Source organism: Malania oleifera, chromosome 3 (assembly GCF_029873635.1).
Source record: "Malania oleifera isolate guangnan ecotype guangnan chromosome 3, ASM2987363v1, whole genome shotgun sequence".
NCBI lineage: Eukaryota > Viridiplantae > Streptophyta > Magnoliopsida > Santalales > Ximeniaceae > Malania > Malania oleifera.
Window position 1 is genome coordinate 124,675,817 of NC_080419.1, and position 144,179 is coordinate 124,819,995.

The window sequence follows — 144,179 nt, forward strand, 5'->3', positions numbered from 1 at the left end:
TAGGTTGGTTGAAGTTTAATATAGATGTATCTTGTAGAGGAAATTCAAGATCTTGTGGTCGTGGTGGTATCATCCGTGACTCATTGGGTAATATTAAGGTCGCTTTCTCTAAAAAATTTGAACCAGGTACTAACAATGGAATGGAGTTGCAGGCTCTTGTTAGTGGTGTTCAACTCTATAAAGAGTTGGGATATCAGAATATTTGTATTGAAAGAGACTCGAAATTAGTGGTGGGATGACTTACATTTGGAATGCAACAACCTACTTAATAAACTGGTTTTTTTTTTTTTTATACTATAATATTCTACATGCTCTGATACCATATTAGGGTAAACCCAATCATCAACCTAAGTAGCGAGAAGCATAACATCAAGTAAACAGAACCATATGTAAATATTTACAGTACCAATACCATCCAATACAATACTAGAGTACTACATATTTTTCCAAAATATACATATATCACTACTCCCAAAAACACTCACAACCATGCTGGGATATACAAAAACACTCCCAAAACATACTCACTCTCTGACAAGGCACCACTGAAGCCCCTCTATCTGCGAGCCTATCTGCTCGCCTACCTGGATCACTTGAAAAATAATTCAACACTGAGATGGACCAACATTCAGTAAGAAGAAATATGCTATTACTAGTGTGTGGCAAATGAACTACTATATCAGAAATCTATTTTCAAATAAACATGTATAACTGAATATATAAACAAAGTATAAGTGATAAAATCTACCACCCCTGTCCCTATTGCTTAACATGATAGTATTGAAGTTTATTATTCAAAATACTTCTAGTATAAGTAAGTATGTTCCCTGTTTTTGCAAATCTATACACATGTAATAATAACTGAAATTGTTCCCTGTGGCTATTTGTGTGTCATGACTTACCCCCTCATGACAGGATTGTGCGGCCCGTAGGCGGGATTTACCTTGGCTGGCCAACCAGGAATAAATCACTATACTCCATCGGTCAATTTGCCCACCTCAACCCATATCTAGATGGGGAGCTTAACCTCTTCAAGGGCCTAGGTGATTGACGTTACCACGTATTATCTAAATAGGTGGTTGCACTCATAAAGTAACATAATATCTGTAGCAACGGTACTGTGCTCTGTAGCTGCAAGTCCAACAGGGTCTGATATCATATAATAAATTTATATATATATATATATATATATATATATATCTATCTGATTTACCATGATTCTGAAATACTGAAATAACCATGATGCTGCATAAACTGTAACTGTAGTTCATAGGTAATACTGAGAACTGTATAATCATGCACTGTCATCTACATAATCATAATACTGAAACTGCATAATCATGATACTAATATTCGTGTAATCATGGTACTGGGATTCATAAAATCATGGTACTGAAATATCATAAAATCGGGATATTGAAATATCGTAAAAACATATATTCGTACTATATTCATATTCAAAAGCCACACGATACTGTAATACATAATTTTCATCATTTAATAAACTGTATAATATCTTAAAAGTACCTAGCATAGCATATTTCCCTTACCTGACTACTAGGAAGTCCCTATGGAATACTAACCTAACACCCGCAGGGCCTCCTACAAAACACCCTGAAAACAATATTCGCCAGAACTAAATATCATTATTTTTTCGTCAACATCAATTCCTATAACTGTCATAAGGCCAAAAATAGGCTAAAATGTCTTACTCTGAATTTGGAATAAAATTCAACTTCGTCTTCCCAACGATCCGCTCCGGCAGATTTGTAGAGAACTTCGTCAGGAGCGTCGTGGTAACCTCAAATCTTCGATCCGGTGACTAACGAGGCCAAAAACTAAGAGAGAAGGGAGAGAGTGACGTAGGGAGAGAAAGGAGAGAGAGAGAGAGAGAGGAGCGTTAAATTGTGATAAAAATCCAGTTTTTAGCTATTTATAGGGTCAGATTCGTCGATGAGACACATCACCTCGTTGACGAGTCTTTCATTAAATTCGTCGACGAAACCCTGTATTCATCGACGAAATTCAGAGCAGCCAAAAACCTCGCTCGGTATTTTCGCGTTGACAAATCCCTATATTCGTCGACGAATTTTCTTCTGCACTCGTCGACGAACCCTGTATTCATCAACGAGTCTTAGCAATTTCCTAAAATTAAAATTATCCCCAAAATGCAAATGTCGTCGACGAAGTCTACGATCTCCTTCTGTTTCTGTTTCTATTTCTCTCCCTCTTATTATTATTAAAATGCTATTATTCTTCGGGTCACTACATGGGATTTGTTTTTCCTAGTACTTATGAGACTTTTGGGAATTGTTAGAGGAGAAGTTATAAGATCTTCAGTTATCTATAAAACACCAATTTAGATAAGGTAATTAGGTGGCGGATTTCTTGGCTGGTCAAGGCGAGGGAGGCAACACGAAAAGATATTTTGTAGGTGATATGCTGTCGAGTAAAATGAGAGATCTTATTCGTATGGATAAGATAAGTATTCTAAACCTTCGTCTTTAATTGTTATCATTTGGTTTCCTCTATTTTCCTCTAGTTTATGTTTACAGATAATTGACTTCATTTTGTAAATAATTTGTTTATGTTTGTTTTTATTTGGTATTGATTACATATAGACATGTTTAGATTATTTTAGTTGATTAATGGTATTGGTTTTTTTAGTATTTATTTTGATGTTTAGGATGATTTTGATAGTTTACTTGTAAATCTCATGTGTCCTGCTTGTAATCATGATATTCTTCCATCATACGTAAGGGCTATCAATAAAATTAGGATTTTTGTAAAAATAAAAAATAAAAAAATAAAAAATATATATTAAGATAATATAAATAATTTATTGTGTTGTATATTATTACTTTCATAACTAGTCAATTTTCTCTAGTCAAAAGGAACTTGGTCTTGGTTAAAAAATGACCTTAACAATTGCACTCCTCATTTTTACAATACATAAAGTTCTCGGAATGAAATGAAATAATTGAAACCTAATCCCTTCATTTCAATTTGAGATAAAAAATTACCTTTCTGAATTATCTTGGCATTTTTTTGGTCAAAATTAAGAGATTCACAAGGTTTGAGGTACACAATGAGATTAAATGGTAGCTTATATGTATATGTTTTCTCATCCTATCTCAAAGTTTTAATATGATTTTTTTTAAAAAAAAAATGTGAATGTCTTATACTCAAGCTATTGGTCGGTAAATTATTTCATTTTAAAGAATACATTGTTATTATTATTATTACTATTGTTATTATATTTCTATAGGTTCTTAATTATTAATATTATAATAGTGAGAAACACTTCCCTAAAATGATTATGACAAACTAGTTTCCTTGCAATTAATTTTCAATTAATTTCTTAATTCCTCAATTTGATTTCCGTCCCTTTCTTATCGATCAAGTTAGTTAAAGGAACTTGATCTTAGTCAAAACATGGCCTTAAAGATATATTCTTATGCTTCACATAAAAACTCTTAAATTGGAATAAAATAATTAATATTTAAAATTCTTTCATTTGAATTTCAGGTAAATAAACACCTTTCGAATTATTTTAACATTTTTGGTCAATTGAAAGACACTAGCCACAAAGCATAAAGTAAAAATATAACTAGCTTATCCTTCTTTCCATGTATATTCTCATTCTTTCTCAAAGTTTAAATTTGATATTTTCAATGTGAATGTCCCATACTAAGTTGTTTACCTAACTCTTAGAAACCCCTTTTGCTAACTTAAATTTTCAATTTTTTGTTCCAATGAGCTTTTTAGTCAAGTCAAATGTGGGTTAAGGAAAAATGTCAATGAGGCTGGAAAGATTTTCCCACCCCTGACATAATATCGATGGATGGTCTATGATAGTGAGGTGAATTTGTTCAAATAATTGGTTGTTGACATTGAGCTTGACTACATAAAAAATTAGAATTTTGAGTTTAACTTAGCATTGATTTAACATTTTCAATCATAAAAGAAGTTTGAGTTTGGATTTGTTGCAACCATGACAAACTATACCCAAGAAAAACTATTATTTTCCCATTTTCTTGAAGTACAATATTCCATTCTTTAATTTGTCGTTCGCTATATATGCATGCAATGTTGCAATACCACCCATAAATGAATCTCGAATCTTACATTATAAATAGAAAAGAAAAACATGTATAATTAAGACCTAGATTATCTGAATTTCATTTAGATCACGGGATAGAGAATTCTGACCGTAGAATGTAGTGTACGTTAAAGACTTTAATGTTGCTAAAGGATTTTGTTACGCTAAATAATAGAAAGTTCTAAGTGTAACAAAAAGTTTACATGAATTTACACCTAGTATTGAGTCACCTTTCATGTGGATTTATTATACATTTGCAATCTAAAGTGTAAAACAACTTTCATACACGTGAGCCATATGATAAAAAAAAATGCTAGCAAATAAGACAATAAGACCATCAAACGACCATGATCCTCCCACACATATACTTAGACACATCCTACTATTTTGCTAATGCATTGGTGCACGCACGCACAATAATGTGCAATGCCGCAAGACCACTAGGTATTCATTAACATCATATGAGACCCCCTCTTAATCATTAGGGTGAGATTCGATATCAAAATGGAGAGACCACTTCATATATTTGCATATATTAATAACATTCCCTTGTATAGCAAAAAAATTAGTACACCAGGTAATGTGAATCTACACTTAGGATCATTTTTATTTTTTCCAAATGAGAAATTTGATTAGTTAATTAAAGAGTGTACTTAACAATTTCATTTTCATAAAAAACAACAAACTCTCTCTTATGATGGAAAGAGCTGAGGTGGATCCTGCTAATATTTGAGTTGTGTCAACTCGTTTTTATCTATGCTAAAAATATAAAATAAGAACTTTTTAAATTTTTATTAGGTAATAAAATAAATGATATGTTTATCACAATATATTCCTTTTAAAATTTTAAATATGTCAAGCTTTAAATATCACACTTGAATTTATGCCTCGCATCATCCAACCTTAAGTATAAAACAATCATCCACGTTCCAAAAACACATCTTCTTGCGTGTAAACCGTCCAATAAGCTGAAATGACAAAATCAATAAATGTCAACTATCGAACGGCCAGGATTCATCTCACATCTACACTCGAGTCACACTCGATTATTTCCCACCCTTCCCAACGTTCTCACTTCTCCGCTCGTATAAAACCGCGCCCATGTCGTCTTTACACTCTATCACAGGTCATAGCTTCCGTGTCTAAGAAGCTTCTCTCTCTCTCTCTCTCTCTCTCTCTCTCTCAATTTTTCTAATCTTGCAAAATTTCCCTGCATTTTCCCATTTAAAGCTGTGCATTCTCGCTTCCCAATCGCTCTTCCTAGTCCTAAAATCTGAGTGAAAATCTGTGTAGTTTTTGAATTCTATTTTCTCGGAAATTCTCGTGTGTTTATTGAAAATTTAGCATTTTCATGGAGTGTTTGTATCAGGAAGCTTAGTTCGGCATTTGGATTCTGGGGTTTTGTTCTCCTGTGCGCTTGAGTATTGCTGGCCTTGTACATTTTACGAAGGTTTTCTTGTATGATTGTTTGATTCCTTTGTAAGGCTGTGTGCGCTGATTAGATCTTTGTTTTCTGGGGTTTTCTCGATCCGTTTTGTTGGTTCTGAAGTTTTTTTTATGAGTTTAGGGTTTGTGATCAGAATCAGCTGTTCGCCTGTTGTGTGACTGTGTGCGGTCTGAATACCTTGGCGTAGGGTTTGTAAAAGTCCCTGTCCATTAGGGTTTCTTATCTGAATTTGAATTTAATGGTTTTTCGGGTTCAATTCGAAGACCTCCATCTTCGATTTTGAAGGAAAACTAGACTCTTTTTGGTTATTTGATACCATTTAGCAAAATCTACCGTTTGAGCAAAACCTGACTGCAGATCGTTTGATCAAACGAGTTTGCGTTGATTAGTTGGAGGAAATAGGAATAGTCATTTTTGGGTTTTAGGATTATTGCGCTTCTTCTTTCGAGGTCGCTAGGATTCGTTGATTCTTTCTAGATGGACAGAGATAAATCCCCAGGGCACGGTGGAGGATTTCCTCCTCCGTCAGGTCGTAACCCAATTTTAGGGAATGCTTTCGGTGTGAAATCTGAACCGTCGCCATCGGCGCCGCTGCCCCCAATGGGACCCATTGGTAATTCGGAGCCGGGTCACTTCGGCCATGGAATGCCATCCGATAGTGGACGATTTAGCCATGACATTAGCCGCATGCCCGATAACCCGCCAAAGAATTTGGGTCACCGCCGTGCCCACTCGGAAATTCTTACCCTTCCCGATGACATTAGTTTTGATAGTGATCTTGGCGTTGTGGGTGGTGCCGAAGGCCCTTCGTTTTCAGATGACACTGAAGAGGACTTGCTATCTATGTACCTTGATATGGACAAGTTCAACTCGTCTTCTGCTACATCTGCATTTCAAGTGGGGGAACCATCATCTCTGGCTGCAGCAGCTCCTGCACTCGTCTCTGCTACTGGGATGACTCCTATGGAGAATGTAAGCGCGGGGACAACTGAAAGGCCTAGAGTTAGGCACCAACACAGCCAGTCCATGGATGGTTCCACTACGATTAAACCAGAAATGCTTATTTCTGGTTCAGAAGAGGCATCCGCAGCTGATTCCAAGAAATCCATGTCGGCAGCCAAGCTTGCTGAACTTGCCCTTATTGATCCAAAGCGTGCCAAGAGGTCAGTATTTGTTAAACGGATCTTAATGCTCCCTTTAGTGGAGGTATTTGTCCTTCTAACTATACTCAGGTGAATTAATGCAATGGATTATCTAATGCTTCTATTTTATTTCTTTAATTTTGCTTCATATATGTATTACCTAACTGGTGCCAAAGGGTATTTCATTTATGCCTAATTGTGAACATTACTAGTATTTTCCCCTTTTCTTTATTAAAATAAATAAATGTTTTTGCTCCTGCACTCCATTCTCCACTCTGCCCTTCTCTTCTTGTCCTGCACGACAGCTGCTGGATGTGCAAATTTATATTGCATGCTTATAGCGCTGGTTTTAAGGTTCTTATTTTTAGGGTGTTGGCATGCATATGTGTATGAGGTGCTGGCATATTAGAAGGGACCTTTTAGGATAGACATGCTTTGCATATTAGGGTGTTTATTTTTCCAGTTTAAATTATGTTGTCAAAGAAATAGGAACACTTACACATGAGCATTATTTCAAGCCAAAAAAAACTATTGTTTCTGCTGTTTCTAGGAAGTATTATTGGGTGAAACTGCAAAACTTCAGTGTTTACATATCTGAATGGGAAATTTTTGAAAAATCATTTGAATTGATGGATAGTAGGTTTGAATCATTGATGAATAGTAAGTTTGAATCCTGTTTTGAGTCAACCATGAAATTGCAAACGATTGCACTTTCTGTGGCAGTTGCTCCTTTCTTCTGCTATTGCCATCACCACCAAGGAAGCATGTGATGTGCATGCAATATGATACAATATGGATGCATTGATCTGGCAATTCTTTAACGTTAAGGATACAATATGGTGGACAAATGTTGATTAAAACAACTCAAGAATATGTTTTTGAAATATTTACAGCTGTTACTGATTTTAAATTAAAATAAAAAATGCTAAAGATGGTCAACTTTAAAATAAACTTGTTTTTAAAGAAAATACATATAATCCATTATCTAAAAGGCAAGCTACATTATCCGCGCAGATGGGACAGAAAACTATTTCACAGCTTGAGCTGAGTCTGGAATAAACTAGTTATTGTGCAAACATTCAAAACTTCAAGTCCCAATTTAGGGGAAAGAAGAAATTTTAACCCAAAACTTGCAAGATAAAGGAATTCCTTCTACATAGAGCTAGAACCTAATTACCTAGGGAACTTCTAGAATTGTGGTTAAGACTCAACTTTCAATCTTGTGTACAACAATTGAACAAGAGCAGCTGACTGTCAGACGGGGAGGGGGGGGGGGGGAGAGAGAGAGAGATTGAGAGATAGACAACAAGGGGGAAGAGATATCTATGTTTCTCCGCTCATTGTCAGGGAGGGCTAGGATTTTTATGCTCTGTTTTATTAATGTGACCACTAAATTTCACAAATTAACAAATCTGATCCGTTTCTTTTAGACTAAGCTCGACAGGATTTAAAATTTTACAATTATCATTTTTTAAATAGGAAAATCTAAAACTATCCACTTATGTATTGAAGTATCCCATATATATACGCGTACATGCACATGCACACATATACACACCTTTTTTATCTCAGATGTACCTGTCCAGTATTTGATATCAGGAAATTAATTAATAATTAGGGATTTGTATCTGCCATGCATATTAGTGTGTGATGTGAACATATAAGTAGGGTATTTTCAATAAAAATAAAAATTAAAGAAATTTCAAATAAAATTTTTAAAAATTTAAGTTAAATTGTAAATTACTTGGTGGCCATTCATAAAATTTATGTGTGTGTGGTGTTAATTAAGAACGTCATGCTGAGAGAGAGTTAAAACATAACAAAGTTCAAATTATTTTCATGATCTAAGATGCAACTCTCAATTCTTTTGGAATGGTCCAAGAGTTCTAGAGATTAACTCATGTTGGGACATTCCTTTCATTTAAACATTCAGTTAAAATCTTTCTGTTAAATCTAACTCAAGATTTGCACTCACCAAATGCTGAGGTGTCAAAAGGTGCAAAAGGTGTTTCTCTAATACAATGTGTAAGCCTCAGAGTGTATAATGCGCTGGCTTTTTTAGAATTGGGTATCTTAGACAAAGCATCAAGGCGAGCCTTTTAAAGTGTGTGTGCGCACGTGTGTGTGTGTGTGTGAGAGAGAGAGAGAGAGAGAGAGAGAGGTCTTGTGGTATTTTTTTGGCAGAAAAAGTGGAGCATACAAAGTGTTGATGGTCAAGATGACATTGGAATTTTGGTTGCAAGTTCAAGGAGCTCAATGCCAAAATTATGACATCAAGGATTAAGCCCAACAGGATTTAAAATTTTACAATTATCATTTTTTAAAAAAGAAAATCTAAAACTACACAAGTATGTGTTGAAGTATCCCATATATATAAGCGCGTGCGCGCACACACACATATACGCACTTTTTTATCTCAGATGTATCTGTCCAGTATTTGATATCAAGAAATTAATTAATAATTAGGGATTTGTATCTGTCATGCATATTAATGTGTGATGTGCATATATAAGTAGGGTATTTTCAACAAAAATAAAAATTAAGAAAATTTCGGATAAATTTTTTAAAAATTTAAGTTAATTTGTAAACTACTTGGTGGCCATTCATAAAATTTATGTGTGTGTGTGTGTGTTGTGTTCATTAAGAAAATCATGCGGAGAGACAGTTAAAACATTACAAAGCTCAAATTATTTTAACGATCTAAGATGCGACTCTCAATTATTTTGGAAAGGTCCAAGAGTTTTAGAGATCAACCCATGTTGGGACATTCCTTTCATTTAAACATTCGGTTAAAATCTTTCTGTCAAATCTAACTCGAGATTCACAGTCACAAAATGCTGATGAGTAAAAAGCTGCAAAAGGTGTTTCTCTAATACAATGTGTAAGCCTGAGAATGTATGATGTGCTAGCTTTTTTAGAATTGGGTATTTTAGACAAAGCATCAAGGTGAGCCTTTTAAAATATTTGTGTGTGTGTGTGTGTGTGCGCGCGCGAGAGAGAGAGAGAGAGACGTCTTGTGGTATTTTTTTGGCAGAAAAAGTGCAGCATACAAAGTGTTGATGGTCAAGATAACATTGGAACTTTGGTTGCAAGTTCAAGGAGCTAAATGCCAAAATTATGACATCAGGGATTGAAGTGAAATTGTTCGAATCTTCAAACACTTATGTGCTCTTTTACCCTATAATTTTTTTGCCTAAACAATATATCAAGAGCTTTGCTAGTTGTTTCCCTCTTCTAGCTGTGAAATTATTGTTTGCATTATTATCTTCGCTTGTATTTTTCTTTTTTCTCCACTAAGTCGTTGCCTTGGAGAGTCTTCTTTGCTTTATTCCTAGTCAGTTTGTGGTATGTCACAGGATCTGGGCAAATCGGCAGTCAGCTGCAAGGTCAAAGGAAAGGAAAATGAGGTACATAGCTGAGCTTGAGCGGAAAGTGCAGACCCTTCAAACAGAAGCAACTTCTTTGTCTGCCCAATTAACCCTTTTGCAGGTAAATTTCCTATTCTGTTACAGTATTCTTAAAGTGTGACAAAGTCTTCTTTAATTTCTTGAAACGTATGGTCTTCAGTTTCTTCAAGTTTCCGGTTACAATGTAGAATTTGGGATGCCTTATGGAAATGTTGCACATGCATTGTTGTAGCCAGTAGCCTTCTTTCTTGTTTGTTTCACTTTCATTATATCATTTATTTAAAAAATTTGAAGAACTTTTTATTACTAGTATAGTTTAATAGCCTTGGATGATGGATAGACATCACATCTTCCTTATGGGTCTCCTAATGTGCAGAGGGATACAAATGGTCTGACTGCTGAAAACAGTGAACTGAAATTGCGTTTGCAAACCATGGAGCAGCAGGTTCACTTGCAAGATGGTGAGATTTCTTTGAAGCACTGTTTTGGAAGCTAGCTTCTTTTCTAGCTGCCTTCTGTTTCTGAATTTTTTTTCTTTCCATTTTGTAACATATGTTTGCCTTTTTGTATGCACTCATGAGACTATGAGACACTTTAAATGCCATATGATTTGACAGCTCTTTAAAATTTCTTCCTGCATACTTATTAAAAAAATGAAAAATATGCAAGTGTATTTTGAGTAGATGTGAAAATTTCATTATTGCCTTGTAGTCATTGTTTTAAGTTTCTGTGTTGTGAATGCTATGTTTTTTGTTTACAGCTTAATTTTGTGATATGGAATAAGAGGGATAGGTTGTACTATACAATGGAATGGTTGAAATACAGTGTCTTATATCTTGCAAGTGCTTGCAGTGCCGTTCTTTGTGGTTCAATTATATTAGAGAAGCAATTTATTGAGGTTGGAAAACTTCACTTAACTTCCCTGAGTGTGATAACACTATTGCTCTCCATTGTCAATGACAACATATGTAACTTATTTTTATTTAGACAAATTTACCCATTTTCCAGTTTTAGTCTTTTCTTCACTTCCAATTGCATCCACTACACACGATGACCCACCTTTGTCTCCAGATTGTTGCCCCCACCAACCATTGTCTTCATGATATTTGAAAATAAACCTAATTGACCTTTGTTTTCATGAAATTTGAGAGCATCAACCCAATCAAATATATGCCATCGCGTGACCCCAAATCTGTTTGGTACTCTATGGACTATGGACAATAAAATCAAGTTCTCCCACATCATCCCAGATGTAAGATGTCGATTGGTTCTTGACCAACCATAAAGAATCACAACGCCGCAGGGTGTTTATAATAAGTTAAGGATTGCTTGAGTTGATACCTTTCCAAGCACATAACAATCCTTTTCCACTTCTGGCAATAGCCCACTGCTGTCTCATCAGGGACAGTGGCTAGGTTTCAAAAAAGTTCCAGAAGCAGTGCAAGAAGATGTGATTTATTGATTCAGCAAGTTCCAAACATAAGAAGCACCTCTTAACACAGGAGGATGTTAAGCATTTTCCAAGAGTGGCCTCCCATGCAAATTCACTTGGGATCGTAAGTAGTGTTCTTTATATTGGATTTTGTACAAGCTACCATAAGATTTCATAAGAGGGTCAGTTACCTAATCAAAGACATTCTTACCAATGGAATGCTCTAGGAAATCCCATGATCTGTAATTTGATGGCGATTGTAAGGACTTCTTGCCACAACTCACAAGCTAGATTGAAAATGGAATTTTATATAAGGGTAGAATTTTCCGCAGCAAATATTGTGCCAAACATTGGTCCCAGTCCCTGCTTGGAGAATGATAAATCACAACTTTTCCTGATGAATTTTCAAACTCCAGTACCATGTACTCCTCTTACTTCTTTACTGGCCTAACCATTATGCCAAAGATCAAATTTTGAAGCGATGATTTCCCTCCAAAAATGGTGGTCCTTCTTCCTTTGTGAATCTTGGAGCTATTTCCTGAGGTGGATTTTGTTGAAAGTAGAGAGAGATTTAAGCCCTTAGCCTCTGTTCAAATAAGTTGTTTTTCAGCCCTCATTTAATGCAATGATATCTGAAGTCCTCCCCCATGCTTTCCCAAAGGAATCTCTTTTCATTCCTTCCATCCTTTTGGAAATTAAGCAAGATATATAGGAAAGACTGAACGAGGGACATATAATAGACTGGGAGATTTGATATGGTGCTCTTGATGAGGGTAAGTCTCCCACATTTTGATTGATATCCTTTCTGAATTAGCTAGTTTCATCAAATCTTTCAATGATGATCCCAAACTCCTTTGCCTTTGAATTTGGAACCAAGAGGGAGATTGAGGTAGGTAATAGGAATTAGGAGTTGTCCCCAATTTGCAGCTCAAAAGTGCAAGGTAAGGGCTTCTATTACTGTCCATCACCGGGATAATTTCACTTCTTTGAATATTTACCTTCAAGCATGAAATTGATTCAAAATCAAGGAGAATGCACCTGAGGTTGAGGATTGGCTGAGGGTCCTTCACAGAAATGATAGTGTCGTCCGGTAAAAGAATATGGGGAACTTCCATTTTGCTTCTATTCTTTCCAATACTGAAACCATTGAGAAAGCCTCCTTTGGTTATAAACACTCAACACTTCCATTATCATTATAAACAATAAGAGGCAGAGTGGATCACTTTGCTTCTTTAGAAGAGTGAAAAGAATTTGAAGGGCAGCCATTGATGAGCATTGAAAAAGTTGGGGTGGTAATGCTTTGTTGTGCCCAAAAAGCCATTCTTCGAAGATTGTGAAGGTGTAAGTTTCAACTCATGTGATCAAAACCCTTCTCAATGTAAATCTTACAGACCGACCCTCTTTTCCTTTCCTTGGTAGAAATCCACAACTTCATTTGTGATTAGAGTTGCATCCATTATCTTTCTGCCTGCTACAAAAGCATACTGCTGCTGACAGTGACTTTCAGAATTGCTGTTGAAGCCTTGCAGCGAGGACTTCAGTTAGGATCTTATAGATACTGCTCTGAAGGCTAATAAGGCATAAGCCCTGAATGTTGGAAGCCCCAGTATTCTTTGGAATCAGGATAACAAAGGTGCAGTCAATGCTGCTCATAATTTGCATGTTCATTAAAAAAATGCTTATTATGTCCTACTTAAGAAGGCCCCAATGGAATGTGTATACCGTTCCTGCATAAGAGTTTTTGCAAAGAAACTGGTGGGGATGCTTTGTTTCTTTATAAGCGGACTGCCATCCTCTTATTATTTTTTCAGACAACTTATATTTTTACGTTATGTTGTCTTCAATTAATTGATTAATTTTGAGATGAATGGGTGTCTAATGGTTATGAAATTGTTTCGTAATTGTTTGAAATTGTCCCATACTTGTTTTGAATAACTCTAGGACATAATTATTTCTAACTAGTACCATGTGTTGTTTAGATTACTGCTCAGTCATCTTTTATTTTATTTTTGAATGACATGTATTCTCTATTTTATATTGTCATGGATTACAACAACACATGCCTTAAATCCCACTATGTGGGTTTGGATACATGATCCTTTTCTGCCAAGTCATGTGATCAAGGACATTTTCTTTGCATAAATTAAAAGCTATTAAATCCTTCCTCCCTTTGTCATTCCAAGTTATTTTGGTCTTACTCCTTCCTCTTCTAGTATCATTTACAATGACTAGCTCGCTCCTTCTTACTGGTGCACTAATTGGCTTATGTTTCAAAAGTTCAAAGCATCTAAGTTGCCCCTCCCTTATCTTATCTTCTACCGTTGTTGTACCTAACTTATTGTGAATATGTTTGCCAATCCTTAATTTATCCTTTAATGTTACACAACTCATCTACCTTAGCATGTGCATTTCAACCACTTTTACTTTTTGGATGTGTTGTTTCTTGGTTGCCCAACATTTTGATACATAAAGCATGGATGGTCTTATAGTTGATGTGGTCCTATAAAACTTTTCTTTTAGTTTTAATTTTAGTCTATGATCACACATTCACCCCACGCACTCCTGCATTTTACCCTTCTTGTTTTAACCCTAGTAATACATACTCTTCAATTTCTCCCTCCACTTGCATTTTAGATCCAAGATATCAAAATGTATTAGTGTTGTTGATTTCTTGGTTATCAAGTTTAATCTTGTCTTCTATATTTCTCCTTACATGGATGGAATTTATTTCATATATTTTGTTCTACTTATCCTAAAAAACCTCTAGACTCGAAAGGCGTTCTCCAAAGTTCCAACTTAGATTCTATCCCACTCTTACCTTCAATTAAAACAATATCATCTACGAACAACATACACCATAAGTTCTCGTTTGGATATTCTTTGTAAGTTTATCAATCACTAAAGCTAATAGATAGGAGCTTGAAGTAGAAAGTTGATGTACACTTATTGTAAGTGGAAATTCTTTGGACTCTCCTCATGGAGTCATAATTCTGCTAGTCATTCCTCTATCATCCATCCTTAATGACATGTATATCTATTGCATACTTTCATAAGTTTTATTGTGCAATTGTTATTATAATTTTCAATATTACCTTCATTTTTGTAATAGGTATTAACATGTTTTTCCTCTATTCCTTTTGCATTTTATTGGTTTCTCTAAGTGTTGAATAAATTAGTTAACTCTATATTTCCTTTATCCCCTAGACATTTCCTAACCTCAATTGGGATGTTACCTAGTCCTATATATACCACTTTTCATATTTTTTAAAGCCATCTTAACTTTGGTGACTCTAGTTTTGCGAATAAACCTAAAATTGTCTTCTTCTCATCTGTCACTTCTAGGTTTAAGCATTCAATTTGATTTTCATTAAAAAAAAAATCAAAAGAGTATCTACTCCGCCTCTCTTTTATGTTGTCTTCTTCTACCAAGACCTTATAATTTTCATCTTTTATACATTTTATAATTCCTAAATTTTTGCACTTTTCTCTAGCTCTACATTCCCTACATCTTTGCACTTTCTTTCTCTAGATCTAGCTAGTTTAGTTTGTCTCTTTGTCCTTTTGTATCTAGTTTACCATGTAATTATTATAAGCTTTATGTTTAGCTTTACTAATGGCCATTTTTGCCTCTTTTCTTGTCTCTTTAGTGGTTATGAAATTGATCCATTATTTATTATTGTGGATAACTTTTTAACACAGTTTTTCTTATTGGAAGGACAATAAATATGGTCATTGCAGATGCTTGTGATGATCATGAAGGTTTTTAAAAAAAAAAAAATTCACTTGGCTCAATTTGAAAATTGAGTATAGCTTGGAACTCCCCTGGTCTCAATCCACTGTTACTAACTATTTTGAATGACACTAGAAACATCTGGAAAATCAATTGAGCTGGATTTTTGTCGACAAATTACTTCCTATGTCCTTCGTGGGATCATGTGCAACCGTTTGATTTGTGTATATTTCATCACTATCATCAATCCTACTAATCAAAGCTAACTTTTACTAATAAAGAAACTGGAAAATGGGGTTGAAGTAGTCGCCTGATGTGGAATTATTCATTTATTTATGTGATTGGAAATCTCTATCTCATGATAAGTTTTGTTATTTTCATTCCAAGTTGAAGGAGGAAATAGTTTGAAAACTATTGTTCTAATGCATTCTATGGTTTTTCTTATAGTCTTCTGCTGTTGACTTGATTAGTCAAGACAGTAAACTAACTCGGAGTTGTGAACCGAGTCAATGAGATCTTAATCAGGCATTTGGTTTAAAGAATTCTTGAGGATTCCTGGAATTGTGAGTTGGGAATCTTTGATGCCCATATTCAGTTCATTTTGGAAACCATGGCAGGCATTTGAGATTCCCTGGGACCCCACTATGGCCACTAACCATTGCATTTTTTTGGTTATCCAGAATCCTGTTGAAAGGCATCCTATTCCATAGCATAGGATTCCTAGGGATCCGGTTCCCCAGACCAAATGCCTAATTAATACTTTTCATTCCTGAGGCGGTATGAAAAATATTTCTAATTTTGGTACTTTATGTCCTAAATATGATGGTGTGCATGACATGGATTTGTCAAAGTTTGAGCTGCAAAAACAATTTGGTAGTTGTGCTGTTTAAAACAGAACAAAAACTCTGTTACCATGTGTTCAAAATTTCCTATTTTATGGATCTTTGACCTTGTTTTTGTTTGTTTTATGTTTTTTAGTAAAAACAGTTACTGCAGAAATGGAGAAATCAGATATAAAGATGTTGTATGGTTTGACTCTTGTTTTAGTACCATTTAGAAGTATTTTCTGTACCAAGTATATAAAAAAATAAGAGCAGAAAAAAAGCATTTTCATCCACTGTGAACCAACTTAATTTAAATACTTGCTTCTGATTAACTTTCCAAGAATTGGGATATTCACTAGGAATGAATGGGCAAAGCCTTTCCACTGGACTTGGTGGTAACTGGGAAAGAAGTTTGTAGAAGGTTGCTCCTTTTATTGTTCGGAGGTAGTAGTGTTTCCAAATCTGCTGCATTTTTACAGAACTGCTGCATTTCCCATACCATGAAGTATGAAGACTGGGTCTTCAATGTGAACCTCATATGATAAGTTCTGATTTATGATTTCCTATAATAATGTTATTTTCCATCTGCTGTTCCATGATAGCATTAAATGACGCATTGAAAGAGGAGATTCAACATTTAAAAGTATTGACTGGCCAAACTATCCCAAATGGTGGACCAATGATGAACTTCCCCACTTTTGGAGCCAATCAGCAGTTCTATCCCAACAACCATGCAATGCACACTCTTTTAACTGCACAGCAGTTTCAGCAGCTCCAGATCCATTCTCAGAAGCAGCAGCAGCAGCAGCACCAGCTTCAACCACATCAACTGCATCATCTTCAGCACCAACAACTGCAGCAACAACAACAGCAGGAACAGCCGCTGCATCAGCAGCAGCAGCAGCAGCAGCAGCATCAGCAGCAGCAGCAAACTGGTGACGTGAAAATGAGAGGTTCTGCGCCTCCAGCCAGTCAGAAAGATAATCCTTCAGACAACTCATCTGTTGCATCCAAGGATTGAAAGGCTCTCAGGTTTTCAGGATTCAGTTTGTTCAAAATCTTGGTTCTCATCGGGGATGACTGAGATAGGACATATTTGCTCTTCTCCTTCTCCTCTCCCTGGGTTTGTGGGTAGTCAGTTTGGTTACAAATGACATTTTCTAGGAAGTGTTCCAGACTGAATTATGGTTTATATATTTTTACATGGTTAAGGTAGTGCTAAATATAGCCCTGTTAAATCACTTTCTTTTTTGTTTTTGCACTCCCATCCTACCCTCTCATTTTTCTTGGTTCAGTTGTATATTTGTATTTTTGTGGAGAGCATGTGTCCACATGAATCAAATCACCAAGCTTTTGTCCTCTGGAGTGCTTGAGAATTCAAATGCATATACTAGTGTTTCCTGTTATTACACTGTTTGCTGCTCAAAGGTGCAAGTTTTGCCACTTTATTTATTTATTATTATTTTGGGTGTGTATCAAGTGAGCCCATTAGGCTTGGCCCCTAGTTGGATGAGGGCTGGACACAGTTTCTGAAGAATCGGCAATGTTAAAACCACACTTGTAGTAGCATCAGTACATTAGAAACTCCTTAACTATGATTAAATCGGTGGCTTGCCAGATTGCTGTATTAAAAATTTCTGGAATAAATTCCAACTGCCTGTAGTTGCGACCTGGCTGTTTTCATGTTTTGCATCATTCTTTATATTCCCCTTACCTCTGTTTCAGATTGTAGTGTTTGAGCATTATCCTTAAATTTTCATGCTAAATTTTATAAAATTTACTGCTGCTTTGAAATTGGGAGCAGACTGGGCCAGTCATCCTTCTCACACCAATTTCACGGGCTTCAATAAACATCAGAAATGCTGCAGCTTCAAATGGTAAATGAACTCTCTTGGAAACATATGAGAGAGGAAAGATGATGGTAGTTCAGATATAGTTTTTAAGTGTGGAAAATAGTGAATATTCTACCGTTCAAATTTTAATTAGGCTTTATTATTATTATTATTATTTCCACATTTCAAATGCAATCAACTATTATGAGCATGAGGGTTTTCGTTCGTCATCATTTATACATGACATCATTTTACAGCCACTAATTTATGCACCATTTGAACAGCTGACGTATGATGCAGTTGGATCAAGCCGGCTTGACAAACCTGAGTATTCAGTAGAAGGTTTCTGTTTTCAGTGTATGTAACAAGCAGAGGGACTTCTACTTGTAATTATGCAACAGAACTCATGTTAAAGGCAAGACCACTTAAAATGATAAACATATTCTCATCTGGTCTATTTTGTAATGCAGAAAATAATGTAATTGATTGTGTAAAATATTACAACCAAAGCTTATCCATCCTGTAAAATAGGCAGGCTTATTTTATTTTGAATGGGATTGCCACAAGCCCCTTATTCTTATGATGACCCTGCAAAGGGAATAGATCATCTACATAATAGAGTATCCTGGGCCACCACCTCCTTCTGGCACCGTCCATTCAATGTTCTGCTTTGGGTCTTTGATGTCGCATGCCTGTAGGTGTATCAACCCAAAGCAAACTAAAATTAGCATAGCATTTGGATATGTAAATTGGAAATCTGAATTTGTGAGTTTAAACAAAGTTTCAATACAAATTTGTGAGGAATAATTATCCACACTTAATACGATGTCAAACTCATCCTTGAGTTTGTGTTCCCAACCACAAAATGCAAGAGAAATTAACAATTGACTTGATGATAGATGCAAGTTTCCTTGTTCAAGTTGGTGTTCGAAGGCCAATGGACTACAGCACAATTAAAATGGTAGTGAAATTGTCATGGTGGGGTTTTAAACATTGCAGTTATGCTTTCTTCAATGTACCAACAAAGTTGTAAAAAGAAGAAGAAAAAGATAATCTTGAACTTTACATCCCTCATTTGAAGGATATACTTCCAAAAAGTGGGTCTTTATTATGGTAATGGATTTATAAGGATATGATAATTTCTGCTTTTCAATGTTCCATGGCCCTAGCAAAAGATAAACAGCATGATGTCAAGGTTTAGTTCAAAAAAATTAACCATACCAGTTTTCAGTGCCCCCAGATTTACAGAAAAAATAATTGTTACATTTTGAAGAGGAAGTTCAACTCAAAGTTAATGGGTTTTGCATGCCAAATATCGATACTGTTTTCCACAGATACACGTCACTTCCATATTGACCTGGTTTAAAGAAACGTTTGAAGCATAACAATTGACTTCTATGTGTCACTGAGGCCATCATCAAGGCATAGTTGGTAAAAAAAAAATTCTAACAAATATGGTCAACTTATTCTAATGGGGCCCCAGCAATGCGTGTATATAAATACATTTCAACATGAGCGGGATATGCTAAAAAAAAAAAGGCCCAGTGCCTCTGCACTGAATATGCAGGCACATATACTTCTGCATGAGCTTGCAAATTGCAAAGATGTACACTCATGAATGACCAAAAAAAAACAAGGAAAAAGAAATAGAAAATTTAACCAGTCTGTCTGTTAAAATTACGGTTGACCAGGCAATGTTGTTGAGTGCACAGCATATAGAAGGTCTCCAATATGGAGTACTTCTATTTGATTGCATTAAAGCCAGTCCATGAGAAATTCTATCCCACAGCATGAACAAAGGTCATCTACAAAGATTCCAAACCCTACTCTTTTCCATCGCATCTCTCTCTCTCTCTCTCTCATCCAACTAGTGGATCCTGAATATTACGTTCATTAGAGTGTGATTGTGTAAAAAAGAAAATGAAAGGAAAAAAAAGAAGCATCATGTTAAACAACTTCCTTTAAACATATAAATTTTGTTTCAACATATTTTTTCATATATAATTGTGCACAACTTTTCATGTTCTGTGCTTAACTCTTAAGTTATTTCCAACTGAGATTCCAAGTGGGTTGGAATATTACCTTGCAATGCAGGCAATTTTGAGCATTTATGTGTAGTTCCGGCTGACCCTTCTCATCTTGGACGTACCTATTTATGGGGATTAAAGGTGGCATAAGAAAGTATCACACTAAGGAAGATCACTAAAAGCTCAAGTTATGGCAAAATGCCCATTACTCATATACACGTGCAGGGCAATATCGTGACTCAGGTCCTGCATAGAATGGCAAATTTACAAGTTCAGGAATCTTGGGGTCCCTTAAGCGAAGATGAGCTGGTTGATCATGCTCATGGTTTGTGTTGCTCCTACGCAAAAATATAAAGAGACAAATATATTATTGAAAGGAGATGAAAAAACAAGGACATCATAATTTGCATTAGATTTGGTAGCATGAATCCCAATTGTCCATCAATATTCCATATTATGTAAATATTTAAGATTTGTCAGAGCCTATGTTCAGTGGGGATGAATATCATTGTCTAAAGTAAAAGCCATGACGTCCATTATAAACCAATCAAAATTTTCAACTGGTGTCACTGGATATCTACCTAGCTGATATATTTCACTAAAATCCACACCTATCAACTTCCTGTTATCTAAAATAAAATTTCTCTAGCTGTGGCAGTACATAGGTGGATTCTGTCTCTATGAACAATCATATTCCTTCGGTCTAAACTTTTGGTCCAACTAACAATTTCTACTTCTGAATGACCAACCCAAAATTCATCTTCCTATATGAAGTAATAACTTACAGTACACACAAGAAAAAGATACGCATTTTTTTTTTTTGGTGCGAAAGAAGTTTCATTATCTGAAACAAACCTGTACAGAGAAGTTGGTACATCAAAAGAGACAATCCCATCTGGCTTTGGGTATTGGATTCGAGTGTGTAACTGGGCCACCTACACATGTGAAAAGTGCACCAGTCAATTTCATTTGCAAACAACAATAAATCAAGCACTAGCAACTAGTACATGCAGCAGTGTTCATGGTGAAGCAACAATTCTGAACTGCAAATATATTATAATGCTACTCAAACATGCACTTTGAGGCATTTAGTAGGTTCTTGTATTGGCACTGTTGCAAACAAGACAAAGATGCAAATATATCGACATTCAACTAAGAAACTAAGCATTAATAGAAACAGAGAGGAACAAGTTTTAACTGCTGGGGGAAAGTTCCCATAGCATTGCAATAGGGGTAATGCATCATGATAACTTAAGAAAACAGTTCCAAAATGTTGCATACTGACTGAATAATTTGGATTTCAGTTAACAAGCCATATGTATGATAAGCTCTGGAGGAAACAGAAAAGAAAAAGATGGCAATCCTGGAAGTGTTGTGAGAACACCTCAGTGTTGTGTTTATACAAGAACAAGTAGGATTGATGTGTATTACTCGTAGGTGGTTGATATGAAGAGGAGAGAAAAAAGGGAGGGTGGGGGGAGAGGGAGAAAATAGGTTAGAGAGAAGGTAGGAAGTTATGGGTAGTGGAATTTGAATATAAACATCACTGCACGGCCCAGAGGCTTTTAATAATCCTTCAGTGAAAACAAATTTAGTGTTATTAGAACCCTATGCATGTGTGACTCGTGTGCATGTGCATGCGTGAGGCATGCACATGATGATCACTTGCTATAATGTTTTGAATGAAAAAAGCTTAGGGGCCATTTAGTATCACTGTCAAAAATTACAGCAACTAAAAAAGAGAAACCAACAACCTGTTTGGTTAATATTTATAAAATTAAAACAAATTAAAAACTTAATTAAAAAATGCTCATTTCATCTTTAAATCAAATAAATATTATAAAAATATGATTAAAATAAAATTTCAAAACAAGAAACATTAAAAATAAAATCATAAAAATAAAATTATTATAATTATTTTACTTAATTCTTACAATTTCAAATTTTACTTTATAATAAAAATTTTATTGGACATGAAAATTGAAAAATAGTAAAAATATTTCGTAATTGACTTTATTATTATTATTATTATTATTATTATTTGAAATTTATGTATGTTTTTATTTTAATTATATTTAAATTCATATGATCATTTACTTTATTTTTATTTAAAAGTATTTAACATGAATAATTTAATCTGAAAGAAGTATTTTTGGATATTAAATTATTCACAAAAGGTTGCCTAAACAACTTAATTGTAAAATTTAGTTTTCAGTTTTTTCACAAATAGCTTAAAACCGACAATAGAAACATTGACAACAAAAACAAACACATTTTATAATATGTTTTTCACTATGTGTTGACCTTATAGGTCACATCCGGTTTTGATAATAACAAATACTCTAATATTTGATGTCTATCAAATTTGTGTGCAGGTTTATATTATCAGATCATATGCTGGCACAAGAGAAGACTTGAAAACTAAAGACCTTGAAGATTCATTGTAATTTATATTTTATGTAATTTGAGTCTGTAATAATTAATGCATAACATGCATGTAGAAACTAAAGCTCAAAGACCATAGAGACCTTTCGGTCGACCGACGCCAGATTTTTTGGCAAACCCTACGCCCCAGCACTTGCACATAAGAAAGTCCCCAACATCACTTACTATATTGGGAGAATCAAGTCAGGCTAAAAATGAACTTAATAGAAAACATTGAGAGGGTTCGGACGACTGAACTAGTCAACATGTTGACTTGGTGTTCGGGCACCTGAACCAATTTTGAACGTATCTTCTTCGGGCACCCGAAGTTATGTCAGAGCACTTTTCAACTACTCGGGCGACCGAATGATTACGTTCAAAAATGGGCTCGGGCGACTGAATTGAGCAATTCGGTTAACCGAACTATGAACCGGGCACCTGAACCATGCGGCAAAGGCTACAGACTTTTAATCAGCCACCTGAGCATAATTTCAGGCGACCGAACTGTTTTAAAATGAATTTTTAACTGTATCCGTTCGAGCACCCGAACCTCTAGCCGGGCGACTGAATCTCACGGGTTAAAATAATTTTTACTGAATCTTAAATGGGGTAAACTGGGTTAATTTTCTTAATGACTTTTGAAACAATTTTAATTATACCTATTGTGTCCCCAACGGTCAAAAAATCCTCCTTACCTATAAATACCTGTTCATTTTTCATAATTAGGAAGGATTCGGCAAATTTGATTAGGGCAAAATTCTCTCAAAATTCAAAACCCTATTTTAGCCTATCCTACTCCAAAACACTCATACACATCATCCTTCTTAATCTTTCAAGTGTTGTAAGTATATTTAGAGTGCTTATGCTTAATCCTCATTAGCTCATACTCTCATTTGTTGTGCTTATTGTTTTTATTATTGAGAGTAAAGCTTTAAGTTCTCCCATCAATTTTATTTGATAAATCTCATGTGGGAAGACTTAGTGGCTTGTAGTTCTTGCATTGTCATTGCAAGTTACCTTAGCCTATATTTTTGTGTGCAAAAATTATTTTCAAAGTTTGCATTCAAACATCCATTGTACTTAGAACATTGAGAACATCTTATTAAGATTGTTTGAATCATCTAGCTTGCATATTTGAAACCTTAATCTGATAGTGTGATATTCATATATTGTGTTTCAAATCTTGCTTTAATATACACTCTTGTGCTTGTTAGACCATAGACATAACCTTGACCGTTGATTGCACACGTAAAGCACCGAACTTATAGTTCTTACATTATTGAGGTGCATTGATTATATTGAACTGTACTGGTACACATACCTGCTTGTGTAAGAAGCGTATTTCTGTATACAAATCTTATACACATTTGTTGTATTCCAAGCGTGGGCCTGAAGAGGGAGACTAGCTCTGTTGAATAGTCCCAGATTGATTTAGACCCGGTTAGGAAAGCTAGGTGCGCCATCCTGTTAAGACGTGTTGGTTGAGGTCAGCCCCGCTAATTGACCTGGTCTTAAGGTTGAAGTCAGCCCTGTGCTAATTGACCTGATTGTATTAGGTGCCTCCACCCGTTAAGTGAGCAATTAGTAGAATCCTTGGACTTGCGAGCTAGAGGCGGGGACATAGGCATAGTTGGCCAAACCCAGATAACATATCGTGTGCCTTGTTTATATTTCTACACTTTATATTTACCGCACATGTATGTTATGGTGTGAATGATGCGCTTGATTTAAATTTCCACACATTATATTTATCTGCGCATTTGGAACTGTATAGACGAACCCTAGGTTATGAATATACTGTTGTTAAATTAGCTAAACCTAGGAATAAATTTTAAATTCCAATTCACCCCCCCTCTTGGAAATACACCAAAGCTAACACTATGCAAAAACAAAAACAGAAAATAGTAATAATACTAAACAGACCCTTAATTTTTTTTAATAAAATATACTGCTTTTTAAGAACACAAAGACATACTTGTGTGTGTGTAAGAAACTATATAGATGTTCAAAAGAATGAACAAGTGTATGCATAACAAATCGCACTGATAACTTAAGATATTGTTTTTAATAGTTCATAGCCATGCATGCGAACATATATACCTAAAGACATAGGCATGTAAGTAAACATGTATGTGCAGAAGGCAATAGCTTGACAATGTAGGAAGGGCACCTATGATAAGCAGCTCGACCTCTGCCACTGCTGCTTCATTGGTGAATGCTAGAGATTGAAGATCTAAAACAAGGGCCGAGACTGCCCAACTGTTATTCATGTGATTGCTTATTCAAATGTGTGTGCATGTACGCGTTTAAGAACATATACAATCACACTTACATATATGTATTTAACAGATCATGAAGAACACTTATTGTGCGTTTGGAAGCATAAATTTTAGGCTCAAGATTTGGATTTGTTTGGATTTGACAAAATGTAGTACAAAATTATACTAAGTTTCTTCCAAATCTATATAAATCCAAATTCAAGTCCTAAATTCATGCTCCCAAACATTACCTTAAGATACTATTTTTAATAAAATAGCATGTTTTTCTAATCACCTGTTCTGTCCTGCTCTCCTCTTCACACTTCTCCTGTCTTCTCTCTTCTTCTTCTTTTACGACAGAAACTCTATTGCAAATGCTCCATTCCTATACTTCTCTTCCCTCCCAAAGCATTTAGCTCATCAAAAAAATGACATTGCTTGCACCCAATTTAAGCAAAAAATGCATAAAACTGCTCCCAAAAAGATCTACTAAAAAAGCAATTTAAAAGAATATAACCGACATATTCATGAAGGGAATATGATTCCTCTTTCTTCAAAGAATGCATCCTCAAGTGCTACAACTTCTACAACTACAAAAATTTTCAGCAGCAATTCCAGTTTCTTGAGTTCTCTTGATGTTTCATCAATGTTTTCGTATGAGCGTTCATTTGGGTTCGGACATGGGCTCTACTAGCAAAGAAATTTGACAGCTTGGACTCCGCCCGCTGCCCCCCCGCTCTTTTCCCTCTCTCCATCATTTTGGTGTTCTTCAAGGTGGTTTCTTTTACAAGTTTCTTTGGCATCTTGCAGAGCCTCTCTCTCTCTCTCTCTCTCTCTCTCTCTCTCATCTTGAATTACATAAATTCTCCAACTTCCTGAATTTTATTTTCTTGGAAGTGAAGAAATTAAATCCTCAATTTTTCTTGGCACTCACGTATTTTCGTCTCCTTAGAAATGCCAAATTTTGAGTTCTTCCAAAGGATAGAATCAATAGAATTTCGACTAAAAATACACAAGTTTGCACATTTTAGCTCAAGATTGTGTCAAAAAAGAACATCTAGAATGATCGAGGTTATGTGGGAGGGGGTGCGAGTCCAATGAGAGGTTATGTCAGCACCATATACCACTCAACTCCATTGCAAATCTTGAATTTGAAACTTGAATTTAGATTGAAGAATTCTTGCAATCCCTCATTGCTTCAATATTTTTGATTGATTTTCTTTGTCAACATCAAATTTCCAACGCCAAAGGGTACTAATTGTAGTTTAAGTCATTTATCATTAACTTTTAGTTTCAGCCACTGGTGAGAGCTTCTTCTCTATTATTATTCATCAATAATTGGTCAGTAGAGGAGATTTTGTGTTTGTGATTTGTAGACTTAATATATGTAGTTTTGTGTTTTTGCATTTTCCATTTGCAAATCATGAAGTATGCAAAATTTTTTCAAAAAGTACAATTGCACCTCTAAAAAAAAATTTAGTCTAGCTTGGCTTCACGCCAAAAATTGTATGCTTTAGATTTCTAAATGCATTGTATTATTTGTGTGGTTTCTACTAGTTGTAGGGTGTGATTTAGAAAATTGTCTATATGAAAAAGTTAGGAAAAAGAAAAAAAACTCAAACATGTACTTTGTCTGTGTAACACAAATTATCTTTGTACATACAACTGGTCCCACGCCGGGATAAAGTAGAGCTGTGTTAGGTAACCGATAGTCGGCATAAAACTTTTGTCAAATCTTATTATGATGAATTCTTACCAAATTCACCTAGGTTAAGGGAATAGACCAAGTTAGTATAGATAAGAGAGGACCAATAAGTTAACAGAAGAAACTAAGATTAGCTTAGCAACTTGGAATGTAGAGACTCTTATGGTCAAAAGTATGGAAATAATGTTTAGAAAGAAAATTAACTTAATCTGCCTTCAAGAGATGAAATGGGTAGTAGAGAAAGCTACAGAAATTGAAAAATTAGGATTTAAGCTTTGGTACAAAGGAAGATACTTCGATAGTAAAGAAAATTGGTGGTGGGATCAAGAAGTCCAAAAAGCCATTAAGGCAAAAAAAAAAAAAAAAATGATATAAAATATCGCAAAATTGTAGACATAGAAAATCTTGAAAAATATAAAGAGGCGAGAAAAAATGCAAAAAAAAAGCTATTAGTGAAGCTAAACATAGAGCTTATGATACTTTAGACACCATACTAAACTAGATACCAAAAAAAGGAGAAAATGACATTTATAAACATGTTAGAATTAGAGAAAGAAAATGTAAAGATTTAGGTGATATAAAATGCATAAAGGGCGAGAATGATAATGTCCTAGTTAGAGAAGAAGACATAAAAGGGAGGAGACGAAGATATTTAGATAAATTGTTTAATGAAAACCAAAACGAAAGATTGAACTTGAAGGTGAAAAATGAGGGGAAGAAAATAGGGGATTTATTTGCAAAATTAGAGTCCTTGAAGTTAAGATGACATTAAAAAAGATGAAAAATGGGAAAATCTATAACACCGGATAAAATACTAACTTAAGTTTGGAAAAGTTTAAGGGATAAAGAAAATATTTGATTAACTAATCAGTTCAACACTATTATGAAAACCAAGAAAATGCCACAAGAATGATGGAAAAGTACGTTGGTACATTACAAAAAAACAAAGGCGATATTCAAAACTATAGAAACTATCGTGGAATTAAGATAGTTATACAATGAAATTATAGGAAAGGGTAATTTAACATAAAATAAGACTAGAAACGAGGATTTTAGAAAATCAATTTGGTTTTATGTCTAGGTAATCATAATAGAAGCTATTTATCTTTTAAGAAGTTTAATGAAAAAGTATAGGAAAAATAAAAAGGACTTGCATATGATTTTTATTGACCTAAAGAAAGCATTTGATAGAGTACTTACGGAAGTTCCTTGATGGGTCTTTGAAAAGAAGCGGGTATGCAGTAGATATACTAAGGTCATTAAGAATATGTATGGTAGAATAGTGACTAGAGTTAGGACTGTAGGAGGGGAATCTACAGATTTTCCAATAACAATAGGTCTATATTAAGGTTCTACTTTGCGTCCTTACCTTTTTACTTTATTGATTGATGAACTTACTAGAAATATCCAAAATGAGATACCTTGGTGCATTTTGTTTGCTGATGATATCGTGTTGATTGATGATAGTAGGAACGGAGTGGAATCTAAGCTAGAACTTTAGATAGCCATATTAGAGTCTAAAGGGTTTAGGATTAGTAGGAATATGACAGAATATATAAAATGCTATTTCAGTAATGTAAGGAATAGCAGTTGGGAGAAGATTAAACTTGATAATCAAGAAATTATTAGCACTAATTGATTTTGATATCTTGGATCTATTATGCAAATAGAAGGGGAAATTGAAGAAGTTGTAGTACATAGAATTAAAACAAGTTGGTAAAATGAAGGAGTGCGTTAGGTGTGTTGTGTGATCGTAGAATACCCTTATAATTAAAATTTTTATAAGACGATTATAAGGCCGACTATGCTATGATTCAGAATGTTGGGAAACTAAGAAACAACATATACAACAAGTAAAGTCGCTAAAATGCAAATATTAAGGTGGATGAATGACATAATATCAACATATGAAGTACGAAACAAACATATATGCAATAATTTAGGCATAGTATTGGTTCAAGACAAGATAAAGGAGCGGCAGCTTAGATGGTTTAGGCATTTGAAACATAGACTTAGTACAACACCTGTGAGGAGGAGTGAGTTAGTTATTGTTTCTGACATGAAAAGGGGTAGGAGTAGACCTACAATTACTTGGAATGAGGTAGTGAGGAAGGATTTAATAACCCTAAATCTAATAGAGGAAAATGCTCTTGATTGGGTGAATTGCTGGAAAAGGATTCATGTGGCCGACCTCTCCTTGTGGGACTTAAGGCTTGCTGTTATTGTTGTGTAGCATGCATGCTTGTATATTCGCAAGTTATTTTTTTCCCAATATGCATGTAGCTTATTTTTGCTCAAAATCTGATATTTTTTATAAATTATTTTTCTCCCAGACAAATCGGCGCAAGTCTTAATGAATTATTCAGTAAAATTTTATATATGTACTATTCAAAACAGACTCATTGTTTTGTGAACAGTAACAACTCACATTTGTTGCTTCATGATCAGGTTTCCCGTGCTTCAGTGTTAATGGCAATTTTCCTCTCAGTATGTAGCTGTGGGGCCAAAAAGGTACAAAAGAAGTAAAATAATATGTATACAAACATACATGTATATTTTGTACAATTTACATAGCCTATAATCAAGTCAATAAAAGGAGAGAATCTTACTGTTCCAGTGCACTTAATGCAAGACCAGGAATAAGTCCATACTCAAATGCCTACAAGAATAAAACAGCTCTGAGGAGAAAAGCAATGTAATCAATAATAACTAAAAAAAAAAAAAATCAACAATTCATATGTTTCTACAGAAATAAATTGCATATTGATATCTCTCTCTCTCTCTCTCTCAATGTTGAAAAAATCCAGCCACTGGCAACATGTAGGTTTTTCCATTTTGTACCATTTAGAAGGATGATTATAATGATGCTATGCATCAAAGGAGAGAGTTGTTGAGGTATGGTTAATTGACATGCCATATTATTTGGAAAATAAAGTTTATTTCAGGAAGGAAGTAAGAGGATAACTGTTAATCCAAGGGCAGTACTGACTACTGAGAATCTACTGAGTAAATTTTGTATCATTTATTTATAACTGGACGTTTCAAAAATGAGGGGTTGCTTGTCTAATGCTTTCTTTTCAGTTCCAACAATGGAGAACCTCAATCATGGTTTAGAGCATCAGGAGGTAGACAAGGGTATCCATTATCTCATTTTCTGTTTGTTTTGGTGATGTTTTGAGTAGAATGGTGGAGAGGGCAGTTGATAAGGGTTTTGTAAAAGGGCTGGAAGTGGGTATGGACTATCAAATTCACAAGCAAAGTCACTATTAAATTCACCATCCCTTTCCAAGATATCCCTCCCATAATTTTCTCCATCTTATTACCCCCTTTATTTATTTCAGACTGAGCAAGTTTGAGACTCAAACATCAAAATTCCCAGCATAATCTACTTCTAAAATTTTTCCTTCCCTCAGGTTTGAATTCATGCAGTTGTCCACAAGCATATTTTTCTGACCTTTCCCCTTCTTTGCTGATCATCACTCGTACACCTTCATAACAATAGCCATCTTACATTTATTAAATTATTAACCTCTTGACACAGACCATTGTTAAAGCTCTCATCATTCGCTCCTCCATGTGATGGAATTTTATGCTCCATCTGAGAGATTTCCCCCATTTTGTGTCTTTGGCTACAAGCTTCCTTTCTCAAACCATTATCCCCTTCTAAAAGATTTCTCATGCTTTCTCTAATCAAGAAAAACCCCTCTTTAAACCATTCCCCTCATAACTGATAGAGCTCTGAAGCCTTTTTTAATTCCCGCTGACCTTATTCACTTTTTTTTTAGCTCCATCCGATCGAACTCCATGTCCTCCAGGATCAGTCAACCACACTCCCTTCCATCAAAAAGATTTTGAGCAGCAACATCTTGCTCACTAATCTCTCCATAGGGGTACGAAGAATCTCATCCTTACATCCATTACTCAGCCAAATTCTCACCAAAAACCCACTCCTCTGAAACAGATACATATGGGGAAAAATGAAAATTATCTTCTCCTTCCATCCCAATGGCAATTCCAAAAATCTCGCCACCTTTGCCAAACGAAATCATTGTTCAATAATGCAAGCAATCCAGATGAACACTATGATATCCTCCACAAGGCCAATTGAACAAAGACAAAACCATCAGAAAACCATTTAGCAGCACCTGCAGATAACCTCAACCATCTGTTGCAATTTTAATTGTGTTCCAAGAACGAATGAAAATTGATTAACCCCACTTTGTCCAACCTCAGATTGATGGCCTTACCTTCAATTGGAATCTAACACCTGCTCATATCTAATGGATTTCACAATCAATTTCATGGCTCAAAAATGCAACAATGAACCTAAGTGGTTGAGAGAGAGAGAGAGAGAGAGAGAGAGCGTCCAATTAAATTTTTTATCATTGTGTTTTATGAAACATCAAGTGTAAAATAACCACCACCACCCCTCCCACCCTGGCAGTGCCCTTTAATGAATTTTCTTTTTTCTGATACCACACACACATGTGTATATATACTATTTTACATATAAAATGTAATGCAAACATTGAGGTGTTGTAAGGTAAAAACAACTGCAATAAACCCTGAATGTTTTTTTTTTGTTTCTAGAATGTTAAAGTTTTGGGTGTCTTATCAGCTGTGCCATGTGTCATGATAGCAGGATCTCTGTTTTCATTAAGCAGAAATACTTTGACCTTGCACTCCATGGCAAGAAGATGGATCTTCTCAGTATAACTGAAAACCAAAAGGGAAGGATAATCTCCATCTTCCTTGACACAGAAGAAATCAAGTGGCTCCTAGAGGCAACCAACGATTTCTGGGGGAAACCTTAAGAACAGGCATATTTCCCTCTCTTGTATGATCCGTATGAGGTTGAAGGAGAAGAGGCCAAAGCTTCAACTTTGTGAGAACAAATTCAGCAGATTCTTAGCCCTAATGGCATGGTTTTAAATAACAGCCATTACATAGCGTAACAGCTGTTACATAATGGAACTTCAAGGCCCTGATGCTGATATGGATCACTATTGCAGTGAGGAAAAAAATCACGGCCATAATGGCCATTATGCTCCTGTAAAGGGCCATAATGGACATTACACCTCCGTCACAGGCCATTACACCCCGTGACACCATTGTTCACTGCCGACAGCACTATATACTGAAAAATACCTCATTTGTTCCTGATTTTTCTGAGTTTTGCTGCAATTCTCCCTCACCCCAAGGTCATCCAGCTTAGATCCAGTGATCTATGGCTGCCAAAACAGAAATTTGTGCTTGAAATCACCATATGAAGGCGATCTACTGCATCCCCTTGCCTTTGAAATTTTATCCATTTGGGAAGAAATTCATTGCTGTTTGGAAGTGATTTGGGTAGATTTGATTAAGAAATCAAGCTAGAAACTTGGGATTTGGGTAGATCCGAAGAGGATTTGAGGCTTTGAGCTTTGAAGAGGGTTTGGGAATGGGAAACGCTTTGTGTTTGTAGGTTCCTGAGTCCTGATTTCCTGTTTGTGGGTTTGCCTACTGCCAGCATGTTCAATTTATTCCACCCCACTCTTTTTTTTTTGATAAACAAGTTAGGCAGCTTGTTAGGTTAACTTATTAATTTGCTACTTATGACTTAAGCTTAAACAATGCTTAGAGCTTAAGTGCTTAATGTTAATAACTTAACTATTTCCACTTACTAATTTTACTTAGTTACTTATGCTTTTAATTATTAATTTGCTATGCTTATAGCTTAACTAATTAATTTTCTTAATGGGCCTAAATTGCCTAATCCCTAATGGCCTCAATTGCTATGCTTAGTTATTGATATTTTGAATATTAGAATTTAAAAATTAAAATTGTTAGAAAATACAAAAGAATATGTAACTATTAAGTACTAACTATTAAGTATTAAATACAATGAAACTACTATCTATTTAGTCTTAAATTGCTTAATGGGCCTAAATTACCTTACCCCTAATGTCCCAAATTTTTATGCTTGCTTCGTTATTGACTTATTGTTATTTAAAATTAAATTATGATATGTCTCTAACTAATTGGTTTTCATTTTCAATTACATTTCTAAATTTTTAATCATTAAAGTAGTGGAAAGTACAAAAAAATTGACTTTCCCTGTAAACAGCGCACTAAAATTAGTATGAAAATCATGTTGCATATTAAAAAGTGTTTGTTCGTTGAAAAAGTGGTCAAAATTAATAAAAATCGTGTTGTAAAAGATTCCATGCTTATTCTTCAACTTTGGCATGGTTTTGCATGCATGAAATAATTCACGGCCACTACGACCACTTCCCATTACGTAATGTACGCTTCTCCTGCATCTTGGAGCACCCACCGTTATGCGACATTACCCGCAACCTCGATTTAAAACCACGCCTAATGGAGACAAATGAGGGTGGGTGGAGCGCTGTTGCCTTCTGAGAGGGCTTCAACTCAAAGGGCTGCTCTAAAATCTTCAACACTACATCTGAGCTGGGAGGGAGAGTGACCGGACAGCCTCACTCTTTGACGACACAGCCCTTGATCGAGCCCTTCAGAAGGAAGTCCAGCCCATAGTTGCTTCGTTGGCTCCTCATTCTAAGGGGGACTGCTCTGCCCTCATTGCAGAGTTGGCATCTCCATCTCCATCAAGAAGCTTCAGTCAAAGGAGTTGGTGAGGGATGACACGCACACCTTAATGCATGTAGTCTGAGAAGTTGGCAGGACACACAGCACTACCAACTGTTTTTTCAAAATTTCTGCCCAACTTTGTCCCAGTTCTTTTGCCAGCTTTGGACAGCTCAGGGCTTTTCTTTTCGCAGGCCCCTCAAAATCCAGTCCTTACTCCTTCACTTTTGGCTCTCAAACACTTGGGCCTCCTCTTTTCTACTTAACATTGGCCCTGCAGTGTTTACCCCTTCTCTCTTAACCCAGGCGCTTTACATTTTGTGGACTCTCAGGTCAGATTTGGTATCCATAAATCTTCTACTGTTATTGCTCCAGTTTTGCAGCAAGCACAGGGTAGCAAGCTGCTTTTGACATGGTCTAAGAGCATCCAAACGGGGACCTCTTGAAGGCCAAGAGCTTGGAGGAAAACTCAGCGATATCTCTGCTACAAATTCAGATATGTTGGTTGCAAAGGGCTGCCACCCCTCACCATCCATGAAGGAACTAAATAGGCCAGACTTTAGCAGTGCGAGCCTTAAAATGCAGGTTTCGGACTGGGTCCCTCACAAAATGAACCTGGTTAGTAAAACAATTGGGGTGTCTTCTGAAGGTTGAAGAAATAGCTGTCTTTTTTAGGAAATTGAGAAAAAAGAAGAGGAAGGAAGAACCGCAGGGAAAATACACGAAGGCAGCAGTCAGAGAAGAGGCACAAGCAGGGAGCTAAAGAGATTGGAATGCTTAGTTAACTATGATAAGTCAAGAGGATGTACAGACACGGGAGAGGCTAGACACAGCGCAATTATAGAATTTCACCTATGTTAAGGAAACTAAGCACATGGAATGGATGGAAAGGGGATATCATCTGTCTTTAGGAAACCAAGGTTGAGTCTTTAAACAACTGACAAGTTAACAGTTTAAGGGGGATTAAAAGCTGCAAATGTATTGCTTTGGATGCGGCAGGCAATACAGGTGGTATGCTCATTATGTGGTATGATCTGGTGGTGATGGTGGAAAAGCTAGATCACTCCAGTGCCTTCTCAGTGTCCTGCTTGTTCAGAGATTGGAGGACACATTTGTGTGTTTTCACTGGGATTTATGGGCCAGGCAAAGGCCCTTCCAAGCACCTCTTGTAGAACAAGCTCATGGAGGTTAGAGAGAAATGGTATGCCCCTTGAGTCATTGGGAGGGATTTTGATCTTGTATTTTTTTTTTTTTGTTGATAACAAATGAAATCATTAATGGAAAGAGAATTTACAAGAGGGAGAATGAGAAATCTCCCGATACAAACTGAGACTCTCCAAGTCTAAACCAAAAATCATCAAACATAAAAAATGCCCAAGAAAAAAAATCATCCAATCTACATGTTCCTCCAATCTCTTTGCAGCTCCTGAAAACTTGCCTCTTTAAAAAACCATACCCAACACACCACAAAGAGGCCAAATATTTTATATTTTCCCAAACCAACATAAACCAACATCTGATTTAATTTTTTCCTGGAAATATCCGAGTATTACATTCCAACCATAAACCTCATAATACTGAGGAAAAACCACACTTCCATAAGTTGCCCTGTCCTTTCTTCTACCAAAACCTGCAAAGGAAACTTCTAAAAGGTCTTCCATTGAGGGAGGACAAACCCAACTTTCTCCCATGATAAAGAGGGCGGCACCTCCTATCTTTATTAGAAAACCCCTCACTTATGGCGGAGGAATACTGTGGTTCCAACCTTGAGACTTGGGGAAAACAAAATCAAACCCCAAGAATCTAAAACTGACTTAACCAACTAATTCAAAACCAATAACCAATGACCAACAACCAAACAAATAAAAAAGAAATAAACAACTATAAGTGGAAAACAAACAGAACTCTGAAAGATCTCAAGGAATAAACCAACCACTCCAACCTTCACAAACACCAGCACAAAGCATCACGAGTGCAAGGAAGGAAATCCCAACAAATCCAATCGAATCATTCCCCCGACTTGCTGTGGAAGCTCATCCTGGCAACTATATGATCGAGATATACCAGATTCACCCTGCTTGGTAAAGAAATCCGCACTTTGACTCGCCTCCATGTAAACATGTTCAACTTTGTAATGTATGCCTTTCAATGCTAACACAAGTTCTTCCCACAATTCTCATAAGTTCCAAACCGAACACTTAATAGAATTAATCCACTGAACCAACAAAGCAGAGTCATAGGCAATCTCTACTTGATCAAATCATCAAATCCAAGATCTTTGCACAAATTAATCCCAATAATAATCACTTTCAATTCAGCCATATTATTGGTTCCATAACCCAGTAATGAGGAAAAACCTGCTTTAAATAATCCCCTTTTATTTCTTATCACACCTCCACCACCACAATCACCTGAGTTACCTTTACAGCTTCCATCCACATTCAACATAACCCAACCTACCCCAAGCTTGCACCATCTGACTACACGAGGAAGACGAACACTCACATTTTTTACTTGAATATCCAAAGCACGAGGGACTGCAATATCTGTGCAAGAAGCAGGTGCACATTTAGTTAACTCGTCCGAAATGGATCTCAGCCAATATTTAATGTCAAGCCACACAGTTCTCACCGAATCATGAATTGATTCCATCATGGCTCTACATCAACGAGTCCAAAGTCTCCAAATGATGAGACTAGCTATGAGACCTACCAAAATGCCTAACTATGAGGCCTATTTTGCACAACTAAACTAGAAATTAACTCTGGCTTTCCATGTATTCGTTGCCATACAACTAACACCCAACACCACTGCTTCTTGTTTCCATACCTCCTAAGCAAAAGATCCCGTGTAAAACACATGGTCTAGAAATTCAATCTTGGCATTTGAACAACAATCACACTGAGAGGCCATCTGAACAACAACTTCTTGAATACGAGTATCAACCGGAAGACGAGCAAACCAAGACTTCCACATACAAATTGACACCCGTGTTGGAAACATAGGATGCCAGATCCATTTTGAAACTAAGAATTCCTCTTTACACTCCCTTATAATTTCTCAAGCACTTGTCGTGGTAAATTTTCCATCTATTGAAGGTTCCCAAATTACTGTATCTAGACCCTCCTTGTAAGAAATAGCAGAGTTTATTACTTCCACAGCTTGTTCTTCACCCAACAGATCCACTAATAAATCAACATTCCACTCATCTCTATCCCAACAATCTCGTGTTCGTAGCTTATGGTTTCTGATTTCCTGAACCTTAGCACAAAGGGGACCGGAGGCTAACCATCGATCAAACCAGAAAGAGGCTGACCTTTCTTCAATTTGAACACGAACATGCTCTAATACTTCAGGTATCACACGAGCAATCGATCTCCAAAATCTAGTTCCTTTATTTGGCTTTATTTCTCTAAGTGGTGTCTATTATTCAAATACTTGGCTTTAAAGAATTGAGTCCACAGGTTATCCATAGTTAACAATCTCCACACAAACTTCATATGCAATGATTTTTTTTACTTCCTCAAAATCCCTAATACCCAAACCACCCTCACAAACAGGCTTACATATATTAGGCCAGGAACATCATTTCCTTTTTCTTTTATCACTTACTCCACTCCAAAAAAAAATTCGATAACATAGGATTTAACTTTGTGAAGACAATAATAGGAATGTCAATTACCACCAATTGATGAACTACCATTGATGACAATACATGTTTAATTAAAACTAAGCAGCCCCCTTGAGATAAAAGCTTAAATTTCCAACCCGCTATCTTTTTCCTCAATTTAGCAACTAGAGGCTCTAAATTACAGGCCGTAAGACAACCCGATACCAAAGGAAAACCCAAGTATGAAGCAGGGAATCCTCCTTCTACAAAGCCAGTCATCCTTAACAAAGATTTCTTCCAAGCATAAGCAATTCTCTGTGACAAAAAAATACTTGACTTGTCTTTATTTATCATTTGGTAAGACCAATCCTTATATTTCTTAAGAGTCTTGATAAGCATTCGAATGGAACTTCTCTTACTATTGGCAAAAATAAAAATGTCATCCACATAGAGTAGGTAAGATACCAAAGGCGCCCCATGAGGATGATAGCAAGCCCCCTATCTTATTCTCCATAAAATTTTTCTTTAGAAGCCGAGAAAGAACTTCCTATAAAATAATAAATAGATAAGGAGATAGAGGGTCCTCTTTGGCGAAACCCTCGAGAAGGTTTAAAGAAACCTTCATAAGTGTCATTCATCATAATGGAGAACCAAGGAGAGGAAACACATTCCTCCACTAAACCACAGAATCTTTAGGAGAATCCAATGCTTTTTAGAACCAAGTTTAAAAAATCTCAATCGACCCTATCATAAGCCTTAGCCATGTCTACTTTGATCATTACATTTCCACCATTAGACTTCTTATGCAGAGAATGAACCATTTTTTGTGCCAATGTAATATTTTCCAATATACTTCTACCGGGGATGAAAGCTCCCTGCTCCAGAGATATCAATACAGAAAATAAACCTGTCATCCTTGCAACAATCATTTTTGAAAAAATTTTGTAGATAACACTACAAAGACTAATAGGCCTGAACTTGTCAAAACTATGGGGATTCTGAACTTTTGGGATTAGAACAATGTAAGATGCAGAATAAAATCTAGGAAGAGGAGACCCAGCCAAAAAATCTCTAGCTGCATTGATCACCTCTTCTTTTACAATTTCCCAATAATCATGGAAAAAAGCCGAACCAAAGCCATCCGGACTAAGGCTACTATTTCTCAAGATAGAAAGAATAGCATCCCTTACCTCCACCTCAGACGGAGCACAACCAAGAGCAATATTCTCCTCTTCAGAAACCATAGGAGATATAATATCATCAAGGCAAGTTGTTCGACTGGGTCCTGCACCTGTTAAGAAAGTTTGAAAATACCTTACTGCACCCTCATGAACAGCCTCCATAGAATCCAACACTTCTCCATTCAGAAGCTTCAATGAATGAATCATAGTCTTCTTCCTCTTTTGGTTCACAAATACATGAAAGAACTTTATATTATTATCCCTGCCTCCAACCACTTCTTTTTGGATAGCTGAGAAATACGAATCTCCTCCCTCTTTTCCCAAGCTTCCAACTCGAGTTTAGAAAGGAAGAAATTTTCCTCAATTTCTGGAAAATACCCTTCCTGAAGCTAAGCCTCTAGAACCTCTATACTTTCCTCCAGTTTTTTAATGTTCTGATGCATATGTCCAAATACCTGCTTGTTTCAGTTTTAGATTGCAACTTTCATATGCTTCAATTTAGCAGCAAGTCTAACTAAACCCGTGCCATGGGATTCCTCCCTCTAGGCTTCCTCCACGCAAGACTTAAAAGACTGATGAGTGCTCCACATATTCTGATACCTGAATGGAGAAGGACCATACCGATGCAAATTTCTATGAAACCGAATAATCCATGGGTTCTGATCTGAAGTCCTCCTATTTCCATACTCAAAATAAATATTTGGCAAAGATTGATGAAGAGTCGAATTATAGAGGACTCTATCCAATTTTGCCCAACTCCGAGAATTTCTACTATGACCATTACACTAAGACATGTTGCCGCCAGTAACAACCAAATCCATAAGACTACAGTTGTCCAAGCAAGTATTGAATTCCTCCATAGCCGATAACGGCCTCGTATGACCACCAATGCGTTACTAATCTGAACGGATGATATTAAAATCTCCCGCCACTAACCAAGGGAAATCATCCCTCTTTACAAACTCCAAATCATTCCAAAGTTCTCGGCGATCTATTTGATGACATTTAGCATAAACAAATGAAGCCAAGAAATTCTGATCCACAGAACTAAAAATATCTGAAATAACTTGATCAAACATATGTTGTAACTCAAAGTGTACTTCCTCTTCCCAAAACATCCAAAGTTTACCGCCCATCGATGCATTCGCACAAAAATTCAAAAAATTTAGAAAGCCAACCCATTGCGATATCAAACTTTCATAAGAAAATGACTCTGAAAGAACCAAAATAGAAGGTGGAAATTTCCTCATTAACTTTTGTAAATGGCTTTTAAACATGCCTAAACCCCGCATGTTCCACACTAGAATTGTATTAATCATAAATCAAGTTTCTTTGGACGGGTAATAACCTGTTGAAACTTCTTCTCACTTTGCCCATTAATATCCTTCAACTTAAACAAGCGGAACATGTAAATCATCATCCAAACAAGAGCCTTTTTCCAATGGGAGTTTCTCCAAAGTATTTGTCTCCACCTCCCTATCCGATTCAAAATTATGTAGGACATACCTAGGCATGATTATACACTCTTGTTCCAAGATTTCTGAAACCATGTTACAAGATGTCATCAACTGATCACGCACTACTATAACATCTTCCACTATCAACATATCAGCGTTAGGAGCACCCAAGACTGGTTCAACAATCTCCTTCCTCTGCTCAATCTCATACTGTTTTGTGTTCATCTACAAAATCTCCACTTCAGGCCTCGGTTCTTTAGGAACAAACTCCCCTTCTTCCATCTCACTTTGCGTAAATGTCTCAACCACAAGCAAAATTTGTGATGTCATTGCACCCTCTTGAACATGATCCACCTCTAAAGGTTCTTCAACAATGCATTTATCTATCAATTCTCTTTGAACTTCTTTCCCTTTATCCAAATGCTTCACACGCCAAACTTCTTGTCGATTTTCTTGTCTAGCATTTTTTGTATCCTTATGTCTATCCCCAATTTTCTGTTTCCTTTCACCCACTCGGTATACCACCTTTGAATGCCCTTGTCTATGACATTTCTCACAATAACTTCCTTACTTTTCGGACCTCACTTCCTGCCAAATTTTTTGATTTGTAGAAACAACAATCGGGAAAGCATCCACTTGATTTGCCAATAAATCCACCTCCATGCACATTCTCGCTCCCGTAGCCCTAGTTCGGTTAAGCATAGCATTGTCAATTCCTAGATCTCGACCAAACCTCGTGGCTAGAATCTGTAAACAATCATGCCTATACATGTGCATCGGAAGACCAAGGAGAAATAATAATTGAGGGGTCAAGGATGGTTCCTACTTCAGATTGAAATCCTTTGTCCATCGAAAAAGACAAAACGGAAACCCAGCCAAAATCCTTCCTTCACAAGACCATCCATGAAGAAAATCTCGTTCATTATTCATCTAAACCAGTACGTGAAAATCATCCATGAAAGTAATAGAAGGGATCTCCAAAAGGCCCCAAGACTTTATGATATTCAAACGGATAACGTCAATGGATGGCTTAAAGCGCAAAAATTTCAAAACTAACACAAACCGGAAATCTTCCGCCACTTTGTTCATCTCAGCCTCAGAGAAAATGAATCCAATATCTCCATCTACATCAACAGGATATCTAATGGCTAGTTTGAAAAAGGAAGACGACGGGTTAATAGCATGAGAACATGACACTACATGGGCAGATGACAAAAGTCCTGAACCACCTTTTGAAAGAGGCCCCATTGGTGGAAGATCCACCAAAGGGCTAGCGGGCGCCTCCGACTTCAACGAAACCCTAGACCGTGCAATGGTTGAAGAGACACATACCTCATTAAGTAATTCAATGTCCTAGAGATCCGGCAGGCGGGATGGGCGAATCAAAAGGACAGCAGAAGTTCAAGATGCGTCCACTGACCTGCGAGAGTGCAATGGCACAAACAGCTCAACGCCGGCAACGAGGGGGGGGGGAAGAGTGCACGGCGGTGACGACAGGGTAGGAAGAGTGCAGAAGCGGCGGCAGATGGCGGAGAGGGGAGAACGCAGCGGCGGCACTGGGGGAGGAGAGATGCACGGCGGTGATGGTAGGGTAGGAAGAGTGCGGAAGCAGCAGTGGAGGGCGGAGAGGGGAGAATGCAATGGCGGCGCTAGGGGAGGAGAGAATGCAACAACAGGATAAGGGTATGAAGAGTATAGAAGCGGCAGCGGCGAGATGGGCGAATCAAAAGGACAGTAGAAGTTCGAGATGCGTCCACTAACCTGCGAGAGTGCAGCGGCACGAACAGCTCAGCGCCGACAGCGAGGGGGAGGGGAGAGTGCACGGCAGTGATAGCTTATTTTGATGTTGCTTTCTCCCATGATGCCAAAAATCATATTCCAAACAGTCCAAGCAAATTCACATTGCAAAAGAAGGTGAGAAGTTGCCTCAAAGTTCTCGTAACAAAGCACACATACATTTGGAGAGAGAGCCTTCATAGATCTCCAAATTTGCAACAAGTTATTGGTATTTATCTTATTAAGAACAATCAACCAAGCAAAAGCTTTATTTTAGGGGGAACCTTCGCCTTCCAAATAGTGGAGTATAGCAAGAAAGAAGAGTAGGAACAAATCAAAAAATTCAAAATATATTTGCAAGAAAACACACCTGAGTGGTCCAAAGACCAAGAACAAACGTCCCTTGCAGAAGATAGATTACTCCTGCTCAAATAAAGATAACAAAGATGACAATTCCACCATCTTCCTATCGTTCAAAGGTCTCCTAAAATGAAGATTCCAAGAAACCAAAGGACTACTCAATTCACCAACAAAGAAAGAAAAGGATTTATTTTGTTCAAAACTAAAATGAAATAGATGAGGGAAAGTTGAAAATGGTGCATTTCCCAGCCAAAGGTCTTTCCAAAAACAAATGAGAACCCCTCCCCACCTTAAGTTCAGTGTAAGGGATGAAAGAAGGATAAAGCTGAGAAATGAATCTCCAAGGACTCCCCAAAGAGCATCTTAAATTAGTATTGGTATCCCACTATTCTCATCCAATCCAAACTTACTTCTTCTTACTTTATGCCAGAGGGATGATTCTCCTAGAGGGAAATGCCATAGCCATTTAGCTAGAAGAGCAATGTTTTTAGACGCCAACTTGCCAAGACTAGAACCCCCCTCCTTTTTAGATCTACAAACCTCAATCCAACTCACTAAATGGTCCCTATGACTCCCCCTGCCGGATCATAAAAACTCTCTCATGATCCTCTCGAGCTTGCTAGCAATCCCCACAAAATCTTCAAGACAGACAAGAAATATAATAGGATACTAGCAAGCCAAGCTTGAATCAAAGTAATTCTACCCCCAAGAGAAAGGAGCATGAGTTCCTCTGAGTTTTCTAGCATGCAAGAGTATCATGATTTTATGAATAGTTATGCCTTCATTGACCTTCCTCTCAATGCAGTTCCTTCAAGTGGTCAAGCTCGGAGACTCCCTAGCACCCAAGGGTTGACAAATTCCTTATTTCTTCTAATTAGGAGGAACACTACCCAAAAACTACCCAATCTTTACTCCCTCGATCCATTTTGAATCACTTTCCCATCTTGCTTGACAGAGGAATTATGTGGGGGCCAATTCCTTTCCATTTTGAGAATATATGGCTTGAACATGAGCTACAGGTGGAAGGCAAGGCCAACTTTGTGGTTAGCGCAAATTTAAAATTTAGAAAGAAAAATTGAAATAATAATAATAATAAAATAAAGGTGGACGTTCCTAGGCCTCAAGGCTCCCTATTTTGTGAGGGTAGGGGGAGTGTCATCACAGTATACACAGCCATACCCCTGATTTTATGTAGAGAGGCTGTTTCCTTGGACTCAAAACACATGAGCAACCAGCCACGAAGGAGCAACCTTACCATTTATCCAAGGCTCGCCCTCTAAAAGAGAGTTTGAAGTGGTGAAGAAAAAATATTTTTGGCAGCATCTCTTTAAGGAACAAAGTGACTCTTAGTGACCTTAAGGAGCTAGATGACTAGGAGCTTAAAGAGGGCCTTAGAACAAAGAACAGATTAGAAGGCTTGCTCTCAAAGATCTCGCTAAAGTCATCACTTCAGAGGAAATTGCTTGGAGACAAAAATCCAGGTCCCTGTGGTTGAGGAAGAGGGACACGAATACTAAATTTTTCCACTGAGCTTCTAATGTGCATCGTAGATTCAATATGCTATCAAGAATTGAAGGGGAAGGAGAAATCTTAGTGGAGGAAGGGGATATCAAAAGGGGAATCTGCAACTTCTGCAAAAACTTGTATTTTGACCGAGAGTCTTGGAGATCAAAAGTTGATGGCATTCCTTTAAGAAATCTAAGCTCTTCCACAGCTTGGTGGCCTGAGAGACATTTTGAGGAAGAGGAAATTAACCTCCTGGCCCTGATGGTTCCAACATGGCAGTCTTCCAAAGCACTGGGACATCCTCAAACATGACATTATGGGTGTTTTCAAAGACTTCTACAGATCTGGTAGGTTTACGTCTAGCATCAACTCAAACTTTGTCTCCTTGATCCATTAAAAAAGAAGGAGCCTACAACATCAAATACTTTTGCTATATTAGCCCCATACACAGCCTCTTTAAAGTCCTCTCCAAAGTCCTTGCAGCTAGATTCAAACTAGCAATTGCGGAAGTTGTAGGGAAACACCAACATGCTTTCGTTACAGGCAAAGATCTTGGATGCCTCCTTGATTGCGAAAGAGGTGGTGGATGAATACATTAAGGGTAGTAAAAGAGGAGCCGTGTGCAAGATGGATATGGAGGTGTCTGACTATGTGAACTAGAATTTTCCGCTATATATCCTCAGGAGAATGGGTTTTGGAAAAATTTAGCACAATTGGATGAAGCACTGCATCTCCACCCCCTCATTCTCAGTGTTTGTCAATGGTTACCCCACAATTTTTTCAGATCTTCACGAAATCTGAGACAACGGCCCCCCCTCTCCCCCCCCTTCTGTTTATTATGGTGATGGAAGTTTTGAGACTTATTAAACGCAAATGAAGGGGGTCTGTGAAATTATGGTAGTCTCTCATCTTCTTTTTGTAGATGAGACAATAGTTAAATTATTACAAAGAGACTCGCATTCCCCGTCGAACCTCTCTCCCAGTCTCCCGCTGCTCCCGGCCTTCCACGCCCTGTTCGCCAGACATCTCAGGCTTCGTCGGAGCCCTAGCGGACTCGCGATCCCCGTTGAACCTCTTTCCCAGTCTCCCACTGTTCCCAACCTTCTTCACCCTTCTCGCCGGACATCTTAGGCTTCGTTAGAGCCCTAGCCAACTCGTGACCCCTGTTGAACCCCACTCCAAGTCTCCCGCTGCTCCTAGCCTTCTTCACCCTGTTCGCGACCTCTCGAAGGGTCGAAATATTTGGGTCCTTTAACACAGCACATCCCAACCCTCTCTCCCGCTCGCATCACGCATCCCTAGCCACCTCCTATTGTGCGCGATCTAGCCGCAACCATAGCCGGTCGCCCATCTCGCCGCCTACTAGATCTCCTAGACATTGAATTCCTTATTCAGGTATGTCTCTCTTCTACCATCACATGGTCTAGGGTTTCGCTGAAGTTAGGCGCCGACAATGGCGGTGCCCGTCGGCCCTTTGGTGGATCCTCCACTAGTGTGGCCTCTTTCGAAAGGTGGTTCAAGACTTTTGTCGTATGCCCATGTAGTATCACGTTCTCATGCTGTTAACCCGCCGTCTTCCTCTTTCAAATTAGCCATGAGATATCCTATTAATGTAGAAGGAAATATTGGATTCATTTTCTTCGAGGCTAAGATGAACAAAGTGGTGGAAGATTTTCGGTTTGCGTTAGTTTTGAAATTTTTGCGCTCTAGGCCATCCATTGACGTTATCCGTTTAACTATCATAAAGTCTTGGGGCCTTTCAGAGATCCCTTCTATTAGTTTCATGGATGATTTTCACGTACGGGTTTAGACGAATAATGAAGGAGATTTTCTTCATGGATGGTCTCGTGAAGGAAGGATTTTGGCTGGGTTTCCATTTCCTCTTTTTCGATGGACAAAGGATTTCAATCTGAAGTAGGAACCATCCTTGACCCCTCAATGGTTATTTCTCCCTGGTCTTCCAATGCACATGTATAGGCCTAATTGTTTACAGATTCTAGCCACAAGGTTTGGTCGATATCTGGGAACTGACAATGCTACGCTTAACCAAACTAGGGCTACGGGTGCGAGAATGTGCGTGGAGGTGGATTTATTAGCAGATCGGGTGGATGCTTTCCCGATTGTTGTTTCTGCAAATCAGAAAATTTGGCAGGAAGTGAGGTACGAAAAAGCAAGGATTTTATTGTGAGAAATGTCATAGACAAGGGCATTCAAAGGTGGTATGCCGAGTGAGTGAAAGGAAACAAAAAATTGGGGATAGAAGTAAGGATATGAAAAATGCTAGACAAGAAAATCGACAAGAAGTTTAGCATGTGAAGCATTTGGATAAAGGGAAAGAAGTTCAGAGTGAATTGATAGATCCATGCATTGTTGAAGAACCTTTAGAGGTGGATCATGTTCAAGAGAGTGCAATGACATCACAAATTTTGTCAGTGGTTGAGATAGTTACGCAAAGTGAGATGGAAGAAGAGGAGTTTGTTCCTGAAGAACCGAGGCCTGAAGTGGAGATTTTGTAGATGAACACAAAACAGTATGAGATTGAGCAGAGGGAGGAGATTGTTGAACCAGTCTTGGGTGCTCCCGACGCTGATATGTTGATAGTGGAAGAAGTTATAGTAGTGCATGATCAGTTGATGACATCTTGTAACATGTTTTCAGAAATCTTGGAACAAGAGTGTACAATCATGCCCAGGTATGTCCTACATAATTGTGAATCGGATAGGGAGGTGGAGACAAATACTTTGGAGAAACTCCCATTGGAAAAAGGCTATTGTTCGGATGATGATTTACATGTTCCGCTTGTTAAGTTGAAGGATATTAATGGGCAAAGTAAGAAGAAGTTTCAACGGGTAATTACCCATCCAAAGAAACTTGATTTATGATTAATACAATTCTAGTGTGGAACATGCGGGGTTTAGGCATGTCTAGAAGCCATTTACAAAAGTTAATAAGGAAATTTTCGCCTTCCATTTAGGTTCTTTCAGAGTCATTTTCTGATGAAAGTTTGATGTCGCAATGGGCTGGCTTTCTAAATTTTTCGAATTTTTGCGCGGATGCATCGATGGGGGGTAAACTTTGGATGTTTTGGGAAGAGGAAGTGCACTTTGAGTTACAACATATGTCTGATCAAGTTATTTCGGATATTTTTAGTTCTGTGGACCAGAATTTTTTGGCTTCATTTGTTTATGCTAAATGACATCAAACAAATCGCCAAGAACTTTGGAATGATTTGGAGTTTGTAAAGAGGGATGATTTCCCTTGGTTAGTGACGGGAGATTTTAATATCATCCATTCGAATTCGGAACGTATTGGTGATCATACAAGGCCGTTATCGGCTATAGAGGAATTTAATACTTGCTTGGACAGTTGTGGTCTTATGGATTTGGTTGTTACTAGCAGCAACATGTCTTGATGTAATGGTCACAGTGGAAATTCTCAGAGTTGAGCAAAATTGGATAGGGTCCTCTATAATTCACCTCTTCTTCAATCTTTGCCAAATATTTATTTTGAGTATGGAAATAGGAGGACTTCAGATCATAACCAATTGATTATTCGGTTTCATAGAAATTTGCATCAATATGGTCCTTCTCCCTTCAGGTATCAAAACATGTGGAGCAATCATCAATCTTTTAAGTCTTGCGTGGAGGAAGCCTGGAGGGTCCCATGGCACGGGTTTAGTTAGACTTACTGCTAAATTGAAGCAAACGAAAGTTGCAATATGAAACTGGAACAAGCAAGTATTTGGACATGTGCATCAGAACATTAAAAATCTTGGGGAAAGTATGGAGGTTCTAGAGGCTCAACTTCAAGAATGGTATTCGCCAGAAATTGAGGAAGATTTCTTCCTTTCTAAACTCGAGTTGGAAGCCTAGGAAAAGAGGGAGGAGATTCGTATTTCTCAGCTAGCCAAAAAGAAGTGGTTGGAGGCGAGAGATAATAATACAAAATTCTTTCATGCATTTGTGAACCAAAGTTCTAAAAGAAGAGGTGATCGATGCAACTAGAGATTTTTTTGTTGGGTCTCCTCTTCCTAGATTTTATTCTACATCTTACATTGTTCTAATCCCAAAAGTTCAGAATCCCCAAAGTTTTGACAAGTTCAGGCCTATTAGTCTTTGTAGCGTTATCTACAAATTTTTTTCAAAAATTATTGTTGCAAGGATGACAGGTTTATTGTCTACATTAATTTCTCCAGAGAAGGGAACTTTCATTCCTAGTAGAAGTATATTTGAAAATATTACATCGGCACAAGAAATGGTTCATTCTCTGCATAAGAAGTCTAATGGTGGAAATGTAATGATCAAAGTAGACATGGGTAAAGTTTATGATAGGGTCAATTGGGATTTTTTTAACTTGGCTCTAAAAAGCTTTGGATCCTCCCAGAGATTCAGTGGTTTAGTGGCAAAATGTGTTTCCTCTCCTTGGTTCTCCATTATGATGAATGGCACTTAAAAAGGTTTCTTTAAACCTTCTCGAGGGCTTCGCCAAGGAGACCCTCTATCTCCTTATCTATTTATTATTTTACAGGAAGTTCTTTCTCAGCTTCTAAAGAAAAATTTTATGGAGAATAAGATAGGGGCTTGCTATCATCCTCGTGGGGCGCCTTTGGTATCTCACCTACTCTATACGGATGACATTCTTATTTTTGCCAATGGTAAAAGAAGTTCCATTCGAATGCTTATCAAGACTCTTAAGAAATATGAGGATTGGTCTGACCAAATGATAAATAAAGATAAGTCAAGTATTTTTTTGTCAAAGAGAATTGCTTATGCTCGGAAGAGATCCTTGTTAAGGATGGCTGGCTTTGCGGAAGGAGGGTTCCTTGCTACATACTTGGGTGTTCCTTTGGTATAGGGTCGTCTTGCGGCCCGTAGTTTAGAGCCTCTAGTTGCTAAATTGAGGAAAAAGATAGCGGGTTGAGAATTTAAGCTTTTATCTCAAGGGAGCGCTTAGTTTTAATTAAGCATGTATTATCATCAATGACGGTTCATCAATTGGCGGTAATTGACATTCCTAATATTGTCTTCATAAAGTTAAATCCTATGTTATCGAATTTTTTTTGGTGTGGAGTAAATGATAAAAGAAAAAGGAAATGGTGTTCTTGACCTAATATATGTAAGCCTATTTGTGAGGGTGGTTTGGGTATTAGGGATTTTGAGGAAGTAAAAAAATCATTGCATATGCAGTTTGTGTGGAGATTGTTAACTATGGATAATCTGTGGACTCAATTCTTTAAAGGCAAGTATTTGAATAATAGACACCACTTGAGAGAAATAAAGCCAAAAAAAGGAACCAGATTTTGGAGATCGATTGCTCGTGTGATACCTGAAGTATTAGAGCATGTTCGTGTTCAAATTAAAGAAGGGTCAGCCTCTTTCTGGTTTGATCGATGGTTAGCCTCCAGTCCCCTTTGTGCTAAGGTTCAGGAAATCAGAAACCATAAGCTACGAACACTAGATTGTTGGGATAGAGATGGGTGGAATGTTGATTTATTAGTGGATCTATTGGGTGAAGAACAGGCCGAGGAAATAATGAACTTTGTTATTTCTTGCAAGGAGGGTCTAGATACAGTGATTTGGGAACCTTCAACGGATGGGAAATTTACCACGGCAAGTGCTTGGGGAATTATAAGGGAGCGTAAAGAGGAATTCTTAGTTTCAAAATGGATCTGGCATCCTACGTTGCCAAAATGGGTGTCAATTTGTATGTGGAAGTCTTGGTTCGATTGTCTTTCGATTGATACTCGTATTCAAGAAGTAGGAGTTTAGATGGCCTCTCGGTGTGATTGTTGTTCAAATGCCAAGATTGAATCTCTAGACCATGTGTTTTGCACGAGATCTTTTGCTCAGGAGGTATGGAAACAAGCAGTACTGGCGTTGGGTGTTAATTGTATGGCAACGAATACATGGAATGCTAGAGTTAATTTCTAATTTAGTTGTGCAGGACGGGCCTCACAGTTAGGCATTTTGGTAGGTCTCATACCGAGTCTCATCATTTGGAGACTTTGGACTCATCAATGTAGAGCCAGGATGGAATCAATTCATGATTCAGTGAGAATTGTGTGGCTTGATATTAAATATTGGCTGAGATCCATTTCGGACAAGTTAACTAAATGTGCACCTACTTCTTGCACGGATATTGCAGTCCTTCGTGCTTTGGATATTCTAGTAAAAAATGTGAGGATTCGTCTTCCTCGTGTAGTCAGATAGTGTAAACCTGGGATAGGTGGGTTAAGTTGAATGTGGATGGATGTTGTAGAGGTAACCCAAGTAACTGTGGTGGTGGAGGCGTGATAAGAGATCAAAGAGGATTATTTAAAGCAACTTTTTCCTTATTACTAGGTTATGGAACCAATAATATGGCTGAACTGAAAGCGATTATTAATGGAATTAATCTGTGCAAAGATTTCGGATTTGATCAAGTGGAGATTGCCTGTGACTTTGCTTTGTTGGTTCAGTGGATTAATTCTTGGAAATATTCGGCTTGGAACTTATGGGAATTGTGGGAAAAGCTTGTGTTAGCATTGAGAGACATATATTACAAAGTGGAACATGTTTACAGGGAGGCGAATCAAAGTGCGAATTTCTTTGCCAAGTAGGGTGAATCTGGTATATCTCGATCATATAATTGCCAGGATGAGCTTCCACAGCAAGTTAGGGGAATGATTCGATTGGATTTGTTGGGATTTACTTCCTTGCGCTCGTGATGCTTTGTGCTGGTGTTTGTGAAGGTTGTAGTGGTTGGTTTATTCCTCGAGATCTTCCAGAGTTATGTTTGTTATCCACTTATAGTTGTTTAGTTCTTATTTATTTGTTTGGTTGTTGGTCATTGGTTTATTGGTTTTGAATAAGTTGGTTAAGTCAGTTTTAGATTCTTGCGGTTTGATTTTGTTTTCCCCAAGTCTTAAGGTTGGAACCACGGTATTGTTCCGCCATAAGTGAGGGGTTTTCTAATAAAGATAGGAGGTGCCGTACTCTTTTTTCCAATAAATAAATAAATAAAATTCTGCGAAGATGATCCTAAACAAATTCTCAATCTTAGATGCATCCTCCTCAAGTTTTAAGTAGTCTTAGGCCTAAAAGTGAACCTAGGCAAAAGCAAAATCATTACAACTGAGGCTTGTGATCATTTTCTTGCCAATCTTTTAGGCTGCAAGCTTGGAGCCTTTCCTATCACTTACCTAGGTCTTGCACTTGGAACCAAGCTCAAAGAAAAGTGTGGGACTCTATAATCAGAAGATTCAAAAGGAAGATGGCTGGTTGGAAAAGGAATTACCTGTCAAAAGAGGGAAGACTCACCCTCACGGATCATCAAGAGCACTCTCTCCAATCTTCCTGTCTCCTTCATTTCTCTTTTTCCCATTCCCAGCACCATAGCAGATTAGAAAGCATTCAAAGAAGATTCCTTTGGGGGAATACAGGCAATGACTTCAAATATCACCTTGTTAGGCAGGGGTTAGTCAAAAAACCCATGCAAAAAGGGACTTCTCACCTTCAATAAGGCTCTTTTGGGGAAGTGGCTTAGATTCATGATCGAGAAGGAGCAATTCTGGAGAGAATTCATTGCCAATAAATACGGACTCCATCAAAATGGCTGGACTTCAAAAGAGGTGAATGAAACCCATGGCACAGGTGTTTTTTAGATACACCAGCGGAGGATAGAGTAACTTGTTCCTACTCATTTTCTTTCAGGTGGAAAATGGGGAGGATGTGTGTTTTTGGCATGATATTCTGGTGTCGTGAATCCTAGATCAGCACCAAATAGCCCTCTATATTCAGGCTAGCCTGCAACAAAGATGACCTTATTAGCCAGTACCTGGAGCTCTCTGGTCAAGAGACATTCTGGAAAATATTCCTTTGGAATATGAATGCTTTTGACTAGTAGATGGAAATTCTGATAGAATTCCACAATTGCCTTGATAAATTTCAGTGACAGGACACCAATAAGTCCAAGTGGTCCTTGAACAAAGATGGAAATTACAGTCACTAAAATCACCTCAGTTCCCCAGCGGATTGCAGCATTAATTTCCCTTGGCTTCTCATTTGGAAAACAGTAGCCCCCTCAAAGGTTGCATTTTTCACATAGGAAGCAACCGTTGGCAAGATCCTTTCTTGGCACTCATAAGAGGTGCTTTCCATGCTTTGACCAAGTTGAATCTGTTGAGCACATCCTTCTGCGTTTTTCTTGGACCAAAAATCTCTGGAGCTTGGCCATTTCCATGGTCAGGCAGATGTGGGTCACTGCAGCTATGGTGAAGGGCAAGTTATGTGCTTGGACAAGGGTCTGAGCAAATAAGGTCACAAGGAAATCCCTTGCCCTCATCCCCCTTGCTGTTTCCTGGATGGTCTGAGGGAAAGGAACAGAAGAGCTTTTGAAGGAACAATTTCCCTCCTGCAGTTTGTCAAAGATCATTTGTTAGCTTAATTTAGCTGCAGTAAGTTGATTGGGAGGGACATCTATGTAATCCTTGATTTTCTTAACATCTTACAGTGACGGTTGTATTTTTTTCATTTTTCCCATTGTACTTGGGTGGCATTCCTTTGATGCCTTTTTCCTTCATCAGTAAATTGCCCCTTCGCCAATAACAATATATGTATGTATGTAAGGTAGAAACAACTAAGAATTAAATACTAAATTTCTTTACTGACCGGGCGGTAGTTTCGAGCCTTGTAAAGTTCTTTCCACACCCATGAATTTTGTAAGTTATCCCAATACATTTCCATATTGAAGCCTTCATGAAGTACACCAAATGCGGCCTCTGCTGCAAGCATTCCTGAAAAAGAAAAAATAAAATAAAATTTAAGACAACATCTCCAAGTTAATACTGTTACTAAGGCTACAGATGATAGGAAATTTCATATCAACAAGTCATCTATCTGCAAGAGTGTGACCATGTAACTTGCAGCTGTAGGAACTGCTTGAAATGATCATTAATGTTATTTTTCCAGAAAATAAAAGGTAGAAAAAGAAAACAACATTACTTTTCTTTGTGCCTAGAGAAGGAATGAATTCTAGATTTGTCCAGCTTATAAAAAGGAGAAAAAACAAATGGTGAAATTTACACAAGAGTACGTGGAATCTCAATTACATTGGAAAATATTTATAAGAAAAATATCACTTAACTATATTCCTCTGCAAACATGTAAACTTAAAAATACAGATGTCCCAATCCTCGAATATAATTTATCCTCTGGATTCAATTAAACAAATGCAGCTCACAGGACAAACCAATGTTGATTTACTCATAAAAAATAGAGGTTTATGCTGTTTGAATGGTTGATGCGGCTGATTTAAACATATTTCTTAGCATATTTTCCTATGAGCCAGTGTAATAGGCACCTCATCAATGTTAACTTCAGAATAAATCAATATTTTAAAAGGCGAAGGTGTAAGGCAAGACGCTCTAACCCTTAAGAGGCGAGGCGTAAGCTTTAAGGCGTTGGGGCATAAGCCTTTTGAGATTTTATTTTAGATAAATATATAAATAAATAACATATTTTAAAAATAAAGAAAAATTAAGAAAATCACAAATATAATGTAAAAAAAAATCAGATATAATTGCAAATTATTTGTTGGCCATTCAAAAAAATTGCTAACTTGTATGATGTATCTTCATCTAAAAAAACATGTCTAGAGAGAGAAGCTCTCTTCCCTCACTAAGGAGATGCACGGTTTTGGGGCTGAATCTTTGTCTTTCTTGGGATCACGCACTGATTTTCTTGGTTTTGATTGTTGGATCTGCATGGTTGGTGGTGGCTGAAGGCTTTCCTCAACCTCTGAGAGTGTTCAGGTGCTGTATTGTTCAATTTCTGGGTTCCCGCTCACGAGTAAATTCGAAATTTGAATTTTGAAGTTCGAAGAGTGCTCATGGATCGAAAGGCTGCAATTAGGGCACAACGGATATGTGAGCTAGATGCTGAATCAAAGGAAGAAATTGAAGATGCATTGAGATTTATAGAAATCAAAGGGGGAAGGAAGGAGATATGGAGGAAAAAGAAAAACCACGAGATCCTTGCCGAGTTCGCTCGTCTTTCTAGTAAAGTGATGCAAAAAACTCAGTGTGATTCAAAGGATTTGAAATCATCTTCGGAGTTGCTTGGAAAAATTCAGAATCAGTTGGGTATAAACGTTAGTCCGTCCTCTAGTAGTTCAAGTGAGGAGACGATCTGTTGCAACCAGTTGGGTAAAAAGTCGAAGGAGGTTCCGTTGATGATGATGGAAAAAGTTCTTGAAGAAATGGGGCTAGCTGAGAATAGTAGCTCGCAGGTGGAAGGATATTCCAGTAGAAAACTTGAAGAAATAAGGAAATCGTGGGATGATGAGGAACCCACAGAAACAGAAGCATTAGGATCGAAGGATTTGAGTGATGTCGTTGCCTCAGTTCGTGACAGAGCTCATCGACCTGGAGGCAATATGGAAGTTCCCGAAGAAGGTAAGCTTGACCAGCAGGGTAAGCAAGAAGGGAAAACTATAATGAGAAACAATAAAAGGGTGGCTTGGGCTGAGCTTTTTGCGAAAAATAGGAATCCTTCGAACTGTGGAACCTCACCAGTGTTCACAGCAAATGGTGATGGTGCCCGCATCCCTGCTTCTGAAATGGTAGATTCCGTGGGGATATCTTACAAGCACCTGGTGGGCTATTTCACAGGAAGGTTCCCAGGTAAGGCTGCTTTCAACTCTTTGGTTCGATCATGGAAGGTACTAGTTGAATCAATTCAGCATGACAAGGGGTGGATCATTTTCAAATTTCAAAGGGAGGAGGACCTCAGCAATGTCCTACAGAATGGTCCCTACTCAATCTAGGGAAGTACTTTAATTTTGAAGAAAATGCCCAAATACTTTCAATACGGCCATGAACATAGAACCGTCCTTCCGGTGTGGATACAGCTGAAAGACCACCCTCTGGAGCTGTGGACACCCATGGCAATCGGGAGAATATGTTCTGAAATTGGGAGACCATTATACATGGACAAATTAACCACGAATAAGGACAGGATTTCATATGCAAGGGTCATGGTCGAATTAGATATTGCAAAGGAAATTTTAAACACAGTATTAAGGTCTGGCTCCCTGATAATGTTTCAATCATGCAGGAAGTGGTATACGAAGACCTACCACAATTTTGTAATAAATGCAAAGCTATTGGGCATTCTGAAGGCTTTTGTAAGCCACGGATAGGAACAGAAGGGACATTAGGTGTTAAATATAAAGTCAAGGGGCCTGCTCATGAAGATAAACCAGGGAAGGCCACAGAAGAACATGCTTGTGTAGTGGGTGATGATGGTAAAGAGGATGAATGTTGCAATCGGGTAGCTCTACCGCAGAAATATGGTGTGAACCCAATGGGTGCCTTTAAAGACGCAGATGATGGTAAAAATAATGCTGACGATGAAAGTCCACCTGAAGATGATATCCTGGGTAGTGAGGGTATTTCCAACACTGAAGTTAGAGGGGAGCCGATTGATGATCAGTCTGTTGATCAGTCTACGGGAGTTGAGGAAAGCAAATCTCTGATGGTTAGACAGAATGGGCAGACCTCAGTAGATGGTTCAATGGGTAATGGAAATATAGTAGGGGTAAATAAAATGAATGGCAATAAAGGCTAAAGGGATGGAGAAGATGGAAGAATTCATACCAACTAAGAAGAAGAAGAAGAAGGGGAAGGGTTCTCAGTTCAATCCATTGGTTTTTGGAAAGGGGTTTAACCCCTTCTAAAGCAAAATGAAGATAGTTAGCTGGAATATCAGGGGATTTAATAAACACCTGAAACATAATGGGGTATTAGGCCTCATTAAGAAGAAAAAGGTGGATGTGTTGAGTTTATTGGAAACAAAACTAACTACTAATAAATTGGAGGAATTTATGAAGAAAAAGCTAAATAATTGGTGTCAGGTGAACAACTTTGGTGATCATGGAACTGGTAGAATTGTAGTGATGTGGAATCCCCATAAGGTGAAGTTTCAGATGCTAGAAAGTAGTCCTCAAGTTATACACTGCTCTCTCTCTGCTGTCTGGTATCAAACAGGAGTTTCTGCATCAGTTTTGTATATAGATTACACACTATTGTTGCTAGAAGAACTCTATGGCAACATATATGTGAGTTTGCTAAGTCCTGCCCAGGGCCTTGGATGCTGATGGGAGATTTTAACAGTGTGTTATACCCGGATGTAAAAAAGAATGGGAATGCTGTCACGACTTATGAAACAAGGGACATTGCTGATTGCTTTACTGAATGTGGATTATGTGATTTAAATTCTAGTGGGAGCTTCCTTACATGGTCGAATGGTAAAACATGGTGTAAGTTGGATAGGGCAGTGGTAAACAGGGCATGGCTTCTTGCAGGTTTGGGTGCATATGCTTTTTTCCAACAACCGGGTATTTTTTCTGATCATGCTTCATGCATTGTCACTTTGCTTGAAGAAGATGACTTGGGCAGGAGACCTTTTAAATTCTTTAACATGTGGGGACAGCATTCCATGTTCCAGGAAGTGGTTAAGAACTCATGGAATTGTGAAGTGCAGGGGTTTAAAATGTTCAGGCTAGTGAGAAAACTGAAAGGTCTGAAAGGCCTTTTAAAGGAGCTAAATGCCACTCACTACTCACATCTCTGCTAGGGCAGAGAGGGCTAGTGAAGACCTCAATTAGCCCAATAGAATTTACAATGACCCTGGGAATGTGGAATTACAGGCTGAGATGGTGATCAGAAGGGAGAATGCAGAGAAATTAGAAAAGGCCAATAGATGTTTCCTGACACAACAAGGTAAGATTAGATATTTGAACAGTGATAGAAGCTCCAAATTTTTCTATGCCTTGATGAAGAGGCACTCTGCCAGAAACCACATTTCAAAGATGAGAAAAGATGATGGGGAGTTTACAAATTCTATGAAGCAGGTAGCTTATGAATTTTTGGGGTAATACAAAAATTTGTTGGGGAAAGAATCTGCCTGTATCTCTGTTGACCCTGAGGTAATTGGTAGAGGTCCTATCTTGAGGGATGATCAAGCTGTTCAGATCATTAGGGAGGTATCAAATGAAGAAATCAGGGAAGCCCTGTTTAGTATTGGAGATGATAAGTCCCCTGCTCCGGATGGGTACCCAGCAAAATTTTTCAAAATGGCTTGGGACACAGTTGGGGAGGATGTGCTAGCAGCAGTTAAGGAATTTTTTTCCAGTGGCAGGCTACTTAAGCAACTTAACCACACTGCTATTGCGGTAATTGAAAAGTCCCAGCATGCAAATTCTGTTCATGACTACAGGCCTATCTCTTGTTGCAATGTGATTTATAAGGTGATCTCCAAGATTATTGCAAACAGAATTTATCCAGTGCTGCACTGGATAAATCTAGTGAACTCAGCTCAGTCAGCCTTTGTTAAACAGAGGAACATGATTGAAAATATCTACTTGGTCCAGGAGCTGGCTCGTAAATGTGCTAGAAAGAGAATCTCGCCTAGATGCATGATAAAGGTAGACTTAAAGAAAGCTTATGATTCTCTGTCTTGGAAATTTTTTAGGGAAATGCTTGAAAATTTGAACTTTGCTGATAAAATGGTGAAGTGGATAATGGAATGTGTGTCCTCAACTTCCTTTTCTCTTTCGTTAAATGGAGGCTTGCATGGTTTCTTTGAAAGGAGGCAGGGGTTGAGACAAGGGGATCCACTGTCCCCCTTTCTTTTTGTTATATGCCTAGATTACCTGTCAAGAATGCTGAAGGCTTTAGAGGAGGACCCAGATTAAAACTTTCACCCTCGATGTAAGGAACTCAAAATTACACACATGGCCTTCGCTGATGACCTTATTTTATTCTCTAGAGGGGACTATTGCTCAGTAAAGAAGATGATGGATTGTCTGGAAATATTCTCTAAAAGCTCAGGTCTGGCAGCTAACCCCTAGAGGGGACTATTGCTCAGTAAAGAAGATGATGGATTGTCTGGAAATATTCTCTAAAAGCTCAGGTCTGGCAGCTAACCCCATGAAGTACAACATATATATTGCTGGCTTGAGTGGTTATGAGTTTGACAGCATCAGATGAGTTTGACAGCATCAGAGATAAGACTGGATTTTCAGAAGGAACTTTTCCATTTCAGTATTTGGGTATCCCATTGGCATCAACTAGGCTTAAAGTCACCCATTACTCTCCTTTGATTGCCAGAATCGATAACAGTATTGGTTCATGGTCAGGGAAAACTCTATCTTATGCAGGGAAATTAGAATTAATCAACTCAGTGGTCCAAGGTATGGAATGCTTCTGGCTCTCTATTTCTCCCATTCCAGTGGCAGTCTTGAACCACATGGTTAGATTATGCAGAGTCTTTTTTTGGGGAGGTAGATCAAAGCCACTTGTCACTTGGAAAGAAGTGTGTCTTCCAAAGAAAGCAGGTGGTTTGGGTGTATTTGATCCGAAAATATGGAACAGAGCACTGCTTACAAAAAACATTATGGAACATACATATGAAAAAAGATTCTCTATGGTCTAAATGGGTAAATCAGGTGTACCTCAGAGGGGGCGATGTATGGGAAGCATCGATAAGGCATGAAGATTATCCCTTACTCAAGAGGATTGTGGGGATAAAAGATATGTTAGTGCAGCATTGCAGTAGCAGAAACAAAGCTGAACAGCAGCTTAGATTGTGAACTTCAGGGGACCAATTTATTTGTTCGGAAGCTTACCATTTCGGAGAGATGAGGGTATCAAAATACCATGGCACTCCTTGGTTTGGAAATTGGGCTGTACTCCAAAGCACTCATTCATCTTATGGTTGAGTGCCAAGAACAAACTGCTAACAAGCAACAAGCTTATAGAAGAAGGTAAGGATTTGCCGTGTGTTTTCTGTAACTCAGATCTGGAGACAGTAGATCATCTTTTTTTCAGATGCAATGGCACTCCTTGGTTTGGAAATTGGGCTGTACTCCAAAGCACTCATTCATCTTATGGTTGAGTGCCAAGAACAAACTGCTAACAAGCAACAAGCTTATAGAAGAAGGTAAGGATTTGCCGTGTGTTTTCTGAAACTCAGATCTGGAGACAGTAGATCATCTTTTTTTCAGATGCAAGGTTATTGCAGAGGTGTGGAATCATTTAAGGGGTTGGCTTGGATGGACGAGAACCATGACAACATTAAAAACAGCCTTTAAATGGCTCCATAAGGAGATTAAAGGGACTGGAATCCAAACTGTGGCAAAAAGGGTTTGCCCAGGCACAACAGTTTACTGTGTATGGCATATATATAGAACTGTATATGAAAGATTTCCATATCTTCAGGGGTACGGGAGCTGAAATGATAGGCTTTGGAATCGCTGGGTGCATGCCCAGGTTATATTGTTCCTTTTTGATGCACTTGTCATAGAAAGATCATGCTCTTCGTGATTTTGTCGGATTTGTTTCCTGGGGATGCCCAGTGTAGTTGTACATAATTTTTTAGAGGAATATATTTACTTTTACTGATCAAAAAAAAAATCATGACAAGAGATAGCTATAACATTACAAAGTTCAAATTATTTTTCAAGATCTAAAGATACAACCAAGTTGTTTTGGAAGGGTTGAGATTCAAGGGTTTTAGAAATCAACTCATATTATGAGTTTATGACATTCCTTTTATATAAACATGGAGTTAATATTTTCTAGCCAAATCTTACTTGAGAATCACACACCCAAAATGCATAAGCCTCAAGTGAAAAGGCGCAAAAGGCGTGCCTTTTGTGCAAATGCATAAGCCTCAGTGTTTGATGCGTTAGCCTTTTTGGGATTTGGTATTTTGGATTAAGGCGTTTTAGGCATGCCTTGCCTTGAGGCGAGCCTCCATTAAGCCCTTTAAAACATTGGAATAAATGGCCACTGATTCATTCTTTGATTCTTCTTTCTGTTTTGGTTTGTAGGGGGGGGGGGGGGGGGGGGGGGCGCAATAAACTCTTGTTTACTGATACTTTAGATATCCTGCAGTAAAGTGGTGATCCATAGAATAATCCAAACATTCTGAGATACAGTTATCAAATGCAGAAAAGGAACAAGAGATGTCCCTAAGCTTTCCGGCTTGCTAGTGGGTGACAAGGGGGAATTATAAAAAGGTAGAAATTTCTAAGTTAAAATTTCATATTATTTTTAAATTTATTAATCAGAACAGGAAGACTTGCATAGAGGAAAGAAGACATTAATTTTTGTGCCCTTTGCTTTAATATGTCTACTGCAAGACAGTACCTGATTTCATTGCTGTATGTGTCCCCTTTATTTTTGGAACATTTAAGAATCCAGCTGAGCACCCAATAATTGCTCCTCCCGGGAAAACTGGATATGGAATAGACTGAAATTCAACTAGAATCACATTCATATTTCTAAATAAAAAAGCAACAAAAATATACCATAGATATCAGATTAACACTTGGGTCATAATTGGAGAATAAGAAGTCCCAAAACCATTTATTTGTTCGCATTTGCAGCCTCTTCCAGCTGTATGTGCCCATGGAACAAACTCAATAGCTAACAGCAAGCAATCAGCTTGAGGGAATATGGAATTGGACCATTTTCATCCTTTGTAATTCAGTAAAATTTTGAAGGATTGTGTGCCAATAATCACATAATTCTCAGGCAGATGATACCCCCCCCATATGGAACATCCCAGCATCACAAGATGCAGACTTTGTGTGAAGAATTCAGAATGAAGATTTGATATTGTTCTGCTATATCCAGTGTAAATTTCCTTCATTTATTACAAGAAAAAGGAGATTTTAAACGCACCTGAAAGCCACCTTCATTCAGAGTACGAGCACCATACTGGAGAACAGTCCCACCTTGCAGGAGTGATTTAATGGAAGGATGATGTTTCAGTTTCTATGAGAAGCAAAAGCAATACATGTAAGACACCACATGCCAGTGATCAATATAAGGATGACCAATGACTTAAAACTGACTGAAGAAGACATCAAATATCTACAAATCATGCCAGGATTTGGTCTAACAATGATGCTATGCTAATTATACATAAGAATTCAACTGGACCCTATTTTGTTCTGTTTGCATTTGTACACGTGTTCAAGATTAGTTTGTTCACCTCTCCATGTATCAGATGAGATTGCATATGGGTGGGGGCTCTTTTCTTTTTTTTTGACTGGGGGGGGGGGGGGGAGTGGGGACGAGTTGTTGGATGCCTTGATATACAATTCCTAACCAGGCTTTTGGGATTATCCAACATATATAAAATAAATAAATAAATAGTTGCAAGTTTTGGCAATTCTTCATCAGCATCGAAGAATATATGAAGCATCATAACGTGTCCAGGTGCAAATTCTTTAGAAACCAAAGACCAGAAACAATAAATCTAGAGCTATGGTAAAAAACCTGAAATTCAATTTACCTGGAATTCCTCATAGGGATTCAAGAAAGGATTGTGATAATTCAGAGCAACCACAAGACCAATGGCAACCTGCATAATCAACCAAGAAACCACAGAATAATTGAACTTAAAATTAGGAAGCTAATGACCTGCCAATGTTAATGGTTCAACCCTATCAACAATGAAATAAGTGCACGAGTAAAATATTGATTATGTTGTTCAGTCAAAAGATGCTATGAATAGGTTGGAAGATAGTAAAACACTTTTGTTATGCTATGGTGTTGATCGATGTTGATCAAATGGCGGTGACAAATTGATAATGATGGTAACAACAAATGCTGTCTAAATTTGAAAATTGAAATTAGCACTTTATTTTCAGATATAAGTTCACCGAAAAAGAATTGTGCTGAAAAAGAATAACAATGATGCAAATGAGGGAAGGCATTTGTTTCCTGTCTGCCCACTAGACAATGAGATCCAGGCTCCAGACATGGCAAACAGATGTACACCAACAGATTATATGTTTTAAAGGCAACATCAAAAGCCTAAATCAAGGCTTGGTTCTGTTCAGACATGAATCTGAGGCATAATGCCCTTCTGTTGGCTAATAGAAATGATTGCACAAACAAATTTTTAATATTAATAAGTTTCATTAGTAGAATATATCCATAATAGAAATTCTATGAAGGTTTCATTAAATTTAAAAACTCTTTTAATATAACCACTGATCCCCTCCTAAATTGAAGAGCAACTTTATATATCCAACTAGAGGAATGATGAATTACTGGACAAGTAATGGCAATAAATATGATCCCCCTGTTGCAGCATAGACATAACAGATAAAAGATTTCGGTTGCAATAATACAGTTGTCCAGCATTATCTTGACCAGCAACAACTTGAGTATTTTGACTACCAAAAGAATAAGACAGATGAGACAGATCAGATGGCGCTCGATACAAAACTGAAACAGATCGCCACCTCCCATGTACCCATAGAGGGTTCTACCTGCACTCTGTCTTTTGTCCTTTGTTTTTCGTTTTCTTTTTTCCCCCTTTTTTGGGCCGGGGGAGGGGCAGAGTGGGGTTTGGAAGGAGAAAAAAGTGTGCATGCTTGCATACACATACACAATGCTAATAAGACAAGAGCCAAAGAAAAAGAAAAAGATTTTTTTTGAAAAAGCCAATCAAGCTACAATGTTATTAAAACCAATAATCAGAGTACCCGATCTAGGTTACAAGGAAAAAATCCAAGAAAAACAATACGAGTATCAATTCCAAGAGTGCCTCCCTGGAGAACTAGATATACAGAAAAACCAAAATACACCAAAGAAAAACAGAAAAAACAATACGAGTATCAATTCCAAGAGTGCCTCCCTCAAATCTCTTATGAGTTCGGACAGCAGTAATCCCCAAAAAAATCCAAGAGAGTGCACCCTAAAGGAAGCAAGGAAAGCTGTTCTATAACATAACAGCCTTAAGCAATTTGAGAAAACTTTAAAAATCCTAGTATTCCTCTCAGAACAAAGGATGGGGATAACAGCTGCACTCCAAAGAGCTCTACCATTTCTATTCTTTCCAAAACAACTGAAGTTAACCAATAACAATTCTCCCACCTTTCCCAACAAACTAAAAGAGGGTGTAGTGTACCAAAGCTGTGATGCCACCCTGCAATGCATGAAAAGATGGGCATTTGTTTTGTTGCTTTCATAACAAAGAAATAAGAATTTAGAAGTGAACATACCCAAAGAGTCACCCTCCCACACTCTCTCTTCCTCACTAATGAAAGGAATATGATTGTCCAACAAAGGAAGAAGGCTAGAGATCTCATCAACCTCTCTTTCATTGAGATTCCTAAAAAAATGGAAATCTCACGAAGAAGAACCCCCCTCAAAAGAAATTAAGGAGCTGCTGGGAGCATTATGTAGCAGTAAAAGCTTAAATAAGCGAGGAACCTTCAACTCCAACAAAGACTCCTCCACCCACGCATCCTCCCAAAAACAAACTTTTTTGTCACTACCCACTTGAACCAGATAAGAGGAAAGTACTTACTAGCTACCTGGGACATGAATTTCCAAGGATAAGCATGAAAGATGAAGAAGCAATAAAGATTTTTCATTTATTCTGTCCTTTCCTTTTTGGTTTTGTTTTCTCACCAACCAAATAGATCCCCTCTCTAAACTTCCTTTCTTTCCTTTCTTTTCCTTTCTTTTCTCCTAAAAACCCAATAAATTCAAGGATTCTTGTTTCTTTAGCCCTAAAATCATGAAGAAGCAATAAAGATTATAAGGGTTGAGAAATCTTGTTTCTTTAATATTCTTGGATTTTGAATCTTGAATTTAGATTGAAGATTTCTTGCAATCCCTCATTGCTTAAATATTCTTCGATTGATTTTCATTAGCAACATCAAATTTCTAGCGGCAAAGGGTACCTACTGTAATATTTTCAAGCAGTTGTCATTTCCCTTTTAGTTTTTGTCACCGGAGAGATCTTCTCATCTCTTGTTCTTTCTTTTCTTATTACTATTATTAAAAAAAATTCTAATGGTTGGTTAGTAGTGGATATTTTGTGTTTACGATTTGTAGGCTTAGTATATGCGTTTTTGTGTCTTGGTATTTTTCATTTGCAAGTTTTGGAATATACCAAAATTTTCAAAAAGCACTATAGCATGTTTCTTTTTAATTTAAGTCTTAGCTTGATTCACACTCAAAAATGTATGCTTTAATTTTTTTTAATGCATTTGTAAAATTGTGTGTGTGGTTTCTACTGGTTGTAGGTGTGATTTAGAAAATTGTCTATGTGGAAAAAAAAAAAAAAAACGCAAACATGTACTTTGCCTATGTAACACAAATTCTTTGTACACACAACCGATCTCGAACTCGGATAAAGGAGCAGGGTTGTGTTAGGCAGTTGATAGCCAATGTAAAACTTTTTTAAATCTTATTATAATGAATTCGTACCAAATTCAACTAGGTCAAGGGAATAGACCGGGTCAATATAAAAGGGAGAGGATAAATAAGTTAGCATAAGAAACTAAGATTAGATTAGCAACTTCGTATACTGGAACTTTCACGGGAAAAAGTATGGAAATAGTGGAAATAATGTTTAATAGGAAAATAAACTTAATCTGCCTTCAAGAGACGAAATGGGCGGGAGAGAAAGTTAGAGAAATTGAAAAATCAGGATTTAAACTTTGGTACATTGGTACAGAGAAACATAAAAAAGTGGTGGACATTATTGCTGACAAAGACCTAAAAGATAATGTAATAGATGTCAAAAGAATAGGGAATAGGATCATTTAAATTAGGATAGTTTTAGGATTGGAGATAGTGAACATCATTGGTGCGTATGCTCCCTAAATAGGATTGCTGAAAATCTTAAAAGACAATTTTTGGAAGATATGGACAGTATTTTACAAGGGATACCTATGTCTGAAAAGACATTTATAGGAGCTGATTTGAATGGTCGCATTGGAAAGGATAATATAGGATATGAGAGGATACATGGAGGTCATGGATATGGAGATAAAAATAAGGCTGGTGATACAATCTTAGATTTTTCCATGTCTTACGATTTGGTTATATTGAATACTTGCTTTATAAAAAAAGAAGAACACTTAATAACCTTCAAGAGCAGGTATAGTTAAAGCTCTTCTAAACTAGAAATAGAGATCGTCTATCTTGTAAGGATTGTAAAGTTATTCTAGGTGAAAGTTTGACTACACAACAGAGTCTTAGAATTAGATATACATATTAAAAAATGGATGAGAAGTAGTAGCATAAATCACCATAAGAAAACTAGGTGGTGGAACTTGAAGGGAGATAATATAGTAAAATTTAAAGATAAAATGAACAAAGAGTGTGATTGGATACTAAGGGATAAGGTTGATGCAAATACTATTTGGAATAAAATGGCGAATTTTATTGTAACGATGGCAAAAGAGGTTTTAGGTGAGTCCAAAGGAAGATGCTTGGGAAGTAAACAAAGTTAGTGGTGGGATCAAGAAGTCCAAAAATCCATTTAAGAAAAAAAGAAATTAGCATAAGATATGGAAAAACTGTAGAAATATAGAAAATCTTGAAAAATATGAAGAAGCGATAAAAAATGCAAAAACACTATCAATGAAGCTAAACATAGAGCTTATGATACATTATATACTAAGGTAGATACAAAAGAAGGATAAAAAGACATTTATAGACTTGCTAGAGCTAGAGAAATAAAATGCAAAGAGCAAAGATTTAGGTGATGTCAAATGTAAAAATGACGAGAATGATAATGTCTTAATTAGAGAAGAAGACATAAAAGAGAGGTGACAGAGATACTTTGATAAGTTGTTTAACGAAATCCAAAATGAAAATTGAATTTGGAAGTGACGAATGAGGAGAAGACTAAAAATAGAAGATTTATTCGCAAAATTAGAGTCCTTGAAGTTGAGATGGCATTAAAAAAGATGAAAAGAGATAAATATATAGGACTAGATAAGATACCAATTGAAATTTGGAAATGTTTAGGAGATAAAGGAATTGATCTATTCAACACTATTATAATTCCAAGAAATTGCCAGAAGAATGGAAAAAAAGTACATTAGTACCTGTGTACAAAAACAAAGGTGATATTCAAAACTGTAATAACTATCGTGGAATTAAGATTATGAGTCATACGATGAAATTATGGGAAAGGGTAATTGAATATAGAATAAGATTAGAAACGAAGATTTCAGAAAATCAATTTGGTTTTATACTTGGGAGATCAACAACATAAGCTATTTATCTTTTAAGAAGTTTAATGAAAAAGTTTAGGGAAAAGAAGAGGAATTTGCATATGGTTTTTTTTTTTTTTTAATCTAGAGAGCTTATGATAGAGTACCTAGGGAAGTTCTTTGGTGAGTCTTAGGAAAGAAGGGGGTTTGTAGTAGATGTACGGAGGTCAATAAGGATATGTATGATAGAGTAGTGACTAGAGTTAAAGACTATAGGAGGTGAATCTAGAGATTTTCCAATCGCAATAAGTGTACATCAAGGTTCTACTTTGAGTCCTTATCCTACCAAGAATATCCAAAATGAGATCTCTTGGTGTATGTTGATTGCAGATATCGTGTAGATTGATGATAGTATGAGCGGAGTCGAATCTAAGCTAGAACTTTGGAGAGCCACACATTGGAATCTAAAGGGTTTAGGATAAGTAGGAATAAGACGGAATATATGAAATGTAATTTTAGTAATGCAAGGAGTAACAATAGAGAGAAAATTAAACTTGATAATCAAGAGATTAATAGATTTAGGTATCTTGAATCTATTATGCAAGATGAAGGGGAAATTGAAGAAGATGTAGTACATAAAATTATAACAGGTTGGGTAAAATGGAGGAATGCATCAAGTGTATTGTGTGATTGTAGAATACCCTTAAAAATTAAAAGGGAAGCTTTATAAGACGACTATAAGGACAGCTATGCTTTATGGTTCAAAATGTTGGGCAACTAAGAAACAACATATGCAAAAAATAAAAGTTGCTGAGATGCATGTGTTAAGGTGGATGAGTTGTTTAACATTAAAAAGTAAAGTAAGAAATGAACATATATGTAATAATTTAGGCATAGCACCGATTGAAAACAAGATAAGAGAGGGGCGGCTTAGATGGTTTAGGCATTTGAAATGTAGGCCTAGTAGAGCACTTGTAAGGAGGAGTGAGTTAGTTATTGTATTTGGCATGAAAAAGGATAGGGGTAGGCCCAAAATAACTTAGAATGAGGTAGTGAGAAAGGATTTAATTGCCCTTAATCTAATAAAGGAAAATGCTCTTGGATCAGGTGAATTGGTGGAAAAGGATTCATGTAGTCGACCCCACCTAGTGGGACTTAAGGCTTGTTGTTGTTCTTATTGTTGTTGTAAGCATGAGAGATGAAGCCATTGCCTCTCGTCACCCACTTGTTCCATTTAATCCACTCGCCATAGGAGGTCAACTTCCAAAGGGAACCTCCAAAGCCACTTGCCTATAAGAGAGATGTTTTTGGATACCACATTCAAGATGCCCAAGCCACCTTCTGACTTAGGTCTACTAACCACTTCCTAGCTAACTAGATGGCCTCCCTTACCCTCCCCAAGACCCAACCAGAGAAATATCGCATCAGCCTCCTTAGAGATTTGGCTACTTTTGATGGAATTCTAGACAATGAAAATTTATAAATGGGGATGTCAAGAAGTGAGGCAGTGACGAGAGTGGCTTTGCTCCCAAGAGAGAAATATGCCCCCTTTCCAACTCTCTCTACTATGTTGATGCCAGCTAAACCACTCTTGGACAGATTATTTTTTAAGCTTGAAATCTGCTCAAAGATTTTGAGCAACAAAAAGACTTTTCGGAATTTTTCCAAATTGTCCACAAGACAACAAACTGGAAGTGTAAGATCTCCATTTCCTCCCCCCCATGCAGATCTCTAATCATCCCCTACCCTATGAAGAGTCCTACTAAGGGTGTCAACAAGTAGGTGAACAAGAACAGGGAGTGTGGATCCCCTTTTTTAAGACCAAGGTCTTAAATTTCAATTTCGACTCAAATTTTGGAGCTCCAAAAGTATGGAAATTTCAACGAAAATTTCGATTTCGATGTCAGTTTGAAAAAATAATGGAAATCAGTAGTAAATCATGGAATTCTTTTATGAAACTTTTGAAATGGTTACTAAATGTAATAACATAAGTTTTAAGACTAATATATTACAAGCTAAAATACATCCGTATTGCGTATGAGGTGGAAAAGTTGTACTACAATTTGTGTATAAGATAATGTGCATTAAAAATATTTAGTTAAAACAAATGAAATTCCTAAATCATTTAAATATTATTTATTACACAAATAATGATAATTTGAACATGAATGCTTAGATAAAAAATGTTGTTGCAAGTTTATTTTTTCATATAATTTCGAAATCCCTTGTAATAATCTTTTTGTTTAATTAAAAAAATAAAATAAAATAAAAGAGATATTTCACTTTGCTTCAAGGAAATTTCATTCTATTGTTAAAATTTCGACAAGTTTCGCAAAAATTTCAAGATTTCGATAAATTTTGAATTATTCTTTGAAATTTTGATGGAAATTATGTGAAACGGAAATAGATTGTCATTTCGATTTCGAGGGTGACGGAAATTGGAAATTTCGACAATTTCATGGAAATTTAAGACCATGTTTAAGACCCCTAGAGGCTAGGTTGATCGTTGACAATGACAGATGGGTCAAACTAAGGCAACCCTTGATCCGCTTTCTCCATAGGTCCCTAAAGCCTTTTTTTACCCAATACCTTCAAAAAAAGAAAAACAAACAAACCTCAATTGAACCTGTCAGAGGCTTTCTTGAAACCCACTTTAAAGAGAAGTCCCTTCCTACCTATCCTCCTCACATCCTATACCACCTCATTAGCCACCCGCACAGCATCTAGGATTTTTCTATTAGAGATAAGTGCAGACTTTAGATAGGATTTTATAAAGGGTAGTAACTAGGCTGATCAATCTCAAGTCCATGACTTTTTTGGCTCTCCTTTTTGGGAATGAGGATGATAAATGTGGAATTCGCACTAGTATTCATGACACCCTTACAATGAAACTCTTCATAAGAAATTTACGACATCAATTTCCAATACTACTTAATTATCTTGAGAGTATGCTATCAAGAAACCATCCGGGCTGGGGCCATTGACTCTGCACATATCAAAGACTGTTTTTCTAATTTCTTATACCACAAAAAGCCTTTCTAGCCACTGCGCAGAACTCTCCTGCTCCAAGTCAAGGCCTTCCACCATCAATCTATTTCGGGTCTCCTTAGAAAATAGAAGTTTATAGAAATTAGTGAGCTCCACTCTGATCTTATATTAACTAGAGCTACGGTCCCCCTCCTTCATCCATTTCGCCAAAGTTTGAGGCCAGCATATGTCCTCTCCCAAGTAAGAGGCTTTATAACTCATTATTAAGTTTAACCCTCCAGCTACTATCCTCCTTGAGAAGGTTGCACTCTTCTAACCTATCCAGTCAAGCAATTTTGGAGAGGATACTACTTTTTTGCATCTGTGACATTCCCAAAAGTCTCTTTATTCCAATCTTTCATCTTAGATTTCAAGATTTTCAGCTTCTTAATGAATTTAACCCCCCCCCCCCCCCTTCTTCCAGTTGACACTCAACTCCACCAACCTCTAACCCTCTCCCCCCAGGAAGGATGAATTAATCACATGTTCTCGAAACGGAAAGGGGGGGCCCAACTTCAATGGATTAGATTTTGAAAGGAAAGGGCAGTGATCAAATATGGGTCTAGGGAGGATTTGTTGAATGAGGTGGAAATGTATCCTTCAACTGATTTGTGAACAGAAATGTGTCAATACTAGCTCAAGCCCACCTATCCCCAAAAGCAGCCCAAGTGAATCAACCATAATCAATAGGAATATCCCTAAGCCCACAATCCTCAGTTAAAAATTCAAACTTTCTCAGGCTTGGAGAGGCTAGGATCTAGGACCTCTCTAGAGCTGCAAGACACATTGAAGGCCACCCCTCCCTCCCCCCCAAACAAAACCTAGTAAAGGCTACACAAACCAAAAACATCTACCAACTCCTCAAGGAGTTGACCCCTCAAAGAGAAAGCATCTGGCCAATACACAGAACTGAACCACCACTCCCTTACAGCCCCTAATGTCAAGAAGGACATACATAAAATTGGACCCCTCAAGGACTTTCTTAGAGGGCGCTAATCTAGTATTCCAAACAATAATATGACCCCCTAACACACCTGGCAAAGTAAAATATGCCCAATCTTTATTTCTATTGTCCTAGAAACTTCCATCATGAAGGTGCCAAACTCCCTCACCTTAGTTTCTTGAAGGAACAATATATCAAGGGTGGCCTTAGACATAGGCTCCTTAACCACGCTCCTCTTCCCTCGACTACCTAGACCTCTCACATTCCAAGAAAGGAGCTTTATTTTGCACATAAAAGGGCCCTGGATGACTTACCTCCCTTGTCATATTTAACTAATGGAGCCAACCTCCCCAACTCCCTCATATGTTTTTTAGCCTTTTTTCTATCCCCTGAATCCCCTTTCCTAGGTTTGATCCTCTCACCCCTTGAGTTAACCAAAGCTAGATACAGCTCTTCTAGGAGTTCCTGAGCTTCTACGTTATCCCTCTCTTCTTCTAATAGGTTCAAAGATAAGGAAGAACCCTCCTCCAATAGCTCCTTGTGGCACAAAGGTGCAGCCAAGCTATTCTAAGACACCAACAGCATAGCAACCGCATGCTTGGCATGCATTTCGTCAAAAGCCTCGTGTCTTAGGTTGAAGGATTGATAAATAGGGAATGAGTTTGGTGTGGTAGGAGACTCAAAAATTTCAACAGGAATAGTATCGGTTAAAAGGACTCTAGGACTTTGGCTCACAGGAAAAAGAGCCTACTCTAAACTCATAACACCCTAGACAAAACACTCGCAAACTATGTCAGAAGATGGCACCACAGTAATGGGACTCTCCAAATCTGTGCACTGCCCATAATCCTTGAGCTTGCTCTTTCTACGAAGGTTGTTAATAAGGAGCCCTTCATTATCTGAGGAAATAAGGTTGATATTTTTGCTCCATCCTCAAAAACTTATCCCTCCAATAGGATATTCTGCTGCCCTTGGTTTGATTAGAATCCCCAACTCCCACATAAGACCTGATCTTCCAGCAACCTGCCAAGAGCCTCTTTAGAACTTCCTCTTTCGAATTGGTTCTGGCCCAAAGATGAAGGAGATTTGCTCCCCTCCCTCGAAGAAGTGATTCCATCAGCATTGGTCTTTAGATTAGCAAACAAAGGCATCTTCAAGCTGCCTCACATACGTGCGTCTTTGTAGGAATGAAACACTCCAAATTGGGCCCTTGTGCCTTCTCTGAACTGGGCCCTCTGTTGAGAACTTTGTGGGCTTTATCTTGAATGGGCCCAACAGATAGGTGTCTGCTAGCAGAGCCCAAAGATGACCTCACACTCCCCTGCACACAATCCAATAGCTCAAATGATGGCACAACCCTGAACTTTTACTCCAAATTTGAATTTTTTGCTGACGAGAAAACCCCATGCCTCGTACATCTCCCCTAACCATCCAGTCTACCTGAAATAGGATATCTCCTCGTCTGGTCTTGGTTGCCAAAAGAGAACCCCAAATGATTATCAGTCGTTCCAGCCTAGAGAAAACAGATTTTTCTGGTTTCTAGGCTTGAGTAGTTGCTAATGTTAATAGATCCACACTCTAGGCATCTCAATCGCTGGTTCCTAGATTGTTCTCCTCTGCCTCCAAACATGCCCTCTATTGCTTCCCAAAAGGCTTTCCATCCAGATGCCTCGTTGCTGTATGGGATACAAGCAGGTGTCAGAGCCTCTTAGTGAGGTATTTTCTCCAACAAAATGAATCTCCCAAATGCATTCTCCCTTAGATGAAGTAGCACAAAGTAGTTTGGAGCTTTGTGAATTCTCATCCAAGATTTCAATCTTCATAAAGCGGAAACAACAAAGTTCCTGCTCTAGCCATATTTGATCGTCTTCAAAAATGAAACTTGAGAATCGATGTCATCTGGTTCTCTTAACAATGTGCCATGTTCTGCCTTTCTCCTCAAAGGAAAAAACATTTTTGTTGTGGATCGGATCAATCGGAGTACCAAGGATAAGAGAAGGGAAGGTACAAGTATGTGCATTAGGGTTTTTTGTGAATAAAACGAAAGGGCGACAGAAAAGGATAAATTTTAGGGTTTTCTTGGTAGGGGGGTTCATATTGTTGAGGATGGGTAAGGGTTTCAAGGTTTTTTGTGAATAAGCAAGAGGACAACGAGAAAACAAAGTTTCATGATTTTCCTGATAGGTAGTTTAGGCTAGGAGATGGGTAGAAGTCACCATGTTTGTAAGGTCGGTGGAGGATGACGACAGAGGGAATCACAAGAACAACCAGCGCATGATTTGTCACAAGATAATATATGGTCTCTAAATATCAGAACAGGTTTTATTAACAGATCTTTTTGTGAAGACAATCAATTATGAGTCACATTTATGCCACTGAATCATAAATGCATTTATTTGCTATTGGTGTTTATAAATACCTCACTCTCAAGAGCTACCTAAAAAAAAAACATATTGAAGAATGAAGATGAATGAGAAGAAGGAAAATCAATGCTACCTGTCTATCCTTCATGTGGTATAGAAAGGAACCCCCATATGTCTTCTGATCCAAGGGCCAACCCAACGTGTGCAGCACAAAACCAGGTTTATGCTTGACCTCATCAATTTCCCATATCTGAATAATAGACAATTTTAGAAATTAGGAATAGCTAGAATATTTTTAAAATGCATTGATAAATAAAATTACTTGGCTGTGTGAGATTTGTTTAACCCATCAAATGATTGAAATAGCATGTCATTAAGGCTCAAGTATTGAAAGCCTCTACTTCAACTATGCTCTAAAACTCTTCTAAAAAATACTCATTCCAAAGAAGAAATAATTCGCATAATAACATCAATAAATAAATATATGTACAAAAGTCAGAAAATAAGAGGTTGCCAACACAAACAGAAATCAAACTCCTACTTAGCGAACTTTGACTAGGGACTTGAACATAATAAAACAAGATTAAATAGTCGAACTATATAACATTAGTGAAACCATTTCACTTGCAGCAAACAAGATTAAATAGTCAAACTATAAAATATCAGTGAAAACATGCACTTGGATTAAACAAGATTAAATAGTCAAACTATATAATATCAGTGAAAATTGCACTTGGAGCAAAATTGAACTTTGAACCATTACCTCTTTTATTCCTAAAGCATAAGTCTGATGTTGAGCCTGCCTCTTCCCTCTTAAGTTGTATTTTCTCATTATTTTCTGTGAATAAAAGCAAACAAGGTTCTGCAGTCAGCACACTGGTTGAAAAGCAAAATTTGAATGCTTGAAAAACACAACTGTAAGGGGCTTTGTATGAACCTCTGATAATGATCCTCGACAACCTTCAGCAAGGAGTGTAATGCGTCCTGCATATTACTCTCTTGTGTTAATTTAAGAAAGAAAAGACCAATTATTTCGTGGGTTAAACCACCAGCAAGGTGGATAAAACTTAATTGTGATGGGAGTTGTAGGGGCAATCCGGGTACTTTAGGAAGTGGAAGAATTATTCAGGACTGCCATGGCATGGTGAAAGTTGTTTTTTCAAGCTATTTTGGCAATGGTATGAACAATAGTGCAAAATTAAAAGCAATTCTGGAAGGAATTCGTTTATGCAAACGACTTCATTATTTTTATTGAAAGTGACTCGCGAATTGTTGTTGATTGGCTTCGGAAATGTAGATGTACTTTGTGGTATCTTTGGGATTTTTAGGAGGACCTCGTGGCGGAGCTAGAAGGAGTGAACTTCATGGTGATCCATCAATATAAGGAAGGTAATAGTGCGACTGATTTTCTCGCTAGAGAAGAAGAAATGGGAAACAATGTCATCTACAAAAAACAATATCTTTTACCACATTCTCTGAAAGGTATCCTTCGGATGGATAGGTTGGGTCTCACTTCCTTTCATAATTAGTTCAACCTCTCGAATTTTGTTTGGTAGGTTTAGATTTTTTTATTTTTGATTTTATTTTATTTTATTATTTTGTTGTTGATATGTCTGTTTAGATTTGTTTCTTATTTACCTTTGTTTGGATTTGTAGTCCTGTTTTGGTTGGTTGTTGATGTTGTTTTTGGGAGGGCTTTAATTTCTTTATCCATAATCTCTCAATGTTTGTCTTGTAACCATGGTATTCCTCCGCCAAAAATGAGGGCATATCAATAAAGTTTGCGTTTTAAAAAAAAAAACCTGTATACCAGGCAATTTGATATCAAGCCAGCCAAAAATGTATGTATATGCAGGAATGGTGCACAGTATGATGCATAACTACATACAGTGACAGCATAGGTAAGTTAGTGGCAGCTTTGCTAGGCAACTGACAAAATTTTCTTTTCCAGAATAGGTAAGTTCATTTTTATAATTGGAGAGCACAGTTCCAGAAAGGCAAAAGGCGACAAAACAAGGGAAAAATATTAAAACAGGCAAACAATTAAGATAACTGCAAGTGTCTCGGGGGAAAAAAAAGGTGATTTAGAAATCATTACATCTAAAAAGTATATTTCACAACCCACGCATGAAAACGAAATTCCAACCAACCCCAGGAACTTTCAAATATTCAGTAGTCTTTCTAATGCTTTACACATGCATACCAATTACAGAGTCAATCAACTATATTGTGACAAAGCAATTGGAATACAACCTGGAAGGGCATAAAAATGATACAATGACTAGGAGCAGAAGATGCTTTGAAGATAAAGAGTGATAATTTATAATTCATATTACAACATTTATTTTTCATCTAGGCAGCTTTTCATTTGAAAAATTGATAATCTAAAGTTTCTTCAAAATTTAAAACCAACATTTGAATCACAAAGTAAAACAAAACTTAAAATGGTGATTATTTGGTAGTAATGTCTTTGCAGGACAATATGCCGCAACAAAAAATAGCTACCAAAAATAGCATAGAAAATCTATATTTTCTAAAACAAAAGAAACTAGAAATTTAATTTAGAAAAGGAAGAAAGTACAAGATAAATGACTTTAGGAAGCAAAATATTAGATAGGAAACTAAAACAAAATGATGGGGCATATGAAGAAGTTCAAAAAGAAGAGAGGAGAGGGACCACCAAAAGTTGAAATATTACTGAATATAAAATAAACTTAGAAATTTCAGGTGCATTAGGAAGCAAGTCAAGGAGAACCCATTAAAAAGTATTCGAAAAACTAATTGAGGTCTTTTGAATGAATTTTTTTTTTTATTAAAAAAAGAAATATATGCTCATGGTATTTGGCCCATTGCAGGAAAAAAAAGTTATATCTCCTAAGATCAGAACCTTATTCAAGGGTGAACTCTAGAAAATAATTCTTGTTCAGCTCCTGATGTGAAGCTGTTGAAATCCTCCCAAAATCCAGTGGCATATCCTTTCTCTTGGATCCCATCCAAGAGTGTTATCCAAGAAAATTAAATAGTAAACCGTTGTTCTTATCCCTAAAAAATTGTAGGTGAAATCTTGTCAGAAAAGCCATTTTTCCTTGAATTTGGATCTAAGTACCAGTGTCTTAAAACATGGATAACTGAATTTCTCAAAAGACTAGTGATTAGACTAACTCACCTACTCACCTGAGCTCATAAGAAAATACAATCCAAGGCAAGTATTAAACACCTAAAAGTACATCACACTTCAAAGAAATATGTAAGAAAAAAAAAAATGAAACATTAAAGAATGGTTAAACATTTAAAATTAAAAGGTTAAGCCTTTGAGTTAACTGGACAAATTTTCCAACCAATCTAATAACCATTTTCAGATCAAGAAGGAGCCAACCATAAAAAGAAAATGAAGCATCCAACAGAAGGGCTAAATACTTAAAACTAAAAGATCAAGCCTTCTGAGTTAACCTGACAAACTTTCCAGCTGAATTCACTACATTTTTCAGGTCAAGACAGAGACAAACAGGCTAAGTCACCTTTTTAAAGTCCAGATCTTAATGTGTGGATTGACCTTTTTATTTCTGAGCCTTCACATGAGGGACTTTTTTTAATTTGTTGGCACCTCTTGGTGCCTATTTAGAACATATTTATTTATTTATTTAAAAAAAAAATTCTAAGCAGATCTGACTTGAACACAACAATGAAGAACCCTTTTGTCAAGAGATTGAAGCTTTGAACTTACTACCAACTTTTGGTCAGACAATAAATGCTGTTTATGCTTAAGAGCTATTCAGCTATTCCACCTTAAAGATCTTAAGTGTGTGTATGTATGTGCATGCCAGAGAAAATAAAGAAGAGACGAGAAAAAAAGAAAGGGGTTGAGGAACCAGCCTCTCAATTCTACACCATGCTGAAAATTTTCTCTCTTTGAACCATCTTTGGCAACTCCCATATCATTAGTTGCAATGCCGGCAACATTGTCATTCACATCGTATAATATCTGCTTAATCACAATCTTATAAATACACAACCCACAAAATTCTCCAATGCTATAAGATGTCAAATGAACACAATCACCTCACTAGCAGCGAAGCCTGGATATATTTCAATTCCCAATTCTTCAGCTTTTGCACCCATCCACCGCACAAATTGGCTCAAACTGCGCCCAATGGGACACAAAAAATTAGCCTAACAAAAGAAATTTCATGACGGAAGTAAAAAAGTACAATTTCAATATGAAACATGCATAAGATGAAGAAGCGTCTAAATAAGTACAAGGGCGTCAAAAGGCACAATTCAATCAAGAATGCTACAAGAAGTGATAGGGTCAAGGTTGCAAACATGATGCCCATGCAGTTCCCTTCTGTCCAAGAGATATGATTGCAAATTATTTCTATGAACATGCATGCAGGAACAGCAACAGAATCAATCCAAACCAGACACATTGGTATTAGGAGTACGACTTAACACAACTAATTCTAGGCATTAAGATTTTAGCCTTTTTAGGGATTAATGATTCTGTCTGAATGATGGAGCAACAGTCAAGCTAATACCAACTCAAGTACAAACTACAAACTGGCCACTGAGTCAAAAATAATGGCCAGATGCTAAATATGTGATGGTATTTACATACAATAGATTTGAAACTCAAAAGAGAATCATGTAAAACCATTTTCATGAAAATTTTGTGACTTATTATGTCATAACTTTTGGCACCCAAAGAAGCTTAAGAGCTCAATGACCTACGCAGAGGAAAAACAACATATAATTATATATATAAGCATGACATAGATGGGAGGTGACCCTAAGCTCTAGCAAGCCAACAGTCTCCAGTTTGTACTTGAACTCACATTTCTACATGAATGGTATAGAAACTCCACACATGTTATATAAATACCTAATAACATAGTTTCCTCTGTTGTCAAAAGGGCATGGGAGCGAAAATGCATGATCCTTTGTAAGAAACCAGAATTTGTCTGAAGAAACAGGGATGCTGATCGGTGCCTGCAAATAATATTGTCAAAAAAAAAAATCAAGAATTAAGAAGATAAGAGTATTATCATTTGATAAGAAAAACATTATTCACATTTCTACTTCAACAGATAGAGCATTACTAACAATGTGTTTGTTGCAATTTTTGGTACAGAACTTATAAGTCAAGTAAATGCAAAAATCTGAGTCAGGAAAACGAAACTTTCAATTTTAAACTCCATATTCCTATAATTTTTAAGAAAGCATGACCAATATGAAAGAAAATAAGCAATTAGATGGTTGAAATTTCATAATTCACACTTACACAAAAAATTTATTTGATCGGACCGCATATGTGGTCTAAGAAGCTTCATCCAAATTCCAATTATGATATGATCAATCTTCATATTTTTTTTACAATATTGACAATGTCAGTTTCATGTTAAAGTGGCGAACACAAATTTTCAATCCATAACAAAACAATGCAAATAAACAGAAACTGTGGAAAAGCACCTCCTCTTGCTTCCACTGTGGAAGAAGTTCATCCAACGCACGGGGTTCAAAAACATTACCAGATAGGATATGAGCACCTGTTCAAAAATGAAAATCAATAATGCAATGAGATAGGTTGCAAGTCGGCCTAGTCCAATAATCAGAAGTTATACTAGTAATTTCTAGAACTTGAAAGAGACATTATAGCATCAATAAACCACTAAATAAAAATACAATACACAACCAACTCAGAGAAGAACCTTCAAAAATTATGGACTCTTAAAAACTTTTAAAAGTTATGCGTCTCTTCCTCCGACTTGACCATCACTACCATGGCAGCACCCAGTATCGTACAATGGTCCCTCAAACATATCTTCAATAAAGAGGTGCATTGTAGCCTGTAGGATTGTTATTACATGCACTGTCAATCGACATACTACTGTCACACAAGAATATGCATGTGGCAGAGTGGAGAATAGAGGGTAACAGTCCTTTCCAATAGATAAGTAGATACACTAGTACTATCCCTAAATTCCTTACCAAAGGAATAAAACTGAGGTGGTATTGGAAATAGGGTTTAGCTGTTGGATTATATGACCACTCTTTGTAAACATGTACGTGCTTATATAGGTAATGCAGGGTGATATATGCTCCAGTGCACGCATATGAATTCACCATACTTGTTGACATAATGTACGCAAACATGAGTTCAAGCGTTTATTATTCTCTTAACTAAGTGTGATTGGAAGGATTTTGAGTTCCTTGATTTGGTTCTTGTTTGCCCTTTTTTTGTTGTGGCATTCTTTGCCTCCTTTATTGGTGTCAAATAATTGGTTAAAATGACCACTCTTTTTAAACATGAACATGCTTATATAGGTAATGCAGGGTGATATATGCTCCACTGCATGCATATGAATTCACTATACTTGTTGACATAATGTACGCAACCATGAATTCAAGTGTTTAATATTCTCTCAACTAAGTGTGATTGGAAGGATTTTCAGTTCCTTGATTTGGTTCTTTTTTGCCCTTTTTTGTGGCATTCTTTGCCTCCTTTACTGGCGTCTAATAATTGGGTAAAATGGAAGACCTAGCCTCAATGATAGGTCTCCGTCTCTCCCTCTATTTATAATATATATCAAGTACATACCAATGACCATAATATCCTTACTAAATTACACTTACTAAAATAACTCTAGCACACACTAATAATGTTAAATTACCAAAATAACCATTAACACTCCCCCTTAAGCTGGAGCATAGATATTATATGCTCCTAGCTTGTTACAAATAAATTTAACATGAGCATCACTCAAGGCTTTAGTGCATAAATCAGCAAGCTGCAAATCAAACTTCACATGAATGACCGTATTGAGCTTTTGCACAAGTTTCTCTCAAACAAAATGGCAATCAACTTCAACGTTTTTTTTTTATTCACGGAAGACAGGATGGAGGCAATATGAATGGAAGCTTGGTTATTACATATTAACTCCACAGACCGAGAACATGGAAAATTTAGTCATTCCAACATGTTCTTCAACCAAACAAGTTCACATGTAGTGTTAGCCAAGACCCTATACCTTGACTCTGCACTTCACCTAGCCACCACAATTTGTTTCTTTCTCTTCCACAAAATCAAATTACCAAAAGATGCAACTGTGGATATTCTGTTGAAAGGTGACTTGGCCCAAACTGCATTTGTAAATCCTTGTATATAAGTTTGACCAATCCTGATATAAGAGACCTCTCCCAAGTGCACCTTTGAGACATCTCAAGATGTGAATTGCTGCATCTCAATAACTTGTTCTTGGATAATCAAGAAATAGATCACAATACTTGTTGTGAAAGATATATCTAGATCTAGTTGAGTGATTGTGAGATAATTCAACTATCCGAACAAGCCTCCAATATCATCTTGGGTTGGGTAACAAATCAACCAAACCTAACACTTACTATTAGAATCCAAGTGTGTATCAACAAGCTTGGGTCCTAATAGCCCAATTTCACCTAGAAGATCAAGAACATCCTCCTTTGTCCAAGATGGTTTCCGTACGAGATCTCAATACTTCTTGAATTCATGATCAATGGTCCCAAAATTTTGATCTAAAAATTGGTCTATAGAAATGCTTTAGGCCTTGGATACCTTGATCATCATCACCAATTATCACAATATCATCCACATACACAATATGCAAAATCTTGTCAACTAGAGTATGACGATAAAATACAGAGTAATCTACTACACACCATTGGAGACCAAACTCAACTACCACAACACTTAATCAACCAAATCATGCTCTAGGAGACTACTTTAAACCATATAAATATTTCTTGGGCCAACACACTAAGCCTAACTCCACCTGAGCAATTTACATCCGCCATGTCTCCAAAACTTTGGGGACATTCATTTGATACAATAAGGTACAAGGGACTTCGAGAATATGTTTGTTTTCCCATTCTGCAACACTCCATTTTATGATGGAGTGTGGGCAAGAGATGACTCATGGATCATACAAGCCAACATATCAAACTGAGTCCTTATTTGAGACTAGAAGGCACAAAAGATATTACACAACTCATAACAATCTTTTATTAAATACAACCAAGTCATCCCAGATTAGCCATCAACAAATGTAACAAAGTACTAAAACCCCAACTTCAATATGACACGACTAGGACATTGTCACGGGTCGAATATCTCACACCTTGTGAAGAGTCATGCGACACTAGCTCTAGTAGTTTGTTTAACTAGTTAGCCAAAGATTACAACAGTTTACCAATAGAACACATTCGCAACAATTGAATGTAAAGCAAGCGGAAGCAGTAAACAATTCATGAAGCAAATGGCAAGCAAGCGATAAACATCGAAGCAGTATAATTCATTAACAAACACCTTCGTAAGCAATGTGTGTTTAGCAACAGAGGCAAATAGGCTAAACACGGTTAACAAATGCTAGTGAATTTTACAAGACTAGTAAACACTCACCCTTTCCTAAAAAGCTTTATTTGCTATTTTAGCTCTAGCAAAAGGAACCATCAACTTGTCCCAGGAGTCATACTCCCATCCTACACTAAAGCTTACACAAACTCAAAGCATAAATTATTTACATGATGATGACCCATCTCATGAACCCAAGACAAGCGATCACGTGCAAGCATAATGTCTTAAACAAACTTGGCTCATGACATTCTCCCCCACTTATGCAATCAACATCCTCATAGACTTTGACGCTAGGTACTCTTGAACTTTGTCCGCGAATAATACATGTCTTCCATTGAAGTCCAGCTGATTTCTTTATCTCCAAGACTTTTCCACTTCACTAAGAACTCATGTTGCTTCTTCCTTGATGATGTGAATTGTTTGTATACAAGGATGACTTCATCTTCTCTTCTGTCAAGTTGCGTTATTTTCAATGGTGCTCTAGTTAATTGACTTCAACTTGGATCTTCAGTGCCAACGTTAAATGGCTTAAGGCAGTTGACATGAAAAATTGTATTCACCGTCATCGAATTTGAAGGATAACCTTGTAAGAGGATTTCACGACTTTAACCAAGATAGGGATTGGTCTTTCATATTTGAGAAATAGTCTCCTATTTTGACCTCGTAGTGACCTAATCTATTCAAGATGGAGCCTAACAAGCACCAAGTCACCACATTAAAGTGTAACGAACTTCTCCCTTCATCTGCCCATTTCTTCACCTACTTGGAAGCTTTCACCCGATAAGCTCGGGCGATCTCTGCATTCTGTCTCCATTCCTTGGTAAAGATGTATGCTTTTGGACTTTTTCCTTCATAAGGCTTTGTCCATAGTGTGAGGTAACAATAGTTGTTGGCCTATAACAAGCTCAAAAAGACCTTTGTTGGTTGTTGAACTCTTTTGGGCATTGAAACAAAAATGAGCCACGTCGAGAGGCTGTACCCAATTCTTCTTATTGGCAATGACAAAAATGGAGCAATTACTCCTCGAGTAGCCCATTGTATTTCTTCATCTATCCACCTGTTTGAGGGTGGTAACTCAAAGATGTCAAGTTGCAAACTAAGGATTTTGAAAAGTTATGTCCAGAAGTTGCCAATGAATCATGTGTCTCAATCATTGATAATGTCTTGGGGAACACCCCAATACTTCACAATATGTTTGAAAAACAATTGTGCTATCTCCTCTGCCAAATAGTACTTCAGAACAAATATGAAAGCATCGTACTTCAAAAACCTACCTATAACCACAAGTATAGACCCTATATCTCCCACTCTAGGAAAACTAGTGATAAAGTACAATGAGACACGCTCCCATAGTCTGGTTGACACTGAAAGAGGCTCCAGCAGCCCTGCAATCTTCTTCTGCTTTGCTCTCTTCCATCAACTTTATGAGGTTTTAGGCTGTCAATGGAATAGCACACAGCAAAGCAAAAGATTTCTTTCCTTACTTCAGCCCACATTTATTTCCTTATATTTCAATTCATTATTTTGTACAGTAAGCATATATTTAGTTTACATGTATAAGGCTTGACAGATTATAGTTTACTTGTATAGGGCTAGAATCATGCTAGACCTTATTTACTTTCCATGTATAGCATTCTTGTAAAGTCTATAAATAATATACAGAACTCAAGGTCAATTCATTCAGCCATTCACAAAATATTTGACATGGTATTAGAGTCAGCTGACTGCTAGTTTTTTTTCCCCTTCGATTTTTTTGTCTTCTCGGTTTCGTGGCTGTTGTGGTTTTGTTTTCTCTTCTGGAATTTTTCTCTTTTCTTTCGGTATTTCTGTGGCTGCGTGGCTATCGGCACAGCAGGTTTCAGGGTTGCCATTTATTCCTCCAGTCTATGTCCTTGTGATTCTCGGCAAGCAGGCAACAGTTTTCTGTTGCTGTTTGTGACTTTCGACAAGCAGGCACAGTAGGTTTCTGGTTTGCCACTTATTTCTCTAGTTTCTGTTGCTGTTTGTGACTCTCGGCAAGCAGACTTGTGAATTTTGGCAAGCAGGCACAGCAGGTTTCTGGTTTGCCAGTTATTTCTCCAGTTTCTGCTGCTGTTTGTGACTCTCGACAAGCAGGCAACAGTTTTTTGTTGCTGTTTCTGGCACTTATCTTCTCGGCACAGCAAGTTTTTGGTTCAAGATTTAATTTTTAGGGCAGTTTTTTGGTTAAAGATTTAATTTTTAGTGCAGGGAGGTTGTTCTTGGTTTTTCTTTGTACCAGTGTTGTTTATTTTGGGCTTCTAGATTTTCTGGTGGTCTGTTTCTTTCGGCACAGTCTGTTTTTTTTTTTGGGCTTCTCGATTTTCTCCATTATTTAGTATGGATTCCACACCTGTGTGTGCCAAGTTTACGGGCAACAATTATTCTACGTGGGCTTTTCAATTTGAACTTTTCCTGAAGGGAAAAGATCTTTGGGATCATATTGATGGCACGGATTGTGCACCCAAACCTAATAAATCCTAGGAGACCGCAGCTTGTCCTTAATGGGTTGTGCTTGATGCTTGGATTATGTCTTGGCTTCTTGGCTCGGTTGAGCCAAATATTGTCCCCAACTTGCAACCTCATCGCACCACTCAATCCATGTGGACTTATTTTAAAACAGTATATCATCAAGACAACGGTGCCCATCATTTTGAGTTAGAGCATGCGAGTGTCATGTTTCAACATAACAATTGTTCCATCCAAGACTATTATTCGGGGTTTCTAACTCTTTGGAATGAATATTCTGATCTAGTTACTGTGGATGTTCCCGTGGCTTCTCTTCCCATTATTCAACATCTTCACGAGACTAGTCGTCATGGTCAATTTCTTACGAAACTCCGCCCCAAGTATGAATTTGTTCGCTCGTCTCTACTAAATTGCTCTCCTGTTCCTTCTCTAGATGTTTGTTTTGGTGAGCTACTTTGTGAAGAACAACGTCTTAGTACTCAAGTTACTCTAGCACAATCTCATGGTAGTTCCGGGTTTGTTCCTGTGGCTTATGCTGCTCAACAACGAGGACCGCCTGCGCATTCTAGCACTTTGCAGTGTTTTTGCTATAAAGAATATGGACATATCGCTGCTCATTGTTCCAAGAAATTTTGCTCTTATTGCAATAAGAAGGGTCACATTATCAAAGAATGTCGTATCCGCCCGCAAAATCGCCAGGCCCAGGCATTCTAGACATCAGTTAGTGTACACCCCCCCCCCCCCCCACAATGACTTTTGCGGCCCCTGGCTCTTCTTCAAGTGACTTCTTTGTTCCTGCACCTCCACCAGCGAATTACTACACACGCAAAATGGTGCAACAGATGCTAATTTTGGCATTATCCGCTATAGGGCTCCAAGGTAACAATTCTACTCATCTCTAGTATGTGGAATCGAGTCCCTCTAATCACATGGCGAATAATCCCACTACCCTAGTCAATCTGTTATTCAGACTGCCAATGGAAGTTTGCCAATAGCTGCTGTCGGAGATGCCTCTTCTAATTTCACTAATGTGTTTCTTGCTCCTCAGCTTTCCACGAATCTTATTTCTATTGGTCAATTAGTTGATAACGATTGTGCTGTTAATTTTTCTAGTAATGGTTGTGTTGTGCAGGACCAGGTAATGGGGGAGCCGATCGCGAAGGTACCTAAAGTGGGGTGCTTCTTTCCTCTACTTTTGCCTATTCTAGCACGTTCTCCAGTTTCTTCTATTAAGTATTTTGCTTGTAATAATGTTTTGGATCTTAGTATGGTATGGCATTGTCATTTAGGCCATCCCAATACTCAGAAGTTATCTCATGTATTGAACTCTGGTTTACTTGGTAATAAAGAACATTCTTCTTTATCTCTTGATTGTGCCTCTTGCAAACTTGGTAAAAGCAAAACTCTTCCCTTCCCTTTGCATGCTAGTAGAGCTTCTCAGTGTTTTGAGCTTATCTATAGTGATGTTTGGGGACCTTCCCCGGTTAGTTCACATGAAAAATTTTACTACTATGTGACTTCATTGATGATCATAGTAAATCTGAGGTTTTTTTGTACTTTCACTAAGTTTTTAGCGTATGTTGACAATCAATTTTCTGCTTCTATTAAGACATTACATACATATTTTGGTGGTGAATATGTGTCTACTGAGTTTCAAGCATTTTTGGCTTCTAAAGGCATTATTCATCAACATTCATGTCCTGCTACTCCCCAACATAATGGAGTAGCCGAACAGAAAAATCGTCATCTCCTAGATGTGGTCCGTACTCCGTTGCTGGAATCCTATGTTCCATCCTTGTTCTGTCAAAGGAGCAATTCTACTCGAATATCCCTCCACGAACTTTCGATAGTAGTTGTCAAGTCCAAGAAAAAAACGCAGCTCTTTCGCTATTGTTGGGATCTTCCGGTCTTGAATAACTCTCACCTTCTCCATATCCATCTGGATATGACCTTGCTCGATTACATAATCAAGGAATTTTATATTTCGATAAGAAAAAAAAACACTTATCTTTCTTCACATACAGACAGTTCTCCTTCAACTTGTTGAACACCATCCGTAAATGCTCATTATGTTCCTTTAGAGTGGAACTATAGACAAAAATGTCATCCAAGTATACCGCAACAAACTTGTCGAGTTACACATGAAATATCTGGTTCATCAAGGTGTAAAATGTCGCTGGCGCATTCATTAACCCAAATGGCATCACCAAAAACTCATATGCCCCATACCATGTCACACGAGTTGTCTTTGATACATCCCCATCAGCTATCCTCACCTAATAGTAGTTTGACCTCAAGTCAAGTTTGGTGAAGTACTTTGAATGATTTGGCTAACCAAACAAATCAACAATCAATGGAATAGAGTACTTTTTGTGCACAATCACCTTATTGAGCACGCAGTAGTCCACACACATATGCATGCTCCCATCATGTTTCCTCTAAATAACACTGGTGCTTTGAGCAATGCTTTGGAAGGACGCATATATCCCAATAACTCATCAAGTTGTTCCTTAACTCTGCTAATTTTGGAGGCGCCATCCGATATGACCCTTTTGCAAACGGCCCTAGTAACAACTCATTTTGCTCCACACCCCATCATGAAGGCAAGTTGTGAGGTAACTTGTCTAGCATCACAGCTTTATACTCATCCAAAACAGCTTTGATGGCAATAGGCACCCACTATTAGCCTACTTCTTCATCTACCACCAACGTAGCAAAATATGTTTGTTCACCCCCTCCTCAATCCTTTCTTGAGTTGCATGGTAAAAAGGAACTTCTCATTGTTTACTTTCTTCACAACAGCTTGCACCATGCAAGGTTAGTCTCCAATCAAACATAGGGAACTGCCAAACGACATTGGCACCACCTTAGTCTCCTTCAAAAATTCTATTCTAAGAATCACTTGGAAATCATCCAATGGCACAGCTGTGAAATTCGCATGTCCTACCCACTGTCCAAGTTTCACAGTCACTCGCTTGGCGACTCCCAAACTAGGTTAAGCTGCAAAATTAACCACTTTCATGCATCCTGAATCCTTCTCTAAGGATAAGTTGAGTCTCTATGCTTATGTTGTGAAACAAAATTACAAGTATCCCCAATATCAATTATAGCACAAGTGCTCTTCCCATCGATTCATAGATCCACAAACATTAACCCTTTAGATTAGGTAACCCTTGTCTCTTTCATCTACCTCTCCAAAGAATTCAATAACCGCATTGCACCCATCCTCGGGGTTTACTCCTCTTCTTCATCCACTTGCAGTAACCACTCCACAATGGAAGCTCATAAGGCATTGAATGATGACTTTTCCAGGCACTTGGCAACTCGATGACGACCTCAACATAAGAAACACATCATCTTACCCTTTGGGTGTGTTGAATGATCGAGGCAACAAAGCTTCTTTGAAAATTGATGCCTTAGTGTCAACTCCCCGACTTTTGGGTTTACCCTACTAGAAAGACTTTTTGTCCTTTCCAACTCTGCCACTCTCTTTAGACACTGTGAAACTCTCTCCACCGTAGTCAATCAAGTGTTTTGTGGTAGCTATAAGGTAGGCAAGCCTTGAACTCTTTGTTGCTAAAGTTTTGTCCTTGCTCATGGCTTCAACCCCTCAAGAAAATATAATAGCTTGTCTTTCTCTGACATGTCCCGAATATCCAACATCAAAGAAGAAAAATGTTTCACACACTCCCTAATTGACCCATTGTGCTTAAGATCTCTTAGTTGACGTCGAGAATAGTACTCAACATTCTCAATAAAGAATTGGGCCTTGGGCTCTCTCTTCAATTCTACCCAACAATCAACTACATAGCGTCCATTCTTAATTTCATAGCACTTGGTACACCACCATAGCTTAGCTTCACCAACCACGTATTGTTGCAATGGTCACTTTCACCTATTTTAAGTTGGTCCTCATCACACGAAAGTACTGCTCCATGTCTAATAAGTTCTCCAACTCCTTAGTATCATAGCCTACCTCAAACGTTTTGAGTTTTGGCACCCTTGTTTTTCTATAATCCGTAGAATTGAAGTTTCCCATAGCAAGAACCATCGAGTTCATCTTTACAGTTAGATCCACCATCTGAGCCTCCAAATTTTCTATAGTATGGTGGAGGTCCTCTAACATTTCCGCCATAAAATTCTATTGATGTTTTTGTGATCCCTTCAAAGCATCAACATGTTCAGCAAGTTTGACCATCTCCATGACCACATTGCTGGATGCATCAACCTACACCTTTAGCACTTCAATTCTCTCAATATTGATTGGCATGGTCTCTTACCAATGCTTAACACAATCCCACAACAAAGGCAAATGAATTCACGTAGAAATTACCCAATCTTTGATACCAATTGTCACAGGCCAAATACTTCACACCTTGTGAAGAGTTGTGCGGCGCTAGCTTAAGCACTTTTACTTAACTAGTCATCTAAAGATTACCACAATTTATCAACAGAACACATTCACAGTAGTTGAATGTAAAACAAGCCGAAGCAATAAGCAATTCATGAAAGAAAGTGGTAAACATTGAAACAACATAATTCATTAACAAACACCTTCGTAAGAAACATGTGTTTAATGAAGGAGGCAAGTAGGCTAAACACAGTTAACAAATGCTAGTGAGTTTTACAGGACTGATGAACACTCACCCTCCTCTAAGGAGCTTTATTTACTATTTTATCTCTGACACTAGGAAACATCAACTTGTTCGAGGAGTCATACTCCCATTCTGCAGTAAAGCTTACACAAACTCAAAGCATAAAGCCTATAATATTATTTACATGATGGTAGTCTATCCCATGCACACAAAACAAGCAGTCACAGGCAAGCATAATCTCCTGAACAAGATTGGCTCACAAGACATGACTAGGACCCCAAATATCATAATGGACTAGCTAAAAGGACTCACTGCCCAATTTGTTGGGTCAAGAAGCAAAGGGAACACAATGATGTTTTCCCAGTTGACAAGACTCACACTCAAGATTAGACACTAAACTCAAGGTAAGAATTAACTATTTCAACTTGTCCAAGGATGGATAATAAAGGCGACAATGGATTTGAAGTGGTGTAGAAGCGGTCGTGTAGGCAAATGGGAGGAGGGAACGACTCAAAAGTAGTAAAGTTGACAAGCCTCACATCCTATGTCAATCGCCTTCCTCGTCTTCAGATCCTAAATAACCACAAATCTAGGAAAGAAGGTTACAAATCAATTTAGTGACTTTGTAAGCTTACTAATTGATATAAGATTGAAAAGGGATTTAGGAATATGAAAAACAAAAGAAAGAGATGTGGAGGGAGTAGGATGTACTGTTCCTATCCCCTTAACTGTAATAGTGGACTCATCAACCCAAGGATTAGTCGAAGAGATGCCAGAAGATATACATACTATAAGATTACATTTTTGAGCAAAAGATGCAATGTGATGATATGCTCGTTAGGATGCTTGATACAACAAAAACCTTGAATAGTCCTCCCCCAAGACAGTTACAGTACATGGTCACTCAAACAAGTGACAGACGAGGGAAACATATGTTAGGGATTTGGCAACTCTATCCCTACACTCACAAACACAGATCAGTGATGACATGATCAATAGCTAGAACAACCACGAACAAGGTGACCCACCAGGCACAAGTCACAAATAAACCCAACATAAGGCTGCCACAGCCCTAAGAAACCAACACACAGCCTTGACAATACCAAACTACCGGAACAACCACGAACAAGGTGACCCACCTCGACTGAGTCATGACTATAAGGCTGCCACAGCACCAAGAAGCTTATAAACAGCCCCTCTAACAGAACCAAACAACCATTAACAAAGTGCTCCAAGTAAAAAAATTGAAAAGTTAAATTTTTTAAAAACAAAATACATGTCAAACAACTTGATATTATGATGTATGGAGGTATTTGAACATTCTAGAAAAAATGGTAGCAGATTTCTTGCTCAAAACACTCTCACACACTAGAGGGTGGAGTTTGAGCTGCCAGCTTCCGGCTGGCATCTGGCAGCACATGCAACGCTCTCCAGCTGTGAATTTTCAGAGAGCAGCAGATCAACAATTTCTGTAGGTAGCTATGCGGTTATTTTTGCCAAAAAGATCGGTTTCTTTGAGTATTTGAAAGGGCAGCAACATCTAGGATTCTCCGACAACTATAGTGTTTTTCTGGCAGCTCCTGGACTTAGCTATTGGGACCTCTCAGATTATCCTTCTACAGCAGTAGATTTGGGGTTAGGGTTTGGTTTTGGTATGAACTTAGGATTTAGGTCGGATCTTGATTTACTACCATGTTGAATAATAGGGTAAAATGAAAAACCTAGTCTCAATAATAGATCTCTCCCTTTACTTATAATATATGTCAAGTACATGCCAATGACCATAATACCCTTACTCACAATTACAAGCATAACTCTAGCACATGCTAATAATGCTAAATGACCAAAATAACCATTAACAGTTGGAACTGCTCTTTCTTTCATTAATGAAATTTCTTGTATTACTAAAAAGCAGGTCCAACACAAGCATTAAAAGATTCAAAGGCAGGAAAAATGACATCTTAACTCCATTGAAGCCTATGTTTCTCAAAAAGTGTTCAGGCCTGATGCACATCATTGGCCTATAATCTAATAGCCCAAACTTTTGGATTCCGTGGTGACTCAACACGGCACCAAAGCTAGTTTCCAGAAAGTCATGGGTCCAATTCTTGTTGTCCATGTTACTTCCATATGCTAAATTATCCTAATATAAGTATCATCATTTCCACTACAGGGGCTATTCATTGCCCATTAACCTCTCCAAGTGCAACCACCAACTAGGCAGCATGTGTGGAGAAGTGTTAAGGCTTGATATAAATTGTTGGTCTATAATCTATAGCTCAAGCTTTGAGGTTAACTAAACTAAAGGCAAGAAGGGAAAAACCTCTTCGCAGCATTAGACCAGGAAAACGCCACTTGCAAAGCTTTCATATATTCAAATAATAATAGAATAAAGCCTAAAAAGATCCTATTAATGACTGATCTCAACCCTTGGCTGCATCTAATATTAGTTGTATGTTCATATTGTGGCCAAAACAAAATAGAGATACACAAGTAATATCACTAGCCCTGACTATAGGAGTAGCTATGAAAATAATATATAATATGAACCACAAAAACAACTACAATGTGTTGTGAACGGTAACTTCTACAATTACTACCTAAGCTTGGAGTTAGCTTCCCATGGTGCCCAAACAATCCTTGCCACCGTTTCTTTGAACATCATCGACTAAGAATGAACACATGGCACGTTAGATCTCAATTTTTTGAAGTGGGTCTTACACAAGATTCTGAGTTTGTGACTTAAACATTAGTCAACTATGCCCACACACATAAAAAAAAACTGCAAGAAACGCAGCATCATCATATGTTGATCCAATATAGCTCACTTCAATTTATTTGTCCATTGGTCAACAAGTGTGAGTGCACTTTCACCTTTTAATCTCTAATATTGTGTTTCTTTAAAACTTGATATGCAAGGACAAAACTGATCTTTCTTACTTCCTACTCCCATTTTTTCTCTGATAGCAAAGAAGAACAGAGGAAATAGCTACTAAAAGAGTAGCTAAGAGATCAAATGGGTGGAAGGAGCATTCATCACTTTAGGGGATTGCAATACAAATCCACGCTTATCTGTCCTTCGCCCAGAGTGGTGCAAAGGCTTGAAATTTAATGTGGAATTTTTTGTGGTCAAGTGATGGTAAGTCGAGCAAAGACCATCTTATAGGTTGGAAGACTGAGACTAGATCCAAAAGTATGTGTTTGTTGATTGGGAGAGGGCAGAAGCTTGGGTCTAGGTAATTTTGTGTTCAAAGACATCTCTTTGGTGAGGAGATGGTTATGGTGTTTTCAATTAGGACTAATTCTCTTTAGCATAACATAATTCACAACAAATTTGATCTGCTACAAAATGGGGAAGATGCTAAAGTGGGAGTTAATTTTACTTATTCTAGTCCTAGGAAGTTTGTCTCTTAGATATATCATCATTTTCTTCCTAAAGCCCAATATAAGATGGGTAATGGGGAGAGAATTTGTTTTTGGGCTTTTGGGTGGGGAGGTGCCTCTAGCTCTTGCATATCCTTTAGTCTTTTGATTATTGTTAAAGCTTAATATACATTGTTGGCCCACAGGCTAGTAGGTTAAGCTTTTAGGTGAAGTGATAATCTAACATGGTATCAAAGTTGGTTATCAAGGGTCCTAGGTTCTAGTCTTGTTGCCCGAATTTATTTTATGGCGTTTAAAAATGTATTGCATTCCCTGTAACGGGTGTTATCATTTGTTTATCTCTCCACGTGCTATCAGGCTGCATGTGCATGGGTGTTTTAAAGCTTGATATACATTGTTGGCCCACAATTGAATAGCTTATGCTTTTAGGTGAAGCAATAATCTAACAATTATCAAATCTTCATCAAACCCTAATTTCTGCTTTTCTCCTTTGGCAATTGGCAGGAGGAGGGGCTTCTTGGGATTTCCATTTTGGAAAAAATCCAAATGAGAGAGAGATTAATGAGTAGGCTCTCTTGACCAACTTGCTCAACTCTTTTCATGTTTATTTGGGAAGTGATAAAATGGTTTGGAGCTTGATCCTTCTAGGAAATTCTCTAGTAAGTCTTTCTTTTCCATTTTTCCTATCTAGCCCATTATCCTAATGCAGCTCCTTTACCTTGTAATTTGGAAAGCTAAAGTTCCCTAAAAAATAAAAGCTTTTATTTGGACTGTGATACTTGAGAAAATCAACACCAATGACTTGCTTCAGAAGAGAACACCTACTAATGCCCTATCTCTAGATGTTTGTGTCCTTTGTTTGAGGAGTGGGGTCACTTGCTCATGTTTGTTTCTCCACTGCCCCTTCACTGTGGCCATCTGGAATTAATTATTTGGCATTTTCAGCGAAAACTGGGTTTGCCTCCACATTGAAGGCTTCTCGTACTAATGTTTAAAGGGTTTGGCAAGGGAAGAACAAGAAAGCCTTGTGGCGGTGCACACAATAACATGCAGTGTGTCTACTACTAACAATTTGCTTGGAGTAGAGTGGTTTATCATGCTTTGCAGTGGGAGTCCGCAAGTGGATTCTTTGGCACATTTCTCTAGAAGACTTACAGTGGAAATGGTTGGCTTTGCTTCATTGGGTTGTTTTCATTTTTTTTATGATCTTGTAGCTTGTTTTCTTTTTGTGGAAGGAGGATTTCTCATTCAACTTTTTTTTCTTGTGGTATATTATTTTCTCTTCTAACATAATTCCTTGTTCATTAAAAAAACCAAAAAAAAAAAAAAGAAGGGGGAATATGATGTAGGATGGAAAGTAGGTAATTGCCTAGGTCACTTTGGTGCAATTTGGAGACAGATTCAATGAATAGGGTCAAGCGACTGTTGGGTCCTAAACCAATATGTGTTCAGTTTATTTGTAGTAGGCTTATGTGTGGTTTGGGGATTGTTTGTGCTTTATTTGTAATTCCATGTATCTTAAGGGGTTTATGTGAAATTTCTTCTCAACTTCTTGTAATTGAGAGATGAGTGTGCGTTTCCCCCCATTGTATCTACTTCTTGCTCTCTTTCTCTTCCTCTTCCTTCTTCCCCTCACCTCTCCTCTATTTCTCCTATCTCCCCCTGGGCAGTACCATTGCTGCTGTTCTGTTATCACCATTGCTGCTGCTGCTGCATGTATCTCTAGAATTGAGTACCTTTGCTGCAGTTCTGTTATCACCATTGCTGCTGCTACTGCATGTATCTCTAGAATTGAGCAGCTTAACGGTGTGCTTCTACAACACAAGTGATATCAACATCTCATAATTGTTTTTTCTCTATATAAACTCCAAAACAAAAGAGATTTTGATACACTCTTTATTGCCATCTTTTGAATCACCTGATGGTATCATATGCACTTGTGTTGTGCCCTTACATACCCAAAACAAGAAACCATGAGACAAGAATGAACATAGCAAAACCAACATTCACAGCCTCCCCAACTTTATCTCTTTAAACTCTCCCTCTTTGCAATATATAGCTAAGTTGCCTCCACACATAATTGTCCTCCTATCTAGTGTTACTGGTTAATCAAACCAACATCGACATTTCAGATACAAATATTCCAAAATTTTCCATAATTTTTTCCTTTTACAAGATAATTTCCAAGGAAGTATATAGGAGCTACAGGTCTTAGCGGTTGAACACAAAAGTTGGAATTCAAAGGTAAGAAATCTTATTACAATAGGTAGGTTACCATAATCGCTAAAACAGTACATACATAACATTTATCCAATTTCCTAAATAGAGGTTCCAGTGGTACAGACACATCAAGGAGTGGTGCCACATGGCCCACATCCTTCATGCCACCAACTAATCAAAATAACATCCTGTGATGAGTTTTTCACATTGTGGCTGTAGGAATCACAAGGTCGACCTGCTTCCTCGTTCACAAGTAAAAATGTATTATATGGCATTCTGTGCTTGGCAGACGGCATACAAAAACTTCTCCTCAAGGACCACACATTTAATCAACAAACCCTCTCGAGGTTGTTCCAAACCCATGTAAATCTCCATAGAATCATTCATTGTGACAGACTGACAGCACACTATTTTTTTAACAGGAGAAGAAGCATTTTATAAAGAGAAAGAAGAATACACAAAGCAGAGGCCAGAAGTCAACCCAAAACGGAAATTAATAAATAAATAAATAAACACAACAATACAATTAAGCACAAAAAAAACCCAAAACAGAAATTAGTATAACAAATATCGCCAATAACTATATTACATGAGCGAGTTGTTGAGTTCTAGTCCTAAAAAAGGACTTAATTTGGTGACTTCTAAGCATTACAAAAAATATATATGAAATCAAAATCCATCAGAGGAGCATTGCAAACCTACCCACTTCAGCACCTTTTTCGACGACACACACGGATAAATCAACATCTCTTTCGCGACACATCTGCTTCAGCCGAATAGCTGCCGATAATCCCGCGGGTCCCGCTCCCACAATAACAACGTCATAGTTTATGGACTCTCTATCCGATTCACTACTAAAATTCCTGACAAAACCAGAGCCAAATCGTTTGAAATTCCCAACAATGGTGCGATTTGGCGAATACCCAGATGAGAGAAACCGGTATGCAGTAATTTTGGACCCCGAAAACCTTTCATGAAAATCGGGAAAGCGAAAAAACGAAGACCCGTTAGCGGTTCGAGTCGGATTGGAGTTGGAGTGTTTTGGACAAGAGTCGGATAAACTAAAAAGAGTCGAAGAAATAGGAGAAGTGATCTGGGGTTGATGCGGAGATGAATTGGTTGAATTGTAAAGAAATGAGTAGTAGGAAAAGGGTAATGGGGAAATGTAGAGGATTGAATGGGGTGATCGTTTTGAGGTGAAGTTCCTGAGACGGGTGCATTTGGAGGAAAGTGAGATAAATCCCAGCATCATTGAGTGAGACCGAGTCTCTGCGAGAGATGATTATTTTGTTTGATCAACTTGAAGCTGTTCCCACTTTCCACTGTAGAGTCGTACACTCAATGGAGCAACAGAAACGACGACGCCCATCGATTCCATACAACGTGGAATTTCGTGGCGTTGACACCTTGCCCATGAGGCAGAGAAATCTGATTGGAGTCGAGCTCAAACTTATTTATTAAATTTGTAAGCAAATCCAATCCAAAGTGAACGTTTATCATTTATAAAATGACCGAATTGATGGCCCTTAATACTACTGAACGATTTGTTTTTTTTTATACCTGAAAAATAAGATACACTTAGTCTCTTTTTAGAATTTAAAAAGTATTAAAATATATATATATATATATATATAGAGAGAGAGAGAGAGAGAGAGAGAGAGAGTAAAGAATCCATATTTTCATATTTAATTAAGAAAAGAGATAAATAAAATACAAAACATATCAAATTTATAATGAAAAATTTATTTTTACTGACTACTAATATTTAGTTTTTAATAATTATTAGTCATATTAAAATAAATTTTTATATTTGATAAAATTTAACATGTAAAGAAAATATAAAGGAAAATTAGTTTCTGTTTCTTTCCCTTACCTTTCCTTTCTGCAAGCAAAATTTTTTGTCCAAACAAATTCTTAGCACTCTATTTAATAAGACATGAAATACTATCTTAATATTTTCTTACCTCCATCAAACTAGCATATTGGTGCTCACTTTTACCTCTTTACTAAATTTATGTTACGAAATTTGAGTTAAACAAGCTCTGTTGTGCAAATCAATGTGTAGCGAAAAAACCGCTTAGATTGTGCAATGTAACAACCAACCATGAACAAAAAGAAAAACACAATCACACGCGGATAATAAAGGAAAGCAAATAAACAATTGGCACAAGAGTTTACGTGGTTCGGCAATGTGCCTACGTCCATGGGAACAAGCGGCTAAAATTCACTATCATCAACAAACCAGAGTTACAACATTGTTTATATGATAACCCTACACATACAAAGAATTAGAAAGTTCCCTAAATACCCGTATACCAATTCCGGAGGTTTTGCCTCCGAATCCCCAACTTCTGATCTTCCTAATTCAAAATTCAAAAATAGTGTCAAACAAAACCATTGATGGATTGCTAAAACTGTCGACAACTTCTTACTGAGATTGAAACCATCGATAGTTTCAGGAAAAACATCAATAATTTCTTCCAAAGGCTAAACTGTCGATGTAACCGTCGATTGTTTCTTCCTGCAGCCCAACTTCGTTGTTTTTCCTCAATATGTTTTCCCTGTGCATGTGTTCCACTAAATATGAGTCACATACTCTAACAATCTCCACCTTGGCGAATATTCACTCCTTAGGAGAAATATGAAAGCATAACTCGCAACTTCACCTAGGATAATAGGTTGGGACGTCTCCCATCTAGCAACTGGAGACGTTGATCAAGTCCAAGCAATGCTTGAACTTGTTTGTGGTAACAAACTTTCTCAACATATATGCTGCATTCTCAAACGTGTGAACTTTCTCAAGCAGTAGTTCACTAAAAGCAACCAATTCCCTGATCTTATGAAACCGCACATCTATGTGCTTGGTCATTGCACGATACACCTGGTTCTTCACCAAATAGATGGCACTCTGACTATGACAATACAACTGAACTCCACCTTACTGAATACCCCAGCTTCTTGACCAATCATGTAAGCCACAACGCTTCCTTAGCAGTTGCGGCCATCGTCATATACTCTGACTCAGTTGTACATAGTGTAACTAGAGACTAAACCATGAACCTCCAATAAGCAGGCCCTCCCACAAGAGTGAACACATTCCTTGTGGTGAACCTCCCGTCATCCAAGTCCCCTGCATAGTCTGCATCCACATATCCCACAACTAAAGGATCACTCTGTTGCCTTTTAAACATGATGTCATAGTCTATAGTACCCCTCAAGTATTTGAAAATCAACTTGACTGCATCTCAATGCTATCAACCCAGATTTGAAAGAAACTTGTTCACCACACTGACAGCTTATGCCAGATTTGGTCTTGTACATACCATAGCATACATCATGCACCCCATTGCACTTGCATATGAGACCTTTGACATGTCATGAACACCATCATTTGTCTTTGGGAACTGGACAATATACAATCTAAAGTGATTTGCCAACGATGTACTCACCGATTTTGCATTATTCATGCTAAACCTCTCAAACACCCTCTCAACATAACTACCCTAAGATAACCACAATCTCATTGAAGCTTTGTCTCTACGAATCTCCATCCCAAGAATATTCTTGGTCGCACCCAAATCCTTCATGTCAAATTCTTTACTCAATAGAGTTTTCAACTGATTGACCCGAGTCATACTTCTCGCAACAATCAGCACGTCATTCATATAAATCAATAGAAAAATAAGTGAAATATCATTCAGACTCTTCACATAAACACATTAATCATACTCACATCTAATGTAGCCAATCTGGATCATGTAGGAGTCAAATTGTTTGTACCACTGCCTTAAAGATTGCTTCAACCTGTATAATGATTTCCTCAATTTATAGACCAAGTGCTCCTGTCCAAGGCTAACTGAACCCTTTTGGTTGTACCATGTAAATCAGCTCCTCCAAATTGCCATGGAAAAATGTTGTCTTTACGTCCATCTGCTCCAAATGCATGTCGAAATGCGCAACAAATCCCAACACTGCCCTAATGGAAGTGTGTCTGACCTTAGGGGATAAGATCTCATCATAATCAACCCCCTTTCCTTTTGTAAGTAACCCTTTGCTACTAATCGAACCTTGAACTTTTCTCATTCTTTTTCTGATACCCCTTCTTTCTTCCTATACAGCCATTTGCAACATATCGCTCTCTTTCCCTCTAGAAGATCCACCAACTCCCACTTCTGGTTTTTATGCAAAGACTCCATTTCCTCCACCATACCACCTATCCATCTACTTTTCTCTTGGCTGTGCACCGCCTTTTGTAGGATCCTTGCTACTAGTAATAAGTGCATAAGAAACCAAATCATCAAATCTATACCTAGGGGTTGGCCTAATAGTGCGTCTGGGTCTGTCTATAGCGATACTTGGGGGTTGGCCCGATTGTGGGTCTGGGTCTATCGAACTCCTTGCATTTTGAACATTATCATCTTTGTAATGAGCCTTTATCTCCACCTTCACCACATGCTCATTTTTGCTGCTGTTTTCTTGCACCTGTTTCTCTTTTTATTCTTACTGAGTACGCCGTAACATGGTTTTCTCATCCAAAACCACGTCTCTATTTATCACCACCTTGTCATCCTTTGGATCTCACAGCTTGAACCCTTTCACCCCTTTCTAATACCCCAAAAATATTCACTGTCTAGACTTTGCATCAAGTTTTGATCTCTCCTCACTAGAAACATGCACATAGGCTGGACATCCAAACACTCTCAAATCATAGTAGTCTATCGTGCTACCTGTCCACACGTCCTCTGCAACTTTCCTATCCAGTAATGCCCTTGGTAATCTATTAATTAAGAAACATGTCATATTTATTGCCTCCGTCCAAAAGTTCTTTGCAAGCCTTGCATTCAACCTGAGACACCGAACTCTTTCAACTATAGTTCGGTTCATCCTTTCCGCCGCACCATTTTGTTGTGGTGTCTTGTGTACTATGAAATGTATCCTAATGCCATACTGCTTGCATAACTCCTTGAATCTTGAATTAGTGTACTCAGTTCCATTGTTTGACTATAGGCATTTAATCTTTCTCCCGGTCTAGTTTTCCACAATTTGAACTTGGAAAATGTCACTAACTTGTGCCGCATGAAGTACAGCCAGACTTTTCGTGAGTAATCATAAATGAAACTCACAAAGTACATATGTCCTCCTCGTGATGCTACCCTTACCAGCCCCTAGACATCTAAATGAATGTAGTTAAGAATTTCCTTTGATTTGTTTGTGGCTGTCATGAATTGCACCCTATTCTATTTCCCAAGCACACAATACCTGCATAAATTCAGCTTGCATGTTTTGAAACCCTTCAAAATATTTCTCTTATGAAGCTCCATCATCCTATGCTCACTCATATGCCCCAACCGCATACGTCACAAGATAGTACTATCTGACTCAGACTCTGCAACTGCAGCTCCACCTATAACTATGGTACCTAGCAGTGTATAGATATTCCCTAGTAATTTCTGCCTCTTCATCACGGTTAGAACGCCCTTACTCACCTTCATTACCCCATTTGCAGACTTGTAACTTAACCTATTATAGTTTAAAGTGTCAAATGAAATCAAATTCTTCATTAACTCCGGTATATGCCTAACATCACATAATGTTCTCACAACACCATAAAACATTTTGATCCTCCCTATTCCGACAATTTTGCATGAAACATCATTTTCCATCAGAATAGAACCAGGGATTTACCAACCTATAAGTGGCGAACCACTCTTTGTTTGGTGTCATGTGATAGGAGCATGCCAAATCTAAGATCCAAGAATCCATGAGACGATCTAAACCCGATAAAATTGGAAGCATATCACCATCACTGCTCTTTAAGTCTCCTTCTTCCACTACATTCGCCGATTTTGATGAACCCTCTTTATTTTTTGGATTCCCCTTCTTCATATCTAGACAATCCGATTTTATGTGTCCTTATTTCCCGCACTTAAAACACTGTGCATCTTTCTTCTTTTTGGAATTGGACTGAGCCTTATTGTTACTTAGTCCGTTTCAAAACTTGCTTCTCCCACTTTCGTGATTACCCTTCACCACAATCCCTTCACCTTGTGAATTCTCATCATTGGCCTCCTTCCTCTGATGAAAACTCAAAAGAGAACTCGTGATATCCTCCAATTCCATAGTTTCTTTTCCCAATTTCATAGTTATAACCAAGTTATCATACATAGGAGACGTAGGTAGGGAATTCAACAGCATCAACGCCTTGTCTTCATCTTCGAACTTCACATCAACCCGCTTCAGATCATTGATAATCTTATTAAATACGTTGATGTATTGATTCATATCCGAACCCTCTAACATCTTAAGCTCATACAGTTTTTGCTTAAGATACAACTTGTTCATCAATGACTTGGACATATTGTAACATCTTAAGCTCTGCTTCAGCTCCTGAAAACTCTGCTCACAACTATCGTCCCACTCAAATCTAACATTCTTCCTCGTCAATCCTGTCAAGGGCCCTGACAAAGCTGAGAATCCCTCAACAAAACGACGGTAATAGCCTGCTAGTCCCAAGAAACTCCTGATCTCCTGGACATTTCTCGGTCTAGCCCAATTCACTACAGCCTCAATCTTGCTAGGATCCACAGAAATACCGCCTCCAGATACAACATGCCCCAAGAACACGACCTTCTCTAGCCAAAATTCACATTTACTGAACTTGGCGTACAACTTCTTTTCCCGAAGTGTCTGCAAAACCTGCCTCAAGTGCGTCTCATGCTCCTCATAGTTCATAGAATAGAGCAGTACATCATCAATAAAAATAACAACAAACTGGTCCAGGTATTGGTGGAAGACTCTATTCATCAAGTCCATAAATACCGCAGGAGCATTCGTCAAACCAAACGGCATCACTAGAAACTCGTAATGCCCATACCTAGTCCTGAAGGCCGTCTTTGAGACATCTTCTGCTTTCACCTTCACCTGATGGTAGCCAGATCTGAGGTCAATCTTCGAATACACCCGTGTACCCTGGAGCTGGTCAAACAAATCATCGATACGGGGTAGAGGATACCTATTCTTGATTGTCACTTTATTTATCTCCCTATAGTCTATACACATCCTCATAGTCCCGTCTTTCTTTTTCACAAATAAAATTGGAGCTCCCCACGGAGATACACTGGACCGTATGAAGCCTTTATCTAGCAGATCTTGCAACTGATTCTTCAATTCTGCTAACTCCACTGGCGCCATTCGATAAGGTACTTTAGAAATCGGCGCTGTACCGGGAGGTAGATCAATAGAGAAATCCACCTCACGGTCGGGTGGCAAGCTTGGAAACTCATCTGGAAAAACATCCACAAACTCCTTCACTACAAGCGTGCTAGCAAGTTTCGACTCATTCTTTGACATCTCTTTCACAACCGCCACAAACCCTTGACAACCACTCAGCAGTAGTCTCCTGGCCTGAATAGCTGAAACTAGCTGAGGCGAGGATTGTATATGCGACCCTACAAACTTGAATTTTGCTTCCCCCGGGGGTCTAAATATCACCTCTCGTGCACAACAATCTATGCTGGCAAAATTAGCCGCTAGCCAATCCATGCCAAATATAACGTCAAACCCATGCATGTCTAACACCATCAAATCAACAGACAATGTTTTCCCTTGAATCTCTACTGGGCAGTTGCGGAGTACCCTACCACACCTCATTACCGACCCAGTCGGTGTAGATACCAACAGTTCAACATCTAATGATTGTGTTTCAGCCTCACATAATTTAATACACCCCAAGGACACAAACGAGTGTGTAGCTCCTGAATCAAATAATGCAATAACTTTAAAAGAAAGCATAATGACCATACCTGTCACCACGTCACCTGACGCCTCAGCCTCACCCGGCGTCAGAGTAAACACCCTGGCTGGAGCCGTATTCCTCTGCTGGCCCCCCCGTGGTTCCTGATAACCTCCCCGGTATAGCCTAGGAGCTGGAACTGCATTTGGTGGAGTAGGGCAGTCTCGTACCATGTGCCCCGATCTACCACAACGATAGCACACTGGAGCTGCATCTGGAGGGGTAGGACAATCTCGCACTATATGTCCCGATCTACCGTAGCGGTAGCACACTACACCACCAGCTCAACACTCTCCCCAGTGCCTCCTACCACAAGTCTGACAAACTGGAGGACCCTGTCCTGTCTGCACCTGGCGTCCTCCTATCTCCTGTCTCCGCCCTCTACCATGATTACCTCTCCTCCACTGACCCAGCCTGTGACCTTGCTGGTAGCTCGTAGATGCAGATCTCTTCCTCTATCCCTGCTTATCCGCATCAAGATGCTCACCAATCTCTGCCAAGGCCGCCCTGTCGACCAACTCAGCGAAGTCCTGGATCCGCAGCACCACCACCTGCCTAAATATACTCCGCCTCAAGCCTCTCTCAAACTGCCTCGCCTTCTTCACCTCATCAGGAACAATGTATGGGGCAAATCAAGAGAGCTCGATAAAACGTGCTGCATACTGCTGGACGGATAACTGTCCCTGCTTCGGACTCAGGAACTCTTCTACCTTAGCCTCCCTCACAGTAGCTGGAAAATATCTGTCAAAGAATAGATCTTTAAACCGGTCCCATGTCATAGCTATTGGAGTCACCCTCTGCTGCTCTAATAGTCTCACCGCAGTCCACCACCTCTCAGCCTCTCCTGTCAATTTATAGGTGGCAAAGAGGATCCTCTGTTCCTCAGTACATTGCAGCACAACCAAGATTTTCTCAATCTCCTGCATCCAGTTCTCAGCGGCTACAGGATCAACTCCACCTGAGAACGACGGAGGATTCATCTTTGTAAATTTCTCTATAGTGCACCCATGGCCTGTAGATGGACCACTCTGCTCCCTCGAGCTCCTAGCAATCTTAGCCATAACCTGCTGAGCCACGCTACGTAATACCGCATCAGAGTCGGTCCTAACTGTACCTGATGGTCCTGCTCCATCACTGCCACTCGCATGGGCACTATTTCCTTCTGGATCCATCTTGGAAAATAGCAGTTGCAATTCAGTAATCCTATCCTCATAATTTACCCACCTATCCTCACCACTCATCTCAACATTTCTAACTCATTGTTAATCCCCAGTCCTACATTCTAGGAACACAACCCGACAATAGCTTACTATGGTTTTCCTGAAATCGTCACCCCAGGAAAAACACAGAAACTACCACGGAAGTCCTGCTTCTAGACTGTAGAACAAAACCTCAAATCATTTCCTAAACTCTGGTATTGTTCCTACTGCACTCTAAAGTCTACAGAACCTAGCAACCTAGGCTCTGATACCAACTGTAACGACCTGCTCCTTTTTCACATATATATATATATATATATATTTTTATATAAATAAATTATCATCACATCATACATTCCAACTCAGCAGGTCACAATCCACCTGGGCCCATGGGCACCAGGGATATAACAAAACATACAGTAGAAGCCTATGCAGCAGAAAGTATAAAATCATATACATCTCATCATAATGTGCATAACACATACCAGAGTCACTACAATTACTATCTCACAGTATATACATCTCAAAAATGAAATCTAGGGACAATCCCCACAAAACCTAACTGTCCCTACCAAAAACTTACCCTTCCAAAGAGGGCAAACAACTGATCTAGATCAGCGGGGCTTTTCCTGCTCTCCTATCAGGGGCTCCTGAAAAATGTATAAGATTTAGGGGTGAGACACCTCTCAGTAAGGGAAATAAACTAATACCAGTGTGTGGCAACATGAGTATTCTGTGTTCTATATATACCATACATAACATATTTAATACTGTTTATCAAATCTGGGAAAACATATGCATATCAAAACATGGCAGAACATACTGCATTTTCATAAACATTTCTCATCTCATATCATAATAATAATAACATAGAAACAACCCTGGTAGGTTAGCTGGCTGTTATCATGTATTACCCCCACATGACTGGGTTGTGTGGCCTGAAGGCGGGACCTGACAATGGTTGGCCGACCACTGCCAAGTCAAACATTAGTCTGTAGGTCCGATGGGTCTACCCAGACTGGTCCGTACACCAGGGGCGATAACAGCACACTTCTTGAAAATAACCACATCGACCATCCAATCTCACACCAATTCGTACAGCGGCGTTAACACAGATATCATGATCACGAGGACCATGGACACATAGCAACGGTACCGTGCAAGTGCTAGCCTAGACCAAGTCAACCAGGTTCTGATATCATATACATATACTAAAACCGTGATACATAAATATCTCATATCATTTATTTTCACATCAATCATATCATTTCACATATATACGTGTATCATAAAAATCATCGGCCCGTACGCCGGCAAATCACATAGCACAGCCCGTACGCTGGCAAACCACATAGCACGGCCCGTACGCCGGCAAATCACATAGCACAACCCGTACGCTGGCAAATCACATAGCACAGCTCGTACGCTGGCAAATCACATAGCACGGCCCGTACGCCGGCAAATCTCATCCACATAGCACGGCCCATACGCCGGCAAATCACATATACATATAAAAATATCTCGGCCCGTACGTCGATTTTCCATCATAGAAATCCATATTGTCCCCATTCCAAAAAAAAAACAGTATTTTACAACATATTTATACTCATGCCACACTAAACAAATTTTCTACGTATTCAACATATCATCATTTAAACAGTATTTTCCAAATATAAATCATATATATAAATATATTTATTTTTCCTGAAACCAGATGCTACATATATATACATACATTTTCTCAAAACAAAACTAGCTTAGTTTATCCCCTTACCTAATTCCTGAAAAGTCCCTAAGAAAATCTTCCCCGTATCCATAAGGTTCTCAACTCAACACCCTGAAAATGAAAACTCGCAGAGTTAAAATTTAGTATTTTCGTACGTACAACATTTTCTATAACTACCACTAAGTCAAATTCGACTTAAAAAGTCTTACCTCAACTTAGGGATGATTCCCAACGTTCCCAATCAACACCCTGGAACTGAAAATTTTCAGTATTAAAGTTCAATATTTTTACGCGTATATCACTTTCTTCAACTGTCAAAAATCCAAATATTGAATATAAAGCCTTACCTTGGATTTGGGATAAAATCCAACTTTATTTTCCTGACGATCCGCTCTGGCAGACTTGTAGAGAACTTCGCCAGGAGCGTCGTGGTGGCTTCGGTTTGTCGATCCGGCGTAAAACTAGCCTGGAATCGAAGAGAGAGAGAGTCGTAGGAGAGAGAGAGAGAGAGAGAGAGAGAGAGAGAGAGAGAGAGAGAGAGAGAGAGAGAGAGAGAGAGAGAGAATGAACTCACACCCACCAAAAAAATCCAATTCAATTTGGATTTTACTTTCAAAGCTTCTTAAAGAAGCTTGTGTTATTTTATATATATATATATATATATATATATATATATATATATATATATATATAATAGTAAACATTTATTAAAGTGTAGCTTCTTGAAGAAGCTTTTATACTTTATATATATATATACACACACACACACACACACACACATATATATATATATATACATGCTTTAATATTTATATATATATATATTTGTTCCTTATCATACTATTCATTTTACTTGTTAATTTAATTAATTAATTTATTTTATTATTTTATTATTATTATATATATTTTTAAATTAAAATTTATTATTATTATTATTTTTTTCCCTGTTACTACACATATACCGACTCTCCAGTTTCAGCCAAACTATCGCCGACGATTCCTTATCCATGACGTGATACATCACATCATCAGCTAGACAAAACTTGATAGTCGCCATAGCCTTTTTTTCCAATTATTTCTATCTCATGTTATCCATGTTTTCTATATAATGCATTCACTATACCCTGCTGCATCAACAAGTCCTTAATCCTTCTCAGCCAAAGTCCGAAATTTCCTGATCTGTCGAACTTGACAATGTCGAACTTTGTAGAAGAAATCTCAGTCATTGTAACCAAAAGCTTTGATACTAATTTGTTGAGCAAATTAATGCGCAGTGGAAAAACCGTTCAAGTTGTGCAATGCAATAACCAATGATGAACAATACTAAAAACACAATCATACACAGATAATAAAGGAAAGAAAATAAACAATGACACAAAAGTTTACGCGATTCGACAATGTGCCTACGTTCACGAGAGCAAGCGGCTAAAATTCACTATCATCATCAAATCAGGGTTACAAAATTGTTTATATGCTAACCCTAGGCGTACAAAGGATTAGGAAGTTCCCCAAACACCCATGTACCAATCCTCAGAGGTTTTTCCTCTAGGTTCCCAAGTTATTGATCTTCCCAATTCAAAATTCAAAAACAACACCAAAAAAACCATCGACGGTTTCTTACTAAGACTGAAACTGTCGATGGTTTCAGGAGAAATATCGACGGTTTCTTCCCGAGGCTAAACCATCGATGTAACCATTGACCAAACCTTCAACTGTTTCTTCCTACAACCCAGCTTCCTTGTTTTACCTCTGCATGCTTTCGCTGTGCATGCGTTGCACTCAATATAAGCCACATGCTCCAACAAGCTCACACTCAAATAGCCGTTACCTCTAATATGATATAATCTATCAAGCATAATTCAACCTTAACAAGTGTACAAATGAGTCTAATCCAATTATATTAGACAAGTTCGACCAAGCCTACAACCAAATTGCTCACTAGTTGAAATGAATGGAGCGTGTTTGATCATATTTAGGTTCAACATATTTATTAGAAGAGTCTCCAAAATTAGACTTGAAAATCGTACATTTACGAAACGAATGAGCCTAAGCGAGTTGAGCTCTCAAGTCATTTTTGAGCATTTTGGTTTGTTTGCAACCTTACTTGCCCACATACTCTATCTCAAATCCCATCTTGTTTCCTAAGCCAACGGGTGTATTGAAATGAGGAAATTTTAAAATTTGAATTTTATTCTTTATTTACCTTTTTTTAAAAAGTAAATGAAAATTATAATTTTTTAAAAATGAAAATGTATTTTTTTTTCTTAAACTACATAAAGTGAAAACTTTGGAAACATGTAAATAAAACTCGAGTAATGCCCGTTGAGAATATAGTTCTATCTTATAAGTGTATGTCTTGTTCCCATTCGCTTTGCATTCATCGCGTAAATAGTAATAAAGAATTATGTTTTTGGGTCATTATGTAAATATATGAAAGTTTGGAGAATGGAACTTTACCATCATGCATATATTTAGCCTACTTTCCATTTCCATCAAAACATATTGTCTTCAAACTACTAGAATTTTATGAACGAGTAAAGTCTATTTTACAAAACCTAGATTAAATTGAATGTCAAATGTTCAGAGTACTAAAATTAAAGGGTTATAGTGATAAGTGATGACTATATTTTATATTGAGCTTTTTTTACTATTGAGATTATGTTAGTGCGAGCCTTATGCTTTGGCGGCTTATGGTGGGCAAAATTTGCAAGGAATTATATTTTGGTTCCTCGCCAAACAAGAGGATGGGAAGAGGGAAGAGGATATTCTGTCGTCTGCCATGGCTTTGATGACCAAGGTACGTTGTACACATCGTTTAAGCTTACTAAATTTCGTGTTCAAATACTTGTGCATTGATTGAGATGTTATTGTTAAAGACTATTATGCATATGAATGTTCATCACAAATATATGCTGAAATAACCATATTGCTTTCCTTTCCATTCATGCGATACACTTTTTTTTCATGCTTGATTGCTGCTTATACTAATTTTGTATTTGATATTTGTGAATGTGTTCATATGATCCGCAATTAACTTTAGGCTTGCTAACTCAAGTTTATGTGCTCACTAGTGAAACACACCATTACGTTAATGCTGCGTTTAGAAGCATATAGTTTGATATTTGAATTTGTGTAGACTTGGACAAAATCTTTGTTTTATATTTTGTTTAAATCTACAGGAATCTAAATCTAAGGTCTCCCCGGATGTAAGGGAAATGTTAGGCATACCACACAAGAATGAATATTTCCAACACTCATTTTTCTTTCCTAAAGGCTGAATGTTTCCACTTAGGGAAAAGGGTGGGGGAGGGAGGGGGAGAAGAAAAAAAAAGGAGGCTATGCTTGTTTCCTACTGATCACTTGGAGTGGCTTATGGAAGAGGAATGTCAAATTATTTTAATGCCATGGACTCATAACAAAGGATCTAGTTTTGTTATTTTGTATCCCTAATGTTCAGTAGCATGTTGTCCTTCAAGACAAATCCTAAAGGACTAGTGCTTAGAGTTTGAATCCTATTTTGCATGGGGAGCTAGCAGTTAAAGTTTGAGACTTTTGAAGGTCTTGAGTTTGAAGGTGAGGCCTCCCGAGGAGTAGCGCAGACATAATCGCCTCCAACGCAGCCAAAGAAAAAAAAATCCTGACTCAAAGATCTGCAGCATTGGACGTGTATTTACATACATTCACTCTTCTCCCCTCTAATTTTTTCTGTAAATAAAAGAATGTCCATCTCCTTATTATAAAATATCCATTTTCTGCATAAAGCAGGCCACCCTGTTGCTGCTTCCTGCATCACAGTATGCAGAGGCCTTATTGTGCAAGCAGTAAAGAGAAATCAACATCCATTAATCACCTGAAAGAGGGAAAAAACTACAAATAAAAGTGCCCTTTTAAAATAGTAATACACACAGAAACCCATTCTTAAACGACATATTCAAACAATTACAACCATCAAGAAACTCTGATCGAAGGCGACAGACTAAACTATGGATAAGGGAGGGTGGCTATATGGTTATGTGCCACAGTTCCAATCCACAGCTTCCCCTTTTCCTCTCTGACTTCACTAACCAACTTCATTACTACACCTTTTTTGTCTTCAAGGACTTCCAATATCTCCCCACTTTCACTAAATAGAGAAATGACTGTGTACATCCTCATGCCCATTACCCTGGCCAAGAAGCTTATTGGAATTGGTAACCGGAAGTAGAAGCTCCTCATCCATGGATTGCGACTAAGAACTTCCTGCGCGGGAGTTCGGCAACAATCTATTGCTACCCAGAACTGGCCTTTCTCATTTAGTCTTACATTGTCTGGGAAACCCGGAAGGTCTGCAACAAGTTCCACTGTTCCAGCTCTTGGACCCTCTAGCCAGTACTTACTTAGCCTGAGACACGAAAGTACAAGGTCATTTCATTCACTCCAAAGAAAGAAATAAAAAAGGAAATAAAAATGGTTGCATTTTAGGGAGAGGGATAGAGGGAGAATTAGTCGATATGCACCTGCAATTGGTAGTCTCGGTGAAGACGAGAAAGGTTTGGTCCTTGGATAGTTGTACTCCATTTGGGAAGACCAATCCATCCATCACAACATGAGTTGTTGTAGTATGAGGGTCATATCTGAGAAGCCTACCAGTTGCCTCTCCTTCCAACAGAATGAAAAAATGGTTCCTGCAGGATTAAACGACACATAGATCATGATTCAAAAACAAATGAACAAGGAACAATCAAGGAAATGCTTCCATGTTGAACTGAGAAAATAAGCATCCAAGATCTTTAGGAGAAATTATTACACACACACACACACACACACATATCGATCAACTTACATTCTGTTGTATCTTTTGCTGGTGTCTGTGAAGAAAATGGACCCATTGTTATGGATGTCAAGGTCATTTGCAAATAGTATTGGCTTCCCTTCCACATGTGTAGCTAAAGGAGTGGCAATGCCTCCTTCGGGCCCAACAACCAGAAGGCCATAATAAGCGTCGGCTATGTACAAATCTCCATTCTCTTTGTTAAACCTCAGGCCCAGTGGACGCCCACACAGTGACTCCACCTTCCATTGCTTAGATGTGGTCGAGTCTGCGCCTTTGGCACACAGCTTCTCCGACCTTTTTGAGTGCGCCATTATAGTCAGCATGGATGAATGAGAATAAAAAAAACATAAACATCGGTGTGAATGGATGCAACTTGGCTCTTGTGAGTGATACTCATTTTGCATATCTGCTGTACCATTCTATTTTACATAATGATCATCCATTTCTTATATTTCCTCCTTTTTACATTAACCATAAAATTTTTAAATCATGGAATGCACCATCTCATCTAGAGCATTGAGAAGCAAAGAATGATTGCATATATGCCTCATTTTCAGAGAAAAAGGCTCAAGTTGGTGGCCACTTTTCTTTGAACATTGCAACATTTAATCTTAATGCATGTGGACTAATTAGTAAACTTGATTATCAACTTTGCTAAAAGATATCATATCATCCATGTTTTGGTGCTTTTTTTCTTAAACTTTTACTTTGCACATATATATACAAGTCACATTAATTCAACTCACCAATTATGCGTTACGACTGCGAACGTTTCCCATCCATTCTTTTCGCCCATCCACCTCACAACACGCCCATCAGCTAACCCAGTGTAAGGCCCCCGTCCCCAAACGTCAAACTCCAATGATTCAGGACCGAAGACTTCATTCACAAACTCCAGATTCCCGAGGCCTAGGCGGCTGAGGTTGTCCCTAGGCCAATTATCCATCACTTGCTTGTATGGCGCAACTTCGTGTCTCACAGGCCTGAAATCAAGGCCTCCCACAGGACCCATCTGCAATGGGTCCATTATAACGAAACCCAGTGCTAAAGCAAGAACAATGAGAAATGGATACTGCTGCAGAAAAGCTTCATCCTTGAGCTGTGGGATTTTCTTCTCCATGTCAAATATTCTAATGAGAGAAGAAATGAATGAGTACTGTATATACAGACGTAAGTATGCATGTATGAATGTATCTTGTTGGGATTTTGAATGTGGTAGGGTGAGGGAACATGCATTATTTGTGATAAGCTTGTAGTTGCGGGCAGGTTGTTTGTTGCAGACCATGTTTTTGGCATTCTCGTCTGATTTTGTGAAACAAAACAGAACATGACCATTCCTTGTGAGAAAGTGGATTTGTTTTGGCCTCTCTGTGTCACACTAGGCAGATCTTTTGAAGAAGTAATAATGGCTGGAAATTAGTAGGACTGTAAATAACTTTTTCTTCAAATCAAGTACTTTGTATTCATTTGGTAATGCTGTAACAAAGTATGCAAGCCCTAAACAATCCTAGAGTTCTACATAATAAATATCCATTCTTCTCCAATATTTTCCAAAAGACAAGCATTACCCAAAGCTCTCAAATTTTAGTATTCAAAAGTGATGAATAGAGTTATTCATAGGAATGTCACACTTACATTGTGACTGGTAGAGGAGAGTGAGGAAGGAAGAAAAATCAATGGATAAAAAATTTTTATCTGATATTGAAATATCTATTTTCAATTTATCACAGGTAATGCATAAAACAACTTTCTATTCTTTTACTTTTTCCTCCTACCAATTACAAGCTAAAATGTCATAGGTGGTGCTGATACATGGTCCCCTTTCACATACCCCCCCCCCCCCCCCCCAAAAAAAAAAAAAATCCAAAATACATATAGAAGTGAAAACAAAACAAATCGAAACTCGAAAGTAGCCTTGAACTTAGTACCAAAAAGAGAGGGGGAAAGGGTTTTCGCCCTTGTCATGTTGTATTTAACAACAATTAGATATCCATTGGAGCTTTGCACAATACTTAATAGAGGCACCATGTGTTAGGAAAGTGCTATAGAGATAATCTAAAGTAGTTAATTTTAATCAATATATAGTTAGAAACTTTAAATAAAAAAAGAAAAAGAAAAGGGAATGTGAATAGAAGTACTATGTGTTAGAAAAGGGTGATAGAAGGAAATAAAAACTTAAAAGAAGCCCAAACGATTTCTTAATGATCCTTGACTACACAATAGGAGGTATTCCTTACCATTTCTTATAAGATTTGAACCTAAAACTTCAACAAGAAAAATTGATATAGGTGAGATATCTCCTATTGGACAACATGATATGCATGGTTTTAGTTGGTTGAATGGTGGGCAAAGCATTTCATAAGGACAGCTTAAATAAAGCAGTTATATGGTTCTCCTAAGGCAAAAAAAATAATTTTCTTTGCTTAAGGAGTATATACATCCTATAGATAAATGAGGCTCACACATGGGTATGTATTTAAGCAAATAGGATTTGGCCATATATCCTTTTTCTATTCTTGCGCCTATTTTAATATCTAAGGTTTATAAAACCGAATTGGACTAATTGCGATAGTTATTATACCTCGTTTTTAGTTTGTCATCTTTGTGCAAGTTAATTGTTTAAAAGACTAAAACATCCTTTTTTCTATTTTTTGGTTGGTTGCTAGTCAAAGATTAAAAGATCCTTAATAAAATAGTAAAATAACATTCAAATATGAAGTTTAAGTTATCAAAAATTTGAAAATAGACATTCCAATATTTTTTTTAAATCCATAGAATTGACATTAATTGCACAATTTAAAAAGCATTAACTTTGGGAACATCCTTAAAAAATAAAATAAAAAATAACAAGTATGAAGTTTAAGTCATAGAACTAAAGATAAGTTATCAATAATTTGAAAATATACATTCCATATTTTTTAAAACCCATAGAATCGATATTAATTGCATTATATATATAAAATTTAACAATGAAGTTAGTTAAGTCCAAGTTTGATTATACTATAGAGCTATTACAGAGTCAAATTTTCATAGTAGTCATTTAGTAATTTAACAAAAAATTTAAAATATCTATATATTACAATCAATTATTTTTCAAAAATTAGGTTTAAGTTAATGGTTTTGTATGCTTCTTTAGTAAAATCATCTTATAAGACCACCTTATAATTTTGTATTTACTTCTTAAATTGGAAATATTATAATTGATTAAATATTTTTCATGATTCCTATTCATTAATGTAACAATAAATTTGGTAATCATTAACAATTGATTTTTTTTTTTGTAATTAGCAGAGAAGCACGAGGTTGATTTGAATAAATTTAAAAATTACCATCTAAATTTAACTTATGAGTCAAATTATCATATGCTAATGTTTTGTTAATATTGGCCAAATTTGACTCATTACATGTAAGCTATTTCAATATTTATATAAGGAAAAAAAATAGAGAAACTATTAGCTAAATAGAGGAGCCACAAGAACTAACCAAATTTCTATTAGGACTCAACAAAGAAATAAAGAAGTAGCTAATGTGTACTTACACTACTTATCTACATTATTGAATACATGCTTAATAGAAACAAAGTATTCAAGCATTTTACATAGCACAGTTACAAAAACATTCCACCATTCTTAAGTCTAAATCTCAAAGTTGATAGAAACCCCAATTGATCGAATTTCCAACCCTTCCTCCCTAATTAGTAGAGAGAGAGAGAGAGAGAGAGAGAGAGAGAGAGATCAAAAACTTATTTATAAAAGTCCAATATATTCCAAAAAAAAAAATCATTTTCTAGCTTCTATTTCATATATAGAAAAAGAGGATAAGGGCAACAAGCTAAAAAACAAAAGAACCTCATTAAGACGAGAAGAGAATAATTGAGAGAGGAAACTTATATGTATATATATATATATATATATAGACACGTGGGCTCTGGTTTTTAGCATAAAATATATAAGCATAACTATTTTCCAATTTTTATTATATATATATATATATATTATTTTGTAAGAAAATTCAATTTAATATATTTTTTCTAACATGACAAAATTCATAATTTAACAATAAATCATAATTAGAAGTTTTAATAGTTTATAAATTACAAAAAAAAAACTATATAAATATACACTATCGATAAATATAATTATTATATCAAAGAACAATAATTTATTAATTTTTCTCATATATAACTTAATTATTTTGATTCATATATTAAAAAATATATAAATTATTGAAAAAAAATACTTGTAATTTATAATTCACTTATCCCGATTTACAATTTTTTTACAAAAATACAATCATTTAAAAAAATTAAACATAGTTTTATGTTTAAAATAAAAAAATTGTTTTAGTAATTATTAATTATAACTATATACTAATTACAATATATTTTTATAGCAAAAATTATAATTTATTAAATCAAAAAAATAAATTTACTATACTTATGAAATTATTATACCTTAATAATAATTTTTTAATTTTAATTATTACAAGTAAATTCGTATTTTTATATTATTATTATTATTGTTATGAATTAGGGAAAATGAGTTAATGAATTTGCTTACTAAGGGAAAATGACCCTGAAAGATAGTGGGAGCCAGCAGACGGTATTCTGGGAACAGCGAAGAAATGCTCTTTAGAAAGATTCAAAGAAGGCTATTTCTCAAGTTTCTCTGCGATTAGATGAGGCAAAAACCCTAGGTTTTCATTTTATCATATTGAAATTAGGGTTTTCTGAGAGACAAGGTCAGCTTTCTTCTTCTTATCCATCATCTTCTTCCATCCGTACACGAATAAAATTAGCCGTAGGTCATCATATCGTACATGCGTACAATAATTTGATTGTGCTGATTCTGTGTCTTTTATGAGAATTGGTATTATAACGCGTAAGATACTTATTTTGGATGTTGTGTTGATGCTATGTTTGTTCATTCATGTCTCTTAAACTCTGCAAACGTGTGTCGCTTTCTGCGTATTATTATTATTATGAGCAGCTGCAGCTCAAAACGCTGCTGTAGATTTGAACGTCTGTTGATTATGGATGAAGTCTGTTGTCAAGCCAGAAAGGGAAAAATAAATTTTTTTTTTCGAGAGGGAATTGTATTTGGGAGTTTATCTTGTCCTGAAAATATGGGTGCAGGATTGTTTGGCTTGGGAAATTTGAGGAACTTTCATGTTTCTAAGATATCCATCTTGAGTTTTAGACCACCTTGCAATTAATTAATGTTTTTTTTTTAATTATGTTATTGGGATGAAGGTTTAGAATATTACTTAGTGTTATTTGTCTATTCAATTTTATTTGCATAGTGTTGGGGGAGTGAGAAGTTTGGATATAACCAGGATGAGGTGAATGGAACCTATGGTAGCCCAACTGAACAAAATTGCATGTATAGATGGAAGCTTTAGGCATTGCAGGTGGGGGAAATTGAGCTAAGTTTGTCTGGCCTTGCATTAGGGGCGTTAGACAACTTGAGGCCCCTAGGCTTCTAATTTTTTTATGGGAGGAAATTAGAGCTGCAGGCCTGGAGAGGCTCTGATTGCAGAAAGAGTCAAAGACCTGTGGGATGCTATTCCTCTTGCAATGTTTTGGGTTATTTGGGTGGAGAGAGAGAGAGAGAGAGAGAGAGAGAGAGAGAGAGAGAGAGAGAGAGAGAGAGAAGAATTCTAGAGCCTTTGAGGCAGTCAAATACAACGTATAAAAAATAAAAGGAAGTGGATTTTGTTCTATATTATTGGTCACTTGGTTCTTATAGTGAAAACCTGATTCTTTTGCAGATTTTGTTCAAAGCATTTTTTTGTGGCTTGCAATAGTTTTGTCCTTTTATATTTTTCACTTTTCTTTTTTCCTTTGGTTGTCCTTGGTTGATTCCCATGTGGGTGTAATTTTATCATATGTATATTTGGTACATACACATACACTCACACTCATAGACACACAAAAACACTAAAACATTTTTTTATGGATGGTGTTTTAAATATTTAACCTAAGACTAGCCCTGAAGTGCATGCCGCCCTTAACTGATCCTCCCGGAGCCTTTGTAACGCACCATCAAGAAAGAATCAACTCTCCAGGGGAGCCCCACAGCTCAATAAATGGTGCAATAATTAAAAATTCTTTTTGCTCTCATCATATCCCTTATAACCTTAAAAATATATTTGATATTTTTTGATTTATTTAAGGGTGCTTTTGAAAATTTTAAACTAAGGCACATGTTTTGTGAGTCCCAAGAAATTTAACACAAAAGATGAGTCCATTTTTAGTCTCCACCATATTCCTTATGATCTTGTGTATTTGGTAGTTGGAGGCCATTCCAACTTAAGAAAAGAAGTCCTCACCTATATTGCTTTAAATGCTTTTTTTTTTTATTAGTGTCTACTTTTGTTTTGTAATGCATTGCAGTTATTTTTCTTCTTGCATCTTATGGCTTTTGTACCTCTTGACCAGGGTGGCAGGCTCAAAAGTCATTCCCTTGCTTGACTTTTGACTTTTTGGCACATATACCTAGTTTTCAAATCACTGTTGATTTTAAGTCTGATGATAATCTATAATCACCGTGTCTTTAAATAATATTTTATTTTAAGAAGTTCCACTACTGGGTCTGTCTTTAATGGGGGACTGCTTTGGTTAACATCATGGAGGTTTGCATTTTGGATGAATGCTCTGTTATAAGATTATCATAATAAATCTCTTTCTGCAGCAGGTTCATTTTCCTCATCTGTTATCTCCGCCCCTTCCCCCAAACCAAACCGAAAAAAAAAAGAAAAGGGATTTGAACTAGGGACATCCATGTTGGAGATCCCATGGTCATACCATTGGGCTGTTATAGGGACCCAACAGGCATGGATTTAGATGGTTGGACATTCTCACAGTGGGTACATTTCTAAGGGGGCTTTGCAAGTTACACAATTCCTATTGCATATGGACTTCTTTTACTAAGCACATTTGACCTACCTTAGAGTTCAATCATCATATGACAGAAATAGAATTACCAATTTCATCTTATGTTTCTTTTCTACTTTTTAAATACCTATTTAATACTCTTCATTTTTATTTTGTTTTGTTTTGTTTTGCTTATTTTTATTTTTATTTTTAAAATTTTTTTGGAAGGCAAGAGGAGGAAGGGGGGGGGGGGGGGGAGGGGGAGTCTGGAATGTACCTTGTTTGCACTTCTAGGATGGCTAAATTTGTGGATTGTCAGATAACAATAACAAGACATTCAATATCATAATTCTTGTACATTGCTGCCAAACAAGACTACTTTGTTCTGCATTTGGACAGAGCTGATGGTCAAAATGAGCATGAACAGATAGGGAGTGAAATTAGGATATGATAATAAAAGCCTAACAAGATAATACCATATTAATATTTCCAAAACAATTTCTTCCATATTCACTTTGTAATTTCGTATTGGTTGGCTATCAAACAGGACTATTTGTTTGCATATGGGTAACCCTGCTGACAACAATGAGCATGAATGGATCAAAAGAGTGAAATCGGAGGGAGCTGTTCCACTACTTGAACCAGATAATTGCCCAAATGGTTGGGCTTCACCACCTGGAGACAAATTTATGGTCAGAGGTCCAGAGTACTTTTCAACCAGGGTTAAAATTCCTGGTGGTGAATATCTTTTAAAGCCTCTTGGATTTGATTGGATAAAAGGTCCTACAAAGCTATGGGAAGTTCTAAACCATCCAAACAACCGTGTTAGGAAGGCTCTTGAAGATGAGTTTCCTACAGGGGATAAGCCTTTTATTTGGGCTTTCAATCTGCAAGTCCCTAGCAAGGATAATTACAGTGCTGTTGCATATTTTGCAGCTACAGAGCCTATTCCTGAGGGTTCTTTAATGGAGCAGTTTGTGAAAGGAGATGATGGGTTTAGGAATTCAAGGCTTAAATTAATTGCCAACATTGTCCAAGGCCCTTGGATTGTGAGAAAAGCAGTTGGGGAGCAGGCCATATGCATTATTGGGCGTGCTCTTTCTTGCAAGTTCTGTGTGACACAGAATTTTGTAGAAGTCGATGTGGATATTGGTTCTTCCATGGTTGCAAGTGCAATTGTTCATCTGGCTTTTGGTTACGTCACAGCATTAACTGTCGATCTAGCTTTTCTCATCGAGAGTCAAACAGAAGCAGAGCTTCCAGAACAAATTTTGGGAGGTGTGAGATTCTCTGAGTTAAATCCAGCTTCAGCTCAGTTGATTGAACCATCACCTGCTGGGAGTGCAGGTAGTTTGCAGTCCTCTCTGCCTACACGCTTATGGAAGTCAATTGGGCAGAGTTTCTCCCACATTCTTCATCCGGGTGCTCAGGAGAGTGGCTCTGCTCCAGTCTCAACTGTCAACGGAACAGTCAATCATGAAGAAAAAGACAAGGACACAACAACCTGGTAAGTGTTATAACTACGTTGAATGCTGGACAGTTTTACAATTTTTATTGAAAGTGAACAGTTTTTGAATTGATTTATGTGAAGATAATGAGATTTAACTTTTAAATGACGCCATGAAAAGTAGCTCTTTTGTTTAACCTACTTTGAATAAAGAGTGTCACAATAATGTGACGTCTATTTTTATGCAACAGTCATGCTGATTCTTTATTACTTATTTTGTGGACAGAATTCAGCTCAAAATTATACTGAATTTCACCCGAATACACCCAATCCCAAAACCAAGGCTTGAAATTCATGCTCTTGAACACAGTCATAATTAATTTCCAATTTCCATAAATTTTTGAGATGATAAACTATGGTTAGCCTTGTTGCTTCCACGCCCACATGTTGGTGTAAGCTGTCCTGAATTCACATTATGCTTGTTGAATGCAAAAGATGTGAACTTGTTCCTTTGGATCCATGGACTCTTTTGAACCTGTTGAGAGGAAAAAAATTGATGCCCTTTGAGTGGAAGGAGTGAGGAGGAAGTCCGCAGGTGTTAGCCCAAAGTAATATTTGGATATTCTGGTTTAAATGATAGTAGCCAGAATTTGTTAGTAGACTGCCATTCTCAGGCATTCGTCAATTTAAAAGTTTCAATTGCGCATCATAATTGTGCATGAGGACTCCTTTTCCCTTTCTTTTTATCAATATTGATATTCGTTTCAATACGTGCAGATTGTAGGATGCTTGCTGGAGGAGGACGTGCATTTGATTGTTTTCGAATTTGTTGAATTGCCGGAGGCAACGAGTCTGCAGCATACAAGCACTCTACTCCCATCTCATGCTGCCTCGAGTGATCGGACATCGGGCAACTCCCTTTTTTTGAGTTCCCAATTTCTTTTCTTTATTTGCATCTCATTATTCTCTTGTTGTCTTACAGGGGTGTCAGTATTATTTGCATAAGTTATAAATTTAGATCATTTCCTTCTGTTTATAATTGTTGAAATGCACCTGACTCTGGTTTTGCATTGTGCAATAAAATCTTTTAGTAGCATTTTCTGGTTTCTAGGCCATTTGTTCCCGAGACTTCGCATAAGTGGGAGTTTTGTGCACTAGATTGTCTTTTTTGTTTTTTACTTCTTTTTGTTCCGTTTGGTTTTTAGTTTCTATTTAAATGGATTCCCAAAGGAATTATTAGGATTTTGGCTCAGCCAATAGAGAATAACTTTTAGCCACTTTTGGAACTCAGAAAATATTAAGGGAGAGATCAATAAATTCATATTTTATTATTTGATTATTAAGCAAAGTGAGAAAGAAAAAAGCCAAATGTATGAACAAAATTTTTATTTTACACATTATTAATATTTAGCTTTTCTTAATTTTTAGTCAAAATAAATTTTTATTTTTTAATAATATTTAATATAAAAGGAAAATATAAGAAAAAATAAGCTTTCTGTTTGTTTTATTTTCTTTTTTTAAGTAAAATTCTTGATTCAAATGAATCTTTAGTCTCTGTTTGGAACTTAAAAAATATTTTTAAAAAAATTAAAGAATTTATATTTTCATGTTTAGTTATCAAGAGAATGAGAAAGAAAATAAAAAATACATCAAATTTATAAATAAAATTTTGATTTTATACATCATTAATATTTAGTTTCTTTTAAAAAAATTTTAGTTATATTAAATAATTTTTTATTTTTGATAGTATTTAATAGAGAAGGAAAATATAAAAAGAAAATAAATTTCCAATATAAAAAGAAAATAAATTTCCTTCTTATTATTTTATTTTTCACTTAAAATTTTCGATCAAAATGGACCCTAAAGAAATAGTTATTCTACCTATGATTTCAAATTTACCAATTACATAGTGCCACGTTGTATTGATGTAAATAATGTTGAAATTATTTCAAAATAGGTTTAATATTCTAGCAACCTATGGTCCTAATTTTCCAAGGCCAAAAATTACGATTATAAATATTTTAGTTTTTAGTTTTATGCAGTATTCTTAAGTTTTCACCTCTTTCTTGTACATTTGATTCCTTGGGATTTTAGTTTCCTCGGTGCATTTTAGCAAACAGAAAGTAGGAAAAAAATATGATAAAAAGAAAAGAAATAAGATTAAACATTAAATCTTCTTTTTTAAGCTTTTGTTCAAATCAGGGATTTTATTTAAAATGGAAAGAGAAATTAGAAAGAATTTTTTTATTATAGTTTCTCTATATTATATACTAAAAACAATATAAATTTATTGTAATATAATTAAAAATTAAAAAAATGAATATATATATATATATATATATATATATATGTGTGTGTGTGTGTGTGTGTGTTTTGCGTCTATATAGAAAATGAAGAAATTCATAGAAAAGTGTGCAAACACACAAAAAACAAAATAAAAAATAAATTATTTTATTTATCTTTTATGCGGAATTTCATTTTTTTTTATTTTTTTGTATTATTATAAGAAAATAATTTATTTACATTATTAGTTTTTTTTTGTTATTAATTTTTAGCTGTTTTCGCAAAAATTGCAAACCACATTTTATACATTTTAATTATTTTGACAACCCATTACTATAGTAATTAGAATTTACTTTGGTGGATAAAATTATTTTTTATACAATTTCTATTTAAAAATTAAAATAAATTGACCATGTTAATTTTTAAATATAATTAAAATAAAAATATCCACAAAACTTCTAATTTTTTTTTAAAAAATAATGACATAAAAAATACTTTTACTATTTTTCAAATGTTATGTTCAATAGAATCATTTTAAAGGATTTTAAAATATAATAATTAAGTAAGATAATTATTTTTATTTTATTCTAATATTTATTTTTATTAGTTTAATTATATATTTTAAATTATTTAATTCAATGAAAAACATGAGCACCTATTCAATTACCTTTTTTTTTTTTCCTATCATTTTCTTTTCTCAACTAAAATTCTTGATCCAAACTAGTCCCAAAGATTCTCAACAAATTAGTGCGCCTAAGTTCCAAAGCTAAATTTTTTTTTTTAATGAATTTGGTATATTTTCATTTTTTTTTCCCTTACTTTTCTCAATAACCAAATACAAAAAACTAGATTTCTTGATATTTTCCTTTACTTTATCTAATACTTTTCGAATTCCAAATGAGACCTAAATATAGACTAAAAATAACCTAACAAACCACCCGGCCCTTTTACCTTCGACTTCGAAATCCAACCTGTGCATGGATACCGTAAACACATAATCTGGACATGTTATTTGTCAATTCTCTGTTGGTCATACATTTTTCAAATATAGTTCAAATCCAAATAATAAAATATTTAATACTGCATTTGGAAGCATCAAATCTGAGTTTTGCACAATTTCTTTTCTCAAATTTACACAATCTTGAATGCAAAACTTCAGCTCCAAGCTTCCGATATGGAGAAAAGTGATTTAAATTTCATACCAATCTACTCAAGTCTCATTCACTTTGTAATTCTATTCAAGTTAGAGTTGAACTTTCGTTGCCGAAGTAGTTCAAAAGGCTTGCAGAACCTTTTGCGACTAATTGAGCTTAATAAAACTTTTTCTGTTTTATTATTTATATACTGTATAGGTAATATATTAAGTATTTTATGAATATTTTTGATATTACACATATTTATATATTTTAATACATATTTATTTAATATTCTTTTATACCAAAATCAAGCTTCATTGATTTGAACCAGAATTTTAAGAAGTCAGTTTTAGAGTTTCAACCATTATAAGATAACATCAAGTTTGAGTAGGCTATTTAGACCTGAACTGCATTGGTGGTAAAAAAAAAAAAATGTAATAAGTATCACCAAAATGTGATCTCCGGAAAAGTCGAAGATCAGAACATAACACAATGTTCATGACATGCTTCCGATAGCCATGGAAGCTACCCAAAAAAATAAAATGCTTCTGTTATAATCCAACATATGAAGTGGTTTATAAGAATATGCTAAAAAAATATATACTCAATATCCAAACTGTTTTGCCATAGAGACTACAAATCAATCCATGGAGCATAAATCAAATTGCCTTAAAGATCATTTGGCATACTTATAAAAGACCCTTTCAATTTCAAAATTCACTGTGTTAAAGTAAAGTTCAATTTAAGATCTTATACATAAAAACACAAGTTTAGTTCAGTTTCCCATAACTACATAAAACAAAAAAAAAAAAAAAAAAAAGAACTTGCACATTCATTAGTTTGTACTGCAGAACAAATACTCTGACCCAACTCATCTCACAAAATTGCTTTGTTTGATTAGCAAATAAATCAAGAGGCGGTATAATTATTCTGATGTTGCATTTGGAAGCAAAGAAACCAGAAATAGGACCATCTAAATTCTAAACCAAAGAAGCAAGGGCATATGCAAAAGAAGCTCCATGATTAAAAATACGTGTGTTTAATTTCATACAGCTCGTTTCCTAAAGCAATAACGACAACAAATGTGGTCAATACAAAATCAACATAGAACTTTAATTCCAGTTTTGCTGAGAAATCAGAATTCAACTGCTAACCCACAAAGACCGCCCCAGGGTGCTGGGGGGAGGGGGGGGGGAGTGGAACCATTTTTGACTTCAATTCTAAAGTAAAAAGAACTTCAATTCCACATGCTTCCATCATTTCTTACTTGGAAATCCTCGACACCGATGTTTGGTTTATTCCAAGAATCTTATGCAACAAGTATTTGAGATTTCCTGAGCCTAATATGCCCACAAAGCATTCCCCTTTATTTTTTTTGATGACCTGAGCTCCCATGGGGTTCCCTGAACCAAACGTCAAGTTAGTGATATTAGGACATCACTAAAGTTTTCCCATTTGCACCATCATCACCTCCACTTCAACTTTCCCTTGCACACCAGAGTAGGCCTACAACCCTCATCTTCGCCAACACCACTGCCATAATGCGCCAGCTCTGCAAATATACTACCATTTTAAGAAGGAAACGACATTGACCAATGTTCCAAAACTCCAAGGATCAACATCCATCATGCAAAGGGAAGAACTGAAAATTCTGAGGTTGAGAATTTGGACTTTTGTCCCATAGAAACTATTAAGTTTTTGAAGGCCTCACAACTTTAAAAGACAAAAAAAGAAGAAGAAGAAGAAGAAGAAGAAGAGAGGAATACCAATTGAAGAACTGGAATTCAAATTCTCCTGCCAGTTTTAACTTCAATTCCAAAGTAAAATGAACTTCAATTCCATACGCTTCCATCATTTCTAATTTGGGAATCCTCAACACCCATGTTTGGTTCATTCCAAGAATCTTATGCAATGAGTATTTGAGATTTCCTGAGTCTAATATGCTCACAAAACAATCCCATTTATTTTTTTAATGACCTGAACACCCATGGGGCTGCCTGAACCAAACGTCAAGTTAATGATATATTAGGACATCACTAAAGTTTTCCCATTCGCACCATCATCACCTCCACAATCAGAGTAGGCCTACAACCCTCATCTTCACCAACACCACTGCCACACTGCACCAGCTCTGCAAATATACTACCATTTTTAGAAGCAACCAACATTGACCAATGCTCCAAAACTCCAAGGATCAACATTCATCATACAAAGGGAAGAACTGAAAATTTTGAAGTTGAGAATTTGGACTTTTGTCTCATAGGAACTATAAGTTTTTCGAAAGCTTCACAACTTGGAAATACAAACAAAAGCAGGAATGCCAAATTGAAGAACTGGAATTCAAAGAACCAATCTAATTTCCCGAACCAAACACAACTAAACAGCCTTCAACAAATTTTCCAAGGTAAATCCTCTTTCTACCTTTAAATTTATTATTCACTCATCCCAGCCATTTCTTTTCCTATCCCAACTGAACCTCACTTTGGGCCTTTGGCAAGAACCTAATGCACAAGGGTGCCCTGCCCTTCTTTTTTCCCCCCCAAAATTTTGGATTTTTTTTTCTAACAAAATAATTTGATGCGTTTTATCAATGGTGCAGAGCTATTCATTTCTAGACATGGGTAGAAATAGAAATGGGGTATAAGTGATAGTTGGATAACAATAAATAAAAAGAGAGAGAGTGTGTCCACAAATGTTCATAAATTAACAGGCCTAAAATAAAAAAAAATACCCGACAGAGGAAGGAGAAGAGAATTTACAAATTAAACAGCTTCTTCACAAGTCAGGGATCATCTCAATACGCATGTTCAAGAACCTTGTCAGTGCACATCAAATTTTTTTGAAAAAAAAAAAAGTGGAAAAAGCACAGATGTGTTGGACTCATGTTTGTGGCCAATGCACGTCAAACAAGCACAGAGCTACAGATTGTTGTGTGATAAACTAGCTTTTTTTAATTTTTTAATTTTATTTTACATAAATTTATAGCAAGTGATCAACTCCTAACTCATCATATTGTTGTACGCTTAAATGTTGATTAAATATACAAGAGGCGTCTCAATTACAGGTATAGTTAATAGAGTAGTACTAGATCTTATTTTTCCATAACCTAGACTCGTGGGATTGAACGCCTTACTATCGCAATTCACAACTACCAACATATATTTTCTTTTGTTGTTGTTGTTGTTTTATTTTAACATTTACAACCTTCATGAACTAAAAACATATAGAAACCTTTTTTATGAGGCATATATGACTGTCTATGCACTGGAGTCCTGACCTCATGAGTTAAATGGGTTCTACTTTTTGTTTAAACTTTCACTCCAACTTTGGCAAGTCTTTTTCCCAAAAGGAAACATAATTTGAGACTTTTGAATGGCTTGAGTCAGCTGCATAGATCAAAATAGGCAGGTCAATCCTTTAGAATTAAGCCAAGAAGCCACTGCCAAACATACCATAAACAGTTCATTTTCAAAAAGTAGGGACAGTAAGCAGCAAAGCCTTGGCCCTAGGAGGAATATAACAAATTTTTGTTACCGAGCATAAGCAAGTGTAATTATTCTGTTTAATATTTTTATCAAAAAATTGAGTAGGAAACTCTTCAATACGTATTTTTTGAACATTTTTACACTAATTTTAATGTAGGAAATTTTTTTTATTATCTGCATGGTAAATAATGTTATAGATGAGACTTATAACTTGAGTTTATCAAAACTCCAATGACAAAATATTGAAGACACCATTGTCTGCCCAGAAAATTTCCAGTGTTAGAGAAATAGAAGTTTAAGCACATGCACACATAAGGATCAAACTCTTGGAAGAAGCTCTTTATCCCAAGGCCCATTTTACTACATGAGGGAGCACAAGACAACATAAAAAAAAATTGTATTCGACAAAAGATCAATACTCCAGCAACATCTCCGCCAACTATTATGTAAACTTAAAATACACAACCATGTTCACGAGGCCATTAAAAAAGTCCTTCATCCCAGCACCCATCCAACTAAAGGGAACCTAAACTGGAGAAGCAATGTGGCAGGCAATAGTAACTTGTAAGAACCTTTAGAAAAATGGGTCATTCTGATAAACTGGTGCAACATGTGGAACATTGCAGAGGAGATCACAAACCTGCTTCTTATTCATTGAGTATGATTGAGCTGTGAAGTCCCTTGCATGGGTGATGCCTAAAGGACTGTTTGAACAGAGATTAAAGAATATGATATGCATGCTCAATTTTTGGAGGTCTGGTAATTTTACAATAGAATGAGTGGTTTGATTCTTTTGGTCTTTGATTTTTTTTTTAAGGTGGGGGGTGTTTTTTGTAGATGGGTTTGGCAACCCCTCTGTGCCCTGTTAATACAACCCTTTGCTTATCCTTAGAAAGTTTTAAAATTTGTGAAGTATCATTGAACTGCAACTCTGCTTGTGAATCTTTCCACACACAACCGGTCTAGAGGAATAGAGGAGGAGGGTTCCATTAGTTAGTTGAAAGCCAACGCAAAACTTGATAGATCTCTATGATATAAATCCTTACTGATTATTCTTTCCAGTGTCCCCTACGAGCAACACATTGCACATATAGTATTTGAGTGTGGCGAAAAACGGACAAGGTGGGCTAGGTCGTTACCCCAAAGTAACGCACCATGTCAACACTTAGGTAAAAAGTCAAATATGCAAGGGTTCTTGGATCGTTCTTGATGTGGGGGAGGGGGTAAAGAAGCTAGTTCAAGATATTGGGGTTAGATCAACAACTTGGGATATAGGGGTACTTACACGTAAAAGCACGAAGATAGTTGACACAATGATTAGAAGAAAAATTACCATAATCTGCCTCCAAGTAACTAAGTGGGTAGGGGAGAAAGCTAGAGAAACTGAAAATCAGGGTTTAAACTTTGATACACTCAAAAAGAAAAACATAAGAATAGAGTGGGAATCATTGTAGACAAAGACATAAAAATAGTGTTGTAAATGCTAAAAGAGTAGGGGATAGATAATAAATGTCACTAGCGCTTATGCTCCTTAAAAGATGATTTTGGGAAGATTAGTAGAAAACCTTAAAAGACGATTTTGGGAAGATATGGATAGTATCATACAAGGGATATCATGGACCGATAAAATATTCATAAGAGCTGATTTGAATAAACACATTGGAGAGGACAACAAAGGTTATGAGAAGATACATGAAGAAGATAAATATGGAGATAAAAATGAGTCTAGTGATATGATCTTAGACTTCTCCATGTTATATGATCTTATTACAATGAATACATCCTTTAAAAAGAAAGAACACTTAATAACCTTCAAAAGTAGACAAAATAGAAGTCAAATAGATTCTTTCTCAACTAGGAAGGTATATCATTTATTGTGTAAGGATTGTAAAACTATACCAGGTGAAGGTTAACTACACAACATAGACTTTTACTGTTAGATGTACTAATTGGAAAGTAGAAGAGAAAGGGCTGCACAAATCAGTGCAAGAGAACTAGGTGGTTGAACCTAAGGGAGAAAATACAACAAAAATTATTTAAAGATAAAATGATCAAAGAGGGTGGTGGAATGAAGATGTCCAAAAGCTGTAAAGACAAAAATAATTTGGTACGAAACATGGCAAAATTATAGAAACATGAAAAACTTTAAAAAGTATAATGAGTCAAAAAAAGATGCAAAAAAGGCTGCTAGTGAAGCTAGACATAGAGTATATAATGATTTATATACTAGATTAGATATGAAAGACAGGAAAAGAGACATTTAAACTTGTTGAAGCTAGAGAAAGAAGGAGCAAGGACTTAAAAAATGTAAAATGTACAAAAAATAAGGATGATAGTACCTTGGTTGAAGAAGATATAAAAGAGAGATGACAAAGTTGCTTTAATAAACTATTTAATGAAGAACGGTAGAAAACTTAAACTTAGAATTGATAAATGAGGAAAAGGCTAAAAATTTTAGGTTTACTTGAAAAAATTAGAGTGTGTAAATTTAAGTTTGCATTAAAAAAAATGAAACAAGGTAAAGGGACCAGATGACATTCCAATTGAGGTTGGAAATGCCTAGGTGATGATGGAATTATATTGCTAACTAATTTATTTAACAATTAACACAATTATAAAAACTAAGAAAATGTAAGACAAATGGAGGAAAAACACCTTAATGCCCATATACTAAAACTAGAGATTTAAAATTGTAATAATTGTCATAGAATTAAACTTATGAGTCGCACAATGAAACTCTAGGAAAGGATAACTGAAACAACGGTCTTAGAAAATCAATTTGGTTGATTGATTACACATCTATACATCTTTTACGAAGATTAAAGGAAAATTTAGGAAAAAGAAGAGGGACTATTTGGTTTTATGCCTGGTTGATCAATTATAGAAGCTCTATATCTTCTAAGAAAATTAATGTACAAGTTTAGGAAAAAGAATAGGGACTTGCATATGGTTATTATTTGACTTAAAGAAAGCCAAAGATAAAATACCTAGCATGGTTTTAAATCACGGTAGCGGGTAGCGTAACGTAACGGTAACAGGTGTAACGAGAAACAGGAGTAGCGGATGTTACATAACGGGAAACGGGTGTAACGGTCGTGAATTTTTTTGAAGCACGCACAACCTTGTGCATATTAGCGTACTTGCATGTTTTAAGCTTTTAGCCATTCTTAGAAAGGGTTTTAGTGTATTTTGGACCTTTAGTTCGAGTAACTAAGTTATTTAGTAAGGGCAACAAGTTTACATTTGTTTTAAACCATCATTGATAGAAAATTACGTGTGTGCGCGTATTTATACTTCTCATTGTTCTTATCAGTGATAAATTCTTATGTGTGCTAAATGAATTAATAAAATAAAATACATTATACACTTCATTAAGACACATAAGACATACAAATAATATAAATATAAAATAGCGAGAAACGAAAGAAGGTTGAAGTTGAAAAATAATGAACATAAATATCACATTACTAATATTATTTAAAAAAAAATTTCCTAACAAGTTAGTATTTTGAAATTGTTAATTAATGCATCCATTGTGAGTATTTAAAGAAATAGTAAATTTTGTATCATTGTCATCCTCATTATAATCTTATCCCCCTCTTGCCAATTAGTATATTGAGAATGATATATGAAAGAGAGAGAAAAAATGAGAAGAAAAAGTAAAGAATAAAATATTTTTTTGGTGTAAGAGTACTATAGCGGCCTTTACGTAACGGTTGCGGTCTGTAACAACCGCTACAGCCGTGATTTTTCTTCCCACAAATTTCACGGTGTGTAACGGTATCGGTAACCCAAAAAACCTTTACGTAACGGCGTTATGTAACGGTTGCGGCCTTTATTTAAAACCATGATACCTAGGAAAGTTCTATAGTGGATTCTGGAATATATATATATATATATATATGCAGTAGGTATACCAATGTTATTAAGAATATGCACCATAGATTAACGACTAGCATTAGGACTATAGTGAAGAGTATGGAACTTCCAAAAACAATTGGTGTTCATCAAGGATTTACTTTGAGCCCTTTTCTTTTTGCATTAGTGATGGCTGAATTTACTAGGAATATCCAAAATGCGGTTCCATGGTGTATGTTGCTAATGCTATCTTGATTGATGAAACTAGGGGTGGAGTTAAAACCAAAGTTAGAATTCTTTTTTTTTTTTAAGTAAAAATCTTAGTTAGAATTATGGCAACAATCTTTAGAATCTAGAGGGTTTTAGGATAAGTAAAAATAAGACAAAATACATGAAATGCATTTTCAATCATAGTAGGAGGAATATTAGAAAAATATTAAACTTGATGGTCAAGAAATTAATAGCGCAAGTAGATTCTAATACCTTGGATCTATTAATTAAATAAGATGTAATATGTAGAGTTAAAGCACGTTGGATAAAATGGAGAAGTGCTTTCGGAGTGTTTTGTGATCATAGAATACCCCTATTGTGATCATAGAATACCCCTAAGATTAAAAGGAAAGTTTTATACAACAACAAAAAAAACCAGCTATGCCATACGGATAAGAATGTTGGGCAACTAGGAAACAATATATTAAAAAGTAAAAGTTGTCGAAATGAGAATGCTAACGTGGATGAGTGGTATAAAGTTACAATTAAACGATAAATTAAGGAATGAACATATTTGCGATAAGTTAGGTACAACACTTGTAAAAGATAAGGGAGGCGTGGCTTGGATGGTTGGGACATCTACAACATGCACCAGCAGGAGTGATCTAGTTAGTGTTATGGTAGTAGGGGCATACCTAAAATAACTTGGAATGGGATAATACAAAATAAAGAGCCCTCAAATTGTTGGAAGAAATTGCCCAAGATCGTGTAAACTGGTGGAAGAAGCGTTCATATCGCCCACCTGACCTAGTGGGACTTCAGGCTTGTTTTGTTGTTGTTGTATCATTTAATTGCTCTAAAGCCCTTCACTCATGTACAATTGATATACTCCACAAACATCCTTTTTAACAAAGAGAAAAGGCAATCAAATACCAAAATCCCTAGCTAGTTTAACCAAGAAAATGCGCAAACAAAACACTTTTTCAGATAAAACTTGAAGACCCTATAGGTTTACGTCAACCTAATTCAGCAAGATGATATTAACAAATAAGTGGGTAATACCTAGGGCTTTTGGGGAGAAGCTATGGACTATGAGAGGCATAGATACCTGTACAGATTGAAAGAGGGTTGTCCCTTATCCCTCTCACCTGATTTTAAGTTGTGTGGAGGAAAAGGAATATAACTAAAGAAAAGCTTTTGTATTTTAGAGAACCACTCTTAATACTAAAATATAGGCAGCTTAAGTGTTTATCCACTTGGTTTATGGGCATTACAGTATAGACAATAATATGATATCTTTTAAGTTTTTTTTTGGTATCTCTTACCATGTACGCATTTTCTATTCTTTGCACTTGGTTTGGCACCCCTTAGGTGCCCTTGAAATGATGTTTTCACTCATAAAAAAGTGGGTACTCCTGTACATTCATTGTCACATTCATTGCACTCATCAATAGACCAAAACTATATTGTTGTCTCATTCAATGACGATACGACACTATCTACAGCCAGGTGTCAAATGTCATCATGTAACTGTTTAATGGTAGCCCAACTGAAAAATCTGAATGGTAAAAAAGATGGAACCTGGATATCATCTCATGATTACAATAAGATATGTATTTAAAATCACATTCTCAATGGCATAAACAAATTCATTCTTCTGTTGTTTTCATCCATTTTTTCTTTAAAAAAATTGTAATACAAGTAATATTCTTCATGATCGTGAATGCATAAATTTCAACAGACAAAAAAACAATCTTTCTGTTGCATAATAAATAAAGCATCAGTGAACAACAATGCCCAGTAATCTTACATGCTATGTCGGGTACCATTGAGATGCACACAGCAGCAATCAGAAACTCTAACATCATATGACTGCATAAGATCCAAAAAAAATTGAACAAATCCATTAATATTGTTGCAGTTGTGAGCAGACAACACCAGCTTGAGACAGAAATCTTAGATATGACTAAGATATAACTGCGCAGTCCTACAAAGAATCGTAAGATCCTGAAGTAGTTACACAAGTTCAGCACCTCCAACTGGCAGAGTATTCATCTGCAAGGTTCTACCATTGCCTGATCCAAGAAACCGCACAGACGGCAAGGAAGGATCTGTTACGGGTTCAATCTCAAGAAAGTTGAAATCATATGCTCCAGATCTCTTCAAACTGAAGACAAACATAAGCAGAGTCCAACCCAACATTGATAATGCCCAATAGTTATTCATCCCATGAATTAAACCCCATGCAATAGAGTATCCAACAATAATTCCAGATAAATGCCCAATGAAACTGGCCTGTGGGACAATTATTGAAGTAAAGACAAGTGACTCAAATGGTGCAAAACTGATAGGCAGGGAAAGAAACCCAAATAGATCCAACTTCGATGAGGGCTGCTTCACAGAGAGAATGGTCATCCAGCCAAAAACAACACATGAGTACCCAACGGCAGTCACTCTCCGAAAATACTCTATCTTGAACTTTTGGATCAAAACATGGTACACCACAAGAACCAACACCCCTGACAAAATAACCAACACCAGAGTGTAATGGAGATAGAACTCCATCCCAAGACCCATGTGCCCTAACTGCTCAACCACACCAAGACTCCACAGGGCACTCATATTGAATACGAGATGGAGAACACTTATATGGGAAAACGCTGAGGTTATTATCCTCCAATGGTGGCCTTCAATGGCCGTCTCATAACTCAGACCCACATGCGAGTACCCAATGTTTTTCTTCTGTATATAGAACCAAATTGCACTGCATATTCCTATAATACAACTGGTCGCAGGTTTTTCCAGTATCTCGTAGAACAAAGGCCTCCCCATCTATGAAAGCCCTTTTACTCTGTTTCACAACTCAAATATATAAAACCACTTCAATCTAGGGAGATAGAACGTTAAAAGCAAAGCTTACAGATTCAGTACCTCCATTATCCATAACAATGATAAAATCAAGAGAACAAAGAGCAATTTGCTGCGACGAACACGAAATATAGCTTCAAAATGGCTCTACAGCCAGAGGCTCCAAGCTCTAGAAGTTCTAAAACTGAACACATAACCTTAAAGAGCCAAACCAACAAAAAACCCAATTCATGACTTCGCCCTGTTCAAGCATATTCAGATCTAACTCACCCAAAATAACCCCGACCAAATAAACGGGCAAGTTCACACGTCTGAGAATCTCGAGGAACACAATACATCAAACTGACAACCCTGGCCTGGGATTTCAATCAAACAATACTTCTACACCGTTATATCAAGAAAATGAAAGAGAATTTGTCGAACAACAATAAACCCAGATTCTAAAATCGTATTTTTACGCAAAATTGAAAGACAAGGTGGGCAACTAAGAACTATGGGGGATCAAAGAAGCGGAAGAATTAGGGTTTAAAGAGATATTTCGCACCTTTTAGCTGCAAATCGATGCGGGTTTTCCGTTAGTGACTAGATTTCTTGTTCTTTCAACACCAATTTAGGGGAATTCTTTGCGTATGCAAGAAATAGTGGAATACCTGCCTTAGGGATTTGCTGCATTGTTTAAATTAAATCAAAATTACCTGAACGCCCTTTCACTCTGCTTACTACAGTTCTAAGGGTGTATACTACAAAAAAATTTGAAGTTTACATGAATTCAACAAGTTTATAGGAATTCAATTATGTAACGTATTTTTTAAAAGATGAATTTATAAAATAAGTCAAAATAGATAATATTTCATTCAAATTGGGCACAAAATCATTATACCCAACTTCTGCATACTCTACTTGCATTTTTTTTTTTAATTTTTTTTCTAATATTTGATATTTAACGTTTTATTTTATTTTACTTTATTCATTTTTTTGTTTTTTCTTATTTTTAGAATTTTAAATAGCAATAATGATAAAATGAATGTTAGATTCTGTGTATGATCTGGGCTCCAAGGGTGGAAATTATTATTTTAATCTTTTGGTTGCAATGCCAACAATAACAATAAAATGAAAATTTGAGGCAATAACCAAGAGGTTTGTTAGCCAATTCCCTTAAACGAGAGGATAGAAAGAAAATTTATTGGGTGGCTTTTATTAACCCTTGGACACTTCTAGGATTCCACTTCTACAAATTTGCCTAATACCCATGCAAAATTTTTTAGCAACTTTTTCTTCGAGCATGTTTAACATTTTGTAATCTTTTAATAATGTATTTAAACATTCTAATTTTTACAATATCAACTCCAATTACAAGATAAAGATGATCAAACTAAAAATTACTAATCCACCATCACATTCTTTGTAATTATCAAATCACTTCCTATATGAATGATAATGAATGGAGCAACTAGAATTCATAGTCCAAATATGTTGAAAACAATTGTTACTTGAAGCAACTAATAAGAACTTTTCATCATCTGTACTATTTGCAACAATACTTGCAGAGCTTGAAGGTAGATCTTTCTTGTCTTCTTCTTTCTTCCAAAGAGGACAATCCCGCTTATGATGTCCCTTTTGTTTGCACTTGGAGCACTCAATGTTCTTGACCCTTATTTTAAACTTTGATCTCCTTGCTTATACTCCTTCTTAGATTTTCCTATCCTATGCTTGCCCTTGGCAACTAGGCTCTCTGGTTCATGGTTCTCTTTCTTGAGTCTTCTTCTAGTCTCAATTGATATAAAAAACCCAAAAACCTTTTCATAGCTTAGAGTGGATTTCTTGTAAAGTAGTGTCGTAACCAAGTGTTCAAATAAAGAAGGAAGAGAAAATAACAATATCTATGCTTATCTTTATCTTCAATCCTCACATCCACTTTGAGGAAATCACTAAGAGTCTAATTGAACTAATTCATATGTTGATTAAGATCCCCACCCTTAAGAATACGAAGAAACAATAATGACTTCTTAAAAAGCAATTTTTTGTTAGTATTGCTCTTTGATATATACACGCTCTTCAATTTTGTTTATGAATCCTTAGTTGTTTTCTCCTTCATTACATCAAATATGACAAAATCTACCGAACAAGATTGGATAGTATTGAAGGCAATTTGTTTCTACTTTCATCTAATTATCTTTATCCATTGTCTTCAATATCTCTCCTATCAGAGCCCTATAAACCTCTTGTTGAACCAACGTATTATTTACCCACATCTGCCAAGTTTCCTACTTTCCGAATTTGGTTTTCACCTTGCTCATCCTTGGCTATGTGTGACGCCCCAAACCCGAAACTGGTGTTCGGAGTGTTATTCTAAATAAATCTCTGATACCACATAAATATACAGCGGAAGATCTCTATAACAATTATAAGAGTACTAAAAATCATCCTTTAGTATAATATCATTTCTAATATCACATTTAACACCCCTAGAACTCTAAATACATCAAAAGAATAATTTAATAAGTATCCATTTTAAATAAAACCTTCTATCCCACCCACGCTTCCGCTGTGCTACTCTAACTTTGGCTAACCTTCTCATGGCATCTGAAAAATATTAGGTAATAATGAGGTGAGACACCTCTCCGTAAGACGGAATAGATTATTATTAGTATGTGACAAATGAGTTTTTGTGTAAACAAATATACCCATTAATATAACTTTAAATGAAACTCCATTTTATAACTATAACTCACACTCATAATTAAAAATACATGTTTCCCATTAACTCTGCAAATATGAGTAAAAGAACCTTCCCGCATGGATAACTGACATGTATAATTCCCATGATGGGTTGTGCGGTCCGAAGGCTAGACTTAACTTGGTACACCAATGCTAAGTCAAAGTAACTCATATGTTAGTTTGATTTGCCTATTGAACTTGGCCTGTATACCAGGAATGTACTCAATTTCTCTTGCTGGCCAAACTAACTTTCCATACCAACATTGTTTTGAATAGTGTGGCTGCACTAATACTGATATGATCCATTAGGGTTCTTAAACCATTTAATGCATTCTTTTCGACATTTCCCAAAAACCAGTTTATCACCATAATGTAATTCTCATAGACATATAATAAAATACCACTTCATAAAATCTTACTATAACAAGTACCATACCGTGAAAATTCCAACAAGTTTAATTTATACAATAAACTGAATTAATCTCTTGCCACACATTATAAACAATATTTCATACTTTAATTCATATTTTAATTAATCTCATATACTCAAATTAAATTCAATATAATATCCATATAATTATATTCTTCAATTTAAATGGTTAATCTTTGAAAAAAACTTACATAATTTATTCCCCCTACCTTAGCCTTGGCGTGGTGCTTAGGATCCCCAAATGACGATTCCACTCTAGTTAACTTGTTAAGGATTGTCGCTAGGATCCCGTAGTGGTGTTCGTTTTTCTATTTGACTTGCAGATGGAGAAAAATTCTAGAGAGAGAGAGTGAGAGCTTGAGGAGAGAGAGAGAGAGAGAGAGAGAGAGAGAGAGAGAGAGAGAGAGAGCTCCATTCGGTTATGGGGGCTTTGAATCAATTGGAATTCAAATTGAACCGTTCCTGATTCTTCAGGAAAGGTTAAGTGTGTGTGTGTGTGTATATATATAATATAATATAATATAATATTATATTATATTTAATTTATTTTATTTTTAATTTTTAATTTTTTTTACCCTTCCATGCATATTATTTTTTGGGTCGTTACACTATGATCCAATCACAAACCTTATAAAACCTGACACGAACTTGGTGTTCTGATACTAATTGATTTGGAACTGTGTCCTTAGATTATATGTGTACACACACAGCAAAATTGAAGAATAGAGAAACTCAAAGGGGGAAAAAGAATACATATTTTCGTGGCTCGGCAATGTGCTTACGTCCACAAAGTTCATGCATAATTTTTACTACCAAACAAAAACTGTTTTAGGGTTTGAACCATCGGCTATAATGTGTATATATAACTTCATATAAAAATATAAAAATACTCTCATATGATAATATAATTACGTTGCATCTTGACTCAAACATATTATATCGTATTATTGGGGACTTCGCTACCCACACGTGTAACGCCCCGAAACATACACACCTCTGATACCACATATGTAACATATCTCGAGACATACATCGTCTCTAAAACCACAACTATAGCGATCTGGATTTTGGTGGGGTCTAGCGTACATGTAGTAACCCAAACCAAGAAAATAAAGAAATAAATAAAAGAAAAGAGAAAGAAAAAGAAAAAGGAAAAAGAGGAAAAAGGGTTTGGCTAGGACCAAACCGTTGACGGTTTCGTGAGGATCAAAAAAATCGTCAACGATTTTCCTGCAGGTAAATTACCGAGAGCTATTTAAAGGCCAAACCGTCGACGATTTTGTCAAGTCCAGAAAAATCGTCAATGGTTTTCCTGCATGCCTGCTTACTTAAAGGTTAAGTTATGTTTTTTTTTCATAATTCTCTCTCAACTTTCTCTCTCAAAAATTAGGGTTTTGACTTTCACTCTCTCTCTAGCCTCGGGAACTCTCCACAAGTGCTCTTCATGTAATAACCCAAGGAATTTTTCAGGGCCTCGTAGACAAACACAGGGGTTTCTTCGATGAGGGTTCTTGAGGATCTCGTCAAAGAAGGCACATCTCGTCGATGACAAGATACCGAGAGAGAGTTTATGGTAGTCTGAAATTCGTCAACGAGGAATAAAAGTTTGTTGATAAGTCATCGATAAACATCTTCAGGGACTCGTCGATGAGGTGATGTGTCTCATTGACTAGTTTGGCTTTATAAATAACAAAAACTCGGATTTTTAACAGATTATTGGCAGGAAAACCTCTCTCTCTCTCTCTCTCTCTCTCTCTCTCTCTCTCTCTCTCTCTCTCTCTATCTCTAAAACGTCTCCCTCTCCTTCTCTCTTTGATCCCGACTCCGTTTCTCACCGGATCGACGATCTAAGGCCACCACGATGCTCCTGGGAAAGTTCTTTATAAGTCTGTTGGAGCGAATCGTTTGTGGGAGTGGTTTGAATTTCATCCCAATCTTAGGGTAAGACATTTTACTCACTTTTTGCTTTCCCTATAGTTATAGGAAATGTTGTATATAAATAAATAATGATATTTTGTTCTGGGGGATGTCATTTTTAGGGTGTTGAGTGGAGAACTTTGCGGGTGTAGGGCCAGAGTACTGTAGGGGTTTTTTAGAAACTAGGTAAGGGAAATATGCTATGCTAGGAGATTTAATTATGTTAGCGGAGATTTTATGTATATGCATGTATACTAGTTATTATGCAATTTTAACAAAATATGAGTTTTAAAGTATGTGTGGCTTGAGTAAATATTACCTAGTATAGAATTTTATACAGTTTTTCAGTATATCAAGTTATACAGTATATACATATATAGTCATATATTCATAGATTTTATACTGACAGATATATGTATATATACAGTTTTATTCAGATAATTACACATATAGATGTAAGTATAACTATATACAGATGTTTATTCAAATCAGTATGTATAGTATTTACAAAATGCCATGTTTTTATAAATGCCATAACACTCAGAGTATACAGACAGTTTATACCGACAGATTATAGAGTATAGCATCAAGATGCTACAGTTATTCAGATATTACAGTATTTATAGTACATAATTATAGTGTTATGGTTATTTTGGAAACATGATGAAAACAGTAAAAAGAGTAAAGTGTATATATATAGTATCAGGTCCCTGTGGAAATATTACAGACAGATACAGTTTATAGAGCACAGTACCGTTGCTATATACAGAATATAATGCAACCACATATCTTAGATAGTGTGTGGGTATCGTCAAACCGTGCTCAAAGTGGATGCAACTCCCCAGTTTTGGGTTGAGGGGGGCGGTTTGATGAGGTAGCAGCTAGTCCCGTGCCTAGGAGTGGATGCAGTTTGGCCGGGCTGAGGTAGTGTAGTGTATAATGACTTACCTGGAGGGCCGATCAGAGTTAAGTCCTACCTACGAGCCGCACAATCCTGTCATGAGGGATCAAATCATGACATATAGAGTTTCAGGGAAAGAGCACAGTTATGTATATGTATGCAGTTTTTACATAATTTGCTAAATATAGTATGATATTAGTAGTATGAATGATAGAAAGTTCAGATGGTACAGTTATATTTTAAGCTACTATAAATGTGATAAATGTATTTTATTGATTTTCCAGATTATACAGTTTTAAATATTGTTATTATAGCTATTCGACTTGGTCGCCACACACTAGTAATAACATATTTCCACTTACTGAGGGTTGTCTCACCCCATTACTTTAACATTTTTCAGGTGAGCCAATTAGGCGAGCGGATCAGGTTCGCAGATAAAGAGTTTACTTGGTTGCCCTAGTTATAGGGTAAGTTTTGTATAGAGGTTGTATTTTTGGGGGTGGTTGATTCTGCAGAGAGATGTGTTATGTAGCCATGGTCTGAAAATACTGATTTCTGGTATTGTATATAAAGTTGTATTGTTATGTTTCCACTGTGTAGGTATATTTATTGTATACAGGATTACCTCGATGCCTTCTGAGGCCTGAGTTTTCATAGCAGGGGGTATCAGAATAGTTCATACGTGGAAAAAAAATGTAATAATAAATTTTGGGTCATTACACTTCAACCCTCTTTTCCTCCTCCCGGTATGTAGGTCATCGATATTCGGTAGATTCGAGCGGTTAGGGTTTTCGTGGTTTCGAAGGTTTTAGGCATTTTCTTCAAGAACAGGTAAAGGGATTATATTATGTCAGTTAATTTTGTAAGTTTCACCAATTAAAATGCAGTATATGTATACATATGATTGTGGCTTTTACTTTCCAATTCAACCGTTCAAACTGAGGTTTTCGAGCCTAGGGTTTGGTTAATAGATATTATTTTCAAAACCAACCGATTAAATTTGAATATGAGATTACTAGATTAAAGTACTGGATTTTCTGAATGTTTTGACTAACTGAAATTATTGATTTCGAATTTTTATGCGTGTTTTATAAAGAATCAAAGTGAGTAGGGTTGGTTATCTCCGTTTTTCCTTTATATATATATATATATATATATATATATATATACATATTTAGTTAAAAAAAAAATAGTGGAGATGATAAAACCCGTATTTTCAAAATAGCAGATATTTAGAATGATATGATATGTTTTAGTAGATAATATAATTATGATTTATCATATGAAAATTTTGTGGCATGAGAACTGTTTAAAGTGGCAAAAGTGAATAGGATACTTATATAGTATGATATAGTGTGATGATGTGCTGGCTATATGGCGAGTTATGATGTATCGGTTATACGCCGAGTATGATATGCCGATTTTTATAGTGAGACAGAAAATAACAGAATTGTGAACAACTTATGTTTTATACAGTTTTTATTGCGTAAATTATCATATATGATTTAAAAACCCTAGGGATATAAGATGTTATGTTATGAGCACAATACCGTAGCTAGTTTTGGGAGGTGGTGCAATCACACTGGATGATAGTGTGATGATGGATAGTCGATTGGAGACTTGGGTATAGTACTACCCTGAGGCAGTTCCGGGAGCCCCATCCGAAGTAGTTCTGGGTGACCCTTCTCGATGCAATTTCGAGTTAAGGGTAGGCATAATCGTACTTACTTCCTTTTCTGACTCAGCTATGGTCAGCCGACCATATGTTGAGTCTAACCTTTAGGCCGCACAACCTGTTATGGGGGGAAGCATGTCGTATGAGTATGTGAAAGCTTGACGACGCTAGTTCAGCAGTCCAAGTTGTATCTTCTAGGCATATATAAGCAAATTTACTATAAAATTGGCTATATTGAACCAACAGTTTATTATCCTGAATTTATGTATTTTCATATATATAGTGCAGGAGAGTTTTAAAATGTCATTCCAAATACAGTTAAATCATGATAGTAATGTGTTTACACGAAACCTCATGCTAGTCATACATTGATAATAATATAATCCGTCTTACTGAGAAGTGTCTCACCCCATTATACAAATCATTTTTCAGGTCCTACAAGGAATCAAGCATAGCATACTACAGGGCTGGGATTAGACTGTTAATAGTAATGGTCAGAGCTGGTGAGACATTAGACAGCAATTTTTGTTCTTTTTGGGTTGTAATATCGTGATATGGAGTTATGTATGTATGTATTTGGGAACAATTAGAACTTTGGTAATATGTTTGAGGTAATTTCTTCCACTGCATGGTTTATTTTTAGTAATGACAGGTGCACTCGGGATTCCCTAGTTAGGGTGGGTTGCAGTATTTATGGTATCAAAGAGACATATATGTTTTACTAGCACTCCAAGCCCATGTGGCGGGTTGGAGCGCTATAGTATGCATTTCCATAACAATTTAAAACAAGCAGTGAAAGCACAATAAACCTCAAATACCATACCAGAGTTTAAAACCATCACCCTTATTACATAGGTATCTCCCCAAAAACAATATTACATCCCAATGTACACAAAAGTATTTATAATTCAATGTCACACATACACTTACTCTAACTATAATATCTACGTCTCGCCCCGAAGCTCCTAAGGCTGATTCCATGTTCGCCTTGAAATGTGAAAATATTTATTGGGGTGAGACACTTCTTAGTAAGACGGAATAGATTATTATCAGTGTGTGGCTAACATGAGTTTTAGTGCAAGCAAAACACATCCATTAATTTAAAATTAACTGAAAAGGCATTTATAAACTGTACTTACACCAGTATAGTTGAAATTACATATTTTCCTTCAGTTAATAACTTCGGTTCAATAATAGCCCCAAATATATAAATCTACAATCATGTCTAAAAGAACCTATCATTTTGGACTAACGACATGTTTAACCCCTATGACGGGTTGTGCGATCCGAAGACTAGACTTAGCCTTGGCTGACCTACCACCAAGCTAAGTCAAAGTATCTCATCTGTAAGTCTGATTAGCCTACCACAACTTGGTCTGGACTCTAGGAGGGTACACAACCCTTCTCGGGCCAAATCGACTATCCCAAGGCCTACACTTCCACAACAGTGTGGCAGCACTGATTTTCCCACTAGCTATGGTACCGAGCATCCACTGGTCCATCAAGGTTCTTAGAACATAAAATGCAATTTACATAATAACACAGTAACATGATCATAATTCTCAACACATGTGAAACCTAAGGTGTAGTCCCAAGAGGGGGGGTGAATTGGGTTTATTAAAAATTTCTTCGATCCCTTTTTAGAGCTCTTATTCCTTTTTACAATCTCTTAAGGTTTTCTTGTATTTCCGTTAATTAGGCAATCCACACTAACTCCTATTTCTTCTAATCAATCCACAATCAACAAACACAATCAATTAATTTACCATTCAAACACAACAACCACATAACAAGAAATCAATTTGGAATATTTAGAGGTCCCATATATGAATGTACAATTCCTATTGTTGACTTATGAATCCAAACACCTTTTCAATATCAGAACTTAATTAAACCTTCAGCTAAAAGGTTTTGGGTGTTAACCAATCAACATACTTCCTTTCGGTTTCCACAAAAGATTGATTAACCAACGTACTCCCTTTCGATTTCCGCAAGCTCAAGAACAAATTAGGCTTTTTGGGTTTACTTAAATTTCAATATGTATTACTTTATGATTATAAGTATTTAGTCTAAATATATGGTTAGGATTTTCGATATCCTAAAAACCAGGGGGTTGTTCAACATATACCTCTTCATTCATATAACCATTCAAGAATGCACTTTTGACATCCATTTGGTATAACTTAAATTCTTTGTAGGAAGCATAGGCTAACAACATTCTAATAGCTTCCATTCTAGCTAGGGGAGCAAAGTTTTCATCATAGTCTATTCATTCTTCTTGATTGTACCCCTTTGCTACAAGTATAGCTTTGTTTCTAGTGATTATACCATTTTCATCCTTTTTATTTTTAAATACCCATTTAGTTCCTATGATCGAATGATTTTTCGGTTTGGGTACTAATTTCCATACTTGGCTTTTTTCAAATTGGTTTAATTTCTTCTTGCATTGCAACCATCCAAGATTCATCCTTAAGGGTCTCTTCAACATCTTTAGGTTCATTTTGGGATAGGAATGTATAATGATTGCAAAGGTTCTTTAGTGAAGATCTAGTAGTCACACCTCTAGATGGTTCACCTATAATTTGTTCTTAAAAGTGATCTTTCTTATACTTCCATTCTCTTGGTAATTCCGAATTTTCTACAAGTTCATCTTTTGATTTTTCTTCGCTTATTTCTTTTTCTTCCTTGATTTCTATCTCATCTTCCTTTTTGAACATATCATCTTTTTCTTCATTTTTGATTTCTCTTGAAAAAAGGTTAGATTCATGAAAGTTTACGTGAATTGATTCAACTATGGTGAGTGTTCTTTTGTTGTAGACTCTATAGACTTTACTATTTGTGGAGTATCCTAGGAAAATGCCTTCATCCGACTTAGCATCAAAATTTCCTAAGTTGTCTTTGTTATTTAAGACAAAACACTTACATCCAAAGACATGAAAGTAATTTATGTTAGACCTTCTTCCTTTCCACAATTCATAGGGTGACTTGTTTAGGTTTGATCTAATGGAAACCCTATTAATTATATAGTTAGCTGTATTTATAGCTTCATCCCAAATATATTTGGGTAGGTCATTTTCATAAGCATAGTCCTTGCCATTTCTTGGAGGGTTCTATTTTTCCTTTCCACAACTCCATTTTGTTGTGGGGTTCTAGGTGCTGAAAAATTGTGATTTATACCATGTTCATTACAAAATTTTTCAACACTTTGATTCTTAAATTCTCTTGCTGGGTCACTTCTAATATTTGAGACATTATACCCTTTCTCATTTTGAAGCTTCTTACATAAAGTGATTAATGAGTTGCAAGCTTATTCTTTATTAGCTAGGAACAACACCCATGTGTATCTTGAGTAATCATCAACGATTACGAAGGCGTATTGTTTTCCTCCTAAACTTTGGGTTCTAGTAGGACCAAACAAGTCTAAGTGTATGAGTTCTAAGGGTCTACTAGTTGATATATGATTCTTATTTTTGAAGCTTTTCTTGATTTGTTTTCCTAGTTGACAAGCATCACACACTTTATCTTTAACAAATTTGGTGTTAGGCAAGCCTTTAACGAAATTCTTTTTAGAGAGCTTGGATATAAGATCCATGCTCGCATGTCCTAACCTCCTATGCCAAAGCCAACTATTCTCACTCATAGTTGCTAAGCAAGTTATGTCTTGAGAGATTAAGCTATCAAGGTTTATGCAATATTCATTGTTCATTCTAAGTGCAGTGAATAGTGTATTTTGATCCTTTAAATCTTGAATTACACATTTGTCTTTCTTAAATATTATTTCAAATCCTTTGTCGCTAAGTTGACTAATGCTTAGCAAATTATGCTTTAGACCATCTACTAATAAGACATCATCTATAGTAAGTGAAGAGTCTTTACCGATTTTACCTATTCCGATGATCTTGCCTTTTGTATTGTCACCGAAGGTAACAAATCCTCCATCCTTTTGTGTAAGAGAGGTGAACTTAGATTTATCTCCCATCATATGCCTTGAAGATCCGCTGTCCAAGTACCATTTATCCTTAGACGGTGTGGTCCTAAAGCAAACCTACAAGAAAGGATTTAAGTTGTTACTTTTGGAACCCAAACCTTCTTAACTTTCTTTAAATCTTGTCTAGTTTTGAGATTTATCTTCCACTCATCTTTTACTTTAATGTACTTTTTTCTAAGTGGACAATTAAACATTATGTGTCCTTTATTTTTACACATGTAGCAAGTGGTATGCTCATGAATATTTGTTGATGAAGTGCTTGCATTATGTCTAGATTGATTTACAAAATATCCCATAAACAAGTTTTTCTTTCGTTTATTTGGTGCTCCATTATAACCAATTCTCTCTTTGTTGTTTGCCATTCTTTGTTGTCATACCATCTTTTCGAAGTTATCCTTACCTTTGGTAAAGTTGTAGATGACCTTTTCTTTTTCTTGAATTTGATATTTAAGATCATTTATTTCTTGCACTTTCTTATTATCTTCATTTACTTAAGACTTAACTAATTCTTAAGACAAGTTATCTACTTTCTTCTCAAGTTCTTCAATCTTTAAGTCTTTTTCTTTTTCAACAAGTTTTGAAGATTCAAGTTGATTTCTAAGTGCTTCGTTTTGTTGTTTCAAGTTTGTGTTCCTCTTTGAGATTTTAATAAACTTGTTATGTAGAAAGAGTAATTCAGCTTGAAGTTCTTTGTAAGAAGACATACTTTCACATGAATTACTACAAGATTCACTACATGAATCTTCAGAGAGAGAATAATAAGAGTTTACCTCTTCGTTATGCGCCATGAAGCACATGTTTGCTACTTCTCGATCACTTGGCTCACTCTCCGATTCACTCGAACTAGTGTCATCCCAAGTTGCCTTCATTGCAGGCTTCTTTTTCTTCTTTTCCTTCTTGAGTTGTGTGCATTCCGGTTTTATGTGCCTGACCTTTTTACAATGATAGCAAGTGGGAGGATCAATTTTGTTTTTGTTTTCTTTTTTATTGCTTTCTCCTTTTTCAACTTTTGATCCATTAAATTTTCTAGTGAACTTTTTGTTTCTTCTTAATAATTTTCCAAGTTTTTTAGTTATGAAAGCTAAGTCCTCATCTTCTAATTCACTAGATTCATTATTTTCCTCACTTGAATATTCTTTCAAATCTTTTAGAGCTATGGACTTCTTATTTTTGTTTTCAGTGCTTTTTTCTTTTAACATCATTTCATAGGTTAGAAGAGATCCTATGAGTTCATCTAAGAACGTTGTTTTAAGATTTCTTCCTTCCATAATGGCTGTGGTTTTTGGTTTCCAAATAGGTGGAAGTGCTCTTAGAATTTTACAGATCGTCTCATGGGTGGAATAAGTTTTTCCTAAGGCACTTAGGGAGTTTATGATATGGGTGAACCTAGTGTACATGCTTGTTATACTTTCATCGAAATTCATCCTAAAAGCTTCATATTCACTGGTTAACATATCGATTCTACTTTCCCTAACATCTACAGTGCCTTCATAGGTTACTTCCAATTTATCCCAAATCTCTTTGGTTGTTTTACACGCCATTACTCTATTAAATTCATTTGCATCAAGTGCACAGTATAAGGCGTTTATTGCACTTGAATTAATTTGTAACATTTTGTAATTTGAGTCATTTAGTTCTTTATCTTCTTTAGGTACTTCTTTTCCATCAACTAGCATAGTGGGAATTAAATTTCCATTTGTGACAACATTCTATGCCTTCCAGTCCATTGTTTGAAGGTAGATTCTCATTCGTTGCTTCCAAAAGGTGTAGTTGAGGACTGGCCCTCACCAAAGGGAGCTACTCCTATTTATGCCATTTTTGATCTTTATATAGCTACTTGTTAGGTTTTGCTATAACTGGGCTCTGATACCAATTGAAACCTAAGGTGTAGTCCTAAGAGGGGGGGGGGGGTGATTTGGGTTTATTAAAAATTTCTTTGATCCCTTTTTAGAGCTCTTGTTCCTTTTTACAATCTCTTAAGGTTTTCTTGTATTTCCGTTAATTAGGCAATCCACACTAACTCCTATTTCTTCTAATCAATCCACAATCAACAAACACAATCAATTAATTTACCATTCAAACACAACAACCACATAACAAGAAATCAATTTGGAATATTCAGAGGTCCCGTATATGAATGTACAATTCCTGTTGTTGACTTATGAATCCAAACACCTTTCAATATCAGAACTTAATTAAACCTTCAACTAATAGGTTTTGAGTGTTAACCAATCAACGTACTTCCTTTCGGTTTTCGCAAAAGATCGATTAACCAACATACTCCCTTTCGGTTTCCGCAAGCCCAAGAACAAATTAGGTTTTTTGGGTTTACTTAAATTCCAATATGTATACTTTATGATTATAAGTATTAAAACATTCACGCAGGTTATATCATTGCTGAAATTAAAAAAGAGTAAGGAGAAGAGAGTGACACCACCACTTTTTATGAGGTTCGGCTTACCCCAGCCTACGTCCTCACCTTAGGTCAACCACCTAAGGAATTTACTAAATCTTGTTCCTTCCAGGTAGAATGAAAACCTTACACAATTTACCTTCTTTTTCAGGAAGAGAAAAACCTCTCTAAGCATCAGCCTGTGCTTGGTCCCACAATCCAATCAACCATTTG

General features: G+C 36.7%; 5 protein-coding genes across 6 annotated transcripts; 2 read left to right on the top strand and 3 right to left on the bottom strand.

The window, feature by feature from the left end:
- Positions 1-5,218: 5,218 nt before the first annotated feature.
- Positions 5,219-17,490, top strand: LOC131150966 (probable transcription factor PosF21). The gene is made up of 4 exons (XM_058102091.1): positions 5,219-6,712; positions 10,048-10,180; positions 10,475-10,559; positions 16,687-17,490. The coding sequence occupies exons 1-4, from the start codon at positions 6,027-6,029 to the stop codon at positions 17,103-17,105; spliced, it is 1,323 nt and encodes a 440-aa protein (XP_057958074.1). The 5' UTR covers positions 5,219-6,026; the 3' UTR covers positions 17,106-17,490.
- An 833-nt stretch (positions 17,491-18,323) lies between these two features.
- Positions 18,324-93,704, bottom strand: LOC131150965 (electron transfer flavoprotein-ubiquinone oxidoreductase, mitochondrial). Its single transcript, XM_058102090.1, has 18 exons — positions 92,936-93,704; positions 76,628-76,704; positions 76,041-76,147; positions 75,221-75,302; positions 75,035-75,143; positions 72,099-72,145; positions 71,925-71,999; positions 71,295-71,411; positions 60,154-60,222; positions 59,538-59,630; positions 59,001-59,103; positions 51,457-51,581; positions 28,940-28,989; positions 28,759-28,825; positions 20,799-20,878; positions 20,153-20,281; positions 19,999-20,065; positions 18,324-18,608 (listed from the first exon to the last, which is right to left on the bottom strand). The coding sequence occupies exons 1-18, from the start codon at positions 93,483-93,485 to the stop codon at positions 18,525-18,527; spliced, it is 2,031 nt and encodes a 676-aa protein (XP_057958073.1). The 5' UTR covers positions 93,486-93,704; the 3' UTR covers positions 18,324-18,524.
- A 13,227-nt stretch (positions 93,705-106,931) lies between these two features.
- LOC131150967 (protein STRICTOSIDINE SYNTHASE-LIKE 13) lies at positions 106,932-108,883 on the bottom strand. The gene is made up of 4 exons (XM_058102092.1): positions 108,510-108,883; positions 107,773-108,057; positions 107,447-107,614; positions 106,932-107,331 (listed from the first exon to the last, which is right to left on the bottom strand). The coding sequence occupies exons 1-4, from the start codon at positions 108,881-108,883 to the stop codon at positions 106,932-106,934; spliced, it is 1,227 nt and encodes a 408-aa protein (XP_057958075.1).
- A 3,414-nt stretch (positions 108,884-112,297) lies between these two features.
- On the top strand, positions 112,298-117,192 carry LOC131150968 (protein ENHANCED DISEASE RESISTANCE 2-like). Of its 2 annotated transcripts, XM_058102094.1 has the most exons (3): positions 112,298-112,503; positions 115,185-116,144; positions 116,862-117,192. In XM_058102094.1, coding segments are annotated over exons 2-3 (945 nt in total). In that variant the 5' UTR covers positions 112,298-112,503; positions 115,185-115,200; the 3' UTR covers positions 116,863-117,192. The 2 variants fall into 2 exon arrangements, with proteins under 2 accessions (XP_057958077.1, XP_057958076.1); XM_058102093.1 differs by lacking the exon at positions 116,862-117,192 and having other exon boundaries at positions 112,339-112,503; positions 115,185-116,325.
- Positions 117,193-128,691: 11,499 nt separating this feature from the next.
- Positions 128,692-130,678, bottom strand: LOC131150970 (RHOMBOID-like protein 13). The gene is made up of 2 exons (XM_058102095.1): positions 130,469-130,678; positions 128,692-130,280 (listed from the first exon to the last, which is right to left on the bottom strand). Exon 2 carries the CDS (start codon positions 129,886-129,888, stop codon positions 129,073-129,075), a length of 816 nt encoding a protein of 271 aa, XP_057958078.1. The 5' UTR covers positions 129,889-130,280; positions 130,469-130,678; the 3' UTR covers positions 128,692-129,072.
- Between the last annotated feature and the right edge of the window lie 13,501 nt (positions 130,679-144,179).

What these genes read in the sequence shown, in the direction of transcription:
- LOC131150966 (XM_058102091.1), top strand. Translation starts at nt 6,027, where the DNA reads ATGGACAGAGATAAATCCCCAGGGCACGGTGGAGGATTTCCTCCTCCG. An exon ending in GATCCAAAGCGTGCCAAGAG is followed by an intron (nt 6,713 to 10,047) that starts GTCAGTATTTGT and finishes GGTATGTCACAG; the next exon opens with GATCTGGGCAAATCGGCAGT. An exon ending in GCAGGTTCACTTGCAAGATG is followed by an intron (nt 10,560 to 16,686) that starts GTGAGATTTCTT and finishes GTTCCATGATAG; the next exon opens with CATTAAATGACGCATTGAAA.
- LOC131150968 (XM_058102093.1), top strand. Translation starts at nt 115,201, where the DNA reads ATGGGTAACCCTGCTGACAACAATGAGCATGAATGGATCAAAAGAGTG.
- LOC131150965 (XM_058102090.1), bottom strand. Translation starts at nt 93,485, where the DNA reads ATGATGCTGGGATTTATCTCACTTTCCTCCAAATGCACCCGTCTCAGG. An exon ending in TGCCCTGCACGTGTATATGA is followed by an intron (nt 20,066 to 20,152) that starts GTAATGGGCATT and finishes CCCCATAAATAG; the next exon opens with GTACGTCCAAGATGAGAAGG. An exon ending in AAAATTGCCTGCATTGCAAG is followed by an intron (nt 18,609 to 19,998) that starts GTAATATTCCAA and finishes ATACACCTACAG; the next exon opens with GCATGCGACATCAAAGACCC.
- LOC131150967 (XM_058102092.1), bottom strand. Translation starts at nt 108,883, where the DNA reads ATGGAGAAGAAAATCCCACAGCTCAAGGATGAAGCTTTTCTGCAGCAG. An exon ending in GCAGTCGTAACGCATAATTG is followed by an intron (nt 108,058 to 108,509) that starts GTGAGTTGAATT and finishes GCACTCAAAAAG; the next exon opens with GTCGGAGAAGCTGTGTGCCA. An exon ending in AGCAAAAGATACAACAGAAT is followed by an intron (nt 107,615 to 107,772) that starts GTAAGTTGATCG and finishes TTAATCCTGCAG; the next exon opens with GAACCATTTTTTCATTCTGT.
- LOC131150970 (XM_058102095.1), bottom strand. Translation starts at nt 129,888, where the DNA reads ATGGGGAGGCCTTTGTTCTACGAGATACTGGAAAAACCTGCGACCAGT.